This window comes from Epinephelus fuscoguttatus, linkage group LG14, assembly GCF_011397635.1.
Source record: "Epinephelus fuscoguttatus linkage group LG14, E.fuscoguttatus.final_Chr_v1".
NCBI lineage: Eukaryota > Metazoa > Chordata > Actinopteri > Perciformes > Serranidae > Epinephelus > Epinephelus fuscoguttatus.
This window is the reverse complement of record NC_064765.1, coordinates 15,627,116-15,751,007: the sequence shown is the minus strand read 5'-3', so window position 1 is coordinate 15,751,007 and position 123,892 is coordinate 15,627,116. Positions and strand designations below refer to the sequence as shown.

The window sequence follows — 123,892 nt, the reverse complement described above, 5'->3', positions numbered from 1 at the left end:
ACAGAGCAAAACTTAAAGGACCTGTACATTACATTCAGTGCATTAATATAAGACGTTAAAAGTATACTGTAACTACCTACTATAGGATAGAATGGAGCGTGAGATGGATCATCGTTTTGGCGCGGCATCTGCAGTGACGTAGCTGGAAGGCAAAGCTTTTGATTTCACTGGTCCATCTACGTCCCAGCCCTCACCTATGGTCATGAGCTCTGGGTAGTGAGTGACTGAAAGAATGAGGTCGCAGACACAAGCAGCCAAAATGAGTTTCCTCATAAGGGCGGCTGGGCTCAGCCTTAGAGATAGGGTAAGGAGCTCGGACATCTGGAGGGAGCTCGGAGTAGAGCTGCTGCTCCTTCATGTCGAAAGGGGTCAGTTAAAGTGGTTTGAGTATCTGATCAGGATGCCTCCTGGGCACTTCCTGTTAGAGGTATTCCAGGCAAGTCCAATTAGTAGGAGACACTACGGCAGACCCAAGACATGCTGGAGGGACTACATATCTTGTTTGGCTTGAGAATGCCTAAGGGTCCCCCAGGAGGAGCTGGAAAATGGAAAAACTAAGGAGAAGGATGTCTGGAATACTTTGCTCAGCCTGCTGCCCCCACGACCCAGCTTCAGGTAAGTTGTTAAAAATGGATGGATGGATGAAACTATTTGCTATGTAAAGATATGGGCATGGCAGCTGTGCCTCATGAGGTAGGGCACTCATCTACCATTCCGAGGGTCGGTGGTTTGAACCCTGGCCCCTGCATGCAAAATGTCGCAGTGTCCTTGCACAAGACACTAAACCCTGAACTGCTGCCGGTGTGTGACTGTGTGTGAATATTTAACTGATGAACAGGTGGCACCTTGTACAGTTATCTCAGCCAGTCTGAGTGCATGGGTAAAGAGTGCCTGTAAATGGCTTAAGTGACTGCTATGGCTAATAAAGCGCTGTATACATGCAGTCCATGTATGATTGTACCATATAATGGAGTGATGGTGTCCTGATCAGAGAATGCAGCTGCACTGTGTTGCATTCCGAGCTTGTCAGTTCTTTGATGTGGTAAATGGTTTGGTGCATATTAGTACATGTTAGTGCAAACGAGTCCCTGTGTGTGTATCCCACTGGCTATTGATGCTGCCCTGCATTGCGCTAATACAGCGGTTACTGCTGATAACACTGTCCCGACCCCTGGGGACGTGGAAGAAGAAAAATCACCCACCCCTCGGAAGAATGAGTGCCAAAATATTGAGTTCTACATGAGATATTATACAGGACTGAAAATGTCAACTTGCAATAGAGAAAAAGAGTCATTAGGATTTATCATCTGGGGGCCATGAATGTGTGCTAAAACTTTGGTGCCAATCCATTAAATACATGATGTGATATATTTAACTGGATAAGTGGAAACTTAGGCTTGCTGATGGCTAGATGAAAAGTCAGGGGATCATCAAAGTCAGTAGGATTCATCCTCTGGGGACAATGAACATCTGTACAAAATGTCAAGGCAATCCATAGATTAGCTGTCAAGACATGTCCATAAAAAACAAAAAGACAACCTGCTGGTGGCACTAGATGAAAAGTCCAGGATCACCAAAGTTGGTAGGATTCATCCTCTGGGGACCATGAATGGCAATGCACGGTTCAGAACTAGCAAGATCTCCTGACTTTCTATCACCTTGGCAGCATGTCTATTAACCTCCCGCCATGAAATGTACTCTAACAATGACCCTTTGACCTTTGTTGCCAGCAGTTAGAGAAAGAGAATAAAGAACAATTGATCTAGACAAGGTCACCACACTGGTGTGAGGAGAAGAGAGAGTTTTATTGTTTAGCGGAAATTCCAGGGCTTACCTAAAACCAGCCTATCAGAACATCTGCTGTCTCCACTGCAGGTGATAGGGGTGAATGTCAGGAACGCTTTCCTAAAGAGAGATCCCCATGACACTAACAATGACTTTAACCAGCTGTGAACTTCAGGAATGAGGAAAGCAGAGCAGCACTTCCTTGAAACTGTACTATGAACTTGGTTTAACCAGGAAGCTGCAGGTTTGCAACCGGTGCTGCTTTGCTCCCTGTATTGTGTTACTCCTTTTATGTTTTTACTTCCTGCATTTTAATTGTTTGAAAGCAGTACAATCTATAAATGTCATCCCCAAGTCTCTTCGTCATCCACCCCGTCCTCCCCAAGGGTTCGGAGGAATTCCACGACACTAGGTGGAGTCAATCATTGAGACATCTTTACTTCCCATACACGCCGTGAACACAATGGGCCAGATCCCCCTTGGGTACGGGCTATAAAGGGAACATCAGAAGCCGCAGTAGAATAGTTACAAAAAGCCTTCACGTCCACGCAAATGAGTCTTGCGTCTCTGTGTGCTTCAAAAGTTTTCTTGGAAGTTAGTGCTGTCAAACGTGACAGTTTAAGTGTCGGATTGGGAGCCACAAGAACAGGATGTTCTTGCAGAAATTCACTGTTCCCACTGCACACCTCATCTGATGTCACAAGTGACTGGAGGGTGGATCCATGCTCAAGGGCTGCTGAAATGCAGTGTCAGCTATTAATGATTCAGTTCTTTGGGGTTGATTGTGAAAGTCGACTACATAATTAAATTATTAGATGAAATATGCACAGTAGCAGGGCAGATGTATATTTTCAGATTCAAGGAATGTGCCATTTAGGCAGACGAGTCTGTAGGTTTTTATCACAGCATTTAGAGAAGATGTTAACCTATTGTAGTTTTTGATTGGAACCTAATTCCTCATACAAGTGAGCCTTGAATTCACTGCCATGGCTTTACTAACACTTCATGAAAAAGGAAGATGAGCAGCATTTGATTTGTCATTAAGCGTTCTTTTGTTCATAATTAGCATCCTCCTTTCTAGGTTGTTTACCTGACCTCATCAAGCAATTGTCCAACCTTTAAACTGTCACCTGCGCTCACAGTCTGTGCTCACAATTATCATCATCTCTCTAAAACCTCCCTTATTTAACCCACACTGCCATTGTACACCACACTACTGCGGACATCAGGTGGTGTGAGCAGCTCCGCAGTTACCACGGCCACTAACAGCTCCATATCCCAGCTGCTCGGCAGGTGACAGACGGTCGTGTGCGCCATCCAAAGCGTGCAAATAGACAGACTGTCTGAGGGCGTTCTCTGATCTAATCTCCTCCTCAATCTGGCACTTGGTTTTCTGCTGGGATGCCAGGTAAACATGTCAGATTTGGGCAAAGAAACCTTTGGAGAAGTTTGGAGGGCACCAAGCGGAGGGCTGCGGAGGAGACATGGGGGAGTGCAGGTGGTTGTGCACTGCCCTCTAGTGTTGAAACACAGGCAGTGCAGATCTAGTATGTATGCAGGTTTTAAATTTTTAGAGTTAGTAATAATAGTAAAGCTCGTGCTTTACAGAACAAAAAAATTGTATACACTGTCAAGATTAAACAATAAAAGCACTGACAAAACACAGAACATAAAAGCATATAAAACAGTGTGTAAAAAAATAAAATAAGCAATAAAAGAGGGATAGAAACTCCCTGTAAAAGTAGGTTTTGAAGAGTGATTTAATAGAAGGTACTGAGTTTACTAACCCAAGTCCATCAGGTAGGGAGTTTGTATCAGATTCAGTGCAGTAAACTGAAGTATGGAGTTTTTCCGTCAGTAGATCTGATGACGCATCTCAGAAGCTCAGAAGAGCACTGATATATAGACTCTAGGGAGACATGAGGAAGAACTCTATCATGCTCTCCAGACTAAAGAGGCTTTCAAGTCCAAGACAGCGAGTCACATTTGACTTATCCTTCTAGATACACCATGAGCTGGAAACTGAGGACCTTAAAGGACTAGGCTGGAAATATTCTATCTTGTTCTGTCACAAAATTCTGTGAGAAGACCAAATCCAAGCAATCCTTTGAACAACCTGTACCAAATACTGTGAAAAAAGTTGTTTTTACAGTTAAAAACTGCCAGAATTCATCATAATAGATACGGAAGAACCTTTTCTACTATTACAGTAAAAGGATATTAATATTGCTGATTTCACAGTCAGGGTTAATTCAATTCTTTTTTATCTATAAAGTTCAATATCACAAATCAGAGGGCTTTACAGCATACAACATCCCTCTGTACTTTGCCCTCACAGCGGATAAGGAAAAACTCTCCAAAAAAAAAAACCCTTTCACTAAAGAAGAAGAAACGATAGAAACCTCAGGAAGAGCAACCGAAGGATCCTACATCCAAGGTACGACCACGGCAGCAGCCCAACCACGACCCACGATCTAGGGGTAGCTGCAATTGGAGGGAACCTGCAAGACATTCAAGCAGAAAGGCTCTGAAGAAGAAGCAGAGTTAGTGACATGCAGTAAAACCAAGTTAGTGATAAGCAGTAATAGGACGTGAATGTTAGCAAATGAAGAAGAACCTTTCAGAATCTGAGAGAGAAGGGGCTCAGTGTATCATAGGAGGTCCCCTGGCAGACTAGACCTATATCAGCCATGACTAGGGGCTGGTCCAAGGCAAGCCTGAGCCAGCCCTAACTATAAGCTTTATCATAAAAGTAAAGTCTTAAGTCTAGTCTTAAATGTGGAGACGGTGTCTGCCTCCTGGACTGAAACAGGAAGATGATTCCACAAAGGAAGAAGGTTACAGTTTGATTCTACATTTTACATATAAATACAAGATTGTAAATGGAAAACAGAAGACACTGTAATTAAATAAAAATTACTTTATTTTTTAAAATAAATGCATTTTTTACAGTCAGAAAACGAAGCAGCAGGACATGCACTGCTGCTCCTGACACTGGAGGCAAACAAAAATGTCAGAGAGAATAAAAACAGACTAGGCTTGGTTTTCTCTTACATCTGTTCACTTTTGCTGATTCGTCTCAAACTCCAGGGTCTAAACAATGTGAGTCTCCTTCATATGGACATTATTAAATGGCACACTTCGGCTGTGACAAAACCAGACAAGTAAGTGAAGTAATTTAAAAAGGCACTGAGCAAATCCAATTTGCAGCAAAAATTAAGTCACTGTCAGTCTACAGGATGAGTTAAAAACACAACTCAGAGCCACAAACTGACAGAAGAGGAAGCAGAAAATCAATAAAATGAAGCAGAGATGCAAAAAAAGAGCACATTGAAAAGGCATATGTAGTTGTATTTTTTTTAAAAAAAAATTATAATATGTACTCGACAAATATCTTAATCAAACCTGGAGTTTGAGACTAGTGTTATCTTCATATATATATTCATATTTATCTTCATCTGAAAACTCAGTAAGGACACAACATAAGCAGGCACAATTCTGAATACTACATGTTGACACATGGCTTCCCCCCTCGTTTCTGAAAGGAAAAACTTCCAAACCCCAAAAAGCAGAAAAAAAAAACTGTACAATTCTATAAAACGTTTGTGTTTTTACATTAGTTACAAAAAAATAATACTTCATTTACTGATCCTTCATACTGAGGACAGAAGAAAAAAAAAAGTTGCATATTCATTCTTCAAACTCGGTGACCTTTTGCTGGTGTGTAATGATAAAAATGATAACAATAATAATAATAATAATAATAATACTATATGGTGTGAGAGACAGAAGGGCGATTAAGTCAAAAGGTGGTACAAGGGAACAACGATCCCTCCTGTTACGTAGTGCACATGCACTTAGCGATGAGACGTCAGGGTTTCAAATCTTTGGATGCAGTTTCAAACATGCTGTTGAGATGTAGCAACGTGTAGCTGTGGTCAGAACAGCAGCCATAAACAGACATGTTTGGTAAAATGGTAATGCACTTTGGCACGTTATTTTTACATGCCAGGTCAGAGGATGAAAACACCTTTGCTGTCTAGAGTTGGGAAAAGATAATGGACATCTTGAAAAGTCATGTAGCTTCATGTTCGGTCTTCAAATAGTTTTTAAAAACAAGGGGATTAGATATTTTAAATACACGTGAACACATGATCTACCTCCGTTCAAGGTCTTAACAGATGAAAGTTTTTTAACGGAACAGTGTTTAGGATTTAGGGGGTTTAGTGGCATCTAGTGGTGAGGACTGCAGATCGCAACCAGCTGGACCCTCTCCTGGTTAGAATTCCTTCGGTGTTTACTGTTCAGGACATTTTTACCGCATGGTGAATTATCCGCAGAAGTCTCTTCCTCTCCAAAACAAACATAGCTGGTGATTCAAACTTCTGATAACTCGAGATCCAGATGTTCAGGTGGATTTTACCAGGAGCTGAATTATCTGCAGTGGTCTCTTCCTCTCCAAAATAAACACACCAGCAAAAACACTGAATAAAGCAGTTTCATGTCATAAATCAGCGTTTCTCCTACATGTCATAGATAGCCTGGTTACCCAGCACCTTCTCATGTGTGCTCACCTTATTGCTTATCTAGACGTTCGGGAGGTTTTTACCGTGAGACGATTTATCCACAGAGTTCTCTTCCTCTCCAAAACAAACAGACCTGGTGATTAAACCAGTAAAAACACGGAATAAAGTGGTATCATGTTAGAAATAAGTGTTTCTCCTAGGCTGCCTGACATGTTGGACATAGGCAGCTAGCTTAGCACACTGGAATGTATGCTCACCTTTCTCTTCTGGTAATTCAATGTGTGTTCCCCTTTTCTCTGATAACCTAATATCCAGATGTTCAGGAGGTTTTTACCAGTAGTCGAATTATCCACAGAGATTTCAACCTGTAAAAAGGCTGTAGCAAAGTGACCCACGTTTTAGAAATCGTTTAGAAATCGCTCTTGTCGCAGAGGGACTGCTAACTATGCAAATGGCCCTACCTTGAGCCAGAGATCGGATCTCCGTACATGAGGACCCACTCCCTACGTAGATATAAACAGCTCATTCTAAGGTAACGAAACCAAATGATTCTTATTTTCAGGTGATTACATACTAAAGAATACATACTTGTTATATTATATTCCACTGCTGCCAATAGAGCCGCCTAAATGATACACACGGGACCTTTAATACTTGTTTTCAATAAACATCAGATACACTCAACACTAGAACTAATGACTTTTCAAGATGAACATTTTTGCAGAAAGGACAGTTAAATCATTTGGAAAAGATTTTCAAACCCACAGCACGCTCATCCCAGTGCACTGAACTGTAGTGTGTTTCCAGACATGCTCGCTATTGAGCAGTCTATTAAATACAAAACAAAACTCACAATGTCACACCTGCCAGCTAATACAATGACAATTCATTAGAGAGACTCGACGTGGAGGAGACAATCGCTCCGGACGAGCTCTGAAACAAAGACGACAGACATCAAAAGCAAATTTAACATCAGCTTACTCATAAACAGGACTGTATAGTGTCGAAGTGCTTACATGTGACTTCAAAGAGATTAAACCCTTCATAGAGTGGATAGGATGGACATGTAGTGCTTTGGATTGGACTCTGTGATAAAGTCCGTCCTTTAGGATAAATAATTCGATATAACTGCATGTATCTGTGGCACTACGATTACAATACGTTTTAATGACAGTTTGATGTCAGCTCCTTCAGTCCAGTTCTAGAAGAGAGAAACAAAAGGCGTTGAAAGAACGAGTGAAGAGTGGACAAAAAAATATCTTTGGGATTAAATCTGGTGTTTGATTGGCTTTAAAGGGTTGTCATGGACGTAAGTTGATGGCCATCAGTCCAGGAGGAGAGGAGGCAGGCGGTCGTAGAGGAACAGAGGAACTTCCCGCTTCAGGTTTGTGTAGCTTCTGCTCAACCACAGGAGTTACGGTTCAAAAGTTCATCTGGACTGCGTTCACCAGAACATTAGTGTTGTAACAAAAGACCTTGTCAGCGTTAATGCAACAACAAAATAAACTACAACAATAAAATCGGTGTCAGCCACGGCAATTTTAGTGCTGCTCTGGACTCTTCAGCACAGCTCCAAACAATTAAACAGACTGAGATAAAGTAGAATAAAATAAACCCCATACACTGTGGTTCCACCCCCCCAAGACCCACCCACAGCCACTCCACCTCCTGGCCCCTGACCTACAATCGTTGGCCCCTGGTGGTTCGGGGCAACTCAGACCCAGCCGCTGGTCAGCTTATAGAACATCTCCTCGTCTAGAGACTCGTTCTGGTCCTTGGCACGTGTGGACAGGAAGATGTAGCCGCCGATGAACTCGTGGACCACCTTACAGTCCACCTCGGCACAGATGAAAGACAGACTGGGCTCGTCTGCAAATTCAACCGTCACCTGAGCGCAGAGAGAAGCACATCAGTCATGTCTTTTAGCCTAAATAACCCATAATGCAGCTCGGTTGCCGACATTTCAATTGGAGATCTGAGTGTGTTATGCTAGTATGCTAGCCTCAAGTTGAGATCAGGAGCATGCTACAGGGGTCTGATGAGTTCACTTCATTTTAACCACAGACATTTTTCTTTTTCAAACTTGTAGTCTTCAACCCCAACTGACGGCAACTCAAGGCAAATTGTCAGATTTTTTGCAGCTCCCTCTAGAGCCAGAAAAGGCATTATAAAACTTTTCTTTTTCACGTATGCAACAGTACTCCCAAACTGTAAGGGAACTTTAGCCCCGTTTCCACTTTACACTTTTGGTATGGTACCTTTGGAACAAAAAGTAACCCTTCAGACATGGGACCTAGATTCTGGGTCTGTTTAGCGTTTCTACTAGAAACAGTACCCCTAAATGGGGGCGGGGTTGTTGTCACTCACTGGGGCGGGGCTTATGATGTGAAAAAATGGTGGTGTTCCCCTTAAACTGACTAATGGTTTCAGCTCGAGAAACAATATTAACTTCCAACACTGAATGTGAGTAGGCCGCGAAAAACCTAAAGTTAAAATGGTCATGTTCAGTGGTTCCCCTACCATCTTGATCTCCCAGTTGACGTTCCACTGTTTCATGTTGCTGAAGCGCCAGGTCTTAATAGCATCTCCATTGTTGGCATCCATCCGGATCAAACGGTTGTAAGTGATGCCGATCAGCTCCTCCCGCTTTCCACCCTGGAACCTGCAAAGCAGAGGAAGACAATCAACTGTGAAATGAAAGAGCACACATCAAATGAAAATCTGAGTCACTGTCAGCCCATAAAACAGAGAGAGTGGGCGATGGAGATGTGAGTGTGAAGACACATCAGCTTACTTGGCGAGGAAATGAGTGATTCCAAACTCGGGCAGGGACTGCCACGCCTGGATGAAGCGCATCTTGGCCTCAATCAGACTCATCTGGGCCACATTCTGGTGGGCTTCAAGGATCCGGGCTGAAATCTGACAAATACACAATCACACAGGTGACATTTTAGCGTGCTCCCACCACTTGAGGCTTGACAAACACTAACCCACTCTCCACTGTAAACAAATGCATCCCATCACCACACACAGAACCACCTGATGCGCCCAAATCCACACACAAACCCAGTGCATAAACAAGCTGTGGCTAATTCCAGAAAGCCATCAGCACACACAGTGTCGGCCAATAAGCAGAGAGCTGTCACAGTAAAAGTCTACATCACACAGCTACAAAACAGACAGACAAATATAAAGCTACGAGCCCCCTGAAGAGCCAGACTAAGGTTAATGTGCGAATGTGTGAGTGTGCATGCGTGTGTGTATTCCCTTACTGGACCTACATCTTTTATAAAGATGAAGCCCAACATTTTAATCAACTAATTTAACTAGAAGAGCAGCAAAACAGAGACATCGTCAGTAAGTAATCCATCACAGTGAACTCCCTTCAGCAACCTCCCACATGTTCCAGCCAGCTACTGATTAGCATTCATGAGCTTCATTGGAAAAAATCAAAGGTGGAGGAGAAACCAAAGCAAATATGGGTGTCAGGAATCAATTGATGAGTTTGGTAATTTGTTCAGAAGCAACACTCTTTGACTTAGCAGTCCCTGTTCAGCTGCTTTATAATAAAATAAATACAAAATATATTAACTTTACTGTGATGGATCACTTATCTTCATCAAGTTCCTAGTCTCTGCTTTTCATATTTTACAAACACATTAAAGCTTCCATCAATCTAAAAACCTGTGATTTACTTCGATACATGTTCAGCATTAATGTTAGGTATATAGAAGAGGTGTGAAATTGGCTAAAATACAAAAACACCAGCATGTTTCATTGATTTTATGTTTACTGTACCAACCTTTGTCCCCACTAGCAATGTAATGTAAAGTATAACACATAATACAGACGCCCGACTGTTGTTTCACTACAGTTATGTGTCATTTGCTTGTCTTGTGACACCCTGAAAACATTACAGCTAGTGAAAGTAACAAACAAACGAACAAACAAACATGGAGGATTCTAACTATTCTACTGAAACTACCAGCCACTATGACATGTTATACCGCTGCACCACGTTTGGTTAGGTGTAGGGATGCACTGATACCACTTTTTTCATACCTACTCACATTCGAGTACTTGCCAACATTGAGTACCGATATGAATGCTTACAGTTCTAACACTGACTTTGAAAAATGTTTTATTTTCACTCCTCAGAGGGGTAAACCAATAGTGAAGCGCTTCAGAGGGCTGTCGACGATGTATGAAAGCATGTTCTTCTTTACTTATAGTACAGCTGTGTTGTGTGTCACGAGTCTGAGAAGGGGGCCAGGTTTGGTGGAAATTAAGGAAGAAAGAAAGGGCTTAAAAAGACTACAAGTGTTAAATACTAGCACACCTCATGTTCTGCACAACTAAAACGGCTCGTTACTTGGAAAGTGCTATCCACATACTCATAGAACTGGAGTTACATCCAGGTAACTAGTCACTATTTTCTGTGAAGTGATAATGGCTGGAAATATCATGTTGTGTCCAGTAATGTAATAGTAATGTAATAGAGAAGAAGAGCAATTTACTGGGCTTCGGTTATTTTTTGCGCCCATTGCATGTCTCTGGACATTTTTGCTTGCTTCTCCAGCGTTTGCGGCAAAGTTGGTTGCTGTTTCCTGCTAGCATTAGCAAACTCCTCGACCTCTGAATCGTGTTGGTTCTTTGGATGTTATATCAAATTGCTGATGAGCTATTTTCTCACTCTTTCTTGATAATTTAGCAGAGCATAGTTTGCAGACTGCTCTACTTTTGTCATCATGACAAGAGGTTAAGGTTACACTGTTGTGAAGTGGTATTGGGCGCTGCTGTAACGGAGTCGTTTTACGAGTACTATTAGTACATGAGCACAGTATCGGACAAAGACCTGATACTGTTATTGGTATTGGTGCATCCCTAGTTAGGTGAAGCAACCCAGACACAAAAAGTGTTCAGAGTTTAGACAAACATGCACAAACATGTATCTAAGGCTTGTAAAGGCACCCAGTGGACACATAACTCAACTTACCAAGTCCCTGATATAGCCTGGCTGGAGATGGGAGGTGGGGATGGGAGAGGGGCACAGAGGAATGAAGGAGATGCATACAAGAAGAGAGGAAAGAAAGAAAGATAGGACAAAGAGAACAAGCAAGTAAGATCAATGTCGAGGGAGGGAAGATCCAAAACGATAAAGTAGGAGGCCACAACTGTAATAACAGAAACAAAGTGGGGCTCTGGAGTCTGGAAGTCATGCAGTATTCAGCCACAAGAGGGGGACAGAGTACAGCGGCAGTCAGACACTTGTTTGAAGGGGAAAGAAAGAGGTTACACAACATTTGTGGGGTTTCACATTACGGAAGTAGGCACGGGAACTGTACATTTTAGGTCTATATAATGGCTGTTTATTGTTAACATACTTTCACAATGAGCCATTAAAATTATCACACAACTTCCCCTTTCATCCACAGGGTGGCGGTACGTGCCTAAAGCACACTTCAGAGGCACCAAGCTGTAGGAGTGCCATGTCTTCACACTCCAGGAGTTTATTATTGTGCCTTTAATGCTTGTTTTCTTTTGTGTAAATATATCAATTCGGCCAGAGACCACACTGGTCAGAGTAATCTAAAAATTCCTGTGTGCGTATCCGCTGGGAGCTGCTGCACGGAAGTCTCCTCGGACTCGTCTCGCAACAGGAAGTCCAGTTTTAGTGGGGAGGGGGTCGCAGATGACCGAGGTTGAACGGGCTTTTCCCAGACAGTTTTCCCGCGCAGCATACTCAGGCGCGGCTCATTTCCTGATGCCCCAACGCCCACTCACATGAGTACACATGCGTGCATTCACATACTGTACATATGCCACTACTCTTTCATGTTGTGTGCCTGCTGGGGATACCCCCTGTCAGACTGGGATAATGAGTGAGACTGGAGCCAGACCAGGAAGAAGTATGGCCCCAGTTGGACACACACCCTGCAGAGCTAATACCCCTAAAAAGGCTGAGTCCTGCCTCCTGTTCAAGTTAGCCTCTATTCTAGGCAGTGTGTTACGCCACAGAGGTTTTTTGTCCCCATGTCTTTCTAAAAAAAACCAAACACGATACTGACTTTTTTGTCCATATTCTAAAAAACAGAAACTGTCTGCCCATGTCCTAAAGTGCAAGGGTCAGCGAAAACTGAGCAGCTCATGATTTCAACTAAGATAAAACAACAATTATCATGTTAACTGTAGTTCCCGTGAGGTTTTAATAGCATGTACATGGGTCATGGGAGCATGAGAGTTTTTGAACGCTAGAAAAATGATAGTTTGATCTTGATTAAAATGCTAAAATATCACTGTCCAGCTCAGTCTCTTAGTGAAGAATATATTTAGGAAACCTCAATGTCATGTTTCAGCTTCTCAGTAAAACTAATACAAGAAACCCTCTATGGCAAAAGCAGGTTATAGAGATGCAAATGCTAGTGGAACAGAAGCTAACCAAGCCAGGACTAACATACTGGCACCATGACGTAGGTCAAACCCACAGGTTGGCTGGTGTAAATGGGTCAATGTGCATTATGTGACCTGGCTTTGTGAGCCTTTCTTAACTTAAACATGGATTGGTCACTCCTCAGATTTATTCAAACAGGCTTTACTGTACGAGAATGTGAATTGAATTCATGTAACTGACCCCAACTATATTTAATGGATTTCCCTACTGCTAAAAAAGCGAGAAAGTTAGACGTGGAGAAAGAGAGAACTGAATCTTTATTCAGTACTTCTGTAATTTCAGATTTATTCTCATTTTTAGCAGCACTGTTTGTGCAACTGAAGTTATGGACTTGACAGCAGTCCCATCATAAAGGGTCCACCATGACCTCAATAAAACCACGTCATACTCACATTTGTTGTGTTACTGGAGTATTAAAGGATACATTCAGACTGCTGCTAAATCAGTTTCTCAAATCAGATTGCTAATACAAACTGTCCGCATCGTTATTTGTATGTGAAGACACCAAACTGGTGTGTCCTCCAGACGTCATGGGTTGCATGGGTTGCTGTGATATTGACATTAGAGTCAGTAACTATGTGGCTACACTGGTAACAGCGCTTCCAACATGGAAGCATGAGAAATGGCGGTCTGTCATTTCACCCACCAAACAATCGCGCTGTCAAGTCATGGTGCGGAATGCCTTTGTCACAAAGTGCCAGCAGTCAAATTATTTTGGCATCTGTCCACAGACTGTTGTTCTCCATGATTTCCTCCAACAGCGCTCCGCTAGTAGCTGCATGGATTCTGCTCAGCACTTCAGTCACTCTAGATGTGATGTCTTTGTGTGCCGCATTACGAGTCACGCAAAAGACATTTATTTGAGAGGCGAGAGCATCTGGACTGAGACGCGTCAGTAGAAGTCTGATTGGAATCACATTTTAAATCACCAATCCAATTTGAAGAAAAAAAAAAACCAAAATGCATTTTATGCAGTTTTTTTGCTGTTCAGATGTTCTGAATCTGAATCTGTGTCTGCCAAAAACACATTTGGGCCAAAAGGACAATGAAGTCTGGTTTGTATTTTGGCCCACAAAGGGAACGTTTAAAGTGCCTGCAGCTTACAGACTCAACCAGCAATGCTGACACACATTTACAGGACCTGCATCTATCTTCCCGTCTACCTCTCGTTCTTCAGACATTCAGTATATTTAAGGCCCACACCACTTCTGAGTCATCACTTACGGTACCAACATCCTCCAAAAATCCCCTCAACCCCCTGGCAACATTCCGCTTTTATACTACAACTTAAACAAATCCAGACTGAGTGTGTAAGCTATGGGAAGTCAACTCCCCCGACCTCCCTCACCCACCCCCAGCTCACACAGCTATGGCAGCCGTGTACTCAGCTGTTTCAGTGTACACACACCAGCCTGTTGCTTACATGCAAATCTGCTGGGCACATTGTGGTATTCTCTCAACGCTTACAAGAAAGTTAACTGAAACTTAGTGCTTAAATTCTACACATAGTTATTAAGATGTTCACTGGTGGTGCCGTACTGTCACTCAAAAGTCACCGCGCTTTATTACCAGGCTAACTGAGCATCTACAAACCCAGTGGCTGAGATCTCTGCACTTTTGTGTATAAGCACACAAACCGAGAGCAGACAAAGTATCTATTACAGTCTGACATGAGCAAATCAAACTGTAAGCAAGTTGAGTGGTTTGGACGTCTACTGTCCTGGTTTCCCCTTGGACAGACCTGGGTGGGGAGAAGGAACAGAGGGAAGAGGAGGAGGGAGGAGGAGAGTAAAAGAGGGGGAGTAGAGGGAGGCTACATTCCAATGCAAGACAAGCCTGATGCCAGGAGGCGCCCATCTGGGAAGCATCAGACGCTGCTCCAACTAACTCCACAATCGACTCATCAAACAAGTAAACAACCTCACAAGAATACACATTACAGCAGATAGTTGCCTTCCGAATGTCTGTCTCTTTGTAACTATACACTTTACCCTCCACGTGTACAACCTACGGAGCATTCAGAGGTCCTTTATTGACGGAAACACGTGGCTTACCTGCTTGTTCTTGTACTTCTTCAGATAGCGCGGGGACACCAGGCACTCTGGGTTGATATCGGTGGTGATGGGCTCGATGAACTGAGGATCGGGGTTCATGTGTTGCATCTTGAGGAAGGACAGAATGTTCTGGACCTCCAGGTTGTAAGAGCTGTCGGCCATGGTCTTCCCTTTGGAGGCCAGGCGACACGCGGCCATCCAGTGGGCGTACTGTTTCTCCTGGAGAAGCAAGTCAAACACTGGTTATTAAATATTTAAAAGGACAGGAAATGAACATAAATGGTACACTGACATCAGTCTTACCGTGTCACACCGAAGCCAGATCTCATTCATGCCATCAGCCACAGGGATTAGCAACTTGATGTTGAATTTCTGACCCGAGATGTTAACATCTGGTGTTACCTCACAACCTGCACATGGAAGCCAAAGTGCAGAGCGGAAGATGAGGTCAAAGTTCACACCCATTGTTTAGACAGAAAAATGAGGCATTACATTCTTGCACGGTTGTGAAATGACATCTTCTTTGTGTGTGTTCGCACCTCTAAGATTCATTTGGTGGGCAGGAGTCCCATGTGCCTCCTCTTTACTCTTGTAACAGGAAATTGTGATATCCTTGAATGTGCACCAGTACTGCTTATAGCCCTTCAGTGTCAGTTTCTTGGGTCTGGAAAATATATAACAGACATGTCAGATGGAGAAAACAGCCATTTTCTTTATTAGTGGTCAAGAGGAAGAGCGGGGGACGGGACATCATAAGAGAGTACTAAGGAGAGAGGAGAAAAATAAGGAAAGCTTCTCAAGTGCAGAGTCAGCAAGGTGAATGGGAGAGGATCCAGCATTGGACACGAACATTAATGGAAAACCATTAAAGAGGAAATGCCTCCTGATAGCACCCCCCCCATGGTTTATACATTTTATGAGACAACCACTGCAGGGGCCACCTGTGTGTCAGCAAAGGCTTAAAGCCAAAAATGAATATGGTTAAAAATCTGCTTGGTCCAACTTTAATCACTCTGAAAAGCTGAACTGAAGCTTAGCCTGTAAATGTCCTCTGGCAAAACAATGGAACCTATTATGCTGATGCAAACCAGGCAACAGGTTTCTCATTTAGCCAGAAAATGCTATTTCCTGGTTCTCTGATAGACTCAACATCTTGTGACAAATGCAATCTTTGCACGATATCATACTGGGGTTGGGTACTGTTTGTAGTTTTTTGCGATACTGAGGCCAAGAAAATACTTTTAAAATGGTACCTGTGCCTAAACAGTGTCTGAACCAATTTCAAAATATCAATAAAATACCAAATCCTATGACAATTTAACACTTAAATCACAGTTACAGTAATAACAGCAAAGATATGTTTTGAATTGGGATCAGTTATTGTGTCCTCAGCAGTTGCCTGAGGAAGATTAAATTACCTAAAATGAATCATTGAGCTTCCACCTTTTATAAGATAACTGCTAACACGAGAAGTTGCGAGAACCTCAGACTTATCTAGCAGAGGAAATTAAATTTGAATATTGATAAGGATTGTTGGGCAAGGACAATCTCCAGTGCAGGCTGGTTCACAAGAGAAGCTCGGGGAAAATTTATACATTATAAGATACTTCATCATTATTATTTTACACCTGTCCATCTTCATAAAATATGTTTACTAGAAAATAATCTATGCTCGAAATGAAAAAGGCAGGAAGGCACCTTTATCTATGCAAAGTTGACCTGTTCTCTGGTCCTTCCTTTCTGGAGACAGACAATCAAAACAATGCAAGAGTGTCTAGGTGTGCCTGTTCCTGAATCTGTTCATCTTTGTCTCTTGGGGGAAAGGTCATGCTGACCCAAGATCTCCAAACCAGCATTTATCTCAGCTGCTAGAATCATCCTTTACAACTTATAAAAGGACAAATCATGTCACAGGAGCTAGACACTGTACCGAAATGAACTACAAGTCCTTCTGTATGGAGTTAACATGTGCTCCCCGTGTCAGTGTGGGTTTTCTCCAGGTGCTCCTGCTTCCTCCCACGGTCCAAAGACATGCAGGTGAAGTGGTGACTCTAGATTGGCTGTAGGTGTGAATGTGAGCGTGAATGGTTGTCTGTCTCTATGTGTCAGCCCTGTGATAGTCTGGTGACCTGTCCAGAGTGTACCCCGCCTCTTGCCCAGTGTCAGCTGGGATAGGCTCATTGCACTGCGATGTCACTTCATACTCTCTGCACCAGTCGCTGCAGCCTTACTTCTACCATCACGCACACACTCTTTCTTTCTCTCTTTGTTGAACACATACTTGCTACTCACACAATCTGGCACCAAAGTAAGGCACCAAAGTCTGCGTTGTGATTTGGTCCGGGTTTCTGTACCCAACTCTAACTTATACACAGTTCTTTTTTTAATAACAGTGAAAGTATGTGTGGTCTTGTGGCATCAGGTAGCTCTGGATGTGGACTTACTTGAAGACTTTGACATAGTCCGCTAGCTCTGGAATAGATGTGATGTCACCCTAGGGGGAAGTGGAAAAGCACACTGTAAGTATAAACCTGGGAGATTTCAATACAAAAGAACAGGGTTAAACAAAATCGAAGCAATGACCTCAGGCTCAACTTTGCACATTTTCAATGTCACTGCTCAGTTGAAAATGCTAAGGACAACACTTCTTATGTAATATCTCAAGGCTCAGTTTCCTCCGATAAGCTGTATAAACTTAACAAGTTCTTGAGGCGGAGCTGCTGTAATAATAGGCCCATATATTCTCAACGTATTCATGTAACTTGCAGCCTTTGTTGAGTTTGTTTCAGTGTCAAATATCTCACACCCCTGATCTTTTGTCAGATGCAGGCCTCATAAATAACCGTGTGAAATTTAGCACTTCCAGTGAGATTCATTGTAATTTCCCCTCCCCAGGGTCAGTGTCTAGTGTCTGTGTAGGTTTCCGCTCTTGTTTAATGTGGCTGATGAAAGGAGGTTTCATCAGAATACGGTAGAGACACAAAGGACTAAACGCACTGCCAAGCTGCTGCAACTGGAAAATAAATTCACATTCTGAGTTTGGAGCCCAGTACATGTTGTCCACAACCAAGAGGAGTTTCCTGTAGTGAAGGCAAAGATGTGCCAGAGTGGTCATACCAGTGTGTTGGACGTCTTCCCTCCCTCCAAAGTGATTTCCAGGTCGGACAGGGCTGCATCCACCTCATCCACCTCCTTCTCACTGTTATTCATGTGGTTGTCTGAAGACATGATTGACAGCTTGTTGATGTGGTACTAAGGAAAAGAAAGAGAGGTAACTCCAGTTAGGCCCATTCTTAAATACTTTTTGAGCGCTTAATTTGCTGTGGTAAACCAGGGAATCTACGATATCTTCTATTTTGAGAATACATGACATTTACAGACTTCTAATACATTTAATTTTTCCATTCAAAAACTTTTCAGTCTAGAATCATCAAATGAATTGTCCTTATGTTTCTAGACTTCTCAGTCATGCATATGAAATAGTTGAATATAGAGACATTTTAAAGGGATACTTTGCTGATTTTCAATCAGCCTTGTATCTTACCAATGTGGGCAGAATGTGTAAATGAACTGTGGTTATCTTAGCAGCACCCAGATCTCCCAGCTTAAATCTACTGGATGACCTGTTTCGCATCATCTGGTAGTTTTTTGATGGCTGTTGCTTGAACTACAGATTGCACTTCTGCATTTTCGTACGCCCACCACCACAAACACAAAGAGTAGGCAGTGCTGATCAAATATAAACCAAGATTCTGTTACTGTGTTGCCTATTTCTCGCCTTAAATGTCTCCAGAAACATATTTTAGTGCACTGTTTGGCTGTAATATGAGAATTTGTTAACAAGAATACTGTCTGAAACCATACTGTGTCCTGTATTGTAACAACGAAGGCTGAAAATACTGACATCAAATGGTAAAACTAAGCAGTGCTGACCCAACATGGATAAAGATTCTATTGCTGTGTTGCCTTTTTCTTGCCTCAGATGTTTTCAGAAACATATTTTAGCTTATCATTTAACTGTAGTTCAAGATTGTCTGTTACCAGCTAGCCATATTGTTTCTTGTGTCAAAACGGCCGAGCTTACATTACATCACCCACCAGTGGGAGCGTTTATGGGTCTGGTGCGGTGCATTCTGGTAGTTGTAGGTTTTCTACCTCTTGAGCAGAAGCAAACACCAGAGCACTTCTTCTGTTTTCTCTGGTTATATGGCACCAATTTTAAAGGCAACTCTGTCTTTCCACTGCCTAGACAGCCTACTTTTATGAAAAGATCATGTTAGAGCAGTGAAATTCTTTTTTAAGAATGTTCTTCTAAATTTAAGCAGGATTTATACTTCTGTGTCAAATCGACACTGTACCTATGGTGTAGCCTGATGTGCACCTACCCAGAAATGTAACTACACGTCGTGGCGATTGAGACATCCTGTCTATTTTTGTAAGCTGACACCATTTCCCTCGGTGGAAACAAAGCTTTTATTTACTTTAATTTCACAGATAAGAAACAATAAATTGTAAAGACAATAAAGCCTCCACACAATAGCATTTTAAGTTTTGTGTATGATTTATCCTGGCTTCATATGGGTAGAGGAAAAGTCTGCTAGCTGCCAGGCTAATTTATACAGTATAAAATGCCATAGGCTTGTGCCAATAACGTTAGCATGTTGTATGTATGGGGAAAATGTGTCCAGTAAAACACAAGTGCTTTGTCTGTTAATGCTGCGAGTTACAGGGAAGCCAACTTGTGTACTTGTGTTTTAAATGGTCTCTATTAAGCCATGTTTAATTTGTGTTTTAAATCAACTAAACTTTACAGCACTTCACAGAAACCCCACCGCCAACTAGTGTTTTGGAGATGTAACTGCAGAGTGACACAGGCACATCACCGCACAAGTAAAAATGCTCACAACAGCAAAGGCAACGTGCGTAGGCTATGGCGTAGACTCTGCACAGAGCTGAGGCACAAGTATAAATCTACCTTTATTCCTGCTTTTAGACATACAGGTTCAGTTTGCACTCCTCCACAGGTTTTGGAAAACAGTTGGAGCAAAGTCTGTGGTGCTGTGGACAAGGTTTCAAAGTCTTGTCCTCACAACACTGTTAAAACCTACAATCTTCCAGTTACATGATGTGTTTAAACTACTAAATTAAATTGTGGTTAAAAAAAAGTCCCACATACTACCTTAAAGTAAAGAAAAAAAGGTAACAACTAACAATTGCTCGCAAAGTCTACCTCCAACTCAAACACTGTCATCAACAGTTCTGCTGATTTCTACAAAGTTTCCTGCTGTTTAGGCTACTGGTGCACAAACCCTTCAACTTAATCTTCTAAAAGTGAAATGGTCTGTGATAATAGCCACATAAATTCTTGAAGAAGTGTTGGTATTTATTAAAGCAAGTGCTGCCAGTGTGCACCTTTGAGTTTACCAGTGATAAAACAAAGACTTTCATCTCTGAAGGAGATAAAGATGAGTTTCAGGATGAGAAGATGAAGTGCTTGGTGATGATGATTCACTGAGAGAGCTGAGGAGTACAGTTTGAACAATGTGTTCTCAGCATGTCTTTGGGCTGTAACAGGCTATGAAATTGTTTTTACAGGGAACATGTGTTAGACTGGGCCAATAAGGAAAAGAGAACACTGGAAACAGCTATTCAGCAGGATGGGGATGTTCATGAAAACCTGGCTGTGTTTACCTCCAAGTGTGAGTCACAGACACTAAATACAACTTGTTGACAAATGGTATTTATAATGTCAACCAGCCACCAACCCCCCCACCAATATATGAATGAACAGCTGTCGAGAGAGTGAAAGATACAGACTTTGAGAGAGATATGTGAGGCTTTGGCCCAGATAAGGTTACAGAATGTGGGACAAAGGGCTTGCCATGACACTCCATTCTTCCACCTCTTCCACTCTGGCGGTCTTTTAAAAGCTGCAACACTGAAGGGGGGGTTGTTTCCTGTTTGTGTGCATGAGTAACAAGTACAACTTGTGCCTTAAGTCGGTGACGATGAGGTCGGTTACTGTTCTTGACTCCTGATTACCTCATTTCCATGTAATGCCAAAATAAAACATCCAGGTGATAGCATGCTAACACAAGCCAGCAGCATACTAGATGTGGACAATCACTGCTCTTTATTTAGACACTGTGTATCTACTCTCACCAGTGAAACCTTAGCCGAAAGCCGTGAGCTAATACTACCCAGTTGTAACATAGTAGTAGCTACCAAAGTGCTAACAGACAGGTAGTGACAGAGTAGCCGCCTGTCTAAACGCCCCGCTCGGATTAGCATCTCTCTCAAGAGGGGTAATAAGACACCAGTTTAAGTATCATTATAACCGGTCTAATGAAACGCACCTAACACCTCACAGTGTAGGGGGGCTTCTGGGGGAATGTGAACAGGTCTATGAGATGGTGTCTTGCAGGGGGTGGGTGGTCTGGGTCGGGGCACTGGGTCCCGTGGCCCGAGATGCTCTATAATTACCCTGGGGGTGAAGACAGGGTGGCGTCCTCAGGTCTTGGCACCCACAGTTTATGAGGGTCAGAAATAGCAGGGGCACCACCCCTAGACGACACGGGGGCTACCTGAGGGGGATGAAGGGGCTCACATCTGTATCATATGTTCACTGCTTCCTATTTCTCCTCCTCTTGATCTGCCTTTAAACTTGTGTCAAGAGAAATACTTCTATGTCTGATACTGTCTGTGGCTCCAAAGCACAGGGCAGATCAGGTCTGTATGAGTGGCTGCGCAAAGGGCCTCAAGGTTTGTAGAATTTACTTGATCACATAAAGCCTCGGATCCTTTAGTATTAGTTAGACAATTTAATATTGGAGGAATAATACTGGGGATTTCTACAGGTTACTGTATAGAGACAAGAACATTTAAAGGAGTAGTGTGTAGGATTTAGTGGCATCTAGCAGGGAGGATTGTAGATTGCAACCAGCTGAATCTTCTCCAGTTTGCCAAGCATGAACTCCTGGTTAGGGTTCCTTTAGTATTCATTGTTCAGGAGGTTTTTACCAGGAGCCGAATTATCTGCAGAGGTCTCTTCCTCTCCAAAACAAATGGACCAGGTGATTCAAACCGGTAAAAAACACTGAATAAAGCAGTTTCACGTTACAAATCCATGTTTCTCTGACATTGTTTGGCTCTTTGCAGATGGGCCACTAGCCTAGAACTTGCTAATGTGTACTCATATTTTTCCTGTTATAACTTATGATCCAGAAGTTCAGGAGGTTTTTCTTGGGAGCCGCATTATTTAAAGAGATCCACTCCTCTCCAAAATTAACGGACCAGGTGATTTAAATGGGTAAAACACTGAATTAAGCAGTTTCACAGGAAAAAAAACAGTGTTTTTCTGATGCTGCTCAGATGGGCTGCTAACTATGGTGGGCGATGCGAAAAACGCAAATGGACCTATCTACAGCCAGTCTTTGGTTTGTTGTTCTGGGATACTGTAGAAACATAGATGCAACATGGCGGACTGCAAGGACAGGGCTCACCCTGTATTTCGATATAAAAGGTTCACTGTCAGGTAATGAAAACATAAAGACTCTTATTTTCTGGATGTTATACACTTAAGAAAACAAACTTGTTATATTATGTTCCATTTCTGCCAATAAATCTCACCAAATCCCCCACACTGGACCTTTAATGAAATTTAAATACGATATCTGAACACCATGTTTTTATTTCTCTGCCATTATGACTCACTAGGCCTGGTTTCCAGGCATTTAAAGTGCAGTGATGTTGACAGATTTTCAATGTAGTAAATCCCCGGGACCCACACGTCGTGAATTGAGTGGGTCCTGGGGATATTCAGTGGGTCGCCAATACATAAAATAACAGTGTGTTCCTGGGACGCATCCATAGTGAGTTTACGGCATCCTTTAAGATTTTAATGCATCAGGGACGCAAGATGCGTACCTAGCAACATCACTTCAAGTGACACTTCACACTGGTTAACTGAGGTAAATGCATTAATGTCTTTCAAGTCGACTGGCATTAATTATTCACAAGAGATCTTTTGTTTTACCCTAATGCCTCCCTTTTTTCTATGAATTCTATAAAGTCAGAAATACAGGGATTTGAATGATATTGAGGCATATTTAGAAGCTCTGTGGGAACGTGTGATAATGCCTCCATTAACTAATTCTGCATCAGTGTGCAATAGTCAGGTTTTAGTGTGCGTGCTGCAGCAGAACTGGCAACCATATGTCTCAGCTCTGGGCTGGAAGCCCATCCAATTCATTAGCTTGCGGTTGAGAAGGCAATGTGCCCGTTGCCCAATGAAAAGAAGACTGCAGGTCTTCAAATATCAGACCCTGACTAATGAATGCTGAGACAGGAAAATTAAGATCAGGCACTCACACACACATACACACACACACACAAATGCACAAACACACACAGTCTCTGTACCTGCAGGGCAGCAAACATCATCATTTCCTCCTCCGTGCACTCAATTTCCTCCAGCAGGATGGCCCACTTGGACTGTTCATAGAGCTGGTTCACTCGGATGGCATCATACTGTGAAGAGGTTTGTCACGGCGTTAACAGGCATGGAAACAAACAGTGAATAAACACGGACTCACACGTTCTCTTCACACCTGATACCCACAAAGTTGTACACCAAATACTCTACTTAAAGGAGCACTGCACCAATAAAACCTTTTCACACACCACCATGTCCTCAGGGACTCTGTTAGCAAAGTGAAATTGTACTGTATTGTCTATGGGACGCACCTTTGGGTTGAGGTCAAAGAAACTGTGGTATTTAAACCTCAGCAGCAGCACCTCATTCTCCTTTACATCCTGCTCCATCAGAGACCTGGATGAGTCCAACCACCTGTACAGACAGTGAACATAATGTCCTCTTCAACAAACAAACTCTGTAGCCTCTTGCAACCACAGCATTTCTGGCTATATACAGTTTAACCAAACCACATAACTACCAAGCAAAGTTCATCTTACCCCTGGTTGATTTTGGCTTTGTCCAGCAGGGACTGGGGCTTGTAGAGTTTGACCAGGATGTCTGGTGAAGAGATTGGCTGGCTGACAGCGAGGATGCTGGGGTTGCCCTCAGACAGGGGGCTGTCCCCAAACCAGGCAGTGGTGGGTGACAGCGGGCTGCCGTCTCTGGAGTCATAGGTGGGGGTCATGGTTTTGCTGTACAAGCCTGGACTGGAGTAGATGCTCCCTGAAAACACACAGTCAGCAGTTAGACTCTTATAGTGCATAAAAAAAAATGATCACATTCATTAAAGTAGCAATATTAAATTAAATTAAAGTTTCATACTAACAGTCAGAAAATCTAATAAACACTCCAATTTCAAAGCAAAGAAGTGCACATTCACAAATACTGTACATCAACAACAGCATCAGGATAAAAAGGGGTGAATACTTTCTTAAATAAGCACACACACTTGCAGCCTAGCCAGGCCAGCTAGCGATCAACAACACCACGTGACTACCAGCCCACGCTTTGCAGATGAGTGGCTTCAACTATGGCCTCCTGCTGATGGCGGGATTGATGTGGATCAGCATGCAGATGACGCAGAACATGATCAGGGTCACCCACTTATTCACAGTCAAAAAACCTGCAGGAATGCACTGCACACAGCAAACTACTGCAACACTCGCCACAGAGAGGAGAGCGGGAACGAAGAGGTATGGGAGGAAACATGGGTTATAACAAAAAATAAGCCACATCATTTTTAATCTAAATCTTCACTGAATAAGGGCTCAACATTTTGCCTTTGTTAATTTGGCTGAATTTTGGCTACAGCATCAGCAAGCCACCAAAGTCAAAATGTTTGCATTTCCTGTTGGCTGGCCCTGTGGTCGTATTTTGGCCCCATGCTCCCCCGTTCCCTCTCTCCCTCTGTGGGGCCTAGGTCAAGAAGCAACACTAGCTAAACCACTAAATCCCTTCTGAAACCAGGAAGTGGACTTGATTTGTAAGTGTGCACGTGTGTGTTTGTGTTTGCGAGCTGAGGTCATGAGAACAGGGTGCGGGCTATGGCCACACATCCCTTGTGGGGGAGGGTGTTATTCATTGGTTCTTTCAAGGTTTTTCCGTTAATGCTGAGTGCATCAGGTCAGGGAGAGGACTTGCATTTCCCAAAGGGGCTCTTGAGGAATCCCAAATATCCAGAGAGACCATCTATAAGGTGAAAGCTGGCAGCACATTAAAAACGCAACTCCATCCTCCTCCATCCTGTTTACTGACTCTCCGATGCAGGCGAAGAGGCACAAAGAATGTTAACATGACTTGACTCCCTGATGCTCCCACACTGGAGATTCATAGGGGGCTTAGATGGATGAAGTTGGACCACCGTGGGCTGTTAGGATTGGAAGTAAACCTTGAGAGGTTTGTCAATAAATTAAAGAGTCTCTTGTGGATTTAATTTTAACACAGAGACTCTGTGTGGGCTTTTAGTTGTGGTGTGTATGTGGGATTATGGACCAATAAGTGTCTGATTTCTGAGCTTCTTTCAAAAAGGTAGAGCATAAAACACAAAAACATCTACTAATAATTATGATCATGTCAGTAACCACCATTTTCAAGCGCTAAAATGTGATGAACTACCCTTCAAAACAGTCAGCAGGCGCAGTGAGCAGGCCTGGAGTAACTTTGAGCTCATTTCTAATGTGAGGCAAAGCCTTAATCATGTGACCACCCGAATCAGCTGACTTCCTCTGGACGAGCAGTCAGGTGACTCAGCTGTATGTCCCGAAAGGTTACAGATGTCATGTGACCTTACACTCCAGCTGTGGGGGAGGGTGGAGGGTAAGGAGGAAGGAGGGGAAGGCGAGGGTGAGGAAGCAGTGCTGAAGAGTAAAGGACAGAGGAAGAGGAAAGCTTACCTTTGACAGGTCCGATGTATATTACCTCAGAGGCTAGGATGAAAAGAGAAAGAGTAAGAGAGGGAAAGACAGGAAAGAGTTGGAGGGAAGAAATGGAATGGGAACAAAAAACATCAAGTGGACAGATTTAAGATACCGAGACGTCTACGAGGGCAGGAGGAAACAGAAAAGACAAAAAGTAGAGGAATACAAGAATGGGGAGATCCGTGATATTTCCGTGGGCACTGCCAACTGTCAGCCTCAGAGTGGATGACTCAGTTTACCCTCTTCGCAGAGGGAGATCACCCTGGAATGACTGGTGAGGCTCTGTCATTTCCATCCACCCATTCATAGCCATCCAACGCAGCATGACTGATTGAAAACCCAGGCAAGGCGTTGGTCAACGTGACCCAGCCATGCATGTATAAACTGCAGCACAAATATAAAAGTACTGGCTGTCTGAGATATGTTCGCTGACAGGACAGATAATTAGATACGGCAGGCACGTCAAGATGCGGCGGGCCTACAGGGACTGGCATCATGGGCAACATCATGGCTCATTGTCTGAGTCATGAAAACAGCTGAGGATTACATATGTTGTTTTTTTTTAACCGAAATGACCAATTCTGTGGGGCACTTGACATGTGTGCAGACAGACAGGGGACATGGAGTTTCCTAGGCGATACATTTAAGGACAGATGTTGAGGTTTCGGAAAAAGGGATGCCAGTCTTTAAGTAGAAACGATTGGTCATGTACTTCTTATAGCGCTCACCATCCACCCATGTCATTTGCTCCTGAGGTCAGTGAGGACCTCCTGGTACAGTATATGCACTCTGTACTGTGTGTGTCTGAGCCACTGTATAAGGAATTGATCGATTTGTTGAACCAACATTGTCAGTTGCAAACAAGTGATTAAAAAGATGGTGAGGCAAAGGCAGAAAGCCATTTAAATGTGAAGTAAATGGATAAAATTCTGGCTGAAAATATGATGATTATTTCCAGTATTTTCAGTCTACTGATTACTTTCTTGATTAATCCATTTATCATTTAGTCTACAAAATGTCAGGAGAAAAAAAACGCCTGTCACAATTTCCAGAGTGCAAGATGATGTCTTCAAATGTCTCTTTTTTTAAACAGCAATCCAAAACCTAAAGATAATAACTTTACAGTCATAAGAGACTAAAGATATGTGTCCACAGACCCGTCATTTCCATGCTTCCCATTCACTGTCTACGTTAGCAGCTGTGCAATGCATCCTGGTTGTGCTGCACTGCATTTCGAGAGACAGGGCATCTGCAACTCATTCGTCTAAAGTTGATTCTAGGCTACTTTACGCAAATTAGGGGTGTCCGGCGTGACTCACGGCCTCTGGAAACACCTGAAAACATTACTAAACTAACCGCTATTGATCTCAAACAAAGACTGATTGAGCAACTGCAAAGCTTATTTCTTGCCTAAAATGTTTTCAGAGACACATGTCGGTGAATTTTTTTCATAATATAAGAGAAAGTTGCCAATGGAGCCTCCATGATTGTCTGGTTTGAAATCCTGGAGCCGACAGCCCACATGACCAGAGACACGCACAGTAGGTGTCCAATGCTGGGAAGCAGCACATCTAAAAACGCCCCTGTGGACACGTACCATAAGAAAATCAGATAATATTCACATTAAAGAAGCTGGATTCTTGCATTTTTGCAATTTCTTGCTCAGAAATTACTCCAATAATTATGAAGTAATTATGGTCCATTTGTTGAATGACTAATTGATTAATCCACTAATCACTGCAGCTCCATATGAGATCAAAGTAATTCTAAAAGTGAAGTAAGACCATGGTGAGGTGCAGTGTGCCCTCCACCCTTCATCAGGAGTTTTGCAGAAGCTGTTTGCTGCACAGGAGAAGGCTGTGTCTCTGATTGCATCACTGCCTCTCTGCAAAACCTTGTGATTCCTATCAGGAGACCTGACCTAAGAGGCCAGCCCTTCCTCACAAGGGACGGAATAACGCCTTACAACTTGGCCATGAAATATACTCTGACTGTAGCATGTGATCTGATAGGGAGGACGCAGGAAGTGTGTGTGTGCTCACACACAGGAGAGTTGTGACAGTAAACAAATTCTGCAAATTCCTGTTGAATCTTTTTCTGCACCACCTAATGGTGTGACCACAGTCACCCACTGAAAACAAAATGCATCTGTACCAGAGGCATCGACGCAGCACGCCCTTGAAATGTAATGATGCAACTTTGGGTGTGATCGTCATGTGTTGCTCATAAAAACAAAGTTTTCTGTCACTCATTGCATTTCGACAGATGGGCAAATAGATGCTGCTAGCATGTCAGACGAATTATTTTTTTCTTGACACTGACCATTCACCAAGTTAACAATCGTTGTCAGCCCTCTTCCCACTCACATGAGAGTGCATATGCATGTTGAGCTGAGTCTAAGGAGCCAGCAGACGCACCAGAGGCCAAGGAAGAAGAGACTCATCACACAAAGAGTCCCATTCACCCTGTCTCATAGTGTTAGCAGTTTGGGTTAATGCTAACTCTGTGACAGCAGCACAGCCTGTTTTGTTCTGCTCCTCCCTGCTCACATGGTTGTAACTCTCCCATCACTGGCGGAAGGAGGGAGGGAGGGAGGGAAGAGGGCCAGTATAGCTGCAGTCGTGTAGCCTGGTTTGGGTTTAAAATGGCAGCGTGACCAACTATGTGTGGAATCTCAACCATTCTTCGTCCTCCCTGCCAAGGAGCTGGGAGCCAGGGCTGTGGATCCCATGCAGGCCTCAAACTCACACATTCATATTTGGTCACTAGAAGCAGGGTGCAGCAATCTGGAGTTATCTTAGTGGTTTTCGAACCACAGGCGTGATCAGGCTCAGAAAAAAAAGAATGGAGGACGCTCCATAGCAGCCAGTGGAACCTGTTATTCAACCTGCTGCTTGAGGGAAACGAGATTATTACGTTTCACAATGATATGCAAAAATAAAACCCAATGCTCCATAATTACTTGAAACTAGACCTTGAACCTAAGACAGAGAGTCGGCATGAGCCAACTCATCAGTTGATGCACATGCGAAGTGCAAAACGTACTTGTCTCTTTTTTATTTCAAGAAATAATATTGTTCCTTCCTGCTGCTGAAATATTTCAGAGCAAACACTGTAACAAGTGCCCTGGAGCCATAAATGCTTCATCTCCACGTAAGAGTTACAATCCGTCAGCTCACCTGATCCAGGGGTTAACAGCGGACCCTCCAGCTCCAGATCGTCCTCCTCTGCCTCCTCCAGCTTTTTCTTCTTCTTCTTGGGATCACGGGGCTTACGCAGTAGAGATAGCTCTTCTGGGTGGCGGATGTCTGGAGGAAGGGAAAGCAAGAAAGTTCAACTGATGTCACGTAAACACAACTTTGCCTCACAACAAAGCCAAGCCACTCAGGACACAGAGAAGTCACCAAAAACATACAGTGATTTAGGCTGTTTCAAAGTACAGGCTTTAAATGAACCACATGACCTCGCGCAGAGCGCACAGACAATGTGTAGAACTTGTGATGTAGGTGAATACAGTAACAATAAGGCAACTTAAAGGGGACCTACATATACAGGGTTCCTATACATCTTTACCAAAGACTTTCCAAATCTTTTCTGTAATATTTTGCCACATTTCCATGACTTCATTTAAATAGTTTAAAATAGGTAAACAGATCAGCAAGCCGAGCACATAAACGAGCGCTTAAACATGACATAAAATTGAGTGGGATTCCATCAGAATCCCATGACACGCCTGATTAAAAATAAAAGTAATAACTAAATTCAGTAAAACTTTATACAAATTGAAACAAGCTATAAAAATCAATACTTTCAATTTGCATTGAAGAGTTTTTTAATACTTTTAAAAGGGCCTTGATTTTTACCAAACTGATTCATCAACTTTTAGTGCTTTTCAAGACCACACGGACACCCTGTTTTTCCTTTAGCATGACTGGAGACTGACTAGGGGACTGGCTTCCCCTATGTCGTCAACGTCAAATGTTGATATATAGATATTAGGGCTGCAATGATTAGTCAACTAACCGATGACTAATCTGCTATTAAAATAATCTGTGACTATTTTGGAAGTCGACTAATCAGTTTGAGTCATTTTTCATAGAAACGTACTATAAAACTACCCCAAAATACTCTTATTGCAGCTTCTTACATTCAAATATTGGCAGCTTTACACACTCTCCCATGATGGTGAACTAAAACCCTTTGGCGTGAGTACGAAACAAGACACTAGATGACATAATTTTGGGATGTGGAAGAGACAGACCAACATTTTTCAACATTTTAACACATTTTTCGTTAAAATGATTAGTCGACTAATCGAAGAAATAATCGACAGATTTGTCAACAATGAAAATAATCCTTAGTTGCAGCCCTAACAGATATATATATGTATATAGGCTTTTTGGCCTTTATTTGATAGAACAGTGGTGGCATTAAAGTGGGAGAGAAGGAGGGTGACATGTAGCAGGGGGCTACAGGTCGTAGTCGAGCCTGTGGCCACTGTGGCAAGAATGTAGCCTTTGTCCATGGGGTGCCTGCTCTACCAGGCAGCGCCCCAGCTATGTATTATATTTGTTGTTCGAAATCCATACATCATTAAACACACACTTCCCAATTCTTTGCGGCTAAAAAACTGCTAGCACTAGCTAACTTTAATCACTCATTAGACATTTCTGCCACCAACCAGCTGCGTACACATATCATGTGATACTACTGACATGTCAGTGGTCACCAAGTGCATTTCTAGACGTAAAATTAGTAATACGGGTAAAGTATTCATGTAACGTAAGACATGTTTTGGTATTTTCATAACCATATTTAAAACATAAACTTTTCCAAACGTTCTGATAATCCTAAACCATTTACAAGCCTGGAAAACAGTTTTTCTAATTCCATAACTTTTCCAGCAATTTCATGACTATGGGAACCCTTGGGAAATTGTTAAAATGTCAGATGTTCATATTAAACATGGACAAAGTTTCAAATGATGAGGGAAACATATGTAAAAGTAATCCTTGTGACCAAAGACCTCAGGCTTCAGACCATTCTGAATACAACTGTGTTTCTACTTTGGCTACAAGCTGAGGCCTTTTATGAGAGATTTCTTTGTAAGGTCATCTGCTCCAGGCATGCTACTGTGTTTACATTACATAGCCTACCCTGCTACATTTAGCCACATGCTAACCTCAGGGAATCTTTAATTTCTGTCTGATTTTATATCATATTCCTGATGGAACATGTCCAGTTGTAAAGATTTTTAAGCTTTTATTGGTTATTTTCAACAGTAGAAAAAGCCGCTCTACTCCTTTACAGTCAAGACCCAGAAACACTGACCAATCAGAGCAGTCCGGGCTCTTTCTGAAAGAGACAGACGCTAAAACGGAGCATTAGGTGTTCCAGCATGGACAGTATGAGAAAAATAAAGTGTTTTTTGAACATTAAATCAAGTAAACATGTTCTAGTAGAAACTAAAAATACAAGTATGAACCTGAAAATGAGCAAAATACATCCTCTTTGAATTGAAAAAATGCTAGGGTAAGAAAGGAGAATAGTAAGAGAAAGCAAAGAGTCTGAGGAGATGGGTATGAATTGTAGACAGCTGTGCACATGAGTGGTGGAAAATTGCAAATCCCTTTTCTCAGGGCCCCAACAAATCTTGCTTTAACTGTAATCCCCAACTGAGACAGGGCAGACACAACCTCTATCTCCTTCTTACCCTCCTACCTCCGACTACTCCTCTCACACACTATTCGGTTACTGTTGGCGCATAATAGGACGGCACAGCTTTCACAAAATCACCAAAAAATCATCCTTGAAGATAGAGAGACACCATAAATGAAACCTATCAGTGTGTGAGCTGTGTGCAAAGATCCCAATCAGACAGTGAGACACCACAGTGAATATAATGACTAAAACAGAGCAGACTCTCTCCCCGGCTTCTCTACCCTCTGCTAACTCCCTCCCTCAGGCTCAGAGGCCAGGGAACCATCACTCAGCAGCAGCAATGATGTTTTAAGATGGGCTTAGGGATAGTTCTGATGTAGTACTGAAATGGCCAGGATGTGTCAGGACAACAATAGATGGTGCAAGTCTGAAAGTGAGCACATCTGGAACCTCAGCTGGATGTAGTTGTCCCAAGATTCCATATAAATCAATTAAGCGAGATGATATCTGAGAGCCTCGTGTCATTTTTTGCACTGTTGAAAAAAAAATTTCATTTTCTTATATCCACTGATATAAATCTCTCTCTCTCTCTCTTTTTTTTTTTAAAGATGAAGGATTGGAAAGGTGTTGCAGACTGATTGAAGAGGGTGTTGAGGAAAGCACGAGCAGGAGGGGAGAGAGAAGGTCTTGGCTTGGTGAGAAAGCTTGTTTGGTTTGTGTAACTAAAGCAAAAGCATTCCAGGAGTTTTAAGAACTACCAGATGGGAGCTCGCCCTCTCTCCCTCTCACTCTCTCTGCCTCCCTTCTCCTTCGTTCTCGCTCGGCTGCAGAGGTGAAGCACAATCCCTGTGCCCTTATACAGCCATGTGAGTTGCAGGCGTGCTGCCGAGCTTTAGCCCCACTGAGCTGTGGCGAGGAGGCCAACACACACAGTTGAGTGTGTATCAAACTGTGTGTACGTGAGCCGGACTGTGTCTCTTGGTGAGGCATTGCAGAGTCATGTGGCGTTTTACTACTTACTGCTCGTTCTTATGAAGTCATTGTCACCAACACCAAGGAACTTATGCTGCAATGCAATGTTCTCTGAACTAAGAAAAAAACAACCTCAGACACGGAAAAGTGCGAGGAAAAGGTCATTTAACTCGAAATTCCAAGAACCGACGCTTCATCTAACCTGAGTTTGCCAATATCAACACACACATGACGTCACAGCAACATGGCGGTGCACCCAATTTTTGCTTTACTTTTGTGCTGCAACAGTGTAGCTGCACTTCCATTCAGTCTATCTGTATTTCATAGATGTCTTCGCGAGCATGCGGAACCCCGTCTCCACCCACAGCAAAACTAATGCACATAAGTTTTACAACTTGATGCTGTTGGCTATGGTTCAAACTATTACGCACGGCACCCGTTCACACAGCTTTAAGCTGTTTTTTGAATGAGGAAAGATGAGTTGGACAGTTGACCTATTTCACATACCATTTCTCTACGCTGATGATGCTGTGGTGATTAATGGAGGTCTTCTGTAGATGCTTGTGAAGCTCAGAGACCCGATATACAAACAGCAGTTTGAAGGGGTCATCTAAGGCCATTTTCTCATGTCAACTCCGGACATTGTCCCGAGTGTGTGACATATGTCTCTTTCACACATGTAGCACACAACAGGAGACTGTCAATGTCAGAAGCATTCTCACCTACTGGAAATACTCCTTATGGTTTGGGTGAGGGGTGGCGCCTGGATAAAGCATGCAGGAGGCAGGACATGATGCTTATCCTCCTGAGACCCTGTGTCCTCATATCAGGACACCACATTTTGGGTTTTCTTGACCTTATAATTCATTCTACTTAACTTAGACCTGTTGCCCTCACTTGTGGACACTTTTTGTGCCATCTAAGAGTAGCAAAATAATCTATGTAAAAACATGATGGCAACCATCTCCGCCTAGCCTGCAGCCGATCCCAACACAAAAGTGGACAAGGTCTAAAACCTGATCACATTTTATGGTTGAAACTTGTTTATTTATGATTAATAATGTTTGTAGTTTGATATGGCAACAAATTTGACGTCCTCGTTTGAGGATATTGCGACTTAATTAATGCTGACAATGTTTTGTTTTTTATACTTATCGGATGCTACTGATCCCAAATAGCTAGGAGAAAATAAAAATGCATACCATCAAAAGTTCGGGTCTCAGGAGGATATTACATGGTGGTCACATAGCTAGTTCATAATTTGGTCATTAACAACCTAGTCTCTTGACGTTCCTTAAATCTGTCTGATGATTTCGGCCTTGGCCCTTATGGACAAAAGTGCCTGGATGCCATCATCTCTCTGGTAGAAATTTTTATTGTCATGTCAATGTTCCTTGTTCTTCACCCGCAGGCGTTAGACAATTACTTGCTCTATTCATACATGGGATCAATCAGACATTACACAGACTTAGTTCTAGGGAGCTGGCAAGATAAAGTCCGTTTAATGTCCGATCCAACTGATTCAGACATTTGCGCTCTCAATGTTAAGATCATTTTGGGCTTGTAGTACATGTGTGAAAGGGGCTCTTGTTTTTCCGAGCAGAGACACTGGATTGGAAGTCGGAAATACCAACTCAGAATTATCGACTTCAGACTTGCAATGGATTGCACCTCTATCTACAGGGCAAATTTCTACTAAGCAAGACCAATCTGACACATAATTAAACTAATATCATCATAAGCATAACATCCATTTATTATTTCCATGGAACAGTTGCTTCCTGACATATTTTAGCCCTCTATGGATCAAAAGTGTGGCTCAAAAGCAAAAATTTTGGTCACAAAATGCTCATGAAACCATTACTTAATGGGGTAAAAATCCATTTTCTGTGACAGGTTTAGGATCCATTATCAGAGGAGGAAAACATTCCTGTAAAAGTAATATTTTAGGTGTCTCTACTGAATCGCCTGGAATTGAGAGAAGTGGGAAATGGGTGGGTGGGGTAAAGAAAATGACTGATGTGTGTTTGTCATTATTCCCATGAAGGGAATGAGGTGTTAGCATGTCTGCTAAAGTATTAGTGCTATCAAAAACATAGAGATAAAGATGACTAAGTCAGGCTAAGGGGAAAATATAAGACAACGCTCCACTTGTATTTTTCAGACGGGTAAGTGCTACAGTAAATTTCTGCTGACATTTTCAGTTGAGTGTTGAATTGTATGTTTATAGTGATAATTTCAGAATCATGATCTGTGGGAAAGACTGCTCCTACGCTCACCACATAGTTGTGGCCGGTGTCAGCAGGAGGAGGAAGGGTGAGTGATGGTTAAGAGTGCTTACAAAAGCTCCGTTGATTTCCATTAGCAGAAATGACACCTTAGACAATAAGACCCCGATCCTCCATCCTGCAGACATGTGGCAGTAACCAGGCCTCGAGCCAGCGGAGAAGAGTTGACTGAAAGCCAGCTGGACTTGCGAGATCTACTCCTTGGAACACATGATTCACTGCAGTGAGTAAGGCCAGCCGCAGAAGAATCACAAACACCGTCACAGTCTAATTTTACAGCACTAAAGTTTACCGTACAAACTGTTTGAGACCCTACATGGACAAAATAAAAAAAATTAAAGAGGGGTGATTTCACCTTCTGTTTCTCCCTACGTACTTCTTAACATTACTGAGAGGTAGTTATGGGCTGCATGGCTGATTGATCAGTACTCAAGAGCTATAAATCAAGCATTTGTTCCAGGGAGGACTGAATAAATACAGCGCTGAAATATGACTCACATAGTCTCAGTCAGATGGGAAACAGATAATAATATAAAAATGTAAATGGCATGGATATTTTATATGTAAAGAATTTAGCGGATGATAAGAAAAGTGAAGTTAAATATTTGTACAGGTAGGGAAAAACCATCTATTCACTTCAATACTGCTATTTTTCTTTTTACAATATTCTAATTGAGTTTTTTAATGTCTGATCTCTTTAATTCAACCGCGGAAGTGTAAGGGTGTTGCCACTTTTGTTGTGGTAATCTACACGTAATGAAGGGTCATATCCTTTTCAAGATAAACAAATCTGATGCAAGAAAGCAGAAAATGGCAAACAGTCTGAGAACATGGACCTTCAGCTGCTCTAATAGTGACACAAATTCAGCCAAGCCAGCGCAAACTTCCTTCCAGATCAGCAAACATAAAGTTACTGCTGTTACACAGATTAGACCCAGTCCGCTGTGAACCCCAGCGCTGGAGTTTGCACCAGCTGAAATTGTGTTGCCAAAGCCTCAACTGAGTTTCCACCTCTTCTCCTCCCAGTGAATAGTGTCCTATACCAGTGGTTCCCAACTTGTCCAGCCACAGGGTCCAGATTTCTCCTTAGTCATTGGTTCAAAGTCCACACAGTTTAATATATTGAGTGTCATACTTGTGTTTGGCCATGTTGTCCAGCTAGTTTGCTGTCTCTGTCAAGTAGCTATCCATTACTCACTCACTCTACAGCAGGAAACGGCACTTCAAAATAAAAGCTCTGTGCCGGAAACTTATTGTACTTAAAAATTAAGTGTCTTTTACAAACTTGACATGTTTGTGAGTCACTTATGGTCCGTTCAGAGTGGACCCTTGACCCATTTGTCGGGAACCACTGTCTCATACAGCAGCGGGGAGAGACAGAGGGACGATGGGGTTCACTAGCACGCTAATACTCCTCTCATTTGTGGTTTGATAAAGACAGAGAGAGCAGGAGCTTGGCAAGCATCTGAGCATCTCAATGAGCCAAGCACAGCTCTGCAGTAGAATAAGATTTTACCGATTTTAAATCCTAAAAAAAAAGAAAAAAAAAGAAAAAAGAAAATCAATAGGTGGCTGTCAGTGTTGATATTGTAGCAGCCGCCACAAATACATCAATATGTGAAAAACACTGCAAGCTTTATTAGCAAGCTAGCTGAATGTAGCAGTTAATAAAATTCTTAAAAGAAGACCGTAAAAACAGTTATTAGTTTATTTCCAGATTTTCTATGCAGTATATGATGCTGCTGAAATAAAAGTCAAAGACAGAGTGACATGAGATGCTCATTTCTTTTGGAGATATGTCTTACGATAAACAGCTATGACAAATATATGATTTAACTTTTTCCCATGGTCTAGTTTAAAAAAAATGAACAAAAATTGCAATAAATCTTCATTTTGAATCATAATACTTGCAGAATTGTACTACATAAAAATTGCAATATTAATCGGCACCCCAGTATCAAACTGGGAGAAAAGCATATCACCTCAGCTCTTGGTTTCTGGCAGTTAGAGTGCGTTGCTGTGACTCAGTGCCATCATATAGATCACTTTTGATATTTTTTTGTTCTAGCTTTAAGAAAAATTAAAAATAAAAAGACCTCAGCTACTTAGTGTCAGATGTTCTCTTCATCTGTCAGACTGGCTGTTACAAAAGGTGCTAAAAGGCCACTCAAGGAAGGATAATAATGCATTTAAATTTAGGGGTTGGAGCTGAGGCCAAACCACACTCCTCCTGTGTTGTGACAACAGTAGCCAGCTCACCCGGGCCAGTCAAGCAGACCGCAGGCTGATGTGCCATAAATCTGCTGGACCAAAACGATAAAGCAACAGTCCCACACAAATCTAAAAAGCTTTTAGGAGGACAGAGACCAAACACATCACTGCAATACACCTCGTCAACTGTCAACGCCGTTCTTCAAGCTCCTCCTGTGTTCTTTACGTCCCTGGATATTGACAAACATGCTCTGAATCACTTTCCTTTCCTGTCTGTTCATCCATTTCTCTGGTTGTTTATTTGACTCACTGTAACGTTTCGGTGCTGACAGATGCTAATAGTTACATACGTTGCTGCTGCCCCATGCATATTCCAGAGAATACTTCTTTATTGTCTCAGTTTTCCCACACATGCTCGCAAGAAGTGCTTACTAAAAACCACAGCGCTTAAGTGAAGCAGCCTGACTCTTGTTACCCTGAAGTGGTGCTTTGCTGAGAGAGGCAGCCTCTTTTTTGTTCCACCTCAGGCCCCCAGGTCCGCAGTCATGTGTTAGTCAGTTGTGGAGAGAGTACATTTTGTGTGCTAGCTCACAGGAAGAGTAAAACAGCCTACTGTTGGAGGGAGGAGGTGTATGAGTGTATTTAATGTGTTGGAAGTGATTCCAGGTTGTCTAGACGGGACAAGCTCATGTCTGACTGTGACTCTTCACTGGGAAAATTAGGCTCTACAAAAGCCAGAAGGCCCAGTTCAGTGCCATTCTTTTTTTTCTCAAATACAGCTCTGATGTTTTGCACTTCATATAACATTTTAAAGCTGAAATACTGAGTCAAATAATTAATTAGAGGTCTAGTGTGTAGGATTCAGTGGCACTGAGTGATGAAGTTCCATAACTGATACCTCTCCTGTGAGTCAAGCTTGTAGGAGGACTATGGTAGCTGATGCGAAAATGGGAATATGCGAATGCCCTTATCTAGAGCCGGTGTTTGATTTGTACATTCTGGGCTATAGTAGAACAACATGGTGGACTCCGTGGAAGAGGCTCCCTATGTGGATATAAACGTTCACTCTAGTGTGATGAAAACACAGTGGTTCTTATTTTCAGGTGATAATTAACTGTACTAATGAAAATACTCTTAAGGAATCCCCTTAATCCTACACACTCAACCTTTAATGTTACTTTTTGATCACCTAATAATCACATATTCATTTATCTAGTAAAATATTGCAAAGTATTTGTTGGTTTCAGCTTCTCAAACGCAAAGATTTGCTGTTTTTCTTGGTTTTATCATTTATCATTATCACAAAACCAGCCAAGTAATGATGTCAGCTTTGGCTTCAGAAAATTGGGACAGGCATTTTTGATTATTTCCTGATGTTTTAGTTGCAGCCCTACAACATATCCACACTATAACCCATCACTATAGCTGACACCTTCTTAACAAGGTTATTATAGTTAATTAAAACTAAACTAAAAACTAAAACAAGTTAACTGAAATAAAAAGAAAACGACACTTAAAAATTAAACTTCTACTTGATAGGTGTGTGTGTTTTTCTATTTATCTATTTTTCCTTGTTTTTTGCCTTCATTTGACTTTTATCGATTGATTTTCTTTCTCTTTCTTTTTTTGTTTGTGACAGCAAGGTTGTTACTCCTGCTGGTATTCAAGGTGGTTTACATTATGGAAAAGGTGGTTCTGTAAATATTCTGTAATGGAGGTCTATGAAACTGGGGCTGGAACATAATAAAAAAAAAAAAAAGAAAACTAACTGAAATGATATCGTATACTTACAAAACTAACTAAAAAATACACATTTGGCAAATATCTTTGCCAATTTGGTCAAATTTGTCAACACTACTAACATGAGGAGGCATTGCTGCATGTTTTTTGAGGCTGGGATGTCTACAAAACCGTAAGTCAATTATCTTCACACAGTGTTGTGTTTCTATTGTATTAAATATTTTTAACTTCTTAAATCTTGCCGTGACCAATAGCCCCCATATTACAATAAAAAACTAATACTAAAACTAATAAAAACTAAACTGAAACTTGAGATGCTGCGATACCATTTTCTCCTTCCTGATTCTGATTCTTGAATTTCTGTATTGGCTGACACCAAGTACTGATCAGATACTAATCCTGAATGGATTTATGATTGCTATCGTTGCTGTATGGCATGGCTTAGTGAAACCCTTTGTAAAACATGAAAACAAAGAATGATTGCCGTAGAACTTTCTCTTCTTATCTAGTTTGACTTTTTGCTGACAGCTTTTTTTTTTCAGAAATCAATTCTTCTTTCAAGCTCTCAAACACTAGTTGTCAGTGGGTGCACAGCACAACTTACTGTGTGTACAACTCTGTTTAAGAGCAGCAAAAATGTATTCCCTGGTAAAGCTTTTATCCTGGTGTGAAACTACTGAAAAGTTTATTGGTTGATTACGTGGTATCGGATCAGTGCCTTGACTTGCGTACTTGCTGATACCTGATCCAGCATCTTAGGCAGTATCAGAGGCATTTTCAATATGGGTATTGGTATGCAACAACCCTAACTAAATCTAAACATCTTGAAAGACTAAAAACTAAACTGAAACAAGCAAACCCACTGAGCGCAATCGAAAACAAAAATTGAAAAACAAAATCGAAATAAAAACTAATGAAAAACACAAAACCATTATGACTCTGACTCTTAAGGCTTCATAAATCACACAAACTTGGGTTCCGAGAATTCTCTGAATTGTTGACAGAGTTCAAAAAATGTTATCTTGCAGCTAAAAGTGGAAAATCCCTAATGCAGAGTAGCACAGGATGTGAGAGCTGCCAAATGTAATCAGAGGTCAAAACAGGAGTGGAACTGAGTGATTTTTCGTGTATTTCAGTGCATCAACCTTTTGCTGAGTCCTCTCGGTTCCCAGCCAGCCCAGATGGACTGTGTCTGTGTCGGAAGCACAGCTGCCACGGCCATGGGAGAAGAACAGCGGTGATAATTGGTTTTATACCTCTAACTTGGGGTGTTATGTTGATTTTCTATGCTTTTCCCACTGTATGGGATGCTCACTGCCGGAGTTTTGAGTTGTGCTAAAGAGGCTGAGGCGCATACTGTGTGTTAATATCACAAAATAAGAGCCAGAATAATAATATAACAGCATGATATCATTCTGAAACTGTACAGTGTAACAACAAAAAGAAACTACAGAGGATTAAAACAGCCAAATACTACGCTGGAGGACTGAACTGCTTTGGAACAGGAAATAGCTTCTGTGTGACCAACTGACTGGATACGCCACAGCAAAAAAAAAAAAAAAAAAGACTCCAAATAAATTAGTATGGGAAAAAGAACCGGGGCCAAAGGTGAGGTGCACATCCCTGAAAAAAAAAAAAACCTCCACCGACTTCCAGTATGTCTGCCCCTCCCTTTCTGCTGTCTGGAGCGAAGGCCAGTTGGACGGGCCTCATCTCTTCCTGTCCCATCTGATTCTCTGTGCTGCACAGCTTACAGGGAGTCAGCAGAAAATATGCACAGGAAATTGTAAAACTCAAAGTTGCCCAGATAACAAAAAATGAAATGCTTCCAGGCCAAGTCAGCTGTAAGTCAGCTGTCATACCCACAGTTACGGTTAGGAACGTCACAGCTGTTCATTAGCATGAGTTCTGCTTTTTGCGAGAAATAATGCACAGTGAGCGGAAGGACTTCACACCGAGGGGCCCTTTACAGCCACCGTACAACATCTTGCGACATCCTGGCACGTGCCATGTCAGCCAAAAGCAATTTGTCCTGAATTCCTACAAAGCTGAAATAAGATTTATTACAGAAGCAGCGGACACATTCCTAACAAGGCCTGAGAGGCTACAGGCCTGCATCTCCCCCTGCTCCCTGTCTCTGTTCTCAAAAACAGCCTCTTTGTATATTTACACTAACTAAAATGTGCTATTTGTTCTTTTCACTTCACAGGACTGTGTCCTCTGACCCAGTCGCCTGTTGAAGAAATAAAAACCTCTATTCCTGCCAAACTGCAAACGAGGTCGACTGCTACCTGTAAGGGCCAATAAAAACAGGAGAGCTGCCACTGGAGCTCCTGATCCCTTCTGCTGAACACAGTCCAGTGACAAAGTCACAACAGGTGTGCTATAACCCTGCCTGATGGAAGCATTTTTATTGCTGGGGGTTCTCCAAACCTGCAAACCCTACTGGAGACAGTGACTAGGAGACAGGGGCAAGGGCCGAGGTCTGAGCTAAGGAAAAGTGGGCGTTGGCAGGGCAGAGGTCACTGGGGTCCAGAGTGTGACCTCTGAAAGGTCATAGTAAAGCCAGTGATGATGGATATCGATACAATATGTGTGACCCTTGGGTACAGCTTACACCATGGGGGACAGTTAAATTTGGACATGATATTAGCAGGGCTGGGTACTGAACTTCCATACTTTTATGGCACAGACTGAATGGCTTTGATGCTCTTGAGTATCAAAAAATGCCCTGTCATTCAGTACCACATTTTGATACCTAGGGACTAAATCTCATCAGTGTCAGCTAGAGGTCGACTGATATGGATTTTTTATGGCCGATGCCGATACCAATGTTTTGCCCTCAGCCTCAGCCGATGATCGATATGTACTGCTGATTTTTTTTTTTTTGAGCCAATATTTGGGGCCGATACTGTTTTTTCTCCCTCTATTTGCATGATAGAAATGTCACAATAATAACAATGAGGGGTACAAAAGTGTCAGTTTTAGAAAAAACAACAAAAACTTTATTGCCGGCTTTTTTTTTTTTCATGAGCCGAGCCACAAGAACTCCCATCACTATCTGGCTGCAGTCTGCCAGTAGGCTAGTAACCTAGGCACTGAGTGGGGGAGGGGAAAGCATGCATCGCACGTGTGCCTGTCTGTAAATCAGGCCCCGACAAAAAAAAATAAAAATAAAAAAAAACGGCCGAATGCTCCCTGGTATCAGCCGATGCCAAATATTGCCCGATATATCGGCGGGACGATATATCAGTCAATATGGAGTGTCAGCGAGGAAGTATGCATATACCAAGGTCTAATAATGCTGATGATTGGCTGTCTGACGTTACACATTATAGAGGCATACCCGTGTGTGTGTTGTACTTTGAGAGGCTTGACTACAGTGTGCGTCACACAGGTGTAGTCAAGCCTCTCAAAGTACAACACACACACGGGTATGACTACAGTGTACGTCACACAGGTGTAAAAAATGTCTAAGAAGAGATCAAAAGTGTGGTGTATAACCCACAATGCCAATAGCACGCAATGCAATGCCATTGACAAGACGAATTTGATGAAACACTTGAACTTGCAGGGAATAAATTTAAAAGCAGAAAAGTTGCTCTGTTTTCAACTGCAAGAAGAAGAAGAAGAAGAAGAAGAAGAATGAACCGCAGCCACCTTCCTCTCAGTATTCAAGTCCACGTAACGTTAAAGAGAACTCGGACACAGCTCTGGGGGAGTTTCCTCCACTGCAGTCTACTCCTCTGTGGTTGGGTGACCACGCAATTAGATTTCCAGCATCATCCCCGAGCCCCAAGGCCACTGTAGGTGAAACCACGTAAAATTCTAACGTCAAAACCTCTTCAAAACTGCTTTCAGCAGATAAATGCCAAGGTGCTAAAGAATAACACTAAAGAACTGAAACAGAAAACTTAACGAAAACCACTATGTGGTTTTTTTTTTTCAAGTTATAAAACTGTTTTGAGTGTGTAAAAACGCCAAGGAGTTGAAATATTTAGGAATGGCACCATAATATGTGGCGTAATTTTCTTTTTGTTAAAAAAGATTACCTAAAGTTGGGATGGAGAAAATATATTGTTCAGGAACAGATTTCGAGTCAAGGTATCTGTACCGGTATCCAGGGCTCTGTCTGACTTAGAATTACACAAGTCAAACCAGATTTGGATGTTCAACATGAATATCTGACTATTCATTCCTTTTATTCCATGTAGAGTTTAAACAATGTGCGGTGGGATGCTCAGGGTGACAGAAACATTCACAAAATATAGTAAACAAGCCATGTTAGCCCTCCAAGCTAATGCGAGCTAACTACGCTAACAACAGATTGGAAATGTGCAACAACATTTCCGATCTGACACTAAACATCAAACAAAAGCCAGAGACTGTATCATATTAAGTTGCTGTGAGCTGTAATCCATCACTTCTAAGCAGAAGGCAGAAAATAACGTTATCTTGGAGCCTGACGGGGCAATGCTTTTCTGCCTGCGTCTCACTCAGACTCTCCCTGGGTCTGGGTCTGCAGCTGCCTGTTACCGAAAGCAGTGTGAAAGTAAGGAGTGATCACTCCGCAGCTAAATCTGGGGACTGAATGTCCCTAAAGAACACTGCACACTGACTGACAACAACAGACAAACAAGAAAAACCACTGCTCTACTTTAAGAATCTAAATTGACTGAGGGGTCTCTGACTGTTGGTTTGAATCTACGACTTTCAGGAGGCAGGCCTGCCAGTATCAAAAATACCCAGCCCTAGGTATTCGCAATAGAGATGGTAGGTAGTAGAGACAGCGAGCAAGAGTGTGAGTTATTTACATGTACATGAATTTGTACTTTGGTGTGTGCCTCTGTTATAAGCCCGAGACAGCATGATAATCTCTGTTTACCAAACATTACTGTGAGACCGATGGAGCCCAGGTTCCAAGGACACGGCTCCACAGCTAACAGTGGACTACCAGTCAGGAGACGCGACTCCAGTATGCAGAGCTCAGAGTGTGTTTAATAAACACAACAAATTGCCAGGGATAAAAACAAAGTGAGAGGAAGGACATGATTAGTGAAGTCTGATGAAGAACACTTCCAGAAGCTCTCCGAAAATAGTCTTACAGGGAGATGTTTTTGGTTCAGCGGGGTGGCCAACCAGACTGGACCACGATTCTACCCTCCTTTCCCATAACTCTTTGCCAGTCAGTCACACCTCATCGCACATTTGCTTCATGACTGTTTTCCACATCTCTGCTAAAATTCAGGACGCTGCCCTGCTTGCTGTCCTGTACATGACTCAGTCGCTCCACTTACTGAAAGTTTTGCAGATGTCGGACACGGCCTTGAAGACGCGGTCAGAGAAGTTGACCTTGACCTTCATGTGCTTCATGTTGGGCAGCTGGAGGCGCAGGAGCTTGTGCTGCGGCGTGAAGAGCAGCCTGGCGTCGGCTTGGATGCCGTACTTGTCCAACGTCCAGTGAGTTTTCAACAGCCATGTCTTCTTCTTCTCCCACCACAAAGCATGGTCTGACCAGTCCTTCTTCACATCTATGGAGGGGAAGAAAAGAGAAAATTAGATGAGTTTTCTGAACTGCAAAGACGAGCAAAAGAGTTGTATTTTTAAGTGCACAGCTGTGTTAGTTTTATCCATTGACAGCAAGGTGAAGATATTATTGGCAAGAGGAAAGTGTAACTAGAGCGCTCAGTCTGTATCCATCACACTGTACCGACCTCAGCTCACCAAATATGTCCCTCCAGGGCAGAAGGTCACATTTGGGGAGAAGGGATGGTGGAGGGGCACAGAAAAGGTTTGCACTGGGGGCGGTGAAGTCAAAGTGAGAGGGAGGAGACGACTGAGTGTGTGAAAGACGTGGCTGTTTGTGTGACACTGTGGGGATATCAGGTTCATACCTCCCTCTTTGTTCAAAAGTCACACTGTGATCTCTGTAAAGCAGACACAAGCCACCCAAAACCCCATATAGCTCCCAGGCTTTCACTCCGCGGGGGCTCAGAAACAATGGGGACGGACCTGCGGCCTCACGGTGTGTGTGTCTGACTTCGAGGGGAAGGTGAAAACCGCAGGGATTTAAGGGAACTCAAAGCAGCTGTTTCTGCAGATCACCTTGCTCTGGGTTCTGGAGGAGCAGCGCTGTGATGGGCTGAAATGTCTGAGCTGCCAATGAAAGCAGAAAGGTAGAATGGAAAAGGCAGCAGCTCCCAAACTTTGCTTCCATTTCTTATCTATGTGCAGTATCACCTCAATAGGATACATTCATAAAACAGCTAACCATCTTTAGCAAGTCAAAATAAATCACCATGCAGCTAGCTCATGGACTTGCTTTGTCTTCACTCAGCTCACTTAACGTGACTTAAAAATATCCACCCACTGTTTATGTACCCCACACTGTGCATTATGTTCCTTTTTGTTCTGCTGTAATGGCCTTAGCAGTCGATGATAGCTGAGAAGGAGAGAATAGGCCTATAGTTAGTTGTAGCCTATTATACTTTCAGATGTCCCCCCTGAGTAGTGATGTCATTACTCCGGCATTAGTCCAGGAAGGCACTTCCCAAAGCGGTGTCTCATTTCCTCCACCCACACACCTCTTCATCGCTTCTCCAGCCTATCCTCAGTCTCGCTCTGGGTCTGTCTCTCATTCCGCTCAGAGTCACCGCGTCCAAGCACAGATGTCAGTTTGCTCAGTCATACTTTAATCAAAGCAGCCGATCTGAACTGTTTCAACTCATATAGCCGGAGTTTTTAAAGGCATGCACCCTGATTTAATATAAAAGCTTGTCATCTTGTTACGTGGTGTTTGGACATGCACCAATTACCTCACTTGCCCCCCACAGTCATTTAGTTTTTATTTTCTTATCGTTGCTTGAATGAGAGACACTACGATTCATACACTGCACTGTAAGTTTTATCATTCAAATATTTTTATTGATTTTTAGTGCACCACAACTTTTAATTTTCTAATTTTCTTTTAATTTTCGACGTTGATAATGACTCCCTGGCTACCGCGTTTATCTCATTATTAGACTCCATTGGCTTCAGTCAGGGTGTACATGAACCTACTCATTGTTTTAACCATACCCTTGATCTAGTTCTGACGTATGGAATTGAAATTGATAACCTAAAAGTCTTTCCACAGAATCCCTCGCTATCGGATCATTATCTGATTACTTTTGATTTCTTTTTACTCGATTACACGCCACTCAGCAACAGTTACTATACTAGATGTTTATCAGATAGTGCTGTCGCAAAACTTAAGGAAAAGATTACTTCGTCGTTAAATTCAATACCAATACCTTCAGTAACAGAGGTTTCCCGTGCCGACTTTAACCTCTCCCGAATTGATCATTTTGTTGATAGCACCGTAGGCTCGCTACGAACAACGCTCGACTCTGTAGCTCCTCTTAAAAAGAAGTTAAAAAAGCAAAGAAAGTTCGCTCCTTGGTATAACTCTCAAACCCGTAAGTTAAAACAAATATCGCGAAAATTTGAAAGGAATTGGCGATTAACCAAACTGGAAGAATCTCGTTTAATCTGGACAGACAGTCTCAAAACTTATAAGAGGGGCCTCCGCAATGCCAGAGCAAACTATTACTCAGCTCTAATAGAAGACAATAAGAACAACCCCAGGTTTCTTTTCAGCACTGTAGCCAGGCTGACTGAGAGTCAGAGCTCTATTGAGCCTCGTATTCCCTTAGCCCTTAGCAGTAATGATTTTATGAGCTTTTTTAATGACAAAATTCTAACTATTAGAGGCAAAATTCATGACCTCCTGCCCTCAGATAGTACCTATCTAACCTCAAACACAGCTGTAAAATCTAATATATATTTAGATTGCTTCTCCCCAATTTCTCTTCAAGAATTGACTGCAGTGATTTCTTCATCCAAATCATCAACGTGTCTCTTAGACCCCATCCCAACTAGGCTACTTAAGGAGGTCTTACCTATAGTTAACACTCATATATTAGATATGATCAATATATCCTTATTAACAGGTTATGTACCACAGTCTTTTAAGGTAGCTGTAATTAAACCTCTACTAAAAAAGCCCACCCTGGATCCAGAGGTGTTAGCCAACTATAGACCAATATCTAATCTTCCCTTTATGTCAAAGATCCTTGAGAAAGTAGTCGCAGACCAGCTGTGTGATTTTCTCCAGGATAATAATTTATTTGAGGAATTTCAGTCAGGATTTAGAGTGCATCATAGCACTGAGACAGCTCTAGTTAAAATTACAAATGACCTTCTGATTGCTTCAGACAAAGGACTCGTCTCTGTACTTGTTTTATTAGATCTTAGTGCGGCGTTTGACACAATTGACCATCAAATTCTGCTGCAGAGACTGGATCACTTAATTGGCTTAAAAGGTTCAGCACTAAGCTGGTTTAAATCTTATTTATCTGATCGTTTTCAATTTGTTGGCGTTCGCAATGAACCATCCTTACGTACTAAAGTTTGTTTTGGAGTTCCATGAGTTCTGTGCTCGGACCAATCCTGTTTACTCTATATATGCTTCCGTTAGGTAACATCATTAGAAATCACTCTATAAATTTCCATTGTTATGCGGATGATACTCAGTTGTATTTATCAATGAAGCCAGAAGAAAGCAATCAATTAACTAAACTCCATAATTGCCTTAAAGACATAAAAACTTGGATGAGCACCAATTTCCTGATGTTAAATTCAGACAAAACTGAAGTTATTGTTCTTGGCCCCAAACAACTCAGAGACTCTTTATCTGATGACATAGTTTCTCTAGATGGCATTGCTCTGGCCCCTGCCACTACCGTAAGAAACCTCGGAGTAACATTTGATCAAGATTTGTCTTTTAATTCTCATTTAAAGCAAACCTCACGGACTGCATTTTTTCATCTGCGTAATATTGCGAAAATTAGGCCTATCCTGACCCGAAAAGATGCAGAAAAATTGGTCCACGCTTTTGTTACCTCAAGGCTGGATTATTGTAACTCTCTATTATCAGGTAGCTCTAGTAAGTCCTTAAAAACTCTCCAGCTAATTCAGAATGCAGCAGCACGTGTACTAACAGGAACTAATAAACGCGATCATATCTCTCTCTCCCTGTGTCATATGGATTACTGTTAATTTATCATGTTGATCTGTTCTGTACGACATCTATTGCACGTCTGTCCGTCCTGGAAGAGGGATCCCTCCTCAGTTGCTCTTCCTGAGGTTTCTACCGTTTTTTTTCCCCCGTTAAAGGGGTTTTTTTGGGGAGTTTTTCCTTATCCGCTGTGAGGGTCTTAAGGACAGAGGGATGTCGTATGCTGTAAAGCCCTGTGAGGCAAATTGTGATTTGTGATATTGGGCTTTATAAATAAAATTGATTGATTGATTGATTGATAATGCATCGTTTTTAAATGTCCTTTTATATTGTGTTTCTTTTGCACCTTGCTTGTGCTTTTGATGTTTTATGTAAAACACTTTGAATTGCCTTGTAGCTGAAATAAACCTTGCCTTATAAACTTCAAGTGTCTGCTCCATACAGCAGTATCAGTAGAGTCGCAGCACAAAGTAGCAGAAATCAGATTTTACTTATCATGTGATGAGAAGAGGCGGAGTTCACCAACAAGATGATGGTGGAAGATTTGATGTCAAAGCAAAAAGCAAAAGCGCCTATTTGGCAATATTTGAAACTGATCCGCAGACAGCTGATGCCAAAAATGGCCGTCTTATTTTGTAGATGCACTTTTGATGGGCAATAGCAATAGTGCTGATCTCACGGACAAACGCATCACATTTCCTGCAACTATTTCATAATAAAAGTCAACTTGTACTTTGCCAGTAATTTTACTGTGAGGAAAAACTCTGTTTGCATTAGCAGTAACGTAATGCAGCGCTCTACCGACATCGAGCATCATTGATGAATATCTTTCCTGTAAAATGTCCTGTGTAATTATTTACACCAGTGTTGTCTTGTTTAATTAACAGTGGAACATTTCTGGCGGCTTGGTGTTGCAGTGATAGCATTGTCACAGTCACAGCTTGCGTGTTCTCCCCGTGTCAGCGTGGGTTTTCTCTGGGTACTCCAGCTTCCTCCCACAGTCCAAAGACATGCAAGTTAATTGGTGACTCTAAATTGTCCGTAGGTGTGAATGTGAGCGTGAATGGTTGTCTGTCTCTATGTGTCAGCCCTGTGATAGTCTGGTGACTGGTCCAGGGTGTACCCTGCCTCTTGCCCAATGTCAGCTGAGATACACTCCAGCCTCCTATGACCCCTACCAGGATAAGCAGTCACAGAAAATGAATGAATAGATGGAAAATTTCCTCACCGTAGCGTCCCTGATCATGGTCAGAGCTCAAATATGCTTATACGCAAAAGTTGTCAGCTACGTAACAAAATTATATACATACTGAGTATTTTTTTTATGTATATAATATAGCATATCACAATATTAAAGAGTTTCGGCAAGGTGTTCTTTCAATATTTCAACTCTTAAGAGAGTACTTCACCATGTCTAATGATAGGAATTACATTTTTTACTTTGGCACTTGACTGTAGGGCCGCAACTAATGATTCATGAATTAATTGTTTAGTGTCTATAAAATAGAATAAATTGGAGAACATACTGAAATACACTCATCATCACAACTCAAGATGACATTCTCAAATAATTTATTTAATCATTTAGCGAAACAGAGGCTTAGACTTTTCCTTTAGGTTCAGAAATCACTGTTTAGTGCAAATAAATGCTGAACATTGCTGTAGTTACAACAGGCAAGAGCTGCATTTGACCCTCATTAAGAGAGACTACTCTGCTCTGTATTCAAGGCTGGTAGCACATAATATAAATGTAGCATCCACACATTACGTCTACTTATTACATGAGGAAGGACACAGCTACTAATGGAAAAACTGGAGCCATAATGGACACCAATTACTTTCTGATGCACGGCGAGCAAACAGCAGTCAGGAGAACACGACTCAGACTTCACATCAGTATGTGGTTTAGATTTTTCACCATCGTAATTCAGCACTCTGACTGCTGCCCACTGCTTATTCTCATTTTGAAAGGAGCATGGTAACAATGTTAAAAGACGGGGAACGATCTTGAATGTTGCCCTACACTGACCTCCTCCATCTGTCAAACAGCTTGGTGCCATGGCAACCTAAACCTTGAGTGGCCCTCTGTTTTCACATGCTGCCATTGTTTTCCCTGACCTTAACTTTACATAGGGGCATCCATATGCATTGTTGACACTCTCCTGCTGATCCCGTCTAAAAGCTGAGTGAATGGGATTAGCGGCTGCTTAGAACCAGGAAACAAGACTGCTGTGATGTGAGTAAAGCAAACTGGGATGAGGAAGAGATTACACTGGTGATTAAAATGGGGAGGAAGGTTTCAGAGGAAGAGTGGCCACCAGCATCTCAATGCATTTGTCATTGTGAAGGCCTGGGACTGTGAAGGGTTGTTTGTCAAGCTGTTGGATTTTATACTGTTTACTGCAGGGATAAACACTTGAGAGAAAACATTCCACGCTTTCTTCCTGAGACCCTGTGTGAGTTACTCTGGCAGCACGGGGGTCTAGCTGTCATCGCTCCCTTCTGACGCCTCAGCTGTGCAGGACACATCTTCATTGCTGACCATCAGAGAAACTGTTCCCTTAAGTGCACTGCAGCTATTAAAGGCTGAAATAATGAGAGGGGAGTACGGAGAGGAAAATTGAAAATAGACCTGAATGTATTTTCATAACTCTGCTCACAGTTTTTCCTCTTACAAACTTGTAATTTCTGGTGTCTGGGAGCAACGCAGAACAGCTAGCATTAACATTTGGCGCTCAGGTCTTCGCCACAAACCACGTTCTATAGAAACGTCCTCGTGCTCAGCATGCATGACCACCATACAGTCTGTGGCGAGGCATGAATGCTGGTCTCGGCTGGTCCCAGTAACCCTCAGCATGCTCTCAATGGCCCCTGCTGCACTGTTTCCTCGTTACCGCCCACTGCCAAAACCTTAATGGACATAGCCTTTCCTTCTGCTTGCTTGTGTCGTTACGCAGTGGTTTGATGTGTTGTGATTGGACGAGGCCGGCTCGCGTAGGCGTCCATTGGGTTCTTTCAGCAACAAGGTGGTAACTCAATCCACACAGAGGGAGGGAGAGAGGGCCAATGGCATCTTCAAGCTAAAAATACAGCCTGCCAAGCCTGACGTAATGCAGCAGCCAGAGAAGCGGGGGCCTAAGTAATTGGGTGCATTAAATGTGGACCCACAGCTTCTCAATAGGGTGATGTGTGTGCATGTATGTGTATGTGTGTACGCACAAGGAGGGCTTGAAGACAAGGGGAGGGGAAACAGAATGGGAAAACCATGTTTTATGACCTCTGCAGGATGTGAAAGATGATACAGAGATTGTGCGTGTGCTGGTTTAGGGATTTGTGGAAGGGGTGGTGCTCTTATCCATCCATTAACCACATTAGCCTGGTGTGTTTGTGCGCGTGTGTGCGCTTTAACAAGCTAAATTAATCTATAAATTCTGTCAAACTGAGTTCTTTTCATTCACCGCCATCACCACCACCGCAGCTCTCGAACAAGACCACTTCCTGTGCTTTGTGCACCAGACACCGCAGCGAGAAATACTGCCTTAGAAAGACATGGTTTCATACGGAATATTCTTCAAAGCAATTAAGAAAAAAAAGCAAAGAGCACACGGTGATGTTGTATTGCATGGTCGGCACAGAGTCCTGAGTTTGCAAGGTTTTAATTGGAATACAGGAAACTGAATTGTCCCTCCTTCCCATCACTCCTCTTGGCTTGCTCCATCCCTCCCCTCCCACTTAGAGTATCTGCAGTGTTTACATTAGGAGGCAGCAATGTTTATGGAGGTCTGTCTGTGAGGGGGAGGGGACGGGATGACGGAGGAGAGAATGAGAAAGAAGGAACAGGGGAAAGGGCATGAAAAGGAGAGATGAGGAGGATGAGCAGAGGACAAGGGAGGAGCTCTGAGTGTGGACACAGTAATACGAGACAGAGAGAACAAGTGTGAGGAAGAGGAGAGTCGAAACACTTAATATGTAAAGTGCAACTCCAACTTTATCACATTAAATTGGAAAACTGCCTTTATGACGAAGACAGACAGAAGTATGAATCAACTTGTTGCTCACACACTTTCCATACACTCAGATTCAGTAGCTGATGACACCCTCAGCAGACTGAATTATATGTTTGAAGTTCTGTAAACACTACTTGGTTATTTTTCCATCAAAGAGCTATTTCTGAATTACTGTTTTCGATGTTATTTTGCCAGCTGGCATGTTTCCATCTGCTGCTGTACAACATTATATTTGGTTTTGGCAGCTCTGTATAAGACATGTCAATAAAATCAGAACATACAGAAGTGGAATTAAGCAGAATTAAGTACAACACACACTGACTCATGAGTTGATTTTTAGTTGAAACGCTAATAATAAATGCTGAATGAGCAAAATATATTTAACCATTGTTGAGATATGACACTGGGCTTTTTGGGCTCAGGGTTCCTTTAGCTTAAGACATGCTTGATTACGAATCTTTCACACTATTTCAGTGCAACTTGGATTAAAATTCAAGACCAAATCTACAATAAGCAAAACTGAAAAACAAAACAAAAAATAAAACATGAACTGACAGCAGTTTTTCAAAGGTAATTACTGTGACATAAAAACACGACTTTCTGGGTCTCATAGCAGGAAACAAAGATGGTAAATACCTGTCGTTTGTTGGCGAGTTTTCTTGGCGATTTTGTGTTTCTCACTCTACAAGAGGGATTCCACTGCCTTGTTTCTCATAATGTCGAATATTGGGAAAACTGTATTAAATACACCAAGCCTTGTATACATACAAAATCTTGGTTAAATGGTCAATTTTCATTGAGTCTGCACTTCCCCATATTGTCCAGGGTACAGTGACAGCTAGGTAGCAGACAGTGGATCCTGTGCACTGACCATCACGGCCAGAAACTGAAAAGTATCATACCATTATCCTGATCTATGTGAGAGACATACAGTAAATTATCTAAAAAAATAGATGTTACCAATTATCTCAAGATTTTACAATAAAAAGTCCCAAACACATCCCCTATGTTCTGACACTGCCCAACATATTGGCAAAATATTTTCCAGTAACTATCAGACGTCCTGGGTAGACCTGTGGATCCTGATCCACTGACCGCTCTTTTCGGTATTAAAGGTTTTGATCTTGTGTCAACCAGCTCCCATCATAATATGATGTTATTTGTAACCCTACTAGCACTTAGATTCATACTATTACATTGGAAGCAAACACGGGCTCTTGCCCATTCTGCCCTCATGAAGGATGTGATGCACCACCTGCATTTGGAAAAGATTAAAACCTCCTTAAGAAGGTGTGAAAACAAAATCTACCAGATCTGGCAACCCTTTATAGACCACTTTAAGAAAGATGCACTAAGTTCTTCCCCTAAGTAGCCTAGTTTAAATAACACCTGACATCCTTCGAAATCCTCCCAATTCCTACCTCCCATGTCTTAGCTTTTTTAAGACATAAAAGATTGATTCAAGACAATTTGATACCAATTAAGGCCTAATTTTTAGGTTAATGAATTCAACACCTTTTAAGGCTTTTTAAGGATCTGTGGGAACCCTAGTGTTAGAAAGCTGTACATGTGCACTCTATGACTCCTATTCACTCTGCATTTGGCCTCAACAAACAAAGCAGTGACAGTCAGCTGATGCCTGAAGCAAAATATCCAGGCTCATCTCTAGCATCACTGATGGAGGTGATTTAAGAGTGGAAACACTTAAAGGTCAGGAGTGTTTTTCTGCGTTTGCACAACACGCCTGAAAATGTTTTTCATAAGCTGTCAATGCCTAGCTGTTATCCATCAGCGATAACCACGGCCACGCTGTGCACGGCTTTGTCATTTTCAGCCATCAGCTGATAAAAACATTACAAGCTGGGTGAGGCTGGTCATGCCGTTTCCTTGGCGACTCCTGGCTGACGCCACGGGGGCAGTGGTGTGAGGCGACGACTTGTTTTCATACACAACAAAGACGCAGTGCTGCAGGTTTGTCGGTGTTATTCACTCCCTCTGCCACACACACATGCCGCTTATCCACCTCTATGACATGAAAGCCTTTCTCCTTCTAAATATATTCCACGTCTGAGACAGGGTGAAGGTTGGTATTGACAAGCAAAGATACAGGAAGCAACTGCTCTGCACTATCCTTAAATTAGATCCACTGTAAATGACCTTTTGGCACTTAAATGCTTGAGCAGTCTGGTAGATAGCATCAACATCAGATACACGACATGTATACAAGTTTGATAGGAACAGGTGATGGCAGTATCTGTGTGGCAGACATGAGAGTCACGTGGGATTACAGTGGAGGATTATCACCATACGTCAGAGAGAGAAGTGACAGCACGAGAGAAGACAAACTTGTTTCTAGACTTGTGACAAATGATCAACAGATAAACTAAACCAAGAAGTCATTCTTGCAATACATCTGTTCCATCTGAAAGAGTGTATTAATGGCAACACATAATTTTTCTGATGCCGTAAAAGGAGAAATCATTTACTAATATTTTGACTTCAACTGCGTCCTCCAGGGATTCACTAATCAATACCATTAAATCTCAAGCACTTTTCATCGACGACCTGAGTTGAACGAGTTTAGCCGAGCTTATTTCAGTCCGCTATTATTCAACAGCTCAGCTCCCTGCCAATAGTCAATCAGGCCATTTATCACGTGCATTAAATATGCAAAACACGGCCGAACCCTTTCAAGCTGTCAAACTTTACCTGACAAAGCATTTGGACAAAGGGACACTTAGTGCTGCCATTAAAGCTTTTTAGGTTGTAGAAGTAGGAAACAAAAGGTTCACTGAGGTTGTGCCCTCTGCGTGACTGATACACAGCTCACGTAAAAGACAGATCCTTTAAAGGTCATGGCTGGCCTAAAAGGAGTCCGGGGACATAGTGGCAGGTATTGATTCAAGAGTGTTTTACTGCCACTACTGCTTCAGCACGTAGACACATACACTCAGTCCAAATCTATAGATGACTTCTATTTCTGAGAGAGTAAGAGACTGTCTGATTTGACAACACATAAATACATAAATCCAAAACATGCTCTATCTATAGCCTGAAGAATACAGGATGACCTAGGAAGATCAGTAGAAGCCCTAGGGATGTCAGTTTTAATTATTTTGTAACTAACTTATTTAGTAACTAACTTATTTAGTAACTAACTAACCACTTAATCTTTGAGAAAGAAAAAGGCCTTTACTTTTAGTCAGGCACTTCATTGTCCTATACCCATTTTCCACAAAAAAGCATGTGTATGTTGGTTTTAAATGTGGCAACAGTCGTTAAAAATAGGCGATAGACTCATTTCCTATTGTCAGTAGACTAGAGCTGTATACGCAGCTCTGCAGTAGATGAGTATGCCTTTGTTTTTGTTTTTGTCTTTACTGGTGTGTCACGTTCGACGTCACAGACAGGATGGAAAACCGCTTGGTAAACAGTAAACAAGAATAGAGGATAGTTAAAATGTTACAGAGGTGCTTAGTCTCTCTTTTAACTCGCTGCCAGCTAAATTTGGATCAATGTTCGAGTGCTGCTTGGGTGGAAATGGACGGTGTGTTGTGGCAGCCCATCACTGCATCCCGCCAGTAAGTAAAGGGGCTAAAATTTGTTGTCCACCTGGGTGTGAATGAAAGAATACCTGTGACTACTGCAGAGTCATTTGCTCCGGGTGTGAATGCCGACTGTCACCTTTCTATTAAACACTAAAGCCAGATGTTAGTCAGTGTTAGTGGGTTTTCAGTGCAGTAGGAAAGGGGCTTTAGTGTGAGCCTTAGCACTGCATTTCAAAGCGCTATCCATTTAGAGGCGGTGACATTTTAATGTTTAGTGATGTAAACGTCTTGCCCTCTATTTTAGTTTTTGTTGGCTTTGTTGACAAACAGCTAGCCAGCTAGCCATGTTGACATGTATAAACACCAGGCCCACCCTCTAGACATCACTGGTTAGCTAACGTTAGCCTTGACCACACAAATTTGCGAATCTTAGGATAGTGAAGGAATGGCCTCTTATTAGCTTACCCTAACATTATAACCCTAACCAAAACCACTCCTCTTGCCTAAACCTAACAAATCCAACCAACGAAGGCAACAAGTACTAGCCAATCATAAGGAGCATAGGGCGAATCATTCCCTCAGTATCCTAGGATCTGCAAATTTGCTGACTGTTAAGCACTTCGCCCTACCTGGCTTGGGTGGGAGCTAGTTAGTGGCGCCACTCATTTGAAGATTACTGGTGGTAACGCCATTCCGATGGCAGGACAGCATTGCTTCAGAAACATGGTGGCTACCCTTTGGTCTCCCACCAACTAGCCCCAGTAGGTAAGCAGCTTATATTTTTTGCCGCAACCCCCTTTAGCATTATTAGCAATGTTAGCACCCCTCATGGGGCTGACACTGCTAATTATGCTAACATTGATAACACAGATAACAATGCTAAAGGGGGTTTGCAATTGAAAATTCAGCCGCTTCCTCACTGGGGTGATGTGGGGGAAGACCAGAGACTGGGTTCCACTGCCACGGCATGGCGTTACTAGCAGTAATCACTGGTAGCTTGCTCCACTGACCTGGTTGGTGTGCAGTGCAGTAAACTCAGTGTGGCAAAGTTAACCTATAGACCTACATGCGTAATCGGTCAAAAATATTGTCGGCAGTCAACCGATTAATGGTTAACTGTTGACATTGCTAAGCCCTGCTTAGCACTTGTAACACTCAGGCTCTTCATCTGAGGTTGGGCCATACCAAAGCTCTGGGGCATCATGGTTCAGGTCTTTGTTCACCTGGCAGCTCCAGAGGATGAGATTCACCTAGAACTGAGGTCTACAGGTGAAGTGGTGAAAGCAGAACTAGACCCTGCACCCAGTAAAAGACAATAAGCGAAAAGTCTGAAATCTTAACAGGAAATCTGGGAGTATCCAGCCTGTTAGAGTAAGAAAAGAGCACAACAGCCCTGGCTTTGATGCATTAGGAGAGGCCAGGAGGGCTATTAGAGGAAACCTCCTTAGAGACGCATAGTTTGTATCCATTTGTGTCATAATACAAACACAGCAAAACAGTGGGGGTACTCCCCCTCCGCCCTGACACAGCTTTATACAATTAAGTGTTCAGGGACCCGGTGGAATAATGATATTACAAAGAAACTCTGGGACTAAGATCAATGGAGCAGACAGGCAATATTCATCTGTCCTTCTATCCATGTATGCATCCTGCCTGCCAGACGTCCCCTCAGGACTGTGATAAGCCGTCCCGCTGATGCCTCTGAGAGCTGAACAGGAAGCTCAGTTGCTCCCCAGCTTCTGGCTATATTTCTCTCGAAACCCTGAGGAGAACATGCAGGGTGAAATGACACTTCTAGAGACTGCGAAACACAACTGCTTCCAGGTTTATTAATTAGACAATCTACAGCAGCACTGAAACAATTAGCTGATCTATCAATTAATAAATAAGCACAATAATCTGATAATCAATGCGCAAGTACAACTACAACAACTTGATTACAGCTATTGAATTGTGAAAGTTTTCTGCTTTTACTTTTTATTCTTATTATGAATTGCGTATTTAGTGTTTTGTTTGGCTGTTGTTCAGACAAAATAGCATAATTTTTCATGACTTATGGTAACGATTTTTCATTTTGAGACATTTTTCAGACAAATTCAAATGTGGAGCAAATGATAAAATGAAATAAAAGTGAAGCAGTAAGCATATACTTTAAGCATGACAGAGCTGCAATGAAACCATTCGAGCAATTTATCCTCTGTCACAACTACCTAATAAAGCCTCATCCCTTGGTTATGAAAACGAACAACTCTCCGTCTTCTTTGCTCTGTAAAAGAAAGAGACAGGCTGGGAGGCGGGACACGTTTAAAAGAATGAAATCTGGTCGGAGAACCCAGACAAAAACTCCATATCAGTTTACTCCAGTGACACACAGGTGCGTGGTGTTACAACAACAATGTGCCGCTCTAACATTTCCTTCTGATGGACCCTCTGCACTGCCTGACACTACAGGAAGGTGAGAGGGACAAAAAACAACAGGCTTCAGATTCCCCAGAGGAGTCATGAAAGTTTATTCCACTGCATTTTTAAGATGCCACACACAACTAATTAGATCGTCCTGAACAAGCAAAGCAGTCCTTCCATGACAGAATGAACTGGAAAGGAAAATTTGATATATTTCAAATCTGGCAAATTGATCATGCTGTGCTTTTCGAATATATAAAGTGTGCACGACTTCCAAATACCCTACTACCCTGTTGTGAATGATGCATCGTGATATTAGCAGCTGATATTGTCCCCACATGACCCTTCACTGAGGGGCTCCATCAAAACTAACAGCTGTCAAAGTTTATTTCAGCCTTAACAGAAGCTTTTCCTCATACTGTGTGTAAGTTAGGATAGCACGGCTATCACAGCTGATATCTTTCCCTGACACCATCTCCTTTAAATTCTCTATCATAGCACTAAAGCATCAGTCAATGACTCCTCATAAGGTGGTAACTTGTGACATTGCGACTGACTTTTCAATCCACTGCCTATTGTGGCACAATTTCTACCGACAGGAAGAAATATAGTATTTTTTTTTATATATTTCAATATCTGAATGTTCTTAAGACTTAAAGGTTAATTGCTCTTTGAATGGATGTTCTTACAATGATTTAAAAATGACAAAAATATCGTTTATCGCAATTATTTTGGGGACGGTGTATCGTAGTTTAACACCCGTTAGTCAAGGCCAAGTGATTCCTCTTGCGACTAACAGACAAGCTTAGCCGGGAACACCAAAGTTACCTCCATAATCCGGCCGGTGTGCAGTCAGGGATGGTCGGCCTGGGAGCCGGGCGGTTTGTTGGTGGATTTACGAAGTGGAAGATGAAATTGTTGGAAGGTAAAACTACAAACGACGGACTTTGCTGCTCACTGCCAGGAGTTTGCAAGCTAACAACTATCAGGACTGTGCCTCTTCTTTATTTTCATGCAAGTAGACAGAAGTGGAGAGAAAAAACAGCTGTTTATTCTGGCATAATGTTGCCTAAAATGTTGATGCATTCCTACAGGAACAAACAGGCATGTAAACCTAACAGGCAATATTGAGGTCAGCAAAATGATCAAGGACATATATTGTAGGATAAGTCGATAACGTCATTGTCGTGACAGGCCTTGAAATAATTTACGTCTTTCAAAAATCTTTTAGTTTGTGTGGGCTGCTAAAATATATAAGAAACAATTAGTATATAAATATATAGGCTCAGGGTCTATGTGTGAGCACAAGTCCGAGAGCAGAGCAGCACAATCACTGTAACATCTTGCTAGTGAAACAGGAAAGCTCTGGCCTGGGCAGGACCGCTACTTAGGCTAACTACTTCCTGTCAGAGAGATTAGAAAGCTGGACCATCGCACAGGCTGCCAGGCCGTTTCTCACCTCATAATGCCAGACATTTAGGATGGCTCCACAGTCGCAATCAATGAGTCTCATTACACACAGCGATATATCTGAAGCCTGTGTCAGGGCAAGCTGATACGAGGAGAGGGAAAGTGGTTATAGCCATCTATCAAAGAATCCTCCACTGCCCTGGTGTGCAGTATCAAATATAAAGAGAAGTTCACAACTCTCAAGACAGATATAACTACAGTATCTAAGCCTCTTATCTCATGCTCTGCAGGGAGTGAAGACCCATCTTTCACCCTTGGCACAGCAGAATCATATCCTTCAGAAAATGCCATAAACGCTGAGGGGGCAGGAAGGCGGGAATCAAGGAAGGCACAAGGGAGAAGGCGCATAAAAAAAGCCCAGAGGAAGTTCAGCATCCTGTGTTAAATCGCGTCTGTTTCCTAATGAAACCTGCACTCCATTGTCGAACCAAAGCCATCTCCCTCTGGTCACCACAACCTGCAGCACACAGCATTTTGGCATCGCGAGAAGGACACAGAACTCACATAGCTGACAAAGTACAGCATTATCTAGAAAACCAAAGCTGATCGGAGGAAACACTTAAATCACGGAAGTCAATTCTATGAAAGAAAAAAAGTTACGCTTGCTTTGAAATACATTTCCTACAGGATTTGCTCTGACAAAACCGAAGTGAATGTGGGATGATGACATTCGCCGATTCCCTTGCGAAGCGAATATGTAGGTCATCGCAAATACAAAACACACATTTTCTCTGACATGCAGGGAAAGTTCTCTGCGGCCGGCTGGTGGTAAGGCAGCCAAAAAACTGCAGGCCCCTCACTGGAAACAACCACATGAACTATCAGAGTCACACCAGACCAATTAGTTTGCTCAAGTTCTATTTATGGAACACTGAACAGTCAGCGTACATGAACCTGGTTCAGAAACCCTGAGAAATGAACAATGTGTACTTCCATGTGTTCTATTGATTATTAAGCCTTGCTACGTGGCTGGAAGAGAGGATGGTGTCAAACATTTAGAAGAGGAGGGAGTGAGAGAAGGGGGTGAAAACAGAGAAAGAAAAAAGAGGGAGTTGACAGAGAGAAGCGGGTGGGGGGGTGGTGGTGGATGAAGCAGGCAGCAGAGAATCCAGCGATGACGGCAGTGACCAGAGAACAACATGCCAAACCCTGGAAGTCATTTCCTGCTTCATCGAAGACTTTTATGGAATTCTAGCAGCGTGGCTAACGTCACAACGAGAAGGCAGAGACGGGGAGAGAAAGCTTAGGCCCTTCTCCTCCATATGCCCCCTTTCCTCTCTATCCAGCCCCTCTACCCTCAGCTGTCTTTTGTGAGGCTAAGCAGACACAATACAGCCAGGGTACCTCCAGTAGTGTAAACGTAACAACATTCTCACCAATTATTTATATGTACTAGCTACTCATGCTGTTCATTCCAAGACTTGCACGATTAGCTAAGATATGTTACTCTTATCTAAAGGCTTGATAGTCTTGATAGTATGTAGCCTTGACCCAAGGGTCATGGCGTGCAGTGCGTCATTATGACTAAAACTACATCCACACAGATACATTTTCATTTTAAAATGCATAACTATTGCTACTAGGTACGTTAGGATCAAGTATTTTTGCCCCTGATCAGAGTCATTAAATGCTTAGTTTCTGCTGATAAAGAGTCCCGATACGATACTTCGGTTTCCTGGATAATACAGCAGCACAGTGGTCACTTTAAGTACTTTATAATTATAACTCGATTAGGTTCATTTTGTCTACTCAATAAAATAGTACAGAGGTTTTTCTTTTTCAGACAACGCCAAGGTCCTTGGGTCAGAAAGCAACAAATTCAAACGTTGGATCAAGGAGGCCATAGAGATCAGGACGCGGGCCAGGGACACCATAAACCGGGCTGAGGGGGCTTTCATGCTGTTGCACACCTGGGACTCTCTCCTCCAGAGACCAACAGGCGGTGGGGGGCCTTCAACGAAACACCAGCTGATAAAGACACGTTACGACATACGTGAGATGACGCTTCTGAAGAAGACTGAAGTTGACTGTCGAAACATGTCAAGGTAAAGCAACATCTCCTAATCTCATTGTCTGGAAAAAGAAAAAACCTCTATACTACTTTAAGTTATTAAAATCTATCCAGTGTATATGCTTGACAACTGAATAGCTCTGCAATTCATTAAGAAAAAAACTGCTGCATCCGAGCTGCTCTGTAATGTTTTTTCCCACAATATGAAGTACAAAATAACAAACCCTCTCTTTAATCTTTTTGTCCTTTTCACTGTCCCAAGGGAATTTCTCTGTCGATCCAGTGTTTGTTGCTTTGATGCAGCCTCTGTTAGTCCCCCTGAACGAGCTGTAAACTGAGTGCTTATTTTGTCACCTGTACATCTTTTGCACGGATTAGGCCACATTAATAAACTACGATTATTGGCTTTTTGCTTGCAGGATTTTGCTGAACATGTAGTGGCATAGTCCCTCAGCCCAGGGTAAACACCGTGCACCAGAGATGACAGCAACACGGTGAAGTGTCTCACAGTGAGTGCTCAAAACTTAGGTAAACAACATAAACAGTCTCAAACTGCATTTTGATGTCGTTTATGGTGTGTGGTGTTTTATGGCAGGCAGGGTGCAGAATGGAGATGAGAAGGAGAGTTGGAGGGGTAATGACGGCTGCACTCACTGAGTCAATGTGCCTGAATCCTTCGATAGCAGAACCACGTGTATGACAGCTGAGGTAAAACAAAGGATCAGATCGGGATCTATATGGCTCAATATAGCCGATCCCAATCAGTTAGCCCTGATTGGCTATGATTATGATCTTCGAGCTCAGTATCAGGACTTCTCTAATAGCTACGTTTTTAGCTGAGCGTCCACACTACTTCAGCGTCTAAAATGTAGACTTTGAAAAAGCTGCTCACCCTGCTTTACTTTGAAAACTCCAGGGTTGAATTTTAGTCTGGACTATTTAAAATGATGACACAGACACCCATGTTGCTCCCTGATTGGGTCGTATCACTGAATCAGTTACAATGTGTCAAGCAAAAACATTTTAGCTAGGTCGACATTACTTCTGTGAATTTGTCCCTCTTGTGTGGGTACTCCTTGCCCATTGAAGAGAGAGGAGGAGTGCACACCAGGGTTGGAGAGGTGCTGACCATTGATGAAAATATACAAATTTGAAAAAAGATGTCAGGCGCACACTCTAAGACTCGATGCAAAAAAACTCCTTGCCCATTGCAATAACTTCCATGGCGATGGATGATGCTCCAAGTACTGCTCAAATATGTTGCCATATTTGCTTTGCAGTGACTCCCAATGTGTTTTCTGCTGCCTTGACTCATGTTAATTTCCAGTAACAGTTCCATCATGTTGGCCCAAGCAGAGCAAGCTCTCTAGGACGGAGATTATTTTTGATGCTGCTAAAATGCTTGTGTGTATGGAGATCGTTTTCCTTTTTAAAACGCTGTTTTGAAATAAAACTTATTAGTGTGGCTGTGGCTTAAAAAGCTGGCCTTTTCACTTTTAGCATGTACAAAACAGCAGTGTATTTGTGTGAAACATTGAAGGTTTAAGCACTTACTGTAAGCCACAGTTTACCAGACCTAAATGCAATGTAACTTGGGAACTATCCGTTCAAATCCAATAAAACTCCCGCCGGCTAATGTTGTTTGTGCAATATTTGTTTTCCCTTCTAAATGGCAATATTGGCTTTTAGAGAGGAGAGCACCACATTTGGATAACATCAACAGAGTCAGAGAAAGCAGCAGTGATGGTAAGCAAGGAGGGATGAAAGGGATTACAGGAGTGGCGGACCAGGGGGTGGTGAATCAGCTGGCTTTAAATACTGCTCTCCTGGAGGGCTGCAGGGGGAAAATGGAGGCAGCGTTCACTACTGTGATCAATAGCTAAGTGCCTTCCTGGCATTTGTCTATTTAATCCATTATCGAAGGCCATTTGAGCCTGCGATGTGGACGAAAGACCTGCAGCTCACAGAAGAGTTGAAAGATAGATGCAGGATACATGTGGGTGCGACACACCCACCTGCCCACACAACCCTGCTCACGTGCGGAAACACATGCACAAATACTACTAATGAGAACACTGTGTAGAAGACGGCTGACGTAACATTTCCACCCAAACACATGCTTCTTCTGAAAACAGCTACAAAATGCAGCAACAAATGTTTAATAGAGAAAAAATCCAGAGCACCGTCAGCCTCACAGAAAGCAATTACTGAATCACAAGAGGTCCTTCATTTTGGAGTGTCAGAGACGGGGAGACAGGAAGAGAGGGGGGAAGGACAGAGAGAGATTTGTCATTGCACCAAGATGTCCTTTCAATGTGAGACAGACGCACTGCCTGCCAAAACTCTGTGGTATCTACGTGTCCTTTCTCACAGCAGCATGTATATGTGCATGTACGTTTGCACATGTACAAAGTCTATAACCATGACATCCAAGCAATCAGCAAATACAACAGTGGGTATGTGATAGCACTTAAGAGGTGTTCAGTGAGGACTGTGCAGCACTGTCACCAGCTGCCCCTTTTACACTGCCTGTTGAAGGTGGGAAGGACGCGCTGGTATTCTGTCCTACTGTTCTGTATGACAGGCACAATCACAGACAGGGGGGACAAACGTTTTCTTGTCTTCAAGCCAGCAGTGGAGGTAGTGACAGCGCTAAATCGACGTCCGTGGAAAAGAGACAGCCAGCAAGGACGGGTGTGATGTTTTGTTATGTGTGCGACCCACTGCCAGGAGATTTAAAAAGCAGCAAGTAGCAGTTAGCATGTAACTCAAAGAGGAAGAAAAGCAACCAAAATGTCCACAAACTCGGAAAACAGTATGTTCCAGGAGCTCCTTACCCTTCGCAAAAAGGACAAAATCAGCCACCATATAACAGGGACAGTAAATTATTTTAATTGCCATGTTATTGTTTTGAAAGCTCTGCCCAATGTGTGTGTGTGATATTTCAAGCTAGCTGCCCACGCTGTTGGGCTACACGTCACACCCATCACGTCTCTTTTGTTACTGAAATGCCAGCATGCTATGTAAGATCTAATGCTGGTGTCGTTCGGTGACGAGTCTTCATTACAGCCCTATTGTGGGACCTCTGTGTAAAACGGGGCCAGTGAAAGATGAGGTATTAAGACAGGTTACATACATACACACGAAAAAGATCTGGGGTCTCATTTATAAAACAACGCTAAGGATCCATATTATAAATGTGTGTATGGACAAAAGCCAAAAAACGGCATGCGACATTCGACAGTTTCTACTGTCTACAGTTTCTGAACATTTTTCTCACAAAAAGGACTAGAACAGTTTGCTTACCATTTTCTTTAATCTCTAAACGTAACTCATATTGACATATACAGATTGTTTCCTCTCACATCAGATTGTACACTAACACATCAATACACATCGTTGTGTTGGTTTTTAAAAGAAGATCTCTCCTCAAAAATCAGGTTTAAGATGTTATTTCTTTGGACAAATCTAAATCAAGTTCCAATACTCATTAAAAAAATATTCAATTTCTGGACTACTGAAATCACATTTTCATTGCGTGTTCCAAACAGAAAATATTGTGTGTCGTGTGAATAAGTTTCCTGCAGTGTGTGGCCATGTGGAAAACTCATGTGGTCGGCAGGTTAATGATTACAATGGAAAACAACCTGTTGACTCAGGGTACGAGGGAGATGGCGGTCAAATGAAATGTCCCCACACTCACTCAGAAGCACAAACACACTCTGAAACACTCACAGAGCAGTTTAATGTCAGTTCTGCTCCTTTTAAGAGGGTCTGTTACATATCTAAGCGTACTACAGTAAGATGAACTGCAGTCATGGTGGTAGGAATACAATAAAGTGGAGGGGATTTGAATATGTTGAGGAACAGTAACCAAGGCTGGAATTACAGTCCTGTTTTTGTTTGATAAGATAGTGGAACAACCACGCAAACCCATGACGTTCTGTTATTTTTTTGGTGCAACAGCAACCAACAACCACCCATGGTCAACAAATCACAACTACTGTCAACTGCAGACGTCAAGATCTCCGACCACTGGAGGACAAGTCATTAGCAAAACAGCTACATCCTTAAGACAAGGAAAACAGGAATAAGGAATGATGAAAACAAAAACAACCAACTCCCATGAAACCATTATGGCTGAAAACATGTCAGCTTGATTTAACTTTAATACGACCAATACAATTTCAAACACATGACACAAGATTTGATTTCTCTAGTGCAAAGTTACCACACTGTTCTGCATTATTCATCCAACTTTTATGACACATACACACTGAAAGACTTTTCCCACTATCCCTCAGAGAAGGTGTCACATCAAGAAAGGTCATACCCTTCAACCAGGCCTTAACAAAAAGTGCAAACACAACTCAAACAATGGATAAGGCCAAGCCTTGATTAGAGCTGGACCAATGAATTCACGTCGTCCCACACGCGGCAGCAACACTGCACTCGCCTAGCGTAGATGCTGCTCAGCAGCAGCACAGACAACCACAAAGAACAAAGACCTCAATTATGTGGAGCTCTAACAGGAGAGCTAAAAACGGGACCATGGGCAGGGAATAAAACCTTGGAGCGCTGCAGGAATGCTGAGCGTTCAAGCGCCATCAACACACAACGCACTGTCACTCCCAAATCGCACTGCCGCCACCACTGAACTTCTCCCCAGCCTGCATGAAGCAGGGCAGTGTTCAAGTGGCTGGAACAGAGGACTCTTATGCTTACTTGCACCCAAAACTTGTCAAGTGCATAACTGCAGTTGCAGAACAGTGCGTGATACAGAGGGGGGGAGGGAAGCTGTGTATGGTTTCTTTATACCTTGAGTTACTGACCCATATACACCGCAGGGTAACAAAGAGGAATATTAACCCCTGAGAGGCGAGTCCACCAGCCTGAAAGAGGAGTTTGAGCTGGTGTCATGCAACAAATGTCAAAGACGGTGAAATTTCCCAACTCATATAATAGTCTCCAAAGACAATAATATAGCTTGTTCACAAACTCTGCTTTCATACATTTTCTCCCAGGGTTTCTGGCAGAAAACATTCTTTTGAGTTCCCAGCCTTGACTAATTTAGAGAATGTGTGTTCTTAACTTTGGCCAGTATTGTGAAACATTTATACGTTTGCATAGAAGAGCGGTGTTTACTTAGTGGAATCTCACTTCACAGAAAAGAAGGGGGTATTTATTGCCAAACAAATGTGAACAGATAACACAAATCCACCATTGACACACAGACATTCAGCTTTGGCAGGATGGTACAGGGTCGGAGGTCAAAGGAAAGGGCTGTCATTACTGCCAACAATCTCCACCCCATTGCAAATGGAATGCAATGGAATCTGCAGACTCTCATTTGACTGATGCTATTTCTGTCATGTGTAAAAATGAGTCCATTAAGACTAAGATCAAGCCTGTTTATTACACTTTATATAAGCTGCTTGCGTGCGTACCTAGTTTCTCCACCAGTTTGAGCATGACTCCGCCGATGTGGATCTCCCCGGTTACCCTCAGCGACACGTCCCTGTGGAGGTCAGTGACATGCATCTTCAGTTCCCACGTCCCGTCGGCATAACAGCCATCGGGCATCCGGATCCCGTCCAGCGCCATCCTGCCAAACAGAGCCACAGTCAGGAGGGGAGAAGGTCCGGCTAATATTCTGTCACACTGGAGTATAAAGAAACTCTTTGACCCTCTGGAAAGGAAAATATAGTGCAAAGCTAATGCATGCAAGGTCTTGAGAATGAGTTGTACCCTGTCCCTGTTAGATATCAGTCTCCAGGGTGATATTTCTGTGCGTGTGCACTTAGGAGAGGTTTAATTAACTTAATAGATATACTTGAGTTCTGTTCTTGTATACTTGAGTTCTGTTCTTGAGCACTTAAGTACTTTAACCTCTAAACATATGCTTCTACTCCAGGGGAACTACACATATACTACATTCAGATTAAGATTTTACATTCAAAATATGTGACTAGTTCACAGAACGATGCACTGGTATTCAAGAGAACTGGACTGGGCACCACCTTGATGTGTCATGCCATTAAAATAGGATTTATACATGAATGCATCAACACTTTCCAACACTATGATGGGATCTAAGGGTGGAAACTACGGCAACAGAAAATGTGTCAACCATTAGATTTTGTATATACCATTACCCTTTACCATACTGGTCTCTCCGGCCATATGACACATCAAAATAAGTTGACTATTCAGCATTTACAGCAACTGTGTGGAGGAGTTTTCCAAAATAATAGTAAACCCTGATGTTGTCATGGTGATGTCATCAGGGTTAAAGTCAACTTGGACTGGGACTGGATTTATAGTCAAAAGCCTGCCTAACACACACACACACTGGAGGTGTGGAGTTAAAACAATGAGGGCATTTACTGAGCACAGTAAAAACAAATAGTACATTTTGCATCAAAGTGATCAAGTCTCTCCATTTGAAGGGGATACAAAACACTAGGTTTGGTAAAAACAGACACTTTCAACTGATAACTTTCTCCATACACAGTTCTTCCAGTTGACATTCTATTTATATGTTGATATATATCAACGCTATAAAACTACATATACCACAATATAAGATTTAATTGTTATTTCTTGCTCCTAACACAGGGTGTCTACAGGTATCAGATACTTATATATGATGTATTTAAGACCTTTCAAGATAGTTTTTGCCAAGTTTAAGACTGATTTGGGAGCAAATCATCTTTTTCTAATTCAAGCATTGCAGGTAAGTAAAAAAGTAAGTAATATACACGTAGACCCATCCCATTTGAACTGAACCGTGGCTCAAAAATCAAGGTCTGAACTGAACCATGGCTCAAAAACCGAGTTCTGAAGCGAACAATGGCTCAAAAACTGAGGTCTAAACTGAACCCTGGCTCAAAAACCGAGTTATGAAGCGAACCCTGGCTCAAAGACTGAGGTCTGAACCGATCCATGGCTCAAAAGTCGAGATCTGAACTGAATCGTAGCTCAAAAAAAGAGGTCTAATCTGAGCTTCGGCTCAAAAAGCAAGGTCTGAACTGAACCCTGGCTCAAAAACAGAGGTCTGAACTAAAATCTAGGCTCTAAAACAGAGATCTGAATCTAGACTCAAAAACCAAGGTCTGAACTGAACCTTGGATTTGGTGAATCCTTGCACCCCTAAAAAGAGACAGTGTTAGGTTCAGTGGCAGGTTTAGAGACCTGTAACATCAGAAATGTTGACTTCTGTGCAGAAGAGCTTGACTCATTGACAAAAATAAATCAAAAGATGGCCAAATTATATCAGATAAAATGTTATTAATTGAGACTATTTAATGACTTTTACAGCCAAGTATTCATGAGACTGAATTTGGGATATTTTAAAAATTAAAGACCCGCAGACACCCTGTTAAGAGGTTCATCCTTTATTTATTACTGTCAATACTTATATATTTAACTACTGATTCAGTAAAGCTTTTTGAAGCACATCTTGTACTGATAATGGAGCATTTTTCCATTCTAGTACTGGCACTTTTATTTAAGTTAAGTAGGAGGCACCTCTTCCAACATTGCTGTATGGTTACAGAAACACTACAGATGAGTTATTTTATCTCACTAATGAACATTTGACCCGGAGGGATGATTAAGAAAAGGGACGAAGGTGAATAAAGTCATCATCACTGTGACTCTCCTCATCCTCTCTGCTAGGAACAAGACGCGCCCTGTTGTGTGAAGTCACTGCCAAAAAGTTACATTATAGCCTATCTGTCATCCTGGGATGTGAGCCTGTCCGGTACACAGTGGCCTGGCGATACAAACAGCCGTCTGGTCAATACACACGGCCGAACAAAGGCTGCAGGCCGGCGGCTACAAGTTCAACAAGCACCTCTGGTAGCTATTATCACCGGGAAAGTGCCGGTTCACCTGTTAAAAATAACGGTAAAGGCTGTGTTACAAATAGGCGGAGGGGTTAATTATGTAAGCAGAGTCCGTACAAGAAGCTCCCGGCTACATGCACACTCACCCAGGCGGTCGGTAAAAGAGTAAGTTCAGTTTTAAAGTGTCTCCAAACGCAAATAACCAAATTAAATTAGTAAAACAGTTGTTATTTAAGTTATTTAAAGCAGAAACTGGACAACAGAGAGCAACGTTTCCATATTTCCCAGCGGCGCACGAGCAAAGCTTTGAGGACGAACATTTAAATCTACTCACCTTCACAAAGACGAAATAAACCCCACTAAAACAGTCGACTACACGGTGCAGAGCAACTTCCCCCTCTTTAAATCATGTATGAAGAGTTTTTCAGACAATAAAAGCAGAAAGAAATCCCTGAAGAAGTCGCAGAAGAAGTGAAGTATCCCAAACAGTTTTCCAGCAGGCTTCGGCTTAATGGAGTCCAGCCGTCCCTCTCTTTCTCCCTCCCTCTTTCCAGCAGCGGATAACGTCACTGCTCCAGTCCCACTTTTCCTTTCAGACTGGGAGCTGTGCTGGTCGCCCACTGGCCCCCCGTCACCTCACACACACCTCTCTCTCTCTCACACACACACACACACACACACACACACACACACACACACACACACAGTCAGGGGGTTGGAGAGGGGATTGGGGGTTACTTCTCCCTTTTTGACCTTTATTTGGTCACCACTTGGTAAAAATACAAGTCATGCTATTTTATTATCATTATTTGACCACTGCTTTGGTCTGATATTCGGCTTTTTTATTAACTGTCAAAAACAATTTTTCATTGCTGTCTCTAAATAGGGGAGACTGGGGTTGGTTGGCAAACAGCTATTTTCTGGTCCTTTTAAGGTCATAGAAACAAAAATATTAAATAGAAATGTTAAGGATCCAAAAGAACAAATTCTATCAAATGAGTAGCCCCATTTCCACTAAACACTTTCAGTATGGTACCTTTATGGTCCAGTCTGCGCCTCATTTATTCAAGTATCATCCACAGAACGAGGTTACACGCCGACATTTTCAGAACAAAATAAAACAGGCTGCAGTAGCTATGTTTCCATCCAAAAGTGATTCAAATCATTGGGAAATGCACATTAAATGAAATACGAATCCTGTGTGTTTCCATTAAATGTACGGACTTTGGTGAAAACCATGAAGTCGCACGAGTTTTTCGCAGAACCGGAAACAAAACAAGTCTCTCATTCTTCTTCTTTTACGTTTTCTGGCGGTTGGCAACCAGCTTGTAAATGCATCACCGCCTTCCCGACTCGGAGTGTGGATATCACCATGGAGAGGTGCGCTACGTCAGACTTAATTCGAATATAACTGTTTCCATCCCCCGTTTTGCGAATCAACATTTTTTCGAATCAACCAAAACCTGGCTAAAGCGAGCGTATTTTGGTTTGTGCGAATCAGGGGATTTTAATTCGAATTTTGGTGTTTCCATCCCAATTTTCCGATGTGATACTTCGACGCATCTAAACAGGCTGATGGAAACATGACTACTGAGAGTCTCTCTCCATGGGATATTTAAAAATGGCGGGTTTGTGCATTTAGTCCTTCTCAGGCAAGTTCAGGGGTTTAGTGTTGCCGGAGCCCACAGGAACTACGCTCCACGACACTTTTTTTTCTCCAAGTGAGGATTAGAATATATGCAGTTCACATAATCCGGCTGAAATTAAGATATACGCTTGAAGGTCCACTCATTACTAAAAGTGTGTGTCATATAAAAACTAAAGCAATGGTCAGAGTTGTCACAGTGAAATTTAAGGTGTGCTGATGGATTCATGTCGTCAACTCATGCACTGAGTAACAATACAAGTTAACTTTCCACCTTAAAAGTTGCAGCAAAACATCCTTTCATTTTATAGTTACAGTTCACTAATAAAACTCTCCACAGTATGAACAGTGGTTACATGAGCCTCAAAACCAGTCACAACTCAGCGCCCTGAGCAGATTGACCGTCCTCTATTGACCAATCAACAGACTGCAGTGTTCACAGCTCCACCTTTTAGTACCAAAATGGGAACGGTTGTGAGTGGGAATTGAGGGTGGCTGTGGGTTATCCAAAGCTAAACAACCCACAATCTCATCATTATAAAGACAATGGCCAAAAAAATATTGCTTAGTGAGTCATAGCTCTGGGGATTGGCTCTTCGGGTGAGAAATAAAATTCAGTTAGGGGCTGTCTACGCATGATTTTAAGCTAACACAGAGGTGGGAGAGGTACAGATCTTTCAGTAGAAGTAGTAATAACTTTGTGTGGTCATTTGTTGAGTGGCTGCAGCGTGACGTGATAAATTGTTTCATGTTTTCTGGTTCTTTTTTTTAAATTCGATGTTCAAATTATTTCTACTGGTTGCTATATTCATGAATCAGCTAATTTTAGAAACATTTATGTCCATTAAAACACATTTATTAACTGAGAACTTAACTTTTAAATTTGCTGTTGGTCAGAATATTCCAACATAAAAGTGTGCCAACCAACCCCGGTCTCCCCTACTTCACATACTGTTGGAGGTTGCTACAGAAATCCATCATTTTTCATCATTTACTTGAATGTTAAATCTTATTATGGAGCTTAACTAGTGGATACAGGAGCAGACAAGTAATAGAAACTGTACTTGACATATAATAATGGCATACTTTTAAGAACTATATCCAAAATCAGGCATTAATGTGAGTTCTAGCTTCAATGTCACGCTAAGCTTGATAAATATGGTACATATATGTGAACAAAAAAGGTCAGGCTCTGGTTTGTGTGTGTGTTTTATTTCAGCTTTTGTCAAACTGCAGCCCTCCACAGTCGAAAATTCAGCGCTATGTGGATAATGGACACGCAGTGAAGATCTCAAGCTGCCTTTTATGGCAATAGTGCTGCCGAGCCTTGCAGCAGCAGCAGCAGCAGCAGCATCCAGGGACCTCTGGGTCTTTAGCCCCGGGAGGAACAGCACAAAATAACAAGGCAGTTTGGGTTTGTCAATTTTACAATTTCACTAACTGCGTCTCCATTTTTCTTTCCAGTGTTGACTAATTCCCTTAAAAGCCTGACTGGAAGACTGTGAAACGTAGAAATTAGCCAAAGTATACAGATATCTGCTTTCATTCCTGACACATCACATGTATTCAAGGAGCTGCATGTATTCAGTGTAGCTGCTCCAGGTGGAGGTATGTCAACATTACTCTGAGGGGATTTAACAGTAAAGAAATGCATATTATTTAATCACTTTATCTACAATAAAAATCTTATTTTGAAGCCTGATAAATAGGGGAGAGCGGGGTCAGTTGGGACATATTTGTGTCAACGTGAAATAACCTGACATAACTCACAGACTTCTTGAACAGTAATGAAAATAATGTGATCCTTGGACAGATACAGGTGTCGGCTAACAGGTTATCAAGTATTTTAGAGCCTAATCCAAACGTGAAAGGCACAATTTTGCAAAAAGTACAAGGAGTGAGTGCATTTTCCCCAAATTTTGCCCCACTGGGACAGTTGGGACACCTTGTTCTCAGCTAAAATATATGTAAATATAATTTAAATTGAAAGAAAATGCAAATTTGAACACCCTATGGGTACGCACAGCTGCAGACAAGTAATAAAATCAGTGTTTGCATTTAATATAACGTAAAGGAATACAAATATGACTTCTCACGAAATGGAGAGATGGAAAGTGAAGTACCAGTGTTTCCAAATTCTTTTTTACTGCAGAAAATACATAAATATCCTTAGTTCAAACGTCATGATTTCACATATGAAACTCCTTCTGCGTGTGCAAACTATAACCAGCTCTCACACAACAACATTATAGTGTATCAGAAACTCAAGAGACGTCAGACATCCAAAACTGTCTGCAGCAGTCTCTGAATATAGCCGTGTCACTATGAGAATATAATCTCATGCAGGCTAACTTCATGTTTCTTCTCCTTATGCACCAAATTTCGATTTGTTTTAGGGATATTGTAAAAGAATACAAAAGTATGATGTCATCACTGTAGGAAGATCATAAATTTCTTCATCCCCACTGGAGATAATATCATCTGCAGGTTGCTGTAGATGAGTAATGGCTTTTTATGAGCGCATTCAAACAAATGATCAGCTGGGGGGGGGGGGGGTGATAGAGAAAGGTTGTGTCTCCTGTCTTTCCAAAGCAGCAGCGCAATACACACTCCAGCCCACACTCTCCAAGTGGTCCGCAGTAAAGACCCATGAATCATCACTGTTTCTGGCTCCGCACCCCGGTGAACTCGCTCAGCTCCAATCCTCCAGCTCAGGAATCTGGGCCTTCAGACGACGGTCGGCATCAAAGCGATTTATAACCTCTCTCTCTCCCCCTGCAGTTCTGACCCCGTCGTCAGTGTCTGGCACCCGACCCATTGCCTTTTATAGGCTGTGTTTTAATTGCAGAGTAAACATTTGAGTCAGATGCAGAGCAGGAGATTCAGATGGAGAGGAGAGCTGGCTTGGCTGCTGCTGCTGATGTGGATAAGGAGGGAGGAGGAGTACAACACTCTGCAGGGGTCATCTTTGGGACAAAGCAATCAGTTTTTCTGGTGATATTTAAGTGGGTAAAACTTCTTATATATTTTATGCCAATTCAATATTTTATCTTAGCAAGCTTATAAAGTAAGTGATAAAGGCGTATAATCATAAATGATACCATTAAGTGTAAAAATAGCTCAATTAAAGGTCAATAAATGGAAACAGGAAGTGAGAAAGGGCACTGACCGGACAACAGATGGTCAATAGGACTCTTTGTTCCAGTATTACCAATAGATGACTGACCTCTTGTGGCCAAACAGAGAACAGCAGCACCAGATGCATTATTTCTGACAATCACTTTTGCTCTAAATGGTCCCATCTGTGAGCCCTTGCCTTTGCAGATGTTGCAAAACTGCATTAAAGAGCTAGTAACTCATATGAAAGTCGTGACTGCTTGTGAATAACAAAGTCAGCTTTGTTATTCGCATCAGCGGGGGGCGCTTTGGAAAGAATCTGATCTGAGTCGCAGACGAACAAATAGCTCTATTGTCCTCCAAAAATCAGTCTGGAAATGAGCAATGAGACCATCATCCTCCTCGTCCTCCTACGCGACAGCAAACAGAGTCCAATTCTGATATTTTCCCCCCTATCATTACCCATGGGATGTGACGGATTAGGAAGAAGAAGTCAATGTATCCAAAAAAAGAAAATGCTTTAATAAAAGGAAATAAATACAGTGCTTTGGATGGCAGTTAGAATCCATTACAGGCATGGGTTATTGCACAGCTCTAAGGACAGACGAAAACACTTCCATTCAGAGTTAGAGCACGAATTGAACACATTCCATTCAAAATACCCACAATTAATTTTAATGCTTATTTCTTTTTGCTCACTCAGTGACTGATTACATATGGCTGCAGGCCCTTCCTCATGTACGTCTGAACATTTCAATTTTTTTTTGTTACCTAATAATGGCTTCAAACTGGTGTCAAATCGACAAAACATAGAACAGTAGACGTTTCCCTGACGCTTGTGGTGCTTTTTAACAAGAAAAATATACTGTCGTCATTCAAAACGCTGTGCATTAAATGCTCATGTGGTCAAAAGTACAAGGTTTTCTTTAATGCTCTCCAGTTTAGTTGCTTTGTTTGCAAGCAGTGAACACAGCTAGAAATCTGTGCTTGAATTGCTAGAACGGAAAATGTGCAAAGTTCATTTTGGAAACACACACTGGCAGGAACTTTGTTGTCATAGTTATAATGGTCCGTCCACTCTTACATATCTACTGTCTGAACCTGCACGAGAGGCAACAATGGATCTGTCCTTTGCTTTACAGGTCTAAGGTCCCCAAGTAAATTGCAAGCCAACTGCTTCCTGTATCTACCGCTGCGATGTCACACATGCTCAGTGATAATAAACATCAACAACGGGCTGTTTTCTAGATAATTTATGTGCAATTCATAGCTGATGAATGGGCGAGATCCACCGGATCAAATATAAACACTCCCACATCACTCTGCCTTATTTGTCCCTGCTTCCACACCACTTCCCCTTCTTCTCTGGTCATCCGAGAGGCAGCCTGGTTTCAGTCAGTAGGCCTTTTGCATAAATAACACAGACATTAAATGCCAATAAAATGGATTCCATCCGGCGGTGGACCAGTCGACAACAGCCCTTGATTGTGTGGAACAATAACGCAGCAGCTTGCACCATAGCAAATTAAAAAATAAGCTCTTTGTTGACTACGATATTGTGATGAGGAAAATTTGACACTGGTGATAATCAAGTCTGTCACTTGTGACTAATTCCAATCAGAGGGCGATTCCATTTCTTCATCCATTGCAAAATGTCTTAGAAATGACTTCATTAGAAGTCCATAAACAATAATGAGCGGTTTTCTGCTCAGTAAGGAACACAAAGCAGTTTCTTAGATGTGTGTTGGCACTCTCTGCGATGTCTTCTTGCTCCAACATCCATTTACTATAAATATGACACCATGCAAAGTGAGTACATTTTCATTATCGGGTGCGTTTTTAAAAGGACCACATTTGTGCGATCCATCATGATTTTTTAATAACTGCTCTGACAATCCTAAGGCAAGATTCACGAAGCAGCAACAGACATGTTTAGAAAATAAAAATCAGGATTTTCTCTCTCTGGTTGTCCTTTTTGAAATAGAATTGGAATAAAATTTGGACTAAAATCCACTGTTTTTAAGACTAAACAAACCCTTCTTTCACACAGATAAAAAGACAAGCTGACATATCCGTTGCTCAAATGAGTAAGGTGTGAGATGGTCACAAGAAAAGGCAAAAGACATACAATTAACTTCTGCGTGCAGTGAATCACAGACGCCTCAAAATAAAAAAAGACGCTATTTTTACCCTAGACCAATTAATCTTTTTGTCATGGAGTACGCCTCAGAATGACTAACGCCAAGCAGCTAATAAGTGAGACACGTGAATGTTATTTGGCCGCGTGTTTGAATCCCATTTTCCCACAGATGAGATCCAGGTTTATATCCACAAGAGCCTGAAAATCACTTGGAAAAATAATTCTTTCTTTTAAGAAAAAATACATCTAGTACCACTGATTTCATCTGGATAGTAATATAAAGATATAGCACAGAAAATTCTCTCAAGAACTCATCCTTGATATAGAAGCATTAGCTTGAATGGGAAAGACCTCTCGACTTGGAAATGACATCATCGAGAGATTTGAAAAGATAAACAGAGTGTAAGAAAATAACTTTACATGTCCAGCCCTTGTTTAAGAGCTTAAATGATGCTAACATGACACAGCCTCACGTGGTTGTAAACCTCTGTATGTACAGTACATGTCACATGGGAGCTAATGACGTCCTGCAGGATGTTCAGCTGTAACTGTTGTGTGTTAGTCGGAGACATTTTGTGCCTGCTACTCAAACGGAAATTCTGTTTTAGTTGACTGCGTATAAAAGTGGTGCTTTGTTCGTGGTTTATTTGGTGCATATCTATTTCGAGAGTCAAACTATGTTAAAAAAAAAAAAAAAAGAGAGGCAAACATAAAAAGAAGAGGAAGAAAAACAAACTAAAAATATGACGTTTGTTATGTCATTCTTCGTTCTTTTAAAACATTATTAAAGGGATAATGCCCTACGTTTTTGTTCAGAAAAAACTAAACAGAAATATTCTGCATGAGTAGTATTATTTGGCTAAATCTGGAAGGCATTGCATTTGCTTGTTAGCATTAAGTTTTTGAGATGTAGCTAAGGATTCATTTTAAAGACAAATCTACTTTTTTCAACAATTATTTTTCTCACTGTTTTTTTTTAAAGAACAGACACAGAACTCGAAGTCTCAGCGACCGAGGGTCAAGCAAGTGTGTCACAAGGCTCCAAATGAGTCAGTGGGAGGGAGTCGGGGTTTAAGTGTTGATGAACAGGACACGTATGGACACTTTGTCAACAGGCTGTTTAAGGTTGAAGACTTGGGGATGACGTTAGGACGATCTTCCTCTCTTATTCCATGTCTATACTGTAGCTTGCGGTCATACTAGCAAAAGGTGCACCACCTTAGGGGTTCCTTGTCCAACATTGTCACCCTTAGGGTGTGCGATTGTGTACTAACTACACAAAAAGAGACCAAAATGCACATCTTGGAATGAAGTCAGTTTGTCACCAATGATTCCCAAGAGTTCAAAGAGCTGGATCATGGAGAGATGTAGGAAGGAAAAAGGATGTTAGTGTGTCTGAGCAGTTTGTGTGCATGAAAATAAATGAGGTTTATTTTGTGTCTTGTCAAGAAGGTGACACATCCGCCTCAGAGTTATAAGACACCATTCAAGTGTCAGGTATGTGTTGTGACGAATGTGCTGCCTCAGTCCGGATCCGGAGCATCTTCCTCTGGGTTGGAGGGTATCGACTTCTGCTTGTATATGAAGGTCAACAGGAAGAGTGCTATGTCGTGCGAGCACCAGTAACCTGTGTGGGAGGTCACCGCCGACCAGTAGCGACTCTCCACCAGGCCCTCTCGGAGCTCGAAGTCGATGCGCCGCTCCAGCTCCACTGTAAGACAGAAACAGACATTATGATTTGTACGCCTTCTACGCCCACCAGCAAATATGAGACTTGCCTTAATGATTGTGTTAAAATAAGGGAACTAACATGATGTGTCAGTGATGGGTGAGGTTGGCCGGATGATGGTGGAGAGGCCATATGCTGACTGGCTTTCCGTCCGCTTCTGCTCCTCCTCCTCAGTGTTTGTCCCTACGTCCAGGCCTAAAGACACTGAGGGCTGGCTGTTGGAGCGGGAGAAACGTGAGAAGAGGATGCCTCCGATGCCCTTCCCTATACTCGCCGCTCCTACATGAAGTATGATAGAAAGACAGAAACAAAATGTCACATGCTGGCAGAAGGCTTGTCCTCTTCTTTTTATTTTCAATTTAATTTATCTCAAAGTACAGGGGAAGCTAAGTGTATGAGTCTATTCTCAATCTCTCCACATGGCGGCAGTGTTGACATAGGGAGCATCTCACATTACTTGAAAAACTGAACCTCACAGGGGAGAATGGATTTCACCTATGGTATAAGGACAATCTCCAGGGTGAAATTTATTGGCTCAGCTCTTTCTCTGGGCTGTCAGAGCTCATATTATTTCCCAGTACCAGTTGTAGAAAAACTGTGAAAATCCTTTCTTCTCCACCCCAGACACCTTTCATCATAGTAGTCTATTCTTTCTCATTTTTAACAAGTTACATATGGTTTGATTGAAGAATATTACAACTTCTGGGCTGGCATATAGTAATCATCAATCATGAGAAGTGGCGGCATTGTCTTACCCAGTATGCTAGCCTTGCCCAGATTGGTGATGGACTCTCCGTAGTGCCTGCGGGCGAGTACAGGAGACGTGCTCGGGCTGGGGATGCTCTCAGTGTCGGATGTCGGGTCTTTGACCGGGGTCAGGAAAGTAGGCCTGATCTCATCGTAGGGTGTGGGGTTAGTGGCGCTACACCTGATAGAGAAAAAAACAAACACTCAGAACATACTCTAAAGACATTCTTAGGCAAATTAACAAAAGGATTGTGCGGCTTTTGCGGCCGCTAATCTTGCACAAATAAAGAAAAAGCGGCTGTAATTTTCAAAGCAGCTGCAAAAGGTGAAACGTAGCCTTCATGTTAGCGATAGTGCGGGTCTTCTGATGTAAACAACTCTCATGTTTTTTTTGGAAATGTGAGAAAAAAAACTGTATTTTGTGAAACGGTATGTAACGAGCTAAGCACATACTAGGATATGAGGTTCCTAACAGTTGCTTGCTGCTTTATCTATGTACATTTTCTGAAGAAAATGTTATTACTCGTGATAGATATTTGATCAAAATATTGCTGGTAGCAAGCAAGAAAGCTGTAACTGGGAACTAGGGTAAAGAAACGCCACCAACCAAGGACCAGTAGCTAACAATTGTGACAAAATCTTTTTAATGGAGAAACTGACACACATACTGAGACTGTAAGAAGCACAACTAGACAGAAAATAGGACAAATGGACTCTATACAAGACTTAAAAAGATGACACTGGACATCGTCATGTCTATCATTTTTCTCTGTCACAGGGCACGCCTGTTCATCAGGACCTGTAGCTTTTAGTCTAAAAATTTCCCTTTTCTTTTTCTCTATGTCACTGTCTCTGCCTAATGTGCTCTTAGCGCAAAGGTGGAATTTATACTTTGCCACAGGGATGACTGTAATCAGACAGAAAGGGGGCAAATTGCACTCAGCTGCAGAATTTTATTGGCGCTTTGTGCTGTAATATCTTCTGTGAATCAGACCTTGAGATGGAGGAAATGGCAGTTCCAATGGATGCACAACTCAAGAGTTTTAAAACTTAAGTTCTTACCAGTGTATCTGAACAGGTGCGACATTGCTGTAATGTTTGAGGATGAGTGGCTCCAGTCTGTAGGCCTGAACACAGCAATAAAACTTCAGTTAGCTTACAGTATGGAGAAATGACTTCCAGGTGTGAAATGTATACATGCACATTTATAATTTCAACATCTGATGGAGTGAGTTGCAAAGGTTTGTTTTCATCAGCCGAGTACAGTGGGAAATGTGCAATAAAACGAGCATATTACCACTTATAAATCTCACCCTTAATATATGTGGGCGACGTTGCAAATAATTAAGCGTAGGAAATTTTGACTTGGTGTTACAGTGAGTGAGAGAGAGTGTCTGTATGGGCTGGGGCAGTTAAGAGAGACTGACCACAGGGTCTGTGGGATGGAAGACATTGAAGAGCCTGCTGCAGATGGGGGTGGGCAGGATGTGGTCTTGGTGGCAGCTCGTACCAGGACGGATCCCTCTCAGAGCCAAGAACACCGCCAGAGGGGAACCCATGCAGAAGAAGTTTTCCACCTGAGAGACACAAGGTGCAAAGATGATATTAGCCCAGTTTCCACCGAGCAGTACAGTTCAGTTCAGTACGCTTTTTCCCCTGTTTCCACTGTGAGAAGTTGTGGATGGTCATATTGTAATGGCACACATACAGAATGTTGAAAACGACCGAGCATCTCACCTTAAATTTGAGAGCTGGGCGTGCTGGGGCTTTTGAGGCCTCATGTATGAGGAGTTTATTTTCCAGCTCTTGTAGCCTGTCAGAAACAGGAACAGAAAGGGACAGAGAGTGTTCATAAACTAGAATAATAAATGGAAACTTCCCTGATAGCATAGCTTAGGTGGGTGGTGTAGAGGAGATATATTAAGAGCCTCTTTGCTTTCATTTGATCATGTGGCGTCACAACACCCTGCTGCCTCGCAAAAACAAACAGGAAACAGAACCTACCGTCTGAAAAAAATGGAGATATTGAATTTGGAGTGGTTTGAAAGGTATAAACTGCTAGGTATGGTATATCAAAAGTTACATCTACCTGTTCCTCGTGATCCGCAGCTGCTCCACAACGTGCCTCTCCTCGTAAGACATCCAGCGCAGGTCCAGCCCCTCCTCCACAGCGTGATGTGTCTGCTGACAGAAGCGCACAGGATCCCACCCCGTCATGATGTCGTAGGTGATGACGCAGCCGAGGGAGTGGGACACGATGGACACTTTGCCTCCCCTCTCCTCGAACTCGGGGTTGCGGGAGCAGAATAGTGTGTAGAGTCTGTTTAGCTCCTGTGTTAGGCCCTTGGTGATCTGAGGGAGACGAGCGAGTGGAGTCAGTAGAAATAGCAGCTCTCAGAGAACTCTAACTTCTTCAAGTGTGTGACTCTCACCTCATCCCGGTAAAGGGGGCTGTTGTAGTACATGATGTCCATGGCACTGCTGTTGAGAAGATCTCTCAGTCCTCTCACTTTGTCAGGTGTTATTGAGTCTACTGTATCTACAGAAACAAAGCAACGATACCACAGTATGAAACATGATGGTGCCTAAATTCATACACCCAGTGGCCACTTTATTGGCTATAAAAGTTATTGCAATCCAATGTAACAGCTCAGCCATAAAGTCAACCTTTACAAAGATAATAATGTTCAGAATGGATTGACACGGTCACCTCAAATTCATATCGTGATACTCGCGATATTGCGGCTTGTCGTCAAAATTATTACAGACACTGCGGTGGCTCCAAAAAGAGGTGCAGCTTCAGTAGTGTGGAATAAACTGTGACGTCCTGAATGTGTTATGAACAGCCCCAGACTTCTCAGACTCTCTTAGCTAGTTACAGCTCAAAGGGAACTCATTCAGTGGCTCCTCTGGCAGCAGCACAGCGTCTCTCCCTCTCCTCTCTCGCCGTGCGCACACAGGAGTCAGTATCGTCAAGTAGTTAACACGTATAACAGTCGTATAACAGTAGGATTATAGGGGTATTGCACTTTGCTGTGCCAGTTCAGGAGTGGGTCTTGAAAAGTAGACCCGGGCAGGACTCTGTCATGAGGTTACGACTGCTGTTGTCACTCCTATATAAATACTAAGTTCTACAAGGGATGACTCTGGCTATGCTTCCTTGACTTTTTTCATTAGACCAGGAAGACTGAACAACTTAAATACATCCACCATGTACAGAGTTACAATAACACTCTTAAACTGTTCACACTTACAGCACAAAGCAAACAGACTAAATAAACACACATACGCAGGCTCCCGCAGTCTCAAAAACACACACTTACCTCCATCCAGTGCAAGTTTGGAGCGCCACTCGACAGGCAGGAACTCCACGTGCTCGTCATTGTGCTCTGAAAAGTGCTTCTCCTCCATCTTCCGCACACCTTCCCTCAGCCTGAATAGACACATAACAATAAAAACCACGCAAGTGTATGAGGACAACAGTGCACGCTCACATTTTTATTACTTTATGGTGTATATTTTGGTTAATATGCCAAAACATTCAGGTACAAAATGCAGGGAAAGTGCTTCATTTAGAAACAATGCCATCATCATCGTGTGGGCAGCAGTGTATGATAATGACAGGTTCAGCGGATGAGTAACATCCTCTACGTATATCCGGCCTCACTTCAGACTGACTAAAGGGTCTGTGTTTGGACTCGTTCTCTCGCAGACTTTAATGACTGTCGGGAGGGGAAGAATGACGCCCATTTTGCTACTCCCTGATGCAGCACACACGCACACAATGGCTGCTCCTCGTCCTATATGGGGCAGCAATAGCTCACAGGAAATACACAAAGAGTGAGGGTGAGGTAGGGTGTTTACGTGGGTAAATGGAGCCTGAGAGTGGCTTTTAGGTGGCTGGTTTGTGAATGGAGTACCTAATGCAGGTTTTGACAGGACTATCTGCAGGCTAGTGTGTCTGCGGGGAAAGAAACGCTCAGAGGGTTGAGTGGTGCATTACAGAGCTCTCTGTGCTGCGCCCATAAGGAGCACCCAGCTCTTAGGTTGGCATTAATTGGGCAGTGAGCTTTGACTTAATAGGTTTAGCTTACAAAAGGTTTTGAAAAGACTCTGTTTTTGTTTTAGAGCATAATAACAGCCCACAATTTCCTCTTTCACACCGACACTCAGAGAGACACAGAGCTGAAATTATGCAGGTTAAAAATAAAATAAAAACAAAACAAGCCGGCTAGACACGTCAGGTTGATCTTTCCTCTTGGCTGAGGAGTGTGTGTGTGCTGTAATCCACAGGGAGCTGGGAGTGGGGCTTAAAGTGCTCTGCAGCTTGACTTGGTCTACTTTACCTGCTTAGCCGGCCTAAGCCACAGCCAGTGGCCCGACGCTAACTGTGTGACACAGAGACACACATGGCTCTGGTCCGCACGTTCTGTACTACTGCCTGTAATGCTTCATGGGCCGGGGCCAGAACAGTGGTGCCACTCAGGGTCATGTCTTTAAACAGTACATAAGACTAACACAACAACAAGAAAAGGACTGTGCCTTGCATAAGTAACATTCAAAACTGATCAACAGCCTATACCAAAATGAGCTGCAATGAGTTTCACTTTTACAAAAGGCAAGAACACTGAAATAATTTGCTCCATCAGGTCTCTTACGGCAGAAGTGACCGTTGTGGCCTGTCACCGTAACTTCCCCACTGTGGAAGTTACATAGAGATCTACACAGAGATCTAATATTGTGACAGAGTTCCTCATTAAAGCCTGTGAGAGACAAAAAGAACTCATCAGACTGGTTAAAGGATCAGCTAGTGGTATCAGATCATGCTGACAATTTCGGTTTAATGTTCCAAAGTTGTGAGACATCCATCTCTACAACTACAGTTGTGCCAGCACCCTAATAATATGGGAAGAAATATATTTTTGTTTGTGGTGCTCAAAGCATTAAAGACATTCGTGTAACTGGTGAGTTTACTTGCGTTTAAATACAGAGACAGCCCGTGTCCCAGTTGTTTTGACAAATACAGTTCATTTAGATTCATGCAGAACAGTATAAAAAATATTTTCCTGACGCTGCATACGTGTTTCTAGTTTGCTGATGCCGCAGATCCTCACTAAATACAATATATCAGGCAAATATGTCTCACTGTTCCCTTGTGTTTCCCCAAAGTTTTGATTCATTGTGCTTTCTTGGCCGCCGTACTGAAGGCAATTTAATAATACCGTGTATAAAGTAAGAGAACAGCAGGAGAAGACAAAGAGGGTGAGAAAGCTGGGGGTGGAGGGAGGGACAAAACACAAAAGCTGCAGGTGCAGTGTTATCAAAAGGAATGCCTGAAATAGCTTCCACTATGGGCGGCCTTGGACGAACAAAGCAGAGGGGAAAAAGTGTGAGACGTTCAATGGCGGTTTTAAGGGGGACCAGCGCTCTTGTGATATTAAACCTGGACTCCCCTCTGGCCCTGCTAACTGTGGCGAATATTTTCGTACATTTTTCATTCCATATTTATCCCCAGAGAGGGGAAATTATTAGAATTATTCATGGGTGGTGATAAATAAAGTAGTATTCACATTTTAAGAGTTCCCTCATCCTCAAGTCAATTTTTGAATCTGTTTTGGTTAGATGCCTGAAATAAGGTCTATTGTTCACACAAGGTTAAGAAATATTCATGATTCTCTCTATGGCAGTGGTTCCCAACTGGTGGGTCGCAGTCCAAAAGTGGGTTGTGGGTCCATTCTCAGTGGAACGCAAGTGACTCGTAAATGTGTCAAGTTCCATCACAGAGATGCCGTTTCCCGCTGTAGAGGGAGTGACTAATGGACAGCTACTTAACAGAGACAGCAAACTAGCTCGATGACATGGCCAAGCGCAAGTATGATGCTGAATATATTAAACCACGTGGACCTTGAACTAATGACTAGGGAGAAATCCGGACCCTGTGGGTGGACCAGTTGGGAACCACGGCATAAAATACATCAGCAAATACCCCACTTGTGAATTTTGAAGTTTCTACGTGTCGAAAAGAATGGTGGCTAGAGCAGGTCGTCCACTACTCGGAGGTCTGATGGTTCCATCCCCAACTCCTCCAGTCTGCATGTCGAAGTATACACGGGCAAGATCCTGAACCCCAAAGTAAGTATAGTGCCATGTACCAAGAGGCTAATGCGACAACCGAGGTTGCCATGGACAGAAAATGTACTCACGCCTTTACAGCCTCATTGTGGTGGTGACGTCAAAGTCATGCAACCGTGGTGTAGTTTGTTTATGGCCTAATGTTAGCTTTACTTAGTCTATTGCTATAAGTGTATCATCAGCCTTTGGAGAATCAAACCTGTGGTGGGGACGCTGGTGATGGTATGATACCTCTAAAATTGCATGTGACCTAAGCCTGTCTCTCCCATTTGAAACAGTCTAGCACCGTCACTGGAGGCATTTGTAAATTAGTTAATGCAGTAATATGCCTCCTGTATCAAAATGCTTTAACAACAGCTGCGATTACATAATGAGCAGAGACAATATTTTCTTTAAGGACTGTAGTTGGGCATTCCATAAATTCATTAGTTACATACTTGGCAATGTTACTGAAAGAGAGAGTTCTCTGTAAACACAAAAACTGGCCAGACAGGTTGACATTTAAAACCCTGCAATAAAAACACAACAGGTAATATAAGCTTAATCAAAAGGTCAGGGAACTTACTGAAAATGCTACGGGACACTTAACAACTCTTTAAAAGCACAAGATGTTATCATGCTTTTGTCGTGACAAACAGAGACACAAAGTGAAAAGAAAGAAGAAGTGAGCCGTCTCTATAAAAGCCACAGGACAAACACAGTGACAGGGTGAGAAGTGTGAGAGACGGACCGTGTCTGGAAAAGAAGAAAAAGGGAACAGCAAACAAACATGACAAATATTACATCATCAAAGGGAGAGTTTTTCTTTACTTAGACTGGATTTGGTTTGTGTGCAAATAAATTTAAACCTGCTTTGTAAAGTCTACGGAACAGAAGTGAGCAATTCTGCTGACATAAAACAAATTTTAAAAACTCACATTCCAGTGTTTTTAATTATGCGTCCCTGGTCCATTTTCTGTCCAATCCCATGGACCACAAAGACAATGTGCGTAGTTTGAGGGGGTCTATCCTCAGGTGAGGCCTCCTCAACGTAACCCCGATGGAGCCGTGTGCCACTGCTGGAGGCTGGAAGAGGACAGAAGACACGGCTGGACTATTATCCATCATACCTGGCTATTTGCTTGTGATTTTTGTGCAATAAGAAAACATTTTCATAGTCATATCTGTACTGCACTGCTTAATACACACATTCCCACACTGTTTACTAAAGGATATAAATCTACATCTATATCTACATCTACATGAGAGTGTTTAAGTAACGTGCTGTTCTGGGTCCAAACAGGCCAGTAGGTGAGACACAAAGTCCTGCTACGTATAACAGTGGCACAAGACTCCGTGCCAGCAATTGGAATGTGACTGGAGGGCTGAGTGTGTGTCCTTATTTAGAATCTATAGTCTGGTGCAGTCATGTGCTGTGCGGCTAGGTGATAGGAGCCAATGGACTTTGCTGATGTCTGGACAGCACTAAGGAGATTTCCCAACACTGAGTATTTGTGTGTCAGGGGAGATTGACATCGTCAGTGCCAGCTCCTACTCTTATAATCTGCAGGCAGGAGATGAAAATGCCGGGAGACTGTGGATCAGATTAGAGTCATCCATACAGATCAAACATCAGACACGGGGTCAAACTGCAGTTGCCGTCTTTTCAGTTACACTCAGGCCATCTGATTAAACCTAGACCCTGAGAACAGCAGATGGACACTGCGTGATTCTCTGGGCTAATCCGGTTAAGAGACTGAACTGTACCCAGCCATATTTAAACTACTGTTTAATAATAGCAGGTGGTGACACACTGTGAATGCAGCTATAACATGTCTGCATTAGATGAGCAGAAAAGTGGCAACAGGTGTGTATCTCACGAACCAAGGAAGCAGTAAAGGTTTGTGCCATGCTAGCTCTGTGGAGGGCAATGTTGATCTGTTGTCGTCGAAATGAGGTACAGACCCCTCAAGATGATTTGCTCTAACTTAAGTGATCCTCTGAGTGCTCATTTAACACCATCATCAGGTCAAAATTTCACTTTGTCCAATATTTATAATGTTTATTAACATTCCTATCCACCTCAGCAGCACTGCTAATTAGCAACTGTCAGCTTGCTAACACACAACATAACATGGTGACTGAGATAATTACTACCTGCTAAATGGCAATGTGTTAACATTGTCCTTGTGAGCATGTCTGCATGCTGACATTAGCATTAAGCCCAAACCATCGCTCTAAGTATAGCCTCACCGCTAGCGTGGCTGTAGACTCTTTGTCTTATCTGACCCTGAGTTTGGCATATAGACTGGAAAATAATGGACGTAGCTACCGTGACATCACACACTGGTTTGTGGACTGCTGTTTTGAAGCCATGAGTTTGGCAATTTGTCGATCACCATCTTGTTTTGTTGCAGCCAGAAGTGACTAATTTGAGCAAGAGGGTTGGCTCTGACTGAGAAGCCGAGGACACTACCGGCAGACAGCCCGACACTTAATTAAGCTGAACTTGAACTTTTGAGTCACATAAATATTCGTCCCCTGCACAGATGTCATGAAGGGGGAAATTAGCTATAGAGACCAAAACTTTTTTTTTTTGGTACCATGTATTTCAGGACGTCTATGGGGATTGACTGGCCTCTGGAGCCAGCCCCAAGTGGCCATTAAAGGAACTGCAGTTTTCAGTTCTTCCAAGTTGGCTTCATTTTACAACCCTGGAGTTTGCAGCTTGATGTGACTTCAAACTAATTATAGCAAAACAAACTGTTTATATAACTCAGTCCAATAAAAATGTTTCTTTAATACTTTGTCATCAATGCATTCTCAGGGATCAAAATACCATATGCACAGTAGGGCATGTATAATTTGAGTTGTGTGCATAATTTGCAGCTCTACATCTAGCGATGCATATGACTTGACATGCAAAATATGTTGTGCAGTGCTGACAATTCTCTCGCAATTGACACTTTTCACCTGATCTTAACAAACAAAGTATTTTTTCCCGTTAAAGTTTTTTTAGGGGGAGTTTTTCCTTATCTGCTGTGAGGGTCCAAAGGACAGAGGGATGTCGTATGCTGTAAAGCCCTCTGAGGCAAATTGGGATTAGTGATATTGGGCTTTATTGAAAATTGAAAAATTGAACTAAATATGTGACATCACCAAAGAAGTCCCAATATAATAAAAAACGTTTCCATATGAGGTTTGCAGAGAAGCACAATGGATTGCTGCTCAAAATGTTCCTGTGACCGCAGGGAAATTTTAAGTTTCACTGCACAAGGAAAGTCAACTCAAAGGAAACTATCATGAATATGTCCTCATTTTTTTAACTCTCATAATTTAATAAATAAATGTTTGCCTTCAGAGGTTTACTGAAATATTCAATGTCACCCTGTGCATGGTGAGCCTGACTATGACCGTGCAAATTACAACTTATTTTACTGTTCATTTCCTGAGGAAATCAAAGGGAAAGTCGGCTCAAATTACATTATGACGCACTGATGATTTCTTCATATTTGAATTGTCATAAAAATGAAAATGTCACAGTGGCTAATGTTGGATTTCTTCCAGTTAGATCTGGCTGCAGCGGAAATGCCGAGAAATACACCAAACAGTTCAGTTTGGGTGCAGGTAAAGAAAAAAGGGTGCATGTACACAAAAAAGTATTTAAATCTCTGATCATATTTTGTATTATAATATATATTGTTGTAGTAATATGTACAATAAGGGAGTACCTTGTCGTGAGAGTAAAACTGTTTGACCAAATGATTTAAGCTATTAACTCTTCTAACAGTATCTTTCAAATCATTTCATTACTGATACAAGTACAAATACACATATACAGCGTGATCAGGGAACATCTTGTCCACCTTATTAACTGGAAAGATAATGAAAATTACAGACCTTTAGAGAATCCCAGTTTCTGGGTGACTGTGCGTGCAATTTTGGAAGTGGTGGCATCGCTGTAGAGGTAAACTTCATCCACGCTGTGCCAATCCACATGGGTCCGACTCAGCTTCAGGCTGTGGATGGCTGCAGGAGGGGGCAGTGAGAGAGGAGTGAGTGAATGAGTGATCAGAGGAAAGAAAGGAGAGCGTTGGCAGATGGTGCGGGAAATTGGGCAAAGAGACGGGAAAATCAGGGAAAAGGGGAGAAGGAGAAATGTTCACCAATACAAAGGGTCGTGATTACAAATTTCAAGATGATCACAGAGGGAGAGAGATTGAAAACAGTGTAAGAATTGTGATGAAATTAAACACGGTGCGAAAAAGCAAAAGTCTAAGATCAGTCTATTCATACAGCTCAATCAAATGCAGTCTGGAGCATTGATCTGCAGTTGCAAAGAAAAACACATCAAACTATCACACACCATGATTGCTCTTGCTTGTCTGCCCTGCTTGTGTCATCAGACAGAATATATTTTTAAATTCATGTGTCTTTAAGTTCAATTTCTCTCTGTGTTGTTGCTTCAAACTGTAACACAGTGACAAAGGCAAGTAAGAGCAGACTTATGGCTAGGGAAGAGATATTTGCTACAGAAGCTAGGAGCGATAAATGAAACTGGTTGACTTGAGAGAGTTATTTATGTCTCTGCAGCGTGTCCTTTAAACGTCCCGTGCAGTCAAGTTCATCTGGATGGAATTGGTGGAAGACTTTGACGTAGGTCTAGTGCACAGTCATGGCTCTGTGTTCCGCTCTGAACCAATCTGGGGATTAAACCCTTTAAGAAGGGGGTAAAGTACTTGGAGAAACAAAATGCTCCAGATTGCTTTTTTAATAAACTTGCGAAACTTGGAACAATATAGTCCCACAAACAATGCAGAATGAAATGCTCCAAGAAGTATAACTCTGGTGCTTCAGCATCTTTCATAGAGGAGTGGAAACATGCCCAAGGAATCACTTGTGTCATGTGTCAGACCTGTGCATCCTTCCCATAGGTTTATTTCTTCTCATTCGTCCTGTAATATTTGGACATTTATTAGAGATTCCTTGGTGCCAAGTCTACAGGGGAGGAGTAGATAAGACATTTGTGAAGAAGTTAAAAAAAATTTAGTTGTTTAGTCTCTTTCCTGTCCCAGTGTGAATTAATAAAACAAGACATATAAACTGAACCTATGTGATCTTGAGTCACATGGTGGAGTTAATCTGGGACTCTATAGCCTGGCAGGCTAATTTCTTTATTGGACAAGCATGACCGTTGGGTAATACAAGGCCAAGTAGTTATTACACCTTAGGTGTTCACTCTGAGGGCAACCAACGTGAAAAAGAAGGGCTGTCTCTAAAGGAGAAGGACAAGCAGGGTCTGTAAGAAGAGTTTGCCAAGGACACTAGTTCAATTTGGCATAACAGAGGAAAGGGCGATATTTTTCCAAACCAGATAAAACAATAGCGGTCATGTCCTGAGGAACCTGAGGTGAGAGCTATAGTTTCCTCTGTCATACATTTCCATTTATCTTTGCAGATCCCCACATAAAACCACTTCACAGAAAAGCAAACATAGGCTTAACCTCTACCACCACACAGAATATCACTAAATGACTTATGACAGCAGCAGCGAAGGGGAACAATCAGGTCTGCGGAGAAGAGAACCTTTCACCATACAGTTTGGCTTCATCTTAAAGAGTTTAGAGTGGCCTCCTTTCCTCATCTACCCCATGGACTCACAAGCGAGGGCGAAGGAGAAAAGGACGGTGTCGGTTGCCATGAGACCTACTCACCGTTACAGGGTGGGTCAAGCCACTACAGACTATGGAGCTTTATTTGTAGCCAAGTCCACTGTAAAACAGGAGGTACTAGTCCAGCTAGAAGACAAACTACCTCTCCAGAACGCTGGTTTTATCAATACAAAATATTAGTTTGATGGGATTTACAAGTGAAAATGTAGCCAGTAAGATGGAGTGATGCTTAGGGTCTGTACAAAGACACTTCCTGTTTTACAATGAAAGGCAATGCATTGCAAAAGGAGGGGAAAAGCAGGAGGATCAACTTATACAGAGGAACTGGCAGTGAACCAAGAGAGGTTTAAGAGTTTACTGAAGGAGTTCTCTATCACTGCTAAGGCAAATTACTAAGGGACACAGCATGAGGAAGAGGGTAATAAAATAAGGGATGAAGGGCAGAAAATGTGACAAAAAGTGGGGAGGAACTGGGTAAACTAGAAGGAAGAGTTTTGTAAATATGCAGGAAGCTAGGTGTTGGATGGGTAGAGTTGACATAAATGGAAAGGTTCCTTAAACTAACCACATGTACAGTGTGCTCTAATGCTGGTCTGGCACTGAGACATTTGTGGCTATATGTCAGTTACGCTTTTTCTTGGCTGTAGTATGACAAACATATCAGCCACATTTCCTTCATAAGGTTTTCTCATCTCTTGTAGAGACGAACGAGACAGAATATTAGTGTAATCTTAAAGGGATAGTTCGATACTTATCCGAACTATCTACTGTGCCTTACCTACAGTAGATGGTGATCGGCACTCCAGCAGTTTAGAGAAGCAGACAGAAGTACCACCACTGCAAGCTAAGCAATGTACTGCTGTGGATGGGGGCAGCAGCAAAATGTATTTTAGCCACCCAACAAAATCAGTATCAGTTTTAAGTCTATGCTATGTTTCGAATATTTTCACCACTTTACCTTGCCGTCACAAAGCCCTTTTCTAATGGGGAACTAAAGACATTATATCCATCTTTAATCTCAGAATCCATTGACAAAAACAATAATTTTACACTGCAGAATACAGGTAGTGGTGCTGGATATACTGGTATTGATGACCATAATATATCAAATTTAAATACTTATATCAGGTTAATAATAAAAATAAGATAATCTTGTGTAAATAATCCAACATCGTTTAAATAATTTATTTTTTCACTATCTATTCAATGTAATTGTACTTTTTTGCGCTTTTGTACAGCTACAGTTAGACTTTTTCTCTACCTCCCTATCCTCGTAATTTATGTGTAGCTCATTTGCCGACAAAAAAAAAAGAAGAAAAAAAAAAGCCATAATAAATTAAGTTAAAGATGGATTTCACTGATTACTATTATTTCAAATTTTCTATCGACATCACCATAATATTGTTTTGGTGAACTCTTTTGGACACAATAATCATGTCATAAAAACCTGATATCCTGCCAGCCCAACACACAGGGGTCGCTGGCCTGCCGCTGCCTCAATTCGTTTGTTTGTGTTATTGTGTGACTTTGGTGAGTCCGAACTAACCCTTTTAAACCCAAGAGTCACACAATAACCAATCGAGGCAGAGGTAGACCAGCAACTCCCATGTTCAGTGAGGTAAAATTAATGTTTCCGTCAATGGAGACTGGTGGCTGTGAAGAGAGCATAGATAATGGCTTCAGTTCCCTAAATAAAAACGGATACTGATTCTTTTAGGCTGCTAATACACATTTTTCTCCAGCCTGTCCATAGTAGGACATTGCTTTGCTACCGTGCTGGTGCTCCTGTCTTTTTTTTTTAATCCAAACTGGGGGTACACAGACCGCCATCTACTGCAGTTAATTCACTGTGGATAAGTACTTCAAACAACCCCACTTAAAAAAATCCAAACTGCTCTTTTAACATGATGTTAGTAAAAAGTGTTTCACTAGCAGTACTGCAACACTCTCAAACCTGGGAAATCACGGGTCTATGGGGTCAATGGTGGCTTGGATTTACTATGAGATGAAGACCCAGAGACCTCTCTGTTCAGCATTTCTGAAGAGGGTCAATAGACCCAGAACTAGGACAGTGATGGACCTCTGAGAGGGCAGCTCTACACAACATGTTAGGGGCCTATAGTGAAGGGCCACAATGACTCCACTGTTCAGCTCATCACTTGTGTTTGCCTCTCAACAGAGAGCTTTGTTCATTGCTCTTAGAGCGAGAGCTGGCGACGGTGGTTCATTAATGACGGTTGAACTGCCAGGAGGGATGAGAGAAAGGAAGCAGTGAGAGAGAAAGTGGGAGACTGGGCTGGAGAGTTTTATAAAAAGGGGGTAAAGAAGGTTGGCTTTTTGAGGACCAGGACCAGCTTATTTTTTTCACATCCACTGGTTTACGGGGTCTCGCCCTTGTAGTTGAGTGAACCATGTTGTCTACTCTCTATACCAGCAAGGCGATAAGAGACAGATACAAAGGTTTCCTCAAAAAGCAGCAACAGCGGTACAAAACTCTGGGTCACAGCACAGAAGGGAAAAGTTCTAGCAACTAGGCCCAGTTAAGGCTGCAATGGAAAACTGGGAGGGGAGCCTAAATCCATTTTAACACAACCATTTCTAACTGAGCCTAGGTCCAGGTCTAAATCTCAGAGCGAACAGGTCTGAACAGGTCTGAACCACAACGGAAAGGAAAATCTAGTTCCATAAGGACCTAGGATCTACCAGGAGAAAGGACACAAGCTAGCAGAAGTTTTAAAAAAAAGAACTTGGTATTTTACAGTACCTTGGCAGCGTTTGCGTTTGTGACATGTAGTTTTAGCACTCCTCTGATATCCACTCCATTTGAACAGAAAAGGAAGGTAGAAAGGGGGCAGGTGGGAGAGAACTAACAACCAAGAGAGAGTGAGTAATGGCTATTACCCTGGTGTCAGTCACATAGGCTACCTCTGTCATCGCTCTTAAACAGGCCCATCTATCAAGTAGCGCTGCTCTCAGGTTACCACTTTAAGGCCCTGCACACTGAGCCTGTGCTGGTATACTGACAGAGCCTGGTGGCTGCAGGTAGGTGTCATGAAAATAACATCAAACAAAGCCTTGGCCACAGCTCAAAATGCAGCGCTGCTTGACACATGCCTATGATGACTGAGGTAGCATCTATTTAACACTTTACTGTGGAGATTAACATTGCATGAAGTTAACCACCACTTCTTCAAAACCTTTTGCAAATGCATAATACACTGCTACTCTTCTAAAAACAGTGCAGTAGGTGGAAGTTCCTTTCCCAGACGATGCATGACTAAAACAATGATAAAAAACAACTATATTATATATATATATATATATATATATAAAATGGCATAAAAACCACAAATTGGTGAACAAATTCAAGACATTTTGTAAAAAAGTAAAACATAAATACACCTCACAAAACCTTAAAAGTTCCTGACAGCATCTGGCAGTGCTTATGTTTCCATTTGGGTTAGTAAATAGTTTATACTTTGCAAATTAGAAAAATTTTAGGGAACTGATGATGAATTTCACTCCACCAGCAAGGAACAAAGTGACTACAAAAATACAAATAGATCGGTAAGAGTATAAGCGAAGTTGGACTGAAGAGAAAAATGATATGCAAGGTGGTTCAATACGTTTCTGTGGAGAGAGACGATGTGTATTGGTATTAGGGATGGGAATTGAGAAGATTATGGTACCAATGCCATTATCGATTCTGCTTATCGGCCACATTCTTCAATTCATTCCATTGATTCCTGATAAATCCTCTGTGTGTAGAGAAAAGTACACCTACACAGTCTTTCAGTATCAATGCATCTAGTCTAAACACAGTGTAGGTGAAATGACTAAATAAATATTTGTACAGCATTTGTTTTTGTTTTCATTTAGCTTTTCTTTGTCAAAGAAAACATCTGCAAGGCCTGCCTGCGTGGTGCTGATGCTATAACAGGATATTCAACCTTAAAACTGGACGTGCTGCATGGTTGGAAAGCAGTGAAACTTGTAGAGTGAGCAATACATGGCATTCCTGGAATTTAAGCCCCCTTGGCATAGAAAAGCTGTTTCAGCATACTGCTGTGGACAGTTTCTACATCTTCACTATGAATCCTTCTTGTTGCAACTTTCAAGGAGGATAGACATGAGTTGGACATCATTGTTTTGCAACGTGGAACTGTCAGCAAAACATGCATCAATAAAAGGAACTGATAAGCTCAGAGGCATATGTTGCCGATGGATCGGACATATTGGAACCGGTTCTTCATTCCCATCCCTAATTTCTATTTTTCTTATATTTATTGTCTTAAAAGTATTAATAAAAAAATGTTGAGACACAACTGATATAGCTGAATGTCCCTGTGGCTTGAGTCAGAAGTACAGGCACTAGTATATGAATTAATCATGTGGCAATAACCTGGACCAAATGATGTTTTCTGTCATTAATTTAAATCCTATACTGACAATAGTTTATGGTTTAATGGGAGCCTAATCAAATCATGTCAACAACTTAGAAATATAAACACTACAGGAAAAAAATTAAAGTAACTTAAATAATGTTTCATAGATATTGGTAAACATCTGTTGTATTGAAATAATTAGCAGAACTCATATGCTCAAATGACTGCCCTAGAATCGTCACATAAATCCAAATCAAACTTCCAGCAGCTCTACGTTCATCAAATCACTAAATCAGTCGTAATTGGCTGTCCTGATTTGACATTTAAAAAGACCTCCTCTGCATTTGTAAATCAAATCAGCAAAGTCTTGCATCTGACTAAATCCTTCACCCCCCTGATAACACGGACATCTGACTTGCAAATGTCAGCAGTGTGAGGTGAAAGGCTGAGGAGGAGGAAGAGGAGAGACCTGCTGAGTGCACAAGAAGTTTGTTTGCTGCAATAGCTATCGGTAAAGTCCATTTGGGCATTACAGCTGATGGATTCATCCATAAATAGATGTTCCCTAATGATTGGAGTATCTACTATGTGCGTCATATGGTACATTTCATTTGTGTGGTGGTTGGTAGTGTACAATCATCCTCAGGGGGTTTAGGTCACACACATGACACTTGGATCACCTGAAGGCACTTTAAAACAATCTCATATTGATGAAGGTAAACAAACAGGTTAGATAAATCATTTCAAAAGCTAATTATTAAATTAACAATTTCCACTTCTTTTCAGCATGTGTCAGACATCAATCACGCCATGTGTTTCCAGCCTCATGTGCTGGTTACATAAATAAGCAGCTGAATATGTAGTGTACACAAACCAGCATGTGGGACTTGCCTACCTCAAACATACCATTAGTATTATGCTGACAGATGACCCTGTGTCCAACCTGCTGGTTTTATTTTCCCTTTGACGTCTGAGAGGCCTGACAGACTGGGACACACCCTGCAGTTTCCACCGCAGGCTCACTGCTCTGCACCCATATGCACACAAACCGAAGAAGCTTAAAGGGAATGGATGGGACTTTATTCTAATTAAATGTTTTTTCCCCTTATTTCTCTTTTTTCAATTTCATATTCAGCTCAAGTAAGATTTTCCTCAGCTTTGGAAAATAACACTGCCACCATTATGCTGAGAAAAGATTCTGCTGATGGAAGCTGGCCAATGAAAATCAAAACATTGAAAGACGGTTTATTAAATCCATCAACTGTAATGCCCTCATGGCCATTTTCAGCCTCAATATCTGAAATGAGAGCTGTGAGTGCCTCTTTGATGCCACAAGCTCACAATGTGTGGCAACAACTTCCCTCTGCACTCAAACTGCAGCAGTCACTCTTTGAAGAAAGTTAGCAATAGTAACATTTATGAGGTATGATGAATTTGGGAGGAGAAAAACAAATTGGAAAATGTCTATACAGGTGAAAAAACTAGATTTTGTGACAAGCACCGAAGCTCTTTTTGATTAAGGAGAACATTTCTGAAGGCTATTCATAATTTCAAGCTCACAAAAGCCGTCTAATTAAAACTTATTTCTTCTGATATTTGAAAGATCTGCTGTGGAAACTACCACTGATCATGTATGACTGTATCACTAAAACTATTGATCTGTGTTTAGTAGAATAAACATGATCAAGCACATGCTTTTTCTTCTGATTTGCCTTCCTCTACAATTCACACGGAGGCAGAAAAGTACATTTGTATCATGAGGGAACAGGACATTCATGAACATTTTGTGCCTTGCCCACATTCTGATGTCATGCCTGCATAGCATGCTGGCATTTCTATAGTACGCCTTTACCTCCACTAACCTTTAGTCTCAGCTAGCTACTCAGACACAAAGAGAAAGAAGGGACAGGAGAGTAGAGATAGGGAGGGGGGGAGAGATAGCAGAGGAAACTGTGTGTACTGCAGTAATGTCAGAGCGCAGCTCCCTGGCTTTATGGTCCATTTATCAATTGTAATGCAGTTCAAGGTAGCCGGCTTATGGCTCCAAGTGCTTCAGATTATTAGCTCCAAGATGAAATACTCTACTGTAAAGGCTCCCTGTAATAGAGACCGAAATACGGTGAATTAACAGGATCTATCACTCACGCTGCTTTCATGCTCTGCTAAATATAGGAGTGGGAAACGTTGTGCCAACAATGGCAGCAGGAGGGTTTCAAACAGATGCTCGCTGCTTCGAGTCCCATGCGTTAAAGGAAATGATATAAATATGTAGAAATAAAGCAGGCACTGGGTTTAAGTGACATATATCATATAAGGATATGTACTTGTCTACTATATGATATGGTGAGTAGAATTAAAGACTGAATCACAGTGATGTCACGCCAACAAAAACAATCACTTCCAGGTAGATAACTGGTAATTGATTTGAACTGCAAAGACGTGTAAAATCGACAATCTTGTTGATTTCTGTCGCCATTTTCAGCTGTAACTGTAACATTTAAAGACATATAGTTAAACACAGTGGTCTGACTTATCTGATGTTTCTGCTATGCTTATTTCATGTACTGTGTTGCTCTGCTAGCATCTACACCAAATCCACTGGCAGGGAATTTAAGCAATGTACAGTTGTGGACGGGGGTTGCAGAAAAACATATTTCTTCAGCTTTACCTTACAAACTAATCAATCGAGGCATCAGTAGTCCAGTAACTCCCCTCTTATGTGAAGTACAATTGTTGTTTTTGTCAATAGAGTCCGTTGACTTTGAGATAACAGCTTAAACTTGTATTGATTTTTTTAGGTGGTCAAAAACTAACGTACTGAGGCAGTGTTTGCTCAGCGCTTTTTTGTTTCATGTTCGTGATGCAGGGCTTAAACTTTATACTTTATTTAAACTTTTTTTTAAATGTTTGGACAACACATAAACACCACAGAGAACTCTGTGTGGGGGCTCACCAGTTATGTAATCATGAGTCCACATGTTAAATGCCCTTTTATTATCCAGACATTCACGACGAAGCTGTGTCCATAACTTCTGAAACATTTTCTGGGGAATATTGCTCCTCTAGACCTCAGGGAAAAAGTCTTTTCCACTATAAAGATCTCCTTGATTATGTACATCTATTGTTTAAGGCTTGGAGGCTCAGATTTGTACCAGTTCTTTGTAATTTTGCTGGCAATGAACAGTATTTTACACAGATACCAATCTTTGTTATGCATTATATCTTCACTTATTGAACCGAAATACAGGACCTTAACATCAAAAGGTATTTCATATCCAAAGATCTTTTTTTTTTTTATAACTAAACATATTTTTCTCCAAATAGGACATTGTGGGAGTGATTGGCATTCGTATGTCCGCACAGTCTCCAACACTGCTGTTGTGACTGGGATAGTTTGCCCTTAATGTCGGATGTGACAAAAAGACGCAGAGCTTTTCTGCCCGGAAGTTATTGTTGACAAACACTGTGATTCGGTCTTTACTGCACCATATAAACTTGCAGTACCTCAACCACTTGACAAGCTACCATCATATGATCTATGTGCTGTGCAATGGAGGGGCCTTTAAGTGTCACAAGACCAATTTGTGCGCCCTTCCTGTATATTTCACACACCTGTCTTGCAGATAATCTGATTATGATCCTTCTGTCCCCTGTGCCTGTTTATATATGCCTGCTTCCACATACAGATCTACTGGTGTCCATGTGTACATGTACACAAATGCTTGTGGACCACTAGTGGCCTTCTAGTTTTGATTTAAAACTTCTGTGCTGAATTCAGAGAAGTGCCAGCAGCTGTGAGTACGACACAAGCAAGGCTGACCGACCTACTGTAGTCCCTTGCATCTGCTCTGTTGAAGTCTTTATTTATAGGCGTTAATTTATTCTGAGTAGGGGGTTAGTGACAGTTCCTGACATGCCAGCTACAGCAGTGTGCTAAAACAAGCCAAGGATTTGAGTGATTGATATCAATTTAACAATTTGGTGTCATTATGCAGGTATTAGTCAAATATAAGTAATCAGCATTACAGGAAATGAGGCTAATTCCATGATTAATGCTACTTATTGATGTGGGAAGATGATTTTAAAATTTGCATAAACGCCCCAGATTATCTCTGACACATATTTGCTGAGTTCTGAGGATGCAGACTAAACATTTTCTCACAGGTTGCTGCTGCATCTTTTCCTCTCTGCCTCTCTCTGTTTATCTGCCACATTCACACACCCACACATTCATCACCAGTGAAGGTTCCGTATATCTGGCTGCCTTCAGGAGACTGCTGAATCAAAGAGCCTCTTTCTTATTGCCTGTCGCAGCGAAAGCACCCCTGCGTTTCGCTTGAGCCAAAGAGACGTGCCAGAATGTACGAGCTGCACCTGCTTTACGTCGCGGAGGATGACATGACAAAACCTATACTCACATGAATGGAAGCACCTGCTCCATTCAGTTCTCCTGACTGTGTGTCAGTACTACAGCAGGCCAGGCTGTCACATAATTCACTGTTTATGACTCACGATGTCTTTCTTCTGGCTTTATGGTGAAGATTATAACTTAACTTTTTATAGAATTTATTGCTAATGAGAGCATTTCGTCTTCTCGCTGCCTTCACACAGCACTGTATAGGTGTTGTTTTACGAGATACTGCCAGCCTGCTTGCAATAAAAATACTGCAGGGTTGGTGGATGCAGCAGTGAAGCACTGGTGAGTGAGCAATAATGTGTTTTGGCTTTACGTTTCTACCCCCAAACCCCACTCTGACTCTGCCAACATCCACTCTCAAATCTAGTTATAATCAAGCTATCAGCTGCGTTTATTTATTCAGACTTTAGTCACCAGAACGGATGCTTCAGTGCTGTGTTGTTTTAAAGATCTTGTAGCTTTCTAGATTCTTCTGCCACACATTCTTAAAAATCATTCAACCTTATCCATCTACTCCGTCCCCTCCCCTGCTCTCTCACCATCTTTGCTATCCACGGTCCTGACCACCAAATCCGTCTCGAAGGTATCCTGCATCTGTTGCCCGCGGAAATGGTTCAGGTGCTCGTGCTCGATGAGGTCGCTTTCCTCTTCGTCTAAAGGCAGCCAGGTGCCGTCGATAAACCACTGGCCTCTCATGACTGGAATATGATCTTGTTCTGTAAGACAGAGACAGAGAATGACTTAAGTGACTTAAGATGGATATTTTGATGCCTCAATAATTTTAGTATTGCCCTATATGGTGCTGTTTTCTATGTGTGTGGATGCAGGTGACATGTTGCAGACTCCTGCCAATGGTTTTACACTATTCCATTAATAACTAAAGGTGGTGGTAACACGCCAAGACATGCAGCGATGTGCCAGCGATGGCAGAGAAGATTAATACTGTAAGGTAGTAAACACAGATATCAACAAGGCTGGGTGTAAAATACTATACAACAGTCACTTTCTAGTAAAAGAATGCATCACTCTGCCTCCCAGAATCTGCTCTGGATGACGTAAACTGATTTCCATTTAACTCAACTCTTGCAAATCCAGGAGGGCCAAGTCTCAGTGGATTACAGAGCGAGGCCAGTTTTGATTACAGTCTTGAGTGACATTATTAACTGACTCTCTGGTGGTGAATAAGATTGTAAAGGCAGTTCTGAATTTAGCAAAAAGACAGGGCCCTTTCTGCAGAGTAAGACAGCTCATCTGGGCAAATATAAAAGCACATGAGCATTCTCTTGTTTACAGAGAGGCCCACGACAATGAAAAGGCAAAGATAGACACACTGATAGAGGCTCACAGAGCTCACTATTGACTCGTTTGTGAAGGTGGTTCATGTCTGGTCAGAGAAGATAAGTCTGTGTGCCTCATGTGACATACTGTTTTAAGTTCCCATGAAGTGATAAGTGACCTTTTCATCCTGTTATGATAGAATATAAAGCTATTATTAAACCTTCAAAAGCGCTAATCCTTTGTATTTTTATGGATGTTTTCCTTCAGCATCCCCTTCTCTCCACTTGTCCCACTACATGACTCTTTACTGTCTTCCTGGCTGATATGCATTAGTTTCCATCTCAATTGTTGGACATCATGGTCCTACATGTCAACATGACACTGTGTTTGCAGCGCTATAGGTCACGCTGAGAAGGCACAGCGAGGATCTGAGCTGACTACAAAAGGACTTCCATCCATAGCGTGAACACTGAGAAAAATGACTGCTTCTCCAAATGTCATTTGGCGTTAACCTTCAATAGAACCAGCTACCCATGAACCCTTTCATCGAGGCCAGGTTTGCACTGGCTCTGTAGTGACCACCTTCATTTGTTCCCTGCCTTTTCCTGGAAATATTCATGAATTAGTTAGCACAGATCAGCTGAGGCCAATTGACTGACTTCCTGGGTAGGAGCCAGCAAGAGACAATGCAGGAGTCAGCAAGTAGCTTAACTAGATGGATAATCAAATGCTAGTTTGTGTCTTTTAAAGGGAGCAGGGATGGACGTTGGTTGCAGTGAGGGTCTGAGTGAGCGCCAGACTTGTGAGTGGCTCATTGATCTGCATGCTGTCAGACATTATGCTGCAGGACATGAAGTATACATGAGGTGTATGTGCACAACAGGATGCTTTGGAGATTCAACATAATGTGTGACTGATGCAAAGCACAAATGTGACTTTATAGACTTTGTTTTGATGATACTCACGCTTCCAGTAAACAGGACTGCACTCCTTCTCTCTAACATCCACCTCATAGAGCCCTCCCCGGACACACACAGGCTCCACGTTGATTTCAATGCTGTCAGGGTCCCTCTCCTCGGATGACACCGTGGATGTGTCCAGGGACCCCCGGCCGCCGTGCACACTGCTGGTCCTCGTCTCCACGGGCACTGCACCGTTCAGCCCCCTGCTCTCCACACCGTTATTACCGCACTCCTCTTCCTGCCCACCACTGACCTGGGACCCTGCTGCACCAGGGTTCAGCTCACAGTATTTCCGGTACATCAGCTCAATTTTAAGCGAGTCATGCCCGACAAAGGGCTTCCAAGTTTTCTTGTCCTCCTTGTAAAACCACCGCACCTCCTCGGGACCGAGCTCCGTGACCACCTCGTTGAAGCGGTGTCTGGAGCTGTTGGACCGCGACCTCTTCCGCCTCTCGAACAGCGGACCCGCGCCGTTCCCATCGTTGTCGCTGTACTCCAGAGAGCCGCCGTCGAGGAAGGTAGCCGGGGCGCTCAGGTCGAACAGCAGCCCGTCCTGGGTGCTGTGGTGTCTGGGGTGTAGGAACGGCAGGTGTCCGTCCAGTCCCGGCTGGACGGAGGACATCCCCGCTTGCATCGTGTCATCCATGGGACTCATCTCATTACAGTACGAGAACACATCGCTGCCCAAATCCCACTCCTTGTTGTTGTTAACAGCGTCGACGCCTTTACTGTCGCTGCCCAAAGAAGACCTTAACGTGGAGGTTTGGGTCCTAATGTTGAAACTGCTCATAACTACCTGAGCGAGCCAACCTCACCAACTCGTTTGCCCTCACATCGACAAAGCTCTCACTATTACAACAGCTACTACAAAATTCAACAATGGCCAGTGTTGCAATAAAAATTTAAACAAAATTAAAGCCCTGAATAAAAGCTCCCACCGCCTTGAACGCCCCGCAGCAGTCGCTACACCAGCTCGTTAGCTTGCTAGCTAGCTAAGCTAAGCTAACGAAGCCGGTTGTAGAACTCCGATGCTAGCTTGTTAGCAAGTCTGCAACGTAGCAACCGGAAAACCTGCTCATCCGTTTTCTCTTCCCTTTTAACTAACGCCAACTTAAACCTTTGTCAAACCACTTTCCTGTCACCGAGTCGCTTTAGTCCAGCTTGAGAGGCGTAGCACGGCAGTCACCATACTTCGTGTGTGTGTTCCAGTCTCTGTGGAATTTCAGATTCATTCGTTGTCCAAACAAATCTTGCATGGAGACAGGACTGTAGTATGCGTGTGTATGGCTTGACAGCTGACGCTTAGATCACAGGACTGGATCGTGAACGCGCACGTAGAAGTTGCGCGAACAAGATGACATGCCCTCAGCTTTTAAAATGCATTGTTACTGATTGTCCACTAGGTGGAGACAAACACCCAGTAATGGGCATCAGCCTCGTTTTAAGTGCTTGCAACATGCAACGTCTTGATCGTCCACTAGAGGGCAGCAAATACCTACTCGTAATAATAGAACATCCTATCTGGCCTGCTACCTTTGGAGGGATTAGAGTGAGCGTACTGTCCAAACACACTATCACAAACTACTGCAACTTTTCAAGTCACAGGGGTGGACAGAGCAACAACATGACTCTAAACTCTGCTGCAGCCTCAACACTTTAAAAAGCGCAAAATAAGCACCTTTTCTGACACAGTCTCACAGCAAAATCCCTGTTTGAGACTATTTTGAGACGCAACCTAGATAGATACAATCATTCCCTATAATAAAAATCTAAATGAAGCAAGTAGCCACGTTGTAATTGTGTCTCAGTTTAGCCCACAAGCCACCGGTGTCACTGAACTCCAAAATCTATTTGTAGCGTGTTTTCATCTCTGTGTGTGCGTGCATGAGTACAGTTTGTGTCCACATTCATGCATGTATGCATGTGCCGGTTTGTTTGTTTATGCAAGTGCATGTGTTTGCATAATGTGTGTTTTGCGTAGCGCCGTTTGTGTGTGTACTGCTGGTCCAGGTGATCCCAGGGCCGCGGTGTGGTCTGTGGGGAGAGAAGGAGAGGGATAGGAGAGAGGCCCAGGCAGCTGTATTTGGGATAAACAGACATTACCCTGCTGTGTTCTAATTTACTGCAGAGTGGGAATTAAACTTTAAACTCGTCCCGCCCCTCTGCAGTCCAATACTCCGTGCTTCTGGCCATCAACAACCACTTGCACAATGTGCGTTATTAAAGTGTTTCTCCACCCCAGATCAGTCTTTTTAGTATCAAATTCACACCCCCTGTAGGCTTTAAAGGTGGTTGTAAAAAATGTTGTCTTTCACAACAAGACACAGTTTCCGAGCTTTAGAGCTTTGGATTTTTTTAGAGCAATAGAACAATGTGGAAGCAGCGAATGTAGCTCTATTTTGACTGAAATAATGATAGTTTGAAACATACTGTTATTATGGATGGACAGCTGAGAAGTAGCTTATTCTGCACAAGCAGTTTGAGATGCTTCTGTGGATGTTTTTGCCCATGTTGTCACCTTTGGAAACCATTGTAACTGACTATAAACAGAGAAACTTTTTACAGGTACTTGTCTAGCCCATTGGGGCTGAGTGTTTGATACCCAAAAGGTAGATTAAAGCAGGACACTTTGAGTCATCCCAGGAGTTATCGCAACCCATAGCCCATACAATCTTTTAATTACAATTCCTAGTTTCAGTATTAGAACAGCCTGAGGCCAAAACTCAGATGGAGGTCAAGAAGTGACAAATCCATAAACTGCGTGAATTGGATAAAGAGGAATGTGACTACATAAAAGGGTTGGATGAACCTGCAGGCAGCAGCGTCGGTCAAAGTTGGGCCATTGGTGAGCATCTGCTGCCCTCGTCGGTGCGGTGTATCCCGCACTGCTGGCCCTCGTCGGCACTAGTTGGCTTTCTCCCACTGATTCATCATCATACTGAATCGGCATTGGCGACTGTGGAGTCTGTAGGTGAATGAAATCACTCTGACTGCTGATTCAACGCAGTGCACAAGAAGAGAAACTGAAGTGAGGAAAGTAAACAAAAAGCTAAAGTCAAGAGGGAGTGAGCTCAAAACATACTTGATACATAAGGTAACATTATATTTCTTTACCAATTGAGCTCTTTAGCAGAAACGTTTCATGATGGTTTGTGTTACTGTTCACTGGCGCATGGTAAATTCTTTCAACGTTGGAGTGCGTTGTTGATGTGCTAACTGGCTAACTAGCGTCAAGATGGTCTTCACGTTTCCCTTTTTGAATTACAATTAAAGACTGACGTCTACTGGTGTCGAGAGTTATTTCCCCTCACACAGGCGCTAAATGAACATGCTGGTTGACCCCTGGCTGTAGTCTTTGCAGTGTGCTCATGTGCACCTTTTTTGGATGAGACATGGTGATGTCAGGTGATGCCGCAGGGGGCTTTCGTCACTGCTAGCTCCCTGATATTGGTTTGGTGTATCTGGGCTTTAACGTATTTCAACTCTCAACTACATGGATGCACCGCCGTCAGGTTAACGTTACTAGCTAACATTGTGTTAGCCAACTTTAGCTACTATTTTCAAGCTAAGCCACTAGGTCAAACGTTCCCAGAGGTCAGGTGAAACGTTAAAAATCAGGATCACAGGACATTGATATTGCATCGGCGGCACGGTGGTGTGGTGGTTAGTACTGTTGCCTCACAGCAAGAGGGTTGCCGGTTCGATCCCGGGTGCAGGAGCCCTTCTGTGCGGAGTTTGCATGTTCTCCAGCGTGGGTTCTCTCTGGGCACTTCGGCTTCCTCCCACAGTCCAAAGACATGCAGATTGGGGATTAGGTTAATTGATAACTCTAAATTGTCCATAGGTGTGAATGTGAGCGTGAGTGGTTGTCTGTCTCTATGTGTCAGCCCTGCGATAGTCTGGTGACCTGTCCATGACTCTGCACCTCAGGACTAAGGAGGCTTGTGAATTCACATCTGCTGCTGTTTCTCAATGAAGGTTGTTTTTTTTTTTTTTTTTTTTAATTATTATACACTTCTTCCCTTAACATCCTACAAATTTTGAGACCTAAATTTACCCTTGTTTTTTTCCAATTTGATCAATTGGAGCAGCTGTAAACAGCACGAATCATATGCATTTGTGCAGGGTTGGTAATCTTTGCCCCCAGTCGTCTGCCCTCCACCTGGACTGTGCACCCTGGTATGATGTCAAATGCAAAGAAGCTGTTAGTTATAAGTTGCTCAATGAAGAATGTTCCGCAATTCCTGTGAACTCAACACGAACATCATAATATCTTTATTTTCCAGATGATAGTCATTAAAAACTGCTCCACCATTGCGTAATTATGAGTGCAAGACTAATTCACATTGCAGTAATATCTAATCTGTATGGCCAAAATAATTACTGGGTTAAATATGCAATGGGATCTTGCCAAGAGCTTTCTCTAACAGCAGGTTTACACTAGAGGATGACATGTGGCTTTCATATAAGAATTAGTCAAATTCCTCGTCTCTGGCAGTCAAACTGAAACAGGTTGGCCTCTCCCTCTCTCCTTCGCTCTGCTCTGATGTTTTGCAACCACCAGGCCCACCACCTGGATGAGTGGATGACAAACAAACTGCAAATTTTCCTTCCAGTAACTGACCAAATAGATATTTATAACCAGCTGGTCACCTCCCCCACCCACCGGGCCCCCCTCTCCTCAGCCACGGCTGTGAGAGCTCCCTTTAAAGACCAGTTGTGTCACTTCTGGCTTTGTTCTTAAACAAAGAGAACTGCCCCTCATCTGCCCGTAATTGGGCCGACTCTTGGAATGTGCTTGATGTCTCCGCGCGGGCCATTGCCGCTCCATCAGACAGGCAAGGGTTGTGGGGACACAGGAGATGAATGAGTGGAAGTCCATCCACCCTTACTCTGTTTTCTTTTGCTTTCCTTTACCTCCTCTATCTTTCCCTTTACCTCTGTTTCACCCTCTCTCAGCCACCTATTTTCCCAGGATGGAGGATCCCTGGATTGAAATAAAGAAATCCCACACTCACGCTAAACGGAACAGTCTGCTGATTGACTTCAACGGGTCTGTTTGGTCTCTCTGAGCTGCACCACCTCGCTAAGGTTGGGCGGTTGGACGCACTACAAGGCCGATCCGCGGCACATGTCACTAGCAGTTACTGAGGTGATGTTGACCATGGGCAGATGTTTGAGAGGGGATTGGAGGGTGTTTATGGCATTGTTACTAAAGGGAAGCAATTTAGAGAGTTCAAATTCCACTTGCAAGGAAGGAAAAAATGTTGAAACAGTAGTTGGCAGGCTACCAAAAGCCTGAGCCCCTAATTGTTTTCATTAATAGCAAATAATCTCAAAGTGCTTACTCGGTATTCTGGGAAACATTATGGTGTTATGTTCAAGACGCGTACATCTGGGAAGCCTCTGAGGATTAGGTTGGAAATTTGTCTGTAGCAATCACACGAACCCCAGGTGTTCGTGTGAAAGGTTTAGGAGTTTTACTCTCCAACCGCAGATATGTGGTTGGTGTCTTTGTGGAGGTGTTGTGTACCTTTCCTTTTGGTGTTTAAGCAACCTTGTCCTCAGAATCCAACCCTTTGGTTTTGGTCATGACTCATTTACTCCCAAATCCTTCACCTTTCACCCCCAGCTCCACTCTACATGTCACTCGCTAGCAACCCTGAATAAGTAAATACATGATGTAATGTGTGGTTTTTCCTGCAACCCCCAAAGCCCCCACCCGCCTCCACCCACATTCAGAGGTGATTAAAGTGGAGCACAGCAGTTTTAGGTGGGGATAGCTAGGTGTGGTCAAAAGGGTCCTAAAGAGGAGGAGCTGGGAGTAGATGGGAGTAAATGGAGGGGAATTTAACAAGGCTGGTTTTGGGCAAATATAATGGAAGGGAGGGGCACATGCAGGTCACCAACAAGGCGGGACTTAAAGCAGACATCACAGTCCTGGTTGATCCGTCTGGGCTGGGGGCTCCTCCGTCCCTGCAGCCGAGGTCAGGCCAGTGGCTCCACCGCCCCCCGGCTGTCTGGGCTCCAGGTTTCCAGGTAGGTGATTGGGGCTGTTGACTCCAGCACACGGCAGCTGCTGCCTGGTCCTGCTGCCCATAACGATCTCCTCCAGGGCTCCCAGACCCATTGTCATTCAGACTCCCCGCTACACTTCACAAGTCTGATATCCCTCCACACTGGAGCCTGGCCTGGGATGGGCTGCCTGACTGCTGTCCCCGTGTTTGTTTGTGTGAGAGTGTGAGCTTGTAATGAATAATAAGGCCTCATATGTGATGGTATTTTAATTACAATGTGTACTGATGATTGAGACTATTGTTTGTGCTTGTTTCTCTGTTGCTTTCTCTTTTGTTTTTGACGTGAAACACAAATTTAAAAAAAAGACTTAAATCAAAACTTCAGCATTTAAGAGTTGCAAACAAGCAAGGTTAAAGGAACAGTACAACATTTTGGGAAATTTACTTACTTGCTTTCTTGCCGAAATTTTAAAAAGGACATTGACACCACTCTCATATTTATGCATTGAATTTGAAGCTAGGGCCAGGAGATCAACATGATCTCATCCCTACTCATCATATTTTGCCATTTGGGCAGATGGCCTGTAGCCATTACTAAAGTGACACCGGAGGCAGCCTTTTGCATTGTATCTTGACACAAAGGGCAGCCAGAAAGGCAGTGGCATGTTGCTAAAAAACACTTGATTTTGAGTTCCCCAAGGCAGCATCTGATGTTTATTTGTTGGTCTCAAACACTGCTCTCCTGGGTCAAAGTCTGCTGTTTGTTGGACCAAACGACCTCCAACCCATCCACCATGAATGAACTTTCACGCTCTTTAAACTACATCCGTTGCTCTGAACGTCTAATGATGATGCTCATGGGTTTAGATTGGAGTTTGTGCAAAGTCTGGTGCGTCTCGCACAAAACTAAACATTAGTACTGCCCAAGTGGTGTATTTTGATGCTTTGTAAGTAAGACCAGGTTGAGGTTGAGTTGGCTAGCTTAGCTTAGCATAAAAATTTGAAACTGGAGAAAACAGCTGGCCTGGCTCTGACCAAAAGTTAAAAAATCCACCTGCCATCTCTTCTAAAGCTCAACATGCTGTATCTTGTGTGTTCAATCTGTTAAAAGGAAATGAAAGTGTGAAAAAGACAAGTTGTGGTTTTATATGAGGTTATGTTCCAGACTATTTCTTGGCTGGGAACGGTGACTTTCTGGAGCTTCCGCTGGTTGCCTGGAAACTTCACAGTGAGGAATCAAGAGTCACTGCAATCTTCTTGTCTCTGCAAGACTGAGCAAGCATGTTTCCGGAAATGTCGGACACTTCTTTTAAGGCACCACCAGACCACTGCTTCCATGAGACATTTGTTTATGTCCGCTTTAACAGAACAAACGGACATGCCGCTCCTTTTTATAAGGTGGACAAGTCCGCCTGCCTGGTTTGTGTCTGCAGACAGAAGCCTTTCATTGAGTAAAATAACTTGGTGTGAATGAGTCAGAGCACTTCACGAGGGCCATCTTTAGACCACAGAACTTATCAGGAAAACTCAGTTACTGTACATGTAAGTTTTGATGTGCTCTCTTCAGCACGTCATAATAGACTAGCTCCACTTCTTAACATGCCGGCCAGGAGAGGAAAGTATGTGTCCAAACATATTGGGAATTCCATTTTAAGAGCAATGCAGAGGGCATGAAAGAGTTCAGAAAATAGGACAGCGTTTAAATTACAAACTGTGTAAATTATTACTTGTGGGTGACGTTGAACACTTTGCATTCTAAGGCAGCCGTTTGGGTATCAGTCACTTTCACCTCCTGCTAAAAGTAAACTTGCCAGTGAAACAGACAGCTGTGGAGTGGAAAGTGCCAGGAAGATTAATGAGGTGTGTCTTTCCTCTCTTTCACACTATCCTTCTCTTTATCCCTCTGTTTGTCTGTGCGGGCTGTGGGTCAATGTGTGTGGGGGTCCATGTGGGGTGGCCCGGTGGAGGTAACATGCTGGAGTAAACAAGTAGAGGAGACAGCAGGGTGATGTTCCTCTCACTCAGCTCTATACACATCAAACAGGGAGCTAGTGTTACCTTGTTTAGACAAACACCTTCCCAAGCTCATTTTCTCCCAGTGCTAGCCCCCTCAATCACTTATTATCAATCATTATTTTTTCTGGCTAAATTTGTTCTCATGCCAAAAGTGACATATTAAAGAAAGAGGCCACAGTATGTTTATTACTGATGAGGCTAAAGCCAGCAGCATGTTAGCTTATCTTAGTTTAGCTTAGCATAAAGATTGAATTGAGGGGTAAAAAAAAGCTCAGAGCCAATCTATGTTCCCATGGTCCTTTGTTCTCCAGCTCAATACCCTTTAATATAACTCATTAAGGAGACCTTACAAATGATTTTATGTTCGCAGTAATGTTAAATGTTCAATGCATCCTCCACCTACAGCTTATGGGCACGGTCACACCTGAGTGACTGCATGCCAATGACTGTCACCTGTTAAGGCAATGTTTGGTCATAATGTGGGCAGTGCAGGAATTGACACATACAAATAGCTGGCTTGCTAGCTAATGTTAGCTAGCTTGCAGATAAATACCGGGAAATATGATACATCATTACTGGTACATCTCTCATGTAGCAGTTTGCATATTTTTTATGGCCAATATCAGACAATATAGTTTGGCTAAACACGGCCACAATCAATGTCTCCTCCACACACTTCTTTGATACTGGTTGAGGCTGCAGCTTTGCCGTCAAAGCTCACCAAAGTTGAACTTCACATGATGCAAAGATGCGAATTTGCTTTGCCACTGCAGGCAAATGTGTTATTCGCCCCTCTGCTTGCACTTAATTGGAGTGATTGGGAGGCAAATATTGGCCAGTGTTAATTTCACTCATGTGTGACCGTACCCTATGGCCTGTTATACACCTCGAAACCTACATCCTCAAATTCGTTCGGCATTTGGCAAGATACTTTACTTTACTTTAGACACTGATATATTCACAGTGGATGAGCTTTTTTTAACCTTTCAAACTACATTTGAAACGTCAATATTCCTTTGTTTTTGTGCAATTTGAACTGTGAAGCTCTAACAATGTTCATTTATATCGAGAGACAAAAGAAACTGGAACATAGGGATGACCTGGACGGCTAACAAAAATCTATCCAAAATAGGGCAAGACTTGTGTGTGTTTACACTTTGGTCTTTCTATGGAATAAGCAAAAATGATAAGAGTGAGATGCTGGTATGTGGGTTTGATTACTATCAAGCAGATCCGAGCTAGCTGTTTCCCCTGTTTCCAGTTTTAAATTAATCTAAGTTAAGTTAAATGTCGGCAATAAGTCTGTTTGTCACTGTCTGTACCTGCACTTAAGTCTGCACTGCACTGCTTTCAGAATAACTGCCTTATACACTCTCCTCCAGGAAGGATGACAATCCCCACATGAGCACACAGGTGATGTCTATTGTCTCTGAGAACACTTTCTCTTTAAGATCTGCCTGTCATTTACAAGGTGAGTGTTCTGCCCTTAGGACCTCTGTGGCCCTGCATGGAGACCTACATGTGTCGGGCCGATCCTCAGTGTTTTCAGATGATGTTTCACACTGTCAGGGTTGACTTATCTGAGTGGGGAAAAAGTTCCCAGGGAATAGACATATCCCACAGACAGCTTTGGAATGTTTTTACAGAATGGCCCGGGGACCCTCAAAGACGGGGTTCGATCCAGACTCTGCAAAACTGCCGCTGTGGTAACCAGAGCAAGAAGTGCGCATACTTTTTTGTCTACTAGTCTGTTGTCTATTTGTTATGAGTGGTTCTAGTGTTACAATTATTTGTTGTCTATTAATCTACTCTGTTTATTGTCTAATTATTTTAACTGATAATCACAAGTAGAGCAGGGCCTTCATGAGATGTGTTGTTACAAGCTATGATGACTGGCAATGTAGGAAGACGTACCACAAAACCCTGTGGTACTTTTATGTTACTGTTCTAGTGGCCCATCTGTTCAGATTTTTTTGCAACCTGTCTTGTTTATGCTTTGTCCATTGTAGTGGCTATTCAGCCATGTGTTGTTGAAATGATTAGACCATGGTATTAATAAAAATATATAGCAGGAGAACTCTCACTGGGAGTCATGTTAAAAATGTATGCACTACTGCATTGTAGGCTACATGTTGTGTTATATTAGCTTGGCTAAAAAAAGTATGCATATGTTGACAGCCCAGTTGCCAGGATAAAATGTTGGCATTGGACGTTTCTGCACACTATGGATGGTGTGACACCTAGGTAAAGCAGCTGCCAAGGAGCAGACCACTGTTTGAGTGCAACAAAAGTGGTTGTGTTTTAATGAGAATTCAACATGTGTCCAGCGGTGTTTCTAACAACAAAAGCGAGTGTTTTTTCACAAGATTTTGAGACATGTCCAGTGGAGTCTGTAGCGACAAAAATGGGTGTTTTTCAATGAGAGTTTTCCAGCAGTGTTTTGGTGACAAAAGTGGGTGTTTTTTTAATGACAGTTCAGGACATGTCAAACAGTGTTTGTAGCATCAAAAGCAGGTGTTTTTTTTTAATGAAAGATGGGGACATATCCAGCAGTGTTTGTAGCGGCAAAAGTGGGTGTTTTTTTAATAAGAGATAGGAACGTGTCCAATGGTGATTGTAGCGACAAAAACAGGTGTTTTCTAATGAGAGTTCGGGACATGTCCAACAGTGTTTGGGGCAACAGAAGCAGGTGTTTTTTTAAGAAGAGATAAGGACATGTCCAGTGGTGTTTGTAGTGACAAAAGCTAGCGTTTTTTAACAAGAGTTCGAGACATGCCCAGTGGTGTTTGCAGCAGCAAAAGCAAGTGTTTTTTTAATGAGAGTTTGGGATGTGTCAAGTGGTGTTTGTAGCATTAAAAGCAGGTGTGTTTTTTTTAAAGGAGAGTTTGGGACATGTCCAGCAGTGTTTGTAGCTACAAAAGCAGGTTTTTTATAACAAGAGTTCGGGATGTGTCAAGTGGTGTTTGTAGTGACAAAAGTGGGTGTTTTTTTTACTGACAGAGACATGTCCAGCAGTGTTTGCAGCAACAAAAGCAGGTATTTTCTATTCAGAGTTTGGGACGTGTCCAGCAGTAATTAGTGACAAAAGCGGGTGTTTTTTAACGAGAGATAGGGACATATCCAATGATAATTGTAGTGATAGAAACTGGTAGTTTACACAAAAACATGATGTTTTCCCAACCCTAACCAAGTGGATTTTGTGCCTAAACCTTACCCGAGTTAACCATAGCGTTGTCACAGCATAAAGTTTCAAAGTATCTGCTAGAAATGAAACATGCAAATGTAAAACATCCAGGGTTTGCAGAAATGTACTGTACAATGCTAACATTTATACTGGGCTATATTGTTAATATTGAAGTTGTTGGATGCCAATCTAGAGGACAAAAAGCATTTGTCGTAGCCCAAGTTTGGACCAATATCTAGCTGTCAGAAATATCCCCTTTTTTCAATCTCTTTCGTCCTCCCCCTTCCCTTCCTTTCTTTTCTAGGAGAGGAGCTGAGAGATGGGACCGCAAGTCCCCTCAGAGGCTTGGTCCTCCATCAGTATCCTTAATGGATGTCAGATGTGTGTGAGAGGAGGCCGTAGCGTGAGTGTGTTTCATGTTAGTTCTCAGCGTGATGAGCAGGGAAGCAGCTGGAGATGAACAGAAACCGCCCCGGCCTCCTTTACAATACCTCCATTTTTTATTCTGTCCTTCCAAGTAATGCTCCGCTGCTTTTCCCAGTGTAATATATTGGTATTAATAAAGGGAAACAAAGGCAAACATTCTGTAATGGGAGAGGAGAGGAAGATATTTTGGTTTCCTGGAGAACCAGACAGCAGCCTCTTTACTTCTTCTCACTATAAATCTCGTGGCAGTTTCAATGGTTGGATGGCCATGCTCTGTGTTAACGTTTCCCTGAGTTGATTACAAAGGAGTTCAAGGCAAAGTGCTCTGTTATTGCTTACAGCCACGGTACCTAATAGTATGCTACAGTGGAGCACTTCAATCGCATGCGCTGTCATACAATATCAATTTGGACCTCTAAAGGAATTTGTTATTCACCAAGGCAATTGCTGCATAGAGATGGTTCTTTACTGTAAATGGCATCTGAGTGAACACAACTGAAGGCCTAGCCCCTTTGGCAATGCAACTCACATCCCAGTTGCTTAATAGGAATTCAAGTTTCCCACAAACGTCTTTGTTGGAACAGCATCCTTTTACCACAAGCATTTAACACTGCAGCTCACATTTCTTCTGCCTTCTCAGGAACATTTTATTTGCATCACTTGAGGTTTTTTTTTCTTTGCAATATTGCTCCTCGGGGAGCGCTGGGGATGAGGACAGTGCTGGATTGCTAAGCCTAATGAGTGAATAATACAGCACCATGGCATACAGTGTGATGTTGACTGCTTTTTATAGGGTGACGGAAATAAATAACTCCAGGTGTTGTGTGAAGCAGAACCGATCTAATGCGGTGAGTCAAAATGAGTATTTCCCAGTCGTCAACAAACAGACTTGCTTGCAGTGAGTAAGACTTGGGTGGCTGATGTGTGGGGCAGGCCACTAAGTGGAGCAAGGGGAGTTGAGAAGCGTTTGTATTTGTGTGCGTGAGATTGTCACTTTGTCCGCACTTAACAGCGTTTATGTGTCAAAACGACGCGCATCCACACTGGTGTCACAGGTTTTAGGAAAAATCCAACTCTTTTTTCCTTCTGCCTAATTAATTTGGCTCTAATTCTTTACTATACAGTAATTTGATTGTGTCTCAATACTTGTGTAACCAGGTGAACAGCATTTCCTGTGCTGCCGTCAGGGCCACACTGTCAGTAGAGGCAGACCATGCAAATGTTTGGGGCCCTGCTAAAAAAGTTTGGGAATCCTGGCATAATGTTGGCATGTTTTGCAATGACAACAATAGGTTTGCCGCAGTAGCTGGTGTTACTGGTGTTATACAGTGTTTGGGCATACAATTGAATTGGTGTCAGCAATAATGAGTGAATGAAATCACTCTGATTGGCAGTTCAACTCAGCGCACAAGAAGAGAAACGGAAGTGAGGAAAGTAAACAAAGAGCTAAAATCAAGAGGGAGTGAGACCAAACAAACTTGTTAAGTAAGGTAAGATTGTTTGTCTTCAGCCATTGAGCTCTTTAGCAGAAACGTTTTGTGATAGTTTGTGTCACTGTTCACTGCTGCATGGAAAATATGTTCTTTCAGCATTGGATTGTGTTGTTAATGTGCTAACTGGCTAACTAGCGTCAAGACGGCCTTCTGGTTTCACTTGTATGACGATTACAGACAACCTCTATCTGCTGGTACGGAGACCTTTTTCCTCTCAAGCAAGTGCAGAACATACGTGCTTGGTTGACTGTCAGTTGAAGTCTGAGGTATGCTCATGTGCAACTTTTTGGCCGAGACACAGGCGACGTGCATCGACGCCGCAGGAGGCGTTCTTCACTGCTGGTTCTTTGAAGTCTGTTTGGTGTGTTTGGGCCATAAGGAGAGTTGACCAACAAGATGATGGCAGAGGATTTGGTGTCAAAGCGAAAAAGCAAGGGTCCTCAGTGGGCTTCTTTGCCTGGGGCCCCCTCACAGTCTAGGATCACTTCTGGCTGCTGTGGCAAGATGTGCTTGAAATCACTTCTTTTTGATAGTGAAGTCATCTAACCAAATAAAGTTAATGACATCCATTACTTAGGTATATTCTCATTTAGGATTAAAAGGGCACTTGGAGAGCACAGATCTCCGCCAAGGCCAAATGCCTTGTTGTGCAACGCTAACAGAAGTGAAAATTATTCATGTTGCTGCCATGTGATTTAGACTTAGTCTTTTTCTGCAATGCTTAACCTCAACCAAACTCTGTTCTTACTCGAAGGATGAAGAGTAATGGGGGATTTTTCAAAGCTATTCATTGTGAAGACAATTTTGAAAAGCTTAGTATGTTGACAGAGTCCCAAAAAAGGAGAGGAAAAATGTGTTTTCGAATGTATGCATATTTTGAAGACAAATCTTCCAACACACCTGAATATCCTGATATGAGAAAAAACCTAGAGGCATGGAGACAAAGTGTAACAGAGAATCAAAGGAGGTTCATTTGTGAGGGAGCCGAGGGCAACTGGGGTTGAAGCAGGTTGGCTGATCATTGGGGAATTTGAGCGAGCAGCCAGTTGGTAGGCTTCCCTTTGCTCCGCAGGACGGGGGCGGAGGGCCTCATTATATCTCTCTCCATGTCGGGCCCTTAAGTCCGTCTCCTCAGCACCCGTTCTGTTTGTTTAGAGAGCCACAGCCTTTTTAAGCTACATTTGGCCTAATGAGCCCATTATCTGTCAATGATCCACAAAGAGGCCCTCCTCTCTCTGGCTCCCTCTCCCCTCTGCCTCCTTGCGTAGTAGCTTGCCCCGCTTCCCGTCCCCTCCTCTCACCCTATTTTTCTGTCACTTCTCCCCCTTTTTTTTATTGTGCACAACCCACAGTCTGCCTTCTTCTTCACAGTCCACCTTCTTTAGCTTGTTTTCTCCTCCCTGCTGCCCCGCTCTTTTCCCAAACCTGTCACAAACTGTGCTCTTTTCTGTCCCTCAGGACAACAGCGTAACCTCCTGCCTTTTAAAAACACCTGCATACATCTCCTTCTGAGGCTGTGCATTTTATGTCGTTGTTGGAGAACAACTTTGGTGTGGTTTTTAACACCTGCAGACTATGTTGCCTCCCTTTATCACAGCTGACACTGTGAGTTGACAGTAGCAACAGAGGGCAGCTGTCCTTAGTGGAGTGATGGACCTTGTTAGGAGCACAATACCTCAGACCTGACCTTTACTTTGGGAAAAACAAGACTAGGTCAAAACCAAGTATATGGCTGGTTGGTGTATGAAATGCTAGAGGGCTTTGAGTTTGAACTGAGGACTTTTTATTTAAACAGGAAGCGGCGGGATGCACTTAGTCACGGATTTTTGTTCGCCATGACTTTTGCTAACGCTGCCGGCCTTGTTGTTGCGGTCCAGCTCAAATTTTCATGTAAATACATATTGAAATGAAGAACAGCTCACTTAAACACATTCAGACAGCAGAAGGGACCTGCTTTCTGTGGAGCTGGACCCAATGATCATTTAACACAACCCTCCCCTCTTAAACTCCAGTCGGTGATGTACTTCCCCGCGTGACGGGTGGAGGCTGCAGAGCCGTCAGCCACTATCAGAGCCAGGTTTAGTCGATAAAGATACTTTTTGAAATGTCCTGTTGGCGCTGACTACCAAAAGGAAAATGTTGTCATCGTATCGGCACCTGTTGCAACACTGAAACACATAATATTCACTTCAATTTCAATCAGTGTCTTATTTCAACTTTCTCCTCATAAGGGTGGTTCTAACATTGTAACATGTAATAGTCAATAACCATTAAATACATTTTCATTTCCCAACTTGTCAAAGGCCGCTGTTTGGCCAGTGATTTGATTTTTCAGACACCAATGCAAAAAGTCACCGTTGTCGGGTGGCATGAATTTACAAGGCGTGCTGGTGGTGTATCATACTGCTGTGAAAGGTGTGTGACTTTATAATGCTGGAGGGGGGTTGGATGGAAGGGTCCAACAAACCCTGGACTTTCATCCGGGAGGCCACTGTTCCTTTCCCACGTGAATGTTGAGACAAACCATGATCTTTTGTGTTATGTCCTTCTTTATTCCCTGCACAAGGAAATGAATGTTAATATGAGGGTTTTTTTTTTTTACCAATGTTTTAAGTTTATTTTGAAAAAGACTGTGAAATTTCATTTCCTGTGAAAGCATAAATGTATTTCGAAAAGACACAATTCATTTTACAAGTGTAAGGTGACATGCCTTCCTGGAACGTCAACAGTGGATACAGGAGGATACCCAGCATGTGATATGTCGATGTGAAAGTCCACTGACCAAGCAGCAATATATGACGAGTTGGGATGAGAACATGTCGGTCAGACAAACTGAGGATGTGGTCCTCTTTTTACTCCATCCAAAACTGCTGTTTCACAGCTGGCTATGTAGCAAGCTAGCTTGTTCATTCACCATGCTTTTATGCTAACGTTACAGTGGTTACAGAAAATGAGCAGAACAAAGTTGTCGCTCATTTAATGATAGCGATTTGCCTTCCTACGCTGTGACAAGAGTGTGCGAATGAAGCACGAAGTTGTGAACTTTTACTCATGTAGCAGTTAGCTAGTTAGCTATCTAGCTTGCTGATTCCACCATGCTATCATGCTACACTGGATACAAAGAATGAGAAATACAGTAATACAAGACTGTTGGGGTCCGCGGCTCTGTCAGCACCTATTCATTTCAAAAGAGCAACGACCAATGGGGAAACACCAACACTTACAACATCACTTACTTTGACAAATGGTGTGTAGCTCAATCACTCGCTCAGCGACGGACAGACTGACGTTTATAGGGCTTGCCTTGCATGCTGCGGTCCAGCCACAAACTGGCTGCGTCTTCATGTAGCCTAGCATATGTTCACCCATTTAGGCTCATATGTCCATGAGTCTTATTGCAGGTGTTACAGGTGTGCATTTGGGAGTAGATTTTCAGATGCCTCCTTCCCCCTATACTCAGCATGTGGGACCCCCTCCTCATTTCTAACAGTAGCCACAGGAAGCTGGTGCGGATCAGCTCTCTGTCCGGGCCTGGTCGCCCTGTTAACACTAAAGACTTAATTATGGTGATCTGGTAATAGCAGAGAAAATGGAAGGAATGCTGTCCTCATGGCCATACTCACAGCAGGATTAACTGCACGAGCTGCACTCACCAACCTCCACAAGCTCGACGGCCCCTCTCACAGCTGCTTTTGTCTTGTGCTCTGAAGAAGGAGGGTGTGAGGAGGAGGGAGGAGAGGAAGAAAAGAGAAGAAAAAAAGACAAAGAAAATTAATCTGCTGGGTGCAGGATCTTAATTCGATTTAATGAAGGGAGCTTTAAGTCTGAGAGGCTTTGCACTCGCACACCTCCACAGGCACGTACACATGCACACACACTCAGCGCTCAACTCATGTAGGTCCTATTGATCTGTTGGAACAAACCCTATTATGGGCAATTATGTTATTCACCAGGCATGGCAAATCCATTTCTTTGCTTTCATTACTTGCTAATACAGGGAAAGGAAATCTATTAAGCTTGAACGTGATGCTTCCTGTTCGCACTGAGTGTGAGATCGGAAATCTTTGTTTCCGTCTCGTTGTAATGCTTTTGTCTCTCGTCACTTTGAACCGGATTCTTAAGAAAAAAAGACTTCAAAAGAAAATTCGGCACATTTGTTCTTATTTTTCTCACCTATAATTGACTAAGAGGGGATCAGATTTGCACGCTTCCAAAAGAGCGATTTGAATATATCCTTACTTTTATCTCACACTTGTATTTGTAGTAGTTTGGGTTGCAGAGCTGAGAATCATGCAGTGCACTAGACCTTGCCATAAAGCAAAAATAATCACAGAAGAAGGCCTCTCTTTGCACCCCCTTACTGCCCCTTTTCCCTCCCTTAAAAAAGAGAACAAGCAAAACCAGTCTCTCCATCTCTCCACCAATGTAGGAGAAGCCCATTACTATGTTCATCTTCTCAACGTTTGACAGGTGGAAGTAGAACTTTGGGGTTTATGTTTTAATTATAAAGAATTCCAGATGTGGAGGGGGGCTCATAAATTAGAAGCAGAGCTACTCAAATGTCTTTTTTCAAAGGGACCAAGCGGGTCAGCATCTGCTTCTCATTGTAGCCAATGTTATTAAGGGCCCTGACTACAGAAAGGCCCAAGTCCCCCGTCTGGCCCCACAATAATTGACACTATTAAATGTGCCTAAACAGATTTAGAGCGTCCAGAAAAGTTACATTTGTCTTGCAGAATGACTCTAATCATCTATTTTAGATTGAAGGGACCTAAAGAGGAGGAACCAACCACCTAATCTGGTGCATGATAGAGAGGGAGCGAGACAAGAAAGCAAGCAAAGCAGAAAGCTGGAGAAAAAAAAATGCACAAATACAAACAAATTAGGCCAGAACGGCTCTGTGTAGGAATGTCAGGGAGGGCGGGAGAGAACGACAGAGAGGAGGAGAGAGGTCTGAACTGTATTACCACACTCCAGACCGTGCTGCACAGGCTGGAGCGGGTTGAGCTGAATGCACATGGATGGCTTTACAAAAGCACCAGTCATGAAAGACCATCTGCTCCACTCCTCTGGTGATCTTTTAAACCCACATTAATGCAGTTTCTTCTCTTCCTGGAATGATGTGATACATTGAGCGATTTTCTCTTTTCTCTGGGGCTCGATTCAGCCTGTTGGCCAGTGTTTGAGTGTGGATATATTTAACAAGGTACGAGTTTGATTTCTGACACATTACTGTTATTTTGGACAGGCATGTTTGAAGGCCTTCTGCTGCAGCAGAATCAGGAGCAGAGGCAGAGGGAAGTCCTGCAAGCTGATTGGCTGCGGAGCGAGTGTTTGTAGTCGGTTTTGTCCGGTAGGTGAAACGGGGGTGCAACGGGGGGGACGAGATGCAAGGGGAAGGGTGTAGAGGGTCATAAGGTTGCTTTTGGGTTGGTGTGAGGGTGAAATGTTTCTCTGCGGTGCAGAAAAAAAGGAAAAGGATAAAAAAAAAGAAACAAGTCCTTCATCCAAAAAGTGGAGCCAGATCGGCAGAAGTAAAGTGGGGCAGGAACTCTCAGGGGTGTGATTGAAAGGGTGAGAAGTTAATTTGGCAGCTTTTCCTCCTCGCTTTGCTAATGTTTCCTCTCAGGACTAAACACCCTCAGCACCCCCTCCGCCACCTCACCTCTCCAAACTCTCTAACCCCCAGACACCACGCTACCCCACCACCCACTCACCCAACTTCCACTTCCAGCCCCTTCCAAACACACACACACACTCCTGCCACCCTACCTATGCCATGGTTCGCTTCTTCAAACATCCACACGTCTTGTTTCCAATTCTCACTACCCCTCCCCTTCTCGGTTTTTCCTCCATCCTCTCACCATAAGCTGACCGACCCCCCTCCCACACCCTCGTGAAAAAGCACCCTCCATCACAGCAGTGCACGCTGACCCGAGACGAAACCTTTTCTCCCCAGGAAACATCCTGCTCTGAAACACTTTGGCTCAAGTGTGTTTTCTCCTGGGACGGTTTGAGGAGGGCGGGTGGGGGTTTCTGAGGTGATGGCGGTGTGGTACTTGAGCTAAATGGAGACCATGTTGGTGTATCTTCACGGCCTGTCAATCAGAAGCCCGCTGATGTGTAGGGGCGCACTGCTACAGCTCAGGAGAGCATGAAGGGTCATGTGGGGCAGTCGCAGAGGTGGTGGTGGTGGTGGGTAATGGGGTCGGTGTGTACACAAGTGTGTGTACGTGCATTTGGTGTATGTGTTACACAGGAGAGAACCACATGGTGTCCTTGCTCTCTTCACTCACCACATGCAGGATCACTCCCATCAACAGGAGAGTGTTGTAGAGGAGGGGAGTGTCGCTGCAGAGAGGAAGGGGGAGAGGGGGTGAGGGAGTTTGGGGATGTTTGCTATTAAAAATGCATCTTTTTCTCTCCATTTTGGCTTTTAAAACTGGTTTTGGAACACACAGTCCAGAGTTCATGCAGTTTGTTTGAAAACTCAGGTTTATCTTCACTGACATGGCAGGATTCTTCAATGAATTAGCAATGTCGACAATCCCACATTCTGTCACCTGCAGCTCTGTCTGTAATCGTTGTCTAGAATTTGTCAATATGACAGATACTATATGCCAATACAAGTGGTGTCATAAGGTACTTTTCCAGACACCTGTTTTTTTCCACTTTGCACATGAATACCTGAGTGGAAACACCAGAAACTGGAAAAGTCCCGCCGATGTTTTGCAAAAAAGCAGTTGCCATATCACAAAAGAGAAGATGCAGTAATGTATTAAAGTAACACATTACAAGTACATATCGGTGTTGTTTCTGCTTCAGAAAAATACATTCAAGTCATATTACATGCCTCCACTGCACCAGAAAATAAAATAAAAATAAAGAGCAGGGTGCTGGGGGGTGCATGTAACTGCAGTGGCCTCAGTTCTAGTCCAGACAGGGGCACTTGTCACATATGCCCCCTCTTCCTATTAGAACAGTGGTTTAAAATAAACACTATAAAGTACACATGGACCAGAAGAGACAAATCTCTTCATTAAGAAAAATAAAAATGTCATTCTAGAGGGAAAACGACAAAATGCAAGGCAATGTTTGCATAAAGGTAGCTGAGGGAAACACAGATTCATATTTTGATCTGCAGAAATTTTTAGAAATTTGCTTCCAACCTTTAATGGGAACATAAGCATTGACATACAATATGGTTTATGTTAATGCTGCCGGAACATGGCACAAAAATAAAGCTGTGATTATACAGAGGGTCTTGATGCACCAGTACATTAATAATTTGTAACCGTAATGACTATTATAGGTGACGTATGACTTGATCAAATGCATTCTTACTCTCAGCACATCAAAAAGCCACTTAATCAGTGGCCCTAGGCTTCAAACTGTGACACTTTAGGTACCCCTGTAGTATCAGTTTTGGATGTGTCAGTGTCTACTCGTTACATGCATACAAAATAAACTTTAAGATTTAAGTAACAACAGTACTTGTGTAGGTTCAGAAAAAATTCACGGTTTGGGTTAAAAGTATGTTGGCTTATCTTTCACATGGGAAACAAACAGCAGTCTCCTGGGTCAAAGTTCACCCGACCTCCTCCCTACAACAACTTTCTTCCCTTTATGTCAGTTGATCTGAGTGTGTAATACTGCCACAGATGGTTTTACACTGGAGTTAACTGAAAGCCTGGTGTGTCTCATACAGACGCTAAAGGTTGAATTGTGCGTCAGTATCAGATGCTGAGGGGCTTGACCAAGCATTGGTATTTGATGAATTGGAAGTGAGAATGGGCTGTGCCGTCAGAAAGAGAGTTTGGCATTACTGTAGTTTAGCCTTAAAATGAAGGTAACAGGAAGTCCAAATTCTCCCATTAGCATTACTAATAGGTCTAAATGAGCCTTTGTTGATATGTTTTACCACAAGGTGGCTACTCCGCAGTGGGCTTTTGATAATTGTTGGGGACTTTGATTTTGTAGGGTTGGCGGTAAAAGCAAAGAATATGACCACACACTGTTAAATTTTCTATTATCTTCCAATACTTTTTTTGATCTGGAATCCATGGCTAGCTTAGCTAGGGAGATCCAAGACAAGCCAATGCTATTGAGGTTTGGCGAAATTTAAAGTAAAAGGCGATAGGCTGTTTGACGGATATTTAGTTGATGAAGTGTTAAAACATTTTTTCCCCCTGTGAATAGGCTACACCTTTTTACAGTGGAAAATGTGAGAAACACTCAAGACCTAGGGCAATGAAATATGAAAATGTAAAAAAAAAAAAAAAAAAGCCGTCATTAATTTCTTTATAATTTTTTGCCAAAGCCAGAGGAAGCCAATCAAGAGGGGCAAAAGAGCTGAGGTGGTTCTGGAACCACAGGTTGCCTACCCCTAGCCAATCCAAACAGGGAGAAGAAGACGAGATTTAATGTGTAGCAATCTGAGATTTTTGTGGATAGAACTTAACATTCAAATTTCTTCTAATGTATTTGTCTCAATGGGGACATGATCTGGGGAAAAAAAATTAAAAAGTATTTCACTGCAGTAAAAATAATCTTTTTATAAATCTAGGCTCTCTATGCCGTAGAAAGACACAAATCTTTTTGAAATTGGTGTTATATGAGTGGAGAACACAGAGAAAAGGGGCTGTGGCATTCACTCCTGCACAAGAGGTAGAAAACAAAACCCACATTATTCCAATACAAAGCTAGTTGAAAATCTGCAAAGTATCCCTTAAGTGAAGGATAACAAGAAACAGAAAAGAAGAGACAGTCTTAAGCAGACTGGCACATCCTCTCTTGGTTCAGGCCACACACAGATGGGAACATGGAGCAGATTACCTTCAGCTTCAGCCAAACATCTTCAGTCATTAGACTGAGAGAAAGAAAGGGGCTATTGAGTGGGGAGATAAACGACAATATATTAAAGTAATAAATGTTCTATGTAATGAACATGGTCGTGACCTCCGTGAGTCATACATTACATAAAACTTTACATTTGGAAATGTGGCAGCGCACCCTAAAGTTATCTGAAACAACTTGATAAAGCCTCAGAAAGATAAGAGTCAAGGTCAACGGCATGTCTATCACTACTTGGACATGGAAATTGAATATGACTGAAATACTTTATGTATATATATGTGAAATATTTAAACATCTGAGAGCACTAGTGCAGTTTGTAGTGGCCCCCTAGTATAAGGGCTCCGAGCCTATAGCATGGAGGGTGGGGTTGTACTATTGGGTTCCAATAGGACTGACATCACCTTGTGGCTGTAACTCATTTTGCTACAGTGGACCCTGCTGCATGTAGTGCAACACTAATCAAACATACTTGTTGGCTGAGACTAGTCGCTCGCACATAACGCCCATGATCTCAGACATGTACCTATAGCCACACATGTGCACACTTACGTACAATCTCAAACACCACAAAGCATGATCTCACACATGCACAGACACACACATGCTCATAAGCAACACCGTCCCGTAAATTTCTAGTCGCCTCCATGCCCCGTAAGTACCACTGGGGTCCCCATTGCGTGAGCAGCCCTTTTTAGCTGTATTATTTCTTGACATTCCCAGACAATGTCTACGGAGGGATCGCAGGAATCTCACCATGATGTAATCAGAT

At 42.5% G+C, this 123,892-nt stretch overlaps 2 protein-coding genes across 6 annotated transcripts; both read right to left on the bottom strand.

Moving 5' to 3' along the window:
• Nucleotides 1–4,690: 4,690 nt before the first annotated feature.
• Nucleotides 4,691–69,503, bottom strand: fermt2 (FERM domain containing kindlin 2). Of its 4 annotated transcripts, XM_049597099.1 has the most exons (17): nt 69,263–69,503; nt 66,526–66,683; nt 43,879–44,112; nt 28,889–29,017; nt 25,686–25,718; nt 23,790–24,015; nt 23,562–23,664; nt 23,238–23,345; nt 17,934–18,068; nt 17,261–17,310; nt 15,356–15,480; nt 15,120–15,226; nt 14,817–15,035; nt 11,308–11,328; nt 9,106–9,230; nt 8,832–8,973; nt 4,691–8,199 (listed from the first exon to the last, which is right to left on the bottom strand). In XM_049597099.1, exons 2-17 carry the CDS (start codon nt 66,680–66,682, stop codon nt 8,026–8,028), a joined length of 2,088 nt encoding a protein of 695 aa, XP_049453056.1. In that variant the 5' UTR covers nt 66,683; nt 69,263–69,503; the 3' UTR covers nt 4,691–8,025. The 4 variants fall into 4 exon arrangements, with proteins under 4 accessions (XP_049453056.1, XP_049453057.1, XP_049453058.1 ...); XM_049597100.1 differs by lacking the exon at nt 11,308–11,328 and having other exon boundaries at nt 69,263–69,501; XM_049597101.1 differs by lacking the exon at nt 25,686–25,718 and having other exon boundaries at nt 69,263–69,501.
• A 4,688-nt stretch (nt 69,504–74,191) lies between these two features.
• On the bottom strand, nt 74,192–102,431 carry ddhd1a (DDHD domain containing 1a). 2 transcript variants are annotated; one of them, XM_049597097.1, is made up of 14 exons: nt 101,135–102,431; nt 99,431–99,607; nt 92,854–92,955; nt 88,318–88,446; nt 85,356–85,503; nt 81,630–81,739; nt 80,739–80,845; nt 80,396–80,658; nt 80,044–80,119; nt 79,734–79,883; nt 79,369–79,433; nt 78,315–78,487; nt 77,641–77,838; nt 74,192–77,541 (listed from the first exon to the last, which is right to left on the bottom strand). In XM_049597097.1, the coding sequence occupies exons 1-14, from the start codon at nt 101,919–101,921 to the stop codon at nt 77,354–77,356; spliced, it is 2,673 nt and encodes an 890-aa protein (XP_049453054.1). In that variant the 5' UTR covers nt 101,922–102,431; the 3' UTR covers nt 74,192–77,353. The 2 variants fall into 2 exon arrangements, with proteins under 2 accessions (XP_049453054.1, XP_049453055.1); XM_049597098.1 differs by lacking the exon at nt 92,854–92,955.
• Nucleotides 102,432–123,892: the final 21,461 nt, after the last annotated feature.

Bases quoted from the DNA above. Each gene is read 5' to 3' on its own strand.
- ddhd1a (XM_049597097.1), bottom strand. From the start codon at position 101,921: ATGAGCAGTTTCAACATTAGGACCCAAACCTCCACGTTAAGGTCTTCT. The intron at 80,120-80,395 runs GTAGATGTAACT...TGTTTCTGACAG, and splicing joins CTGCGGATCACGAGGAACAG to GCTACAAGAGCTGGAAAATA. The intron at 77,542-77,640 runs GTTAGTTCCCTT...TCTGTCTTACAG, and splicing joins ACCCATCACTGACACATCAT to TGGAGCTGGAGCGGCGCATC.
- fermt2 (XM_049597099.1), bottom strand. From the start codon at position 66,682: ATGGCGCTGGACGGGATCCGGATGCCCGATGGCTGTTATGCCGACGGG. The intron at 29,018-43,878 runs GTAAGTGGAGCG...CCCTTCCTCCAG, and splicing joins CGACATCTGCAAAACTTTCA to ACATCCGCCACCCAGAAGAG. The intron at 8,200-8,831 runs GTAGGGGAACCA...CTCTGCGCTCAG, and splicing joins TCAACTGGGAGATCAAGATG to GTGACGGTTGAATTTGCAGA.